The sequence below is a fragment of the Cheilinus undulatus genome, linkage group 6 (genome assembly GCF_018320785.1).
Source record: "Cheilinus undulatus linkage group 6, ASM1832078v1, whole genome shotgun sequence".
In the NCBI taxonomy this organism is placed as follows: Eukaryota; Metazoa; Chordata; class Actinopteri; order Labriformes; family Labridae; genus Cheilinus; species Cheilinus undulatus.
Genome location: NC_054870.1, coordinates 33793355 through 33907923, shown reverse-complemented (window position 1 = coordinate 33907923; position 114569 = coordinate 33793355). Strand labels below are relative to the sequence as shown.

General features: G+C 37.6%; 5 protein-coding genes across 14 annotated transcripts; 2 read left to right on the top strand and 3 right to left on the bottom strand.

Moving 5' to 3' along the window:
- Positions 1–256: 256 nt before the first annotated feature.
- LOC121511267 (glutathione S-transferase omega-1-like) lies at positions 257–6927 on the bottom strand. Its single transcript, XM_041789869.1, has 6 exons — positions 6779–6927; positions 2479–2587; positions 2156–2378; positions 1958–2059; positions 1676–1782; positions 257–1451 (listed from the first exon to the last, which is right to left on the bottom strand). Exons 1-6 carry the CDS (start codon positions 6804–6806, stop codon positions 1301–1303), a joined length of 720 nt encoding a protein of 239 aa, XP_041645803.1. The 5' UTR covers positions 6807–6927; the 3' UTR covers positions 257–1300.
- Positions 6928–7334: 407 nt separating this feature from the next.
- Positions 7335–34732, top strand: cfap43 (cilia and flagella associated protein 43). The gene is made up of 38 exons (XM_041788851.1): positions 7335–7363; positions 7514–7767; positions 8107–8203; positions 8323–8490; positions 8686–8836; positions 9033–9177; positions 9276–9358; positions 9474–9605; positions 9715–9828; positions 9929–10006; positions 10124–10272; positions 10465–10568; positions 13314–13463; positions 14975–15135; positions 15216–15377; positions 15478–15608; positions 18218–18371; positions 21134–21244; positions 21906–21983; positions 22631–22756; positions 22840–22944; positions 23033–23149; positions 23681–23875; positions 24047–24253; positions 24391–24474; positions 24682–24762; positions 27070–27198; positions 27291–27410; positions 27649–27756; positions 27959–28045; positions 28127–28215; positions 28345–28555; positions 28774–28886; positions 29071–29230; positions 29358–29522; positions 32000–32080; positions 32162–32315; positions 34557–34732. The coding sequence occupies exons 1-38, from the start codon at positions 7335–7337 to the stop codon at positions 34730–34732; spliced, it is 4959 nt and encodes a 1652-aa protein (XP_041644785.1).
- sfr1 (SWI5-dependent homologous recombination repair protein 1) lies at positions 34473–36362 on the bottom strand. Of its 4 annotated transcripts, none has more exons than XM_041788850.1 (4): positions 35712–36357; positions 35185–35544; positions 34959–35103; positions 34473–34684 (listed from the first exon to the last, which is right to left on the bottom strand). In XM_041788850.1, the coding sequence occupies exons 1-4, from the start codon at positions 35805–35807 to the stop codon at positions 34665–34667; spliced, it is 621 nt and encodes a 206-aa protein (XP_041644784.1). In that variant the 5' UTR covers positions 35808–36357; the 3' UTR covers positions 34473–34664. The 4 variants fall into 4 exon arrangements, with proteins under 4 accessions (XP_041644784.1, XP_041644783.1, XP_041644782.1 ...); XM_041788849.1 differs by lacking the exon at positions 34473–34684 and adding an exon at positions 34699–34739 and having other exon boundaries at positions 35712–36358; XM_041788848.1 differs by lacking the exon at positions 34473–34684 and having other exon boundaries at positions 34741–35103; positions 35185–35541; positions 35712–36362.
- Positions 36363–48115: 11753 nt separating this feature from the next.
- LOC121510842 (collagen alpha-1(XVII) chain-like) lies at positions 48116–82287 on the top strand. 4 transcript variants are annotated; one of them, XM_041789113.1, is made up of 57 exons: positions 48116–48222; positions 48297–48557; positions 49749–49813; positions 54697–54744; positions 54894–55001; positions 57417–57731; positions 57851–57907; positions 58009–58044; positions 58176–58226; positions 60337–60483; positions 60751–61206; positions 62450–62533; positions 62696–62758; positions 62847–63005; positions 63461–63553; positions 63635–63679; positions 63760–63903; positions 65523–66014; positions 66103–66156; positions 66248–66265; positions 66404–66430; positions 66520–66582; positions 66670–66774; positions 66864–66917; positions 67763–67798; positions 67949–68002; positions 68100–68135; positions 68223–68258; positions 68360–68422; positions 69644–69679; positions 69773–69844; positions 69953–69979; positions 70104–70139; positions 70240–70275; positions 70369–70449; positions 70779–70814; positions 70910–71002; positions 72615–72686; positions 73180–73221; positions 73398–73466; positions 73560–73619; positions 73712–73738; positions 73834–73893; positions 74027–74110; positions 74235–74273; positions 74413–74517; positions 74607–74729; positions 74819–74929; positions 75670–75804; positions 75885–76004; positions 76105–76293; positions 78068–78208; positions 78384–78623; positions 79038–79202; positions 79314–79394; positions 81106–81189; positions 81271–82287. In XM_041789113.1, the coding sequence occupies exons 3-57, from the start codon at positions 49759–49761 to the stop codon at positions 81321–81323; spliced, it is 5316 nt and encodes a 1771-aa protein (XP_041645047.1). In that variant the 5' UTR covers positions 48116–48222; positions 48297–48557; positions 49749–49758; the 3' UTR covers positions 81324–82287. The 4 variants fall into 4 exon arrangements, with proteins under 4 accessions (XP_041645047.1, XP_041645046.1, XP_041645048.1 ...); XM_041789112.1 differs by having other exon boundaries at positions 48158–48557; XM_041789114.1 differs by having other exon boundaries at positions 48158–48557; positions 49746–49813.
- Positions 82118–112476, bottom strand: slka (STE20-like kinase a). 4 transcript variants are annotated; one of them, XM_041789117.1, is made up of 20 exons: positions 111872–112476; positions 106386–106550; positions 101558–101606; positions 100842–100991; positions 98645–98717; positions 98122–98316; positions 97831–97912; positions 97537–97668; positions 95128–96363; positions 94903–95033; positions 94301–94424; positions 93817–93996; positions 90217–90309; positions 88547–88618; positions 87368–87497; positions 85998–86122; positions 85710–85904; positions 84574–84699; positions 84084–84197; positions 82118–83968 (listed from the first exon to the last, which is right to left on the bottom strand). In XM_041789117.1, the coding sequence occupies exons 1-20, from the start codon at positions 112019–112021 to the stop codon at positions 83822–83824; spliced, it is 3669 nt and encodes a 1222-aa protein (XP_041645051.1). In that variant the 5' UTR covers positions 112022–112476; the 3' UTR covers positions 82118–83821. The 4 variants fall into 4 exon arrangements, with proteins under 4 accessions (XP_041645051.1, XP_041645053.1, XP_041645052.1 ...); XM_041789119.1 differs by lacking the exon at positions 88547–88618; XM_041789118.1 differs by lacking the exon at positions 90217–90309 and having other exon boundaries at positions 88547–88648.
- Positions 112477–114569: the final 2093 nt, after the last annotated feature.

Below are 114569 nucleotides of genomic sequence, written 5' to 3'. Positions count from 1 at the left end.
TCTCATAATACAAAACTCTATGGAATAATGGAATAATGTACCAAACAGTTCATAGATTTTTTGCTTTTCTTCTCACAATTGTGCAAATAAGGAGGCAGCTATTACAGTAAATGTTGTAATATTTTAAATTGAGTATTTTTAAATGACTTACTGGAAAGCAAAGTTTTGCTTTTTACTTCCTTTGTAAATTTCTACCTTTTTATGCTCCAACTTTAGTAGAGCTCCAGTCTGTAAATAAATCACTACAAACATGAAGTGTCTTTTTTTTTTTTTATTCTAACACACAGAAAATCCAGATTGTGGCCAGAGTCATGACAACTACAAAAATGATCAACATAAGTGCTAAGCGTTGGAAAAAATAGTGGAAGAGAGTTACATTTAACCCATAGAGTCTCAATGGCATTATAATAACATTTTTCCACATTTATAGAAAATATATTGTTAGCCTAACAGCATAATTGCCAAAGTCATTTTTTGAACAAATTGTGATATCTGCCTAACTCTACCCTCCTAATGCTACTGATTCAGTGTGCCTTATTGTCTTTATCCTCAGCCAATCAGAGTGCTTGTTACAGTCCATAATCACTATATGCCTAAGTCGTATAGTATTATCCATTAAGTCACTTTGATTTGTTATTTAGTCCTTGTTGTGGCTTTTCTTTTTTAAGAAACTTTTTCACACATCTGGTAGAACTTAAACCTGGCATGTCAGTTGGATCTGTTTCACACGTCCAGTGAGAAACATGGAAAAGGGCATATCCATCTGCTTTGCAAGGTTAGTGGAACTTACTGTTGGAGTATAAAAAAAATCCTCTTTGCCAAGATATGTTTTTTTTCTTTATTTCTGAAAACCTTAAAATATGACTTGGGCAATTATGCTATGAGGCTAATATGAAATGTGAATAAAAATGTTTTCTTATTTAGATGTTTGCTTCAATATATTTTAAAATAATCTGTAATACACACCTCGTGTGTGTATTACAGATCTTGTAGAAGCAGCCAAACTTGTTGTTTTCCAAAATTAACATCTCTCTTCTAGTAACAAGCTGCTCCTCTTGACTGACGTAGGGTTCGAGTGATTGCAACATTTAGGTGAGTCAGATGACTCATAGAAAAGCACACAGAGCCCAGTGAAGAAAAACCTGGTGAACAAAGTAAATTATCAGCATATTTGATTTGAGTTTTTTTTTGTTGCTAATGCAACTAGCTTGGCAATATTGACCTCACTTCTAAGTACGTTTCTCTGAATAACATCAACAGAAACATATGCAATAAAGTTATATTGCTCAAAGTGTTTTTTCTACAAGCCCAGGTCATAGTTGGGTTTCCCATCCACGTAGCTCTTGAAGAAGGCCTTGTAGGTGTCTATGCTGTGTGTGGTGGCTTTAACAGCCGGGTCATCCATCATGCGCTCAGTCCACATCTTCAGCTCAGGTGTGTTGTCAAGGCAGCTGCAAAGACAGGAATCAAACATTCAGCTCTTGAATTAAAGTCGCCATTATGAAATAACAAATCAGATGTCAGATAAAAGATGAACAAAATGACAGATTTTGCTGTGAGATCCCCCTTTTTATGTGCATAGCTTACTTTTGTGTTTTACCTTGTACTGATTTGTTTAAAAGGCTTCTATTAATAAACTTTTTTTTTTTTTATGTCCCCAGAGATTAAAACTTACTGTTTCAGGTCAAAGATCTCAAGCCTCTCAAACCACGGCCACATCATGTAGTCGATCATAGTGATGGAATCACCCCCAAAGAACTGGGTCTTCTTGTTAACCAGATCCTGAAAAAAAATTCATACCCATCAGTAAAACAGGTAAATATAGCTAGGTAAATTCATTACAGAAAGGCCCATGGATGACGCGACTTCACTCCTTAAAAAATTACATGTTACAGACAGTTGCAAAGGTCCTTTTTCATTTTAAAGGAAAATTTACCACCTTATTTTTGCAACCTACCTGATTTAATTTGGCAAATTTCTCTTTCAGTTCACCCTCAAGCCCTGACACATCATCACCATTCTTTCTTCCTGTTGGGATCTTGTAGAAATACGGAGTTACCTGCAGAAAACAGTGTTGTTGACGTCAATTCAATGGCAGGAAAAGCAGACAAACATCAAACATCATTATTAAGATGCAATGTTGTGACCAAGATACCTTTGAAAAATGCTCCAGCATCATCTTTTGTTGAGCTTTACCATAGGGAGAGGAAGGAAGCAACTTCTTCTCAGGGTAGGCTTCATCCAGGTATTCACAGGTGATGGGAGATTCATATATCACTTCACCAGCAGGGGTCTCCAGTGTGGGGACAAGACCGAGAGGGTTTTTCTCGAGGAACCAGTCGGGTTTGTCTTTCAGGTTGATATTGATTGTCTCATGCCTGAAAGGCAAAGTAGCTTTTGAAATTTTACACAAAGGAGCAGATATTAGGTTACTCATGAAAAGTCCGGATTTAAGACAGTCATAGAAGCAGTATTTACTTGATGCCTTTGGCACTGAGGACTAGTCTGGCCCTGTGAGCGAAGGGGCAGAATCTCATACTGTAGAGTCTGATGCAGTCTTTCGGCACCGCACAAGGTGCAGCACTGCCTGTGAGAAAGAAAAAACATTATACAGGTACAACAAGGAGAGCATGCTGAGTTTTGTTTGACACTGTTCATGACTTTACCTAACCCCCCAAATATATTTTTGTTACAATAATCCAGACTGTTTTGTGATACTTGTCATATTTTTTCATATTTTGAATTTCTAAAATTTTATCTTAAGACTTTTCTAACTTTTATTGACAGGACAGTGGATGGAGTAAGAAGTTTAAATGACAGAGTGGGTATAACATGCAGGAAATAATCCACAGGTTGAACTTGAAACTGGGCCACATATTAGGGAAGACTATGGTCTTCATGAGGCACAACCTAACTACAAGATCATCAGCACCAAACCCTTTTTGAAAAGTATTTCAATTGAAAACATTTTACCAAGGAGTTAAACCACCCCAACACTCAAGCTCTTACACTAATGCAACCCTGAAATTTTCTAAAATGTAAAAAAAAAAGTAACCTACCTAGATATTTCTAGTGGTAATGAATATCGTGCTACCCTAATTTCCTGACTTTCTTGTTCACACTTAACCCTCACAGTCAGATTTTCCTCCTGCAGTTTGCCTGTCAGGCAAGAGAGGGTGGGGAAGGTAAATATATTAAGGGGCTGGCAGGGAAATGTAAGGGTAAAACTAATTTAAAAACCTGTGCTGTTTGTGTTCACCCATTCAAATCTCCTTGATAAATTCAGAAAAAATGTCTGAGTTTGGTACAGGTGTAAATAGGGCCATACACAGAAGGGTCAAAAAGTATTAGAGTCTCCACCTGATTTATCATTTAAATGTGTATCCATCACAATAGATCAGTAATAACACATCCAAATTCTTTAGAATAATTTCTGCATTTCACATGTTTTTGCATTAACTAATAATAGCTAGTTAATTGAACTGAGGGAATGTTTTAACATAGTAGTTAGGTTATGCAATGTCTGACAAATTTGCAAGGATATCCAGAGATGACAGACACTGCCCTGGTTGTTGATATACATCGTACATAAATACATAAAATTTTCCCTGTGGTATTTCCCTGGGAATAAATGTGAACTGTAATCACTGAATCAATAAACAAAAAGGGCAACAGCACCAATCTCACACCCTGATATCTTTTAATGTTTGTCAACATTAGCATGGAGAACTTCTGTAAACATCACATTTGCTTTTATGATTATGAGGTAATAAACACACCATGATCAGTACAATTACCATGATGATTGTGGAGTGCTGATAAGCATTTTATTATCATAAGCATGAGGATTTTAAGATGACTGTCAATTAAACAAAGAGCATTATAATGGTATGCAAACACTATTACATCCTCATGAAATGTCATTGAAATAAAAGTCAATATTCACAAAAATGTTACAGAGAAACATTAAATCATCAAAGTTTCACCTTTACAAGACGGGATTATTAACAAAAGGATAAAGTGGTCTCACTAAGATTCAAAGCACAGCTGGCCTTGAATTTGTATAAAGTTAAATAAATAATAAATACATGGTTCTCTGATGCCACCTAGAGGAACATTATTAAAACAGCAGGCAGGCTGGCTTTTTCACTTACGAAAGCCCAATAACAGCTTTACTTATCACAAGGCTGATGTAACTACACTTTACTTCAAGTTTGTAATAACAGCTATTCAGACCAAACAGACATGAGTGGATGATCAGATTGATTAGTGTGGATTTCTTCATAAATTATTTGATAATAACAGATACTGCTAAGAAAACCTGACAAAATAAATTCAACATCATCAGGCTCTTCTAAGAATAATACCTGGTGGTGACACACCTGTTTAACTAGCCCCACCTTGAAATGTTCTGTTACTGCCATTACTCAGCAGTCGTGTCTTTTGAGTTTCTTCCAGTTTTTTTTAACCCACGTTTGAACTTTACCCTTTCAGCCTTTTACAGTCACATGAAGGAGACAATATGTCCTTTCTTAGTGGTTCCTGTACTAACTGGTAAATGAGTGACTTAATAACTGTTAAAGGCTTGAAATTCAGTCCTCTGCTCCATCTGCTCTTTATTCTAGTGCTGCACACTAACTCACGATTTTATCCTGATGGAATATGCAATAAACACGTGGCTTAAGTTTGAATTTATTTCAAAGAATTAGAGTTATTTTGTGCACACAAACAATGCCTTCTCACTCTGTTGAGAAAGCAGAGTTGTATGCAGATCTTGTGTGTTATAGCATGGATCTTAACACCATTTAAATGTAGTCAAATAAGGATCAAATATTCTATCTGGTTAAAAGGTGCATATTTAGTGGTAAACAAATAAGCTTTTTGGATTCATTTTAGATTTCAGGAGAAATATAATGAAATTGGCTCAGCTGAGGTTGATAGAGATTTGTTTAACTTACTTTACTGAGCAATTAATCAAACTTTAGATTAAAATGCAATATGGCTTGCTGCAACTGACAAATCACAGAAGGTGAAATATTTCTTTGGCCTGAAATGTGAGTCCAAATGGCAGAAAATTTTTGCAGCAGCAGCTTGTCACATCGTGCAATCATTCAAGTGTCAAGTTCTTTAGAATACTTTACAAAACAACCCGACTTTCCTAGTTTTTGTATGTCTTTCTTAATCAAAATAAGATTTGCATAAAAATAACTCCCTTCAATACAACAATTCTTATGAAATTTACAATACGAGTCAAATCATAATTGGATATTTCTTCCGAATTGTTCAGCCCCAGTTTAACCTATTTAAAATTGTTTTGGTTATAATTATTTTCTAGTTTTTCTAGGGCTGCCCAGATTAACTGAGCTAACTGGGATTGATTTAAGGTCCACATTTAGTGCAATAATATTTTTGAATTAATCTCTTAATTGTCCCTTTCAACACGCTTTGGTTAAAGCTGGAGCGGTGTCTCCCTGCAGCCTCGGTGATGTAAAATATGTCCACCTCTGCACCTTCATGTCTCATTTCACTTTAAAAACTCACAGACAGCTCAGTGGACAACATTTTTATGATCTCTTTTTTTATTTTCAGTCCATAGCAAGTTCCCTTTTCCCTGGCTAAGTTCAAGTTCAATTTAAATGTTTGATCTACCTTTAGAAGAAGTGTGTACTCATACAGGAAGTCAGTTATCATTTGTTTAAGACTGGAGAAAATCCAAAAACTGTTCGAAATGCAAACAAATGGAATTTTAAAATGCGAGAAAAAGGTGCAATGACTCACAATTAACTACAGAAATTCAGTGATAAATCACAATTTTAAAAAATGCTATCTTTTGACAGTACTACTTTACTTACATTTTTATTCTTCTGATATTGTGTGAATAAAACAAACAAAAAGTCAAATGTCATCAAAAAATGAGCATCATGATTCCAATTCAAAATACTTTTATTTAAGCTTACATATACTCACTTTGTTTATTTAGAAAAACTTCCTGAATTTTTTGCATATTGCATAAAATATATTGCAATTCCATATTTTTCTAGTATTGTTCAGCCCACGTGTCAAAGGTGATATATGTTTCTTTTTAGGTTAAATAAATGTTTTTTTTTTTTTTTTTACATTGATATGTCTATTTAGAAGTACAGTGTTTTAATATACACAGAATGAAGATAAAACGCAGAAAAAATAAATGAAAATCTTCATGAGAGGTCAAACTTCAAGTAGAGTACACATATTAAAAAGGGGTGGAAGTATGCCTATGTTTTCAATTATTGCATTTTACAACTCCACAGACAATGAAAAATCATTATTATTTGTTACAGCACAAATATCTATCCAAGTTCTGTAATAATTACAACAAACAAACAAATTACTATGCGTGTATAAAGATAAATATTCAAAATTATTCGATCTTTGTAATTGGAGGGGGTTACTTCACGCTCGAGAATGAAAAAATGCACACCCACGATGACTTTGCAAAAATGACTACCGTTATACTTTTGTCTATTCGTCTCACATCTTAAAACTGGCGAAATAATAATTGGCAGCCTCCACGAGTTCAGTTTCGCAACTCTAAATAACAACAATAATAACTCACTGCTATGCATCTAATTATAAAGAAATTAACTACATTTAAATCTCTGCACTGCAGGCGACTTTACAAAATTCTAGGAAGTGATAAAGAGTAACGCTTGTGCTAATTTAGCTTGCTAGCAAAAAATGATAGAGGACAGCTTGCATTTAGCTTCTCCACTTAGCCTTAATACAGCTGTGCTTTTACCTTTGGCGAAGCTCTTTTCAGTAGACATGTTTACACTTCCAGTTTTAGATGAATTCAAAGTGAAGATGGCAAAAATGGAGAAAAACTATCTAGAACGCAGCGTCCTTAGTATTTATATGTGCTTTACTTCCGGTATTCGAGTACCACACTGATATTGCATTCACTTGCTTCTGGGATGCTCGGAGTTCCCAAATTTACAAGGGGTGTTCTTGACTTTGGTGAATTGCAGGCATAAGTTATTCACATCAAATCGACACAGAGAAACAATATGGATGAAATATAAAATCATGTAGTTTTGGTTAGATCTAAGCTAGAAAGTAGGTAATCCACCAACAATAAATAACAGCTACGCGTGAGTTGGAGAGTTTGGATCTGACGTTTACTTGGCATTAATTTTTCCGATTATCCTGAAATCACGTGAATGCAATGATAATGGCAGGAAAGCCGGTTCCTACAGTTTTCTTGTTGCTAAGGATACGCAGCGACAGTCCCGCTGGTTTGTTTGCCGTGTCAAAAAGTTACACTTTATTGCGTCTAACTTCATATTTACTCCAGAATGGATGACATTGGAAGTTTAGAAATCAGGTATTTAGCCACGACAAACAAGTCCATCTTTTTTTACTTTGTAATATTAAGTAATCGTGATAGTACTGTGTTGTTTGTCTGTAGCAGTTAAGCTAGCTGTTATTCAATGCAAGAGAGAGTTAACTCTCTGCTCCGTTTTACTCCATACAGGTGGATACAGGGGTTTACAAACAAGAGTGTTGCATTTGTTGACAACAAAACTGTATGTTACTCATGTGGGAGTCATATTTGCTTCCTGGACCTGGAGACAAACTCTCAAAGTGTGCTGAAGAGTCCTGGCAGAGGGGCTGGTGCCTTGACTGCCAATGGCTACAATGGGATTTTTGCTTTCTGTGAAGAAAAGCTACGTCCATCGATATTTGTGTACATTTTTCCTGAGTTTAACTTAAAGAATGAACTTAAAGGTAAGCTTGAGCTATACTAATACCAGTGATGAGGATCTTGCTTTTTATTTATTGTGTGACTATTACCATTAATCTACAATCAATACTAGAATCTTTTGCTTTTGAAAACTGAATTAATAAACAAGGCTCAAAACACAAAGAGACCAGGACATACAAAAGGATAATTGAAGAAAAAAATGTAAGCCTTACTGAATATCAATCAATAAAATCAACAAAAGGGGGCTTTTTGTACATCCTGGTCTCTTTGTGTTTTGAGCCTTGTTTATTAATTCAGGATAAAAAGCCTATATTCGTCCTCTCTCATAACTCTTAAATGGCTTTCAAATTATTCATTTCTAGGTGCAGCACAACTGGACTACACATCTCTGACATTAAGTGATGGGGGTCCCTATGTAGGCTGCTGCTCATCTTTACCAGAGCACACAATAACAGTGTGGTAAGCCACTGAGAGCTGTGTACTTTACATTATGTGCTGCATATTTTTTTTGATTTTCATTCATTGATTCATGATTTCCTGTCCATCTCTGCCACTGTAATCATATCTGTGTGATGCAGGAACTGGGAAAATGCTGAACAAATTTGTACACATCCGAATGCTGGGCAAGGGGTTGTTTCTTTGCTGTTCAACCCCCTAAACTGGCTCCAACTTTGTGCTTTGAGCTCTTCAGGCCTCACTGTCTGGAATATTGAAAGGAGTGGCAGCTTTCATGCCCTGAAACCAAGGTAAAGCAGACATGACTTGACAGCTAAGTAATTTAGGTATATATGTTTATAAGGATATGATGTTCATCTGTGCAGTGCTTGAAATTTAACTGCAAAATAGCTACAATTATAGCATTTATTGTATGCATACACTGGGGATGCAAACCATGCAGAAACTAAATATTTATTTCTTGTATCATATTTTATCTGCTCCAGTGTGATACAGCTCCCAGCAACTGATGGATCCGTTGTTGAGAGTTTGCTCCCCACCATTCACTCTGCCAGTGAAAAAATTCCCTATTTTGGTCCAGAGATGCCTCCAACAGCCATCACAGGGCTTCATGGAGACAAGGCAGAAAGAATTGTGGTATTATCTTTGCTCCACATACACATTAATACCTACAAATACATACATTCTCACAAGTTAGTATGTTTGTTTTGTTGATACATCTGTGATTTTTGGATCAATGGGTGTATTTGTTGGGGAAAAACAATTTTGCTATCAGGCACACAAGCAACGACAACATGTAAACTGTCCTCTAACTCTGAATGTATTTACACAGGCGAAACTCTGCACCAAAGCCAGACTAACTCCTACTGCCATCTGCTGGACAGCCAAATCTGAACTGTATGTGGGCTGTGTGGAAGGCTTTCTGCTGCTTGTTGACCCAGAGAGCCTCTGTGTCTCAGTCCTATATAACCCAACAAGTAAACACAGACTAGGACACTGGTTTGGAAGACATATAAAAAATAGGGAGTTATAGAAAAGACATTTGACACATCTGCTTTGTGTTTCACTTTTTCAGCTGCTGATGCAATTCCTGAACTCCGACAGAGCAATTTTCAGAGTTTAACTCTTAATAAAAATGGTTTGATTGCTGTTGGAAGGGTAAGGCTCCTCTTAATATCTACTTTACTCCTCAAGTATAAACCCCACAACATTTATTGAAGAATAATCTGCAAAAATTCAGTCTTAAAGAAATAAAAATGTTTGTGTTTAACAGGATGGTGTGGTGCTCTGCATGCAATTCAAAGGGACTCAGATCAACATAACACAAACATGGCAACTAGAAGGCCATGTCACAACTGCGATGTCCTCACCAGATCATGAGAAATTACTCCTTTGCTCTAATACTGTAAGCATTTCACCACATTGCTGCAAAAATGCCAACTATTTTATCTTATACAAACATTTTACGTGAGAGGAAATATTATAAGACACATAACAGGCTTCTTTTCCTTTAGGGGCAATTCTGCATGTTGACTCCAACCTCTGATGAGATTGTGAAGGTCTTGGATGTCCTCAGTGGCAACTTTATGGCAGCAGCTTTGTTGCACACTGACAGTAACATTTGTGTGGTAAAACATTTATGCTGCTTAAGTATTACACCATGTGAAAGCATGTGTACTTTGGTGTCTTAATTCAGCGGTGATGTTTGCGTACTTTTCCTGGTTGCAGTCAGTGAGGGAGTCTGGAGATCTGCAGCTGTGGTCCTCGGATGGCATTAGCCTTGGATCTTTGTCTCTTCAAGCGCAGGTCACAAATATAAATTATGATATAATAGCAGATCCACTTGTTATATAAGCGTGTGAGATTTGCTTTGATTGATTAATTACAATGAGCAGAGACTTCAAACTGGTATTGTTTTTTTAGGTGACAAGTCTGGCCTGCTGTCCTATTGCACAATATGCAGCTGTAGGAACAGTTTTAGGAAATGTCCTCTTCCTTGACCTGAACAGGGAGCAGCAGCCTCGCCTGGTGCACCAAGTTCACCTGTACAATTCTCCTGTGAATCACATTGTGCAAGTATCATCCATCTCTATGATACATAGCTTTAACTGCACTAAAAAATGTATCTCATCATTGAATAGCTATATTTTAATGGATGAGGTATGACCAGTAAATCACAGGTGATTTTATCCCTTCTGGTAAGATCAAATACACGTTTATTATAACAGGCTCTCGTATTGTATCATGTGTTTATATGTTTACAGTTTTGACAAAGAAGGACGCTATCTTTTCACCGGTGCCTCAGATTTTCTTGTATATGTGCTGGATGCAAAGCCGTCAAATAAGTTTTCAGTCATTGGATACACAGGTAAACACCCTACACAATTGATAAGATGTGCTACTCATCTGCTGTTTAATGTGATTTTATTAAGCACAACATAAATCTGTAATTGTGTCACAGACCCAATCAACCAGTCACAACCCTTGGCATCATCAGGTTGTTGGTCCTCCTTATCTTTCAGATTCCTTTGTGCTTTGTTTTAGGTTTTTAAAGTAAGAATAATTGATCTTTATTATATAGTGCTGACCTAAGTCTGTATCTGTACGAGCTCTGACAGCTTTAACAGATGACTAGGTAGGCTATGCTAACATGTACAGTGCTTAACAAATTTATTAGACCACCTGTCATATTTGTCTCAGAGACTATCCAGCATCATGAAGTGCTTTAATGTGGACTCCTTCATTTTCAGTGAGCTTTCCACATTTTACCATTTTGAACAGGAATGAGGGATTTCAAACTGAATTCACCTTTTTATACCCAAATTTGAGCCAGCTCACTGGGCTTCTCTGAGAAGTCAGAAAATAATCGAGCATAACATTCAACCACTAAAACTAATTTTTCTGTTCAGGAATGCAAGTAAATAATTATAATTTGACACATTAATCAAGAAATAATACTGTGCTTTACTGTTTTTTCATTTTTTTTTTTGTAAATCAGTAAATTTGAAAATCCATGGATAACAATAATTACATTTTAGCATTAAAAATATCATTTGGGTTAAAGAGCTTCTACATACTGGTGTATTAACCATTGCAGAAACATAAAAAATGGATTTGGTAATAACCACTGCTGTTAACTTAGGGCAGCTGTAGCATAAACCTTACTTTGGGTGGTGGTCTAATAAATTTGTTAAGCACTGTAAGTCTGCCATAATGATGCAATATCTGATTTTCAAAATGAAATGATACATTTTGCTATTCCTTCTTATTAAAAAGATCAAAAGCATGAATGTATTTCCACTCCACCAATGATATAAACAAAGTTTTGTGCTGGGTACCTGTTTATAAGATGAAACAATGCTTGCACACAATAACAAGCTTAATACCTCACCTTTTAGTAGCTGACAGAGTTACTGTGTAGAGCAGGTCCTTAAAATATCTTTTGACTTGGAGGTGTACAATCAACAGCTGTCTAAGTTATGCTCTGGAAGTTTAAGATAAGATAATTGATCCCACAGCAAGAACGTTTTCAGCATGCAGCAATGAAACAACATAACAAAGAAGCAGCAGTCACCTCTGAATTTTAGTATCACACAATGAGCAAAAGGTTGGATATGTTATTTCACATTGCACAGGAAGTTAAGCAGTAGTTCATTCAAGGCATGGAAGTCATATGCCCAGCTACAATCAGATGACTGCCAGGTGGTTGAATTATTGTCTCCCACCATTCTCAACAAAGTGGTCCATTTAACCTCCTAAGACTCTGCAATTACGTATGAGGCCATTATGTCTTGGCTTATGTTTCATGATAAAGTTTCACATAAAAATTTGGGGAACATTTGAAGGAATTTTGGGGTTCTTTTATTGGATACTAAATGAATGTTTAAGAATTTTCACAGAAATTTTAGGTGCTGTCTGAAATTGTAGGGAATTTGTGTGGACTTTTAAAAGGGTAATTTCCTAGAAATTCTGGATTTTAGTAGAAATTTTGTTCATTTTTGGCCTTAACAAGTCCTGTGGTCTATCATCAAAATGACTCCCCCATCCCTCTCTCAATGACTGAGACCCTTTTTAGTGACTGAAGAAGCCAAATAACTGACCAACTAGCCGACACACAGCCAAAACATCAGCTCCAAAATTGATCCAGTGCAGCATTTTCTGCAGAGGCAGGACCTTCAGGACATCACTTGGGGTAAAAAGTAATTCCTGTTCAAAGACAAGGCTGAGCTTTTGGACTTATAAGGTCCTTCTGATCCCAAATAAGTGGGAGAAACTAAAAATGCATGCCAAACAAATGCTCAGGTCTCAGGAAAGCAATTATGCCCTCCTTCTCACTGATCCCTGCTTCACCAGGACTGATCACACTGCAATTCTACTGGCAAAGCTTTGCCTCCAGTACCCTGTCGTTTTTTTGCCTAAATCTTTGGTTGCACCCTTATATGTGGTTTTTAGCACTGTGCCCTCTGGAATGTCAAAGCATGCTGCTTGGCAAACCAAGGTAACACCTTTGAGCAGAGCCATCATTGCCAAGCAAAACTGTGTATCCTATTTGCAATAAATAGTTAAATCTATGACACAATTGTTTATGACTAAAGCATATAGCACATAATTTGTAGGTTTAATATAGTGCACAAGGGTGATGGGAGTGAAGTGTTTTTTTTTTTCAATTCAGGTGTGCTTCTACAGGCAGTAATAAAGAGTATGTCTGCTGCAGGGGAGTAGGAGTAGGGACTTTTTGTGTCTTTCCGTCACAGACTGTAGGTGAAGCAGCCAGAGTTTAAAGGAGCTTCTCTGGGGTGTTACAGTACCGGGGGGGATGTACTAATGTCAATTTGCAAAACTGGTGATGTCATACGACTGTGATTGGTTGACCCCAATATACAGGACTGTAATGTGATCCAGGAACATGTCCTACAAGGTAAATTTACATCAAGCGTCTTGTGCATACCAAACCTCTTCACATGCATTGCAAAAGTCATATGGGCATTGGCCTGATACGTAGATGTTATGACAGAATGTCTGGCATCACTGTAACTTTAAAGGGCAGTGAGATCATGTAAGATCAGTAAGAAAGATCATGTGTGTGCTTCTGTCATTTGATTTTCTTTCCTAGATGTTCCTGGACCTGTTTTGTCACTGTCTTCTCAGACCATCAGGACCACTGGGGAGGTGAAAGTTCTTGCTCTGTGCAGTGAACAGGAGGGCAATAATCATAAGGGCAAGCTGCTAGCACTGCTCACCCTGCCTACAAAGGAACTTTCAGGTACAGCACCATCTGTTATATTAGAACATGTATTTTTCTGTTTTAAACCCTTATGTTATCCTTATGTTCTGTTTACTGTCCTCATGTCAAAGGTCACCCACCCTCAGCAAACTCCCAAAATAACGAAGCTTAACTGACTTAAAACCTCCAAGTCTGTTTTGATTGCAGAAACATTTTGTCATTCATCACAAGCTTTGTTAATATCAGGGTTTTCTTTCTTCACAGTTCAAAAAAGACTGCATGTAATCATTGAGCACCACTTACTTATTACAACACCCATCCACAAGTGTGCTCTTTACTTAGAGCTTTATTATTATTACCATTATTTCTAAAGTCATTGCGCTGTTGTAGAAATAATTGTTGTTGCAAGACACATACTTATAGCCTAGAAAGTAGTAGAAATGTGCAGAAATATGCGCTGAATGCAGTTTATTAAAAAGAACAGTCATGCTTTTTTTTTGTACGAATAGTGGTATTCATTCTTCTACTGTATAATGAGGCATTCTACCAAAACACTTCTCCCATCCTTTAGTCACTGCTCCCACACATTAGATAAGAATGAAATAACTGATGGAAACAAAATCATGGCAGACATATAAACATAAGGAGTAATGGTCATTCATGTAATTTATGAATATTTGTAAAGTGTTTAGAAATTGTGCAACACGAGAGATTATAAATGACAGTGCCCTTTACATGTCTAGATGACAGAGATCTGAGAATATTGTAGAACAGATAAGGGCCAGATGTGCTTCTTTGTGAAAAAAAAAACAACTAATAATGGCGCCTGTAACTGTTTTTTTAGACACAGTTACACTGTCTGTAAGCAATAAATCATGTTTAACACTGGACCTGCCCTTTTCCTTATCATTTTAAGCCTGGAAATCTCATCATTCATCCTCAGGAAGCTTTGACAGAGGACTCAAGTTTTTCCTCCATAAAGATAACAAAAGCCAGAGACAGTAGCTTAACCAATTAATAGTACTCAGCTGGACATTTTTATCCTTCTGTTTGGACATGTTGTCACTAACTGTTGAGAAAAAAGAGTATAATGACTGAGTGCTTGACGATGACACACCCCTTGTTTATACACACTTGGAAACTATGTTGAACGAGAAAAAACCCTGACACAGACAGCTCTCTGGAGGAAAGCGCAAACTTTAAGACAAGGGAGTGGCTGGATTTAGAGTGTGACACACACATTACTAAACATGACTCCAGGGTGTGTAAAAGAGCTATCTACATGATCAAGACACAAGGGACTTTGGTAGCAATGAAATACATCTTTAGATTTGGTCAGAACATACATTTTTGATGTTTATAGAGGCATTATACAAGGGTATTGGAGCTAATACAGCTCTTCTAATTCCCCCCAAAAAGTATTAAAAGGCCTTCTACTGTTTAATTGTGTCTATTATGAGGTTGCAGAGACTGCATAAAAAAGCCCTAGTGTGTGCCATAACTTATTTATGCTCCCTGTTTTTAGACATTTATTATATGTCTCTCTGTAGGTCCAGATTGTGTAGACAGAAATGGTTGTCTGTCTTCTAACATCCTCAAAGTGTCCAGATACGAAGTGTCTCATCCTCTTGAATCATGTGTCCTGGGACTCGGTGAATTCTTTGCTTATTGCCACAAGAGGAAAACTATCCAGCAATTCCAGCTTCCCCAGGTTTACTGCTAAAAACTGTCTTTATGATCCTAAACATTTTGAAATACACCAGTTTTCTCATTGTCCTGATGTTTTCTCAGGATACAGACACTCCCTCCAATGAAAAGGTCCAGCTGAAACCAGAGAAGGAAGTGAAGGGTCATCCTCTCGGCCCTGCCTCTCTCATTCTGTCTCCTCACAACTTGTGGCTGGCCTCTACGGGCCGAGATGGCCTGTTACGCCTCAGAGAAATTTCTTCCATGGTGGGAATTCATCTCATTTGAATATGTTTTTTCCTGTAAATGTTTGACTGCATTGTTATCACCTGTAGTGTGTATGAAAACGTCGTTTCTGCACACGCAGGAGCGGTTCATTGAGCTGCAGTGCCATTCATGCCGCCTCGGTGGAGTGAGGAGCGTCTCCTTCTCAGCAGACAGTCGGACTCTCCTCACTGCTGGCTTTAATGATGGCTCTCTTCTTTGCACTAATCTCAGGTAAATCTCCGCACTTTGTCATGCTTATATAATACATCAGTGTGAACAGCAGAGGGAGCTGTTGCTCTCAGGCCTGATATCGCTCTCAGGCAGTTTTTCCTCTCACAGTGCCGGCTGTGAGGGACCAGAGTAAATAAATAAAACTGAAGTGTTAGGTCAAGGGGAGTCAGGGACATAATCTGCAGGGAAACTCACAGTACACAGTCTGACCACTGAATCAGAGCCCACACGGGCCTCTTTGTGCTTTCTTCTACATACTTTTGTTAGAATTCCAGGTAAGATTAGTCAAAAACTCCTATCCAGGAATACCCAAATTAAACTGAATGCTGTCAAACTGTCAGACTCACTGTAGCTGCCGCTGGTATTGAGTTATACAACAAAATACACAACATTGCTTTCCTGTCTGAATTTGTATTGTGAAACAGAGGTCTGTAGATGACTGTAGCAGGGAGGTATTAGCTTGAAAACTCAACTGAACCAACGCAAGAGGTCTTAGCCAGTTCAGGCTCAAACTTGATAACAATAGAACAGACAAAGATTTTACCCCTGTTTTTTTTTTTTTAGGAAAAGTCCAGACATTTTCAAACTGGAGACTCCTAAAAGGACTGAGGCTGGCAGACATTTTTCTGTATAGCATTGCTAATAATTACCTGGAAAAACATTACAGTAAATACCGTGAACTATTAATAACAACAGCAGCAAATTTGATATACAAAAACAAATCCATGTATCTTCTTAGGGCTGTCAAGATTAATCGCATTAATTGTGATTAAGCAAGGTCCACAATTAGTGAACACATTTTTTAGAATTGCGATTAATCACACGTTTTATCAGGCCTTTTAGCACACTTTGGTTAAGCCATGTCAGTTGCCACAGCAACAGATATGTAGAATAAGTCCACCACTGCTCCTTAATGTCTCATTTCAAGTCAAAAGTCATTTGAGCCTTGTATTTCCTTTATGATCCATAACAAGTTCCTTTTTTTGCAGTTAAGTTAATGTTAAAATCTTTTATTGCCCTATAAATGCAGGTTTGTTTCCAAACAGGAAGTCAATTACGTGTAGGTCAACACAGTAGAAAAATCCAAAATGACAGAAAAACAGTTTTGTGTCATTATATAATGGGATAAAATGGATGCGATTAATTGCAGTTATCTAGCAAAATCCTGACATTAATTGCAATGAAAGATTGTAATCTTCTGACAGCTTTAATCTGTATGGATGTAATCCTAAAAATCTGACTGGATTTAGATTGTGAGGACTCTCTCTGGTGCAGCAGGACTGTTTTTGATGGAATATTATGATAAGGAGAGCTTCTAATGGTGAGCTGTGTCACTTTTATTATTGTTTGTTTGTTTCTAATCTTGGCAAATGCATTAATTGTGGCTGTTGTGCTGGTTTTATCCTGAAATGGTTAACATGGTCAGAATCTCAGCTTTCTGGTGGTGTATAGCATGTGGTATACTTCTGAACACTCATTTTGCAAATAACTGAAGTTTGTGAGTTTTTTTTTTTCCATGTTCAGCTTACTTTATCTTTTAATGTCTTGAACCAATAATTTGACGTTGTTCCCAGAGTTGCGTCTTTTTACATTTAAAGTTGGCTTACTCTTTTCAGTCTTGTTTCACTCTGATATCAAGTAATGAAACAAGACAACCAATCAAATTAGAGACAAAAACAAATGTGCAAAAAGGTGCAATAATCCAACTTTCTGAAAATTTTCAGATACATTGATTTAATGAGGCTGCTACAGTCTGAACAAAACATATGACTGAACAAAGAGGCAGGAGAGAACAAACATCTTTAAAAAGGTTATCATTACATAAGCCCTAAGAGTTCATTAATGTTCTTACATTATTTTTTTACTTGGTTTTCTGTTATAATGTTTTATTTTTATTTCTAGAGTCTGAAAATGGTGCGTTATCTTAGGAAAACAACAAACAGATGAATAAGTCTAGGTCTTGAGAAAAACCTAAATTTACTTAATATTTTGGGAAAACTGAGTCAGATAATATATAGAAATGTATATCTGCCAAGGTTGTCCGTATATCATTGATTTTCATCACATTTTTTCCAGGCTCACATTAGTGACCCTTTGAAAACAGGTCCTGAACCCACTTTTGGTCTGCCAGTTAAAACCACTGTTCTGGAGCTGCTACCCCCCCCCCCCCGAAAATGAGTATCACAGGAATACTTGGTCATGTTGAATGACTTGTTTTTCGTAATTATCTTCATGGGTACTTTAATTTAATTGTCTCTTCTACATAACCAGTCACTTTTCTTCTGACTGAGTTTCCTTTTTTTACTAAAACAAAGAATGTCTCGCTGTGATATGAAACAAGCCGAAACATTTAAGAATAAGCTTTATACTTTAACTGCACTAATATGATACAAAAAGTTATAATTCCTCCATAAACAATAGAACTTGCTTTTGTCGCACATCAACACTTTAGCCTTTACAGCATTTATGTGTTCTGTAGCTTCCTCTTGCAGCTGTTTTGGAGCAGCAAAGAAGATTTTATTTCATAGTATTACAATAAACAACATTACTGAAGAGCGCAAATTATTATAACAATATAATAATTTCTGTGTTTTTATGACTCTCAACAGAAATCTAGGTTTGGATGCTGGTAAGATAGATGACGCTACTCTCTACAGCAAGTCCATGGGTCTTTTTCTGAAGAAAATATTCATTAAAGAGAATGACGTTCTCATCGACCTACCTGACTGCGGCAAAGAGTCTGAAAAACCAGAGGAAATGGAGGTAAATAATGCTGTATTCTGTCCTTTCTTCTGTGGTTCAATACAATCACTGTGTTATGGTTTGTTTCTGGTCATTCAATTGAGTATAATAAAATAAAAGACAAGCACTAATGGAAAGGCAAAAATACATATTATAACAAGGAGTTACATTACCAGATTTCCAACACATCCTGGAAAACAACTGGCCATGAAAATGAGAGAAAAAAGCAAAATGTCCTGGAAAATCTTGTGCTGTCCTGGAAAATAATTCAATTTATCCATTTCTAATTTCATAACAGACCTTCCCATAATAGATGACATTGTCATCTAGAGTTGTCATAGTATTAGGAATAAACACTGTTAACACCCCCAGGTCACACTGCAGCATCTGCAGGCTGGATGTCATTAAGGTCTGATGTTACAGCAGAAACTTCAAATAGTGTTTATTCATGTCTTTGCATTTTCAAGCATAGAGCCTTAAAAACTATTTTAAAAAACACAATAACGTACACATGCACATGTGGAATACAGAGGTTCAAAACGGAAGTACAAAGGGATTTAAGAGGAAAAAATGATTTATGAAAATTGGTTAAGTGCTTTAATCATTATTGTAAAGTATTCGTGTTGATACAATTAAGTGCTATGCATCTGCAGATGTATTTAATTTATTCTAGAATCAGTTTGTCATCATTTCTAAGTATGTATGAGTTTATAGTTAGGGCAATAGATAGACTTAGATCAAAGTGAGAACCCTGACAACCAAAGGGCACAAAAGTTTGGAGTTTTAATGGTCGTTTCAAAGTGTTTCATGTAAATGCAGCAGAGAAGCGATGGGCAGATTTTCCTACAGAAGTGTTTGCCTGTGTAACTTCAAGCCTCAACTATTTACAAGGACATGCTGATTAGTGTCTTTGAAAGTAGTTTAATAAGGAGGATCTATATGATGGTTTGTTTCTAATTTAGACAATAAATCAATCCAATTTTATTTGCATTGTTCTCTTCATAAAAAATGTTTTCTCAAGATATTCTACAAAAAAGAAAGTCTAGATCATACTCTTTGTTGTATTATTTGTGTATGCCCACTGTTAATTTGCCATGAGCATTTGACAACATTTATAAAAGTAGTTCTAACTCTCAGAAACCTCAGACCAAACTTATGTTGTAAAGCCTTGTGGACTGTACGGCAGAAAGCCAATGCCTGGCGGGACTTAAAGTTAGAGATGCTCAACCAAAATTTTTGTAAAAATTGCTGTGGTGGGTGGAGTAACTGTCATCAGTCATGAATCTGAGGGTGGAGTGATAAAATGATTTTAGGGGTGTAAGAGTGGAAACAGAGGTGTGTCTATGAGCAACACCACTGTAATCCATGACAGATTAAAAAAGATGCCCCCAGTGTTCAGTTTTTTAAATGGCAAATATCATACAGCCAGGGGCGGCTTTAGTCCCAGGCAGAGACACAAATCAGAAATACAAACACCCTATTGCCCACCAGCACTTCATCACCTCTTAGAAGAGCACCATAACGCAAGCTCACCACATCTAAAACATTTTATCATATCTAGATCAGGTGTAACTTCCCTTGAATCCAAATGTTCTGTATGCCTTCCTTTAGCTGATTTTAAATTATTTTTGTATGTATTGTTTATTGTTAACTGTTAGTGTTTTTGATTTCTGAAATGGTGTATTGCGGCTATTCTTGGTCAATTCTCCCTTGAAAGTAGATCTCTGATCTCAATGGAACTAACCTGGTTGAATAAAGATTAGATATAGATATAAATGAATATCTTAACAAAATAAACCTACATTTTTTTATCCATATATGAACAAAACTAATATAAAAATAGAAATAAAATAAAGAATAAACACACTATAGGTGCTATAATGTATTGCATATGATATAACTGCACAATTGTCCTCTATAGGAATCTGCCTAATTAGTATTTGCTTGATATGAAGATATTCATGTGTTTTTTTTAAGGGCTTGGATCTTGCTGTCGAGCAAAGTGTCCTCCTCAGGGACTTTTTTTTTTAATAGAATTAACATCAGTTTTGATGTTATTCTATTCACCTTAAGCTCCCGAATTACATTTAAATTCAAAAACATTTTTTACATCAAAGTAGATAGATATGATGTCCAGCTATGATAGCTATATCCCAGGTTCCCTTGGAGCAGAAGGCCACAAAGTATTGCCTACATTTGGCTAATGGTAAAATCTCCTATGTAAACAGCAAATCCATGACAGAAGAAGAAAGGTATTAGTTACATCCTACACTGTAACTCAACATGAATCAAGAACATAACACAGCCTCCAGAGTGATCATAAAATTAAATGAAAGGGTTGCCCAGGTGTTTGACCTATTTGAAGCACATACCATTAAAGTCAGCAGCAGATTTTAGTCTGTCTGTGAATTTTTTTCCATATGTTTTTCTGTCTCTCTCCTCCACCCTTCAGCTTTTGCTATCAAATGAACAACAGCATGTGGCAGCATGTCTCTTTTCAACAAATATGGTGAATTGCAGGCTTAAATTAATGAAAAATGTTTGTTGTTTTTCCAGGTATCGGGTTATGTTGGTTTTAAAGATGATATTATGTCAAGCATTTCTGTTAGAATGAAAAATTCAATGTCATTTGTTTGTTTTGGAGGACAACAAGTAAAGGTTTGTCTTGATAATGAAGGCACTCTGAAATACATAGAGATTGAAACGTTTGTGCCCTGATTTTTACAACTTTGACATCTCTGATCCTTCTTTTTCTGTGTGTTTTTCTTATATGTGCTGTTAAGGTCAGTATTGCAGTAGAGTCTGTGGATGTGACTGAGCAGGAAGATGGTTCTAACATCCTGCTGTCTGCTCCACCTTCACACCTCACGTGGCTGGAGAGCAGGCGAGAGGCGGTCAGTGACTAACTGGCTCTTCTATTTGTAGTAGTGGTATAACATCTGGATAATATTAACTAAGTTTAGATGCTTCTCTTGTGTATCTACTACATTGCAGATGGAAGATTACAAAAGCTCCCTTTGCACCTGTGTGTGATATCTAAAAGCAGCTGTGTTGATTTTGGCACAGTTCTTCTGTGAACACACTGATTTACAGCCTATTGTATTGCAAAAATATCAACAGATTACAGTGATTTTGTGCGATAAAGTAGATAAGCATTTAGCTCTTTTGACTTGGCAAAGCTTTCTGATCGCAGAAATTGATGCTGAAGGTGTGGCAGTCTGGATCGTGGGTATAACACCTGGTTGATAGTCTCACATGGGAAACTGGCACAGACACTTTCACTCCTGCATGTGCTACACGTGATTTATAAACGGACTTGTGTACTGTGAGGACTTCTGTTTGAATCATGGTGCATCATGTTAAATATAAGGAGAAGCCAGCACATAAATCATTTCCCCTGAGTTTTACAGTAAAAGTCAAACAGTGCTGTTTGTTTGTGATTCTGCTGTGAGGTGTTGTGATTGTTGAGCTATAGACATAATGTCATAAAATTTCATTCTGTTTCAACACTTTTGTGTTGAAGTTGTTGACTTGTTTTACTCTGCATTTGAACAGATTATTAAAGAAGAGAATGAAAAATATTCTGAGACCAAGAAAAACATGAAGAAAACCTTCAAAGAGTTACGTGACACTGTAAGTTTAATCGATTTATTTCAAACTCAGTCCTTTTCCTTCACATACTCAGGAGTTTTCATGTAAGGAAAAGTCCTCATATTAAAAATACTGCTGACTTCACATCCACAGTGCATGTAAGCATGAATACTGCATCATTAAACACATTTTGTCCATGCCTTTAAGCTCAATAAAACTCATCCTTGTGATTATTTAAGCAGCTCCCCACCCAGGAAAACACAGGAACACATGCAGTAACTGCACTGGTTCCCAGCCTGGGGTCTGGACCCCCTTATAGGGAAAGACACCCTGTTTGTTTGCCCAAGAGGCATGCAAGTCAATTCCTATATCAGGGTGTCACTGAAGACGTATTGTTAACACAAAGTGTGATTAGCGATTAGACAGTCAAACAAGAACAAGCTGAAGCATAAAAATCAACAAAAATTAACACAATAGAAAAGAATGGGAAGGACACCAAAGGTCTTGAAAGGCAGTTAGAATAGTAACAGATTTAGTTTTCTTTGAGTTTACTGTCAAACAGGAGGCATCCAGCCAAGCTGATAGTTTTGTGCATTTTCAGAAAAGTATGATGAGTTTTAAAATGCAAATTTAAATGTTTTTCTAATAAATGATATAAATTTTGGCTGTTTTTTTTCTTTGGTTATTAGATTCAGGAGATGATGCGTGAAAATGACACCCTCCCAGAGATTGAGCGTCTCGAGCTCCATGAATTTAACCTGGATGTTGAGGAGCGAAAGAGACTGCAGGCCATGGTGGAGCAGGAAGTTGTCAGGGTATTACAGAATGATAAACATGAAAGCTGTTAATGTTAAATTTTGTTTGAGGTGCTGATTTTATTGATTCTATCATATTGAAGGTGAAGAATGAAATTGAATGGGAGATGTTAGCTAAAAGTTACCTTCGAGATGTCCTAAAGAAAGAATGCTGGGATTCAATGAAAGTCAAAGGCAGGGCAATTAAGGTAAGATGGATCAGGAAACAACTGTATTATTATGGTGTGTTATCATCTGTTCAAAGAGCTCTTAATCATCCTTGACTTTCTACCCCAGGCCTTTCACTCTGAACATGAGGTGAAAAACTATCCTCTGAGGGAGCGAACAGAGAAAGAGGAGGCAGACCTCCAGAGGGTTCAGGACTTGAGGAAGTGTGAAAAAGCTGCCTGCACCGTAAGCAAAACTGTTGCACAGGCCTGAACAGTCTGTGGTTTAGATTCCTGTTAACACTGCAGATAAAGGCACGTGTGATGAGTTAGAAGGCAGTGGATGATATGATGACTGTTTTTAATTTGAAACAGAAAAGCAGCATGCAAAGTCAACAACACACTAAGAGTTTGTGTTAAATCTGCAACAATGCAGCTTCCTCAGTGTGTGGGATCTTAACTCCCTATCAGTACATTTTATGGTAAACCATTCAAGTCACAACAGGTTTACGGCTGGAAAACAATTTGACGCCTTGCATCACAGTCCGACGTGTGACCTTTTGGTGCTTTAACTTTTTAAATGCTTGAATCTGTGCCAATCCACCAGTGTTGAAACAGTCCCAGATTTATGGCTGTGTGGCCAGAGGAGAGTTGTTAAAATTGTTCCCATCACTGTAATGTTCTTGGGATGAAGTTTGTAATCTTCAAGCCACAAATTCGCTCCTCGACATTTAATTCAGCCCTTTCATTTGAAGAGTTTCTCCCCACCTTTCTGCAGCCAAGCAGCCAAAAGGAAAGTTCCAACACAGCCACAGCAAACAAGGAAGAGCAGAGGGAGGAAGGTCAGAGGGCAGAGAGTGCTGCTGTAGCAGGAAGTTTCTCTACTCATTTGGGATATTCAAATCCCTATGTTTATGATCAGTTCAGCCTGCAAACCACAGAACAAAGGATCAACCAGACGATTCTGCTACAGGTGGGAACCTCCTTGAAAAACGGTTGGATCTTAATTGGCAAATGCCAACTTTGTTCTAGAGTTCTCTTTAAAAGCAAGCACACTTAAGCACGCAAGAACTCACATAACTGATTTATAGCAACCCGTTATCGTCATCACATAACATCTTGTCAAATTGAACTCCCAATACAGGATGTGATTTATCGCATCAAGACTGGGTTCAATGCAGACTTTGAGGCCGTGCACAGGCAGAAGGTGCAGGAGCTCAGCCGTGTGAGGGACAGAAACCGACACATCAGGGAGATCATGCTGGAGCTGGACGTGCACGAGACGCTGTGGGAGCCAAGCCTGACCTTCGGCGAGTGGCCGGAGAGGCTGCTCACTGTGGACGACTCTGAGGTTACTGACCTCCTCTAAGTACTTGACAAAGTTCACATAAAGTTCAAGAGACTAAGATTATATGTTGAAAAATCTTGTGGCTGTCCTGTTTGTTTCCTATGTGAAAGAGAGTGAAATGTGCTTTTGTCCTGCTGCAGATAAAAGCAGAGAAGTATTTCACCTCTGAACAGAAAGAGGAGGAGAGAAAGAAGCTGGAAGAGCAGAGACGTTTGGCTGCCAAAGTATGCTGCTGTGATAAATACGCTTTTGTTTTTTGACTTGTTTATTAATGTGGATAGATTACAAAAGCTGCATCAATACTTAGGGCGACAGCAGAATTACTTTTATAGTCCTTTGTCCAAATGTAAATGAAATAGATTAGGGACCTTAGATGTATGTTCAAGTAAACGTACTTTACTTTTTCATAAATGTTCGTCTCTTTCTTGCAGGGAGATAACTTCAGAGAGGGAGTCCTTGATGACATTATGGACGGAGCGGTTGAGGTGAAGAAAGTGAACGTCCTGAAATTGGTGAGCCACAAAATTCAGAATTGATATAAGTATTCACACAGTTAGAGGTTGTGTCAAATATCTACTGTAAGTTGTTGTTCTTTGTATATTATCTAATATAATATATAATATAATATCTAAATTCATAGACGCATTACACTACAGAAAGCCTCAATGAAATTAGGCCAAGAAAGAGCTAACAGGAAATTTAAAAAAAATCAATTATCTTGAATCAGTCTGTAAAAACAGATAAATGCTATTTTATATGCAGTATTTCAAGCATTTTAAAAATAACATTAAGAAATATATATCCAGGCCCTCTGACTGACCGGTCCAGTTCCCAATCTCCCGACCAATGAAAGCTGGGACTGGCTCCAGCATCCCATTGACACCGAATGGGACAAGTGGTATAGATAATGGATGGATTGATAAAATATAAAGAAAAAATTATCATAAATCCTGCCTACTATTTTGTAGATTTGATTTTTAAGTTGTCTCTTGGAAATGATGTAGGGGGAAAATGTATCTGGTCTTGCCCCTTTTTTCTTTTATTCATTTATTCAATTCAGAAATTTCAATGCTGTAAGCACAACTTTCTCAAGGAAACAAGGGACAAGGAAACCTTAGATGGGCTTATAATTAAACTTCACCATGCCATGTATTGATCATTACAATACAAAGAATCTGAGGCTTACAATCCAAGGCTGAGGCTTTCAATATAACATCAAATAAAAGAGCTAAAACAAATACAAGATTGGCTCACTGTTTAATGTCTTTAATGTGTATGATAAACTAAAAGTAAGCACTTTACTAAAATAACACATTCTTCCTGTTAAAAAGCATACATGGGGGGCGCAGAGGATGGATATAGATTGAATAAAAGAATAATTTTACATTTGTCATTCTCTGATTCTCAGTTTAATATTGAACAAGTGATAATTTTGGAAGCTACTTTAAATTTAATCTCAGTGTTTAGATTAAAATGACTTACAGTTTTGGTCTCATTTTAGTTCTTTTCAACCTTCATGGTTTTAGTCTTGTTTTAGTCAACTTCCTCCCAACTCTTCCTCCCTTTCCCTCTCTGCCCTCTGCCCCCACAGACTCCGGTCCTCCCTACTAGGACCTTTTTGTTGTTGTTGTTTTTGATTGAAATATTATACCGTGGTTAAGAGAAAAACGCAATTTCAATTCTCTGTATGTCCTGCACATATGGCAGAACTGACAATAAAGACGTTGAACTTTGAAAACTCAGAAACATTAAAGTCCAGTTTTAGTCATTAAGAAAATCTTTACATTTTAGTCTGTACTGCTTGTCAAGGCATTTTTTTCTTTAAAATATTTCATCACATAAATTTTAAAATTAGTATAAATGTAAAACTGTTTTTAATGCATTATCTAACTGATTTAAAATACTGATGAAAATACTAACATACCATATAGGCACAGTTGAGAAAGATCATGGATTTTAATGTCCAATGTGAACATTTTAGTCCCATTTTAAATTTTTAATCATCAAGATCCATTTTTAGCCAATGTTAGTCTAGTCTTTCCTACAGAATAAATGTGGTCAACTAACATTTTTATATTTTAGTAGACAAAATTAACACTGCATTGATCTGCCTGACAAGGCCAGGGGCATGTCTTTACCATGTTTTGCTTTCCTAACTTTAAACAGTAATTGGGAAACAGCTTGTTGCTTCTAATTTGTGTTTTTCATTTTTTAAAATAAAAATCCATTAACAGTACTGCAAACACACTGATCCTTGATATTGACAGATCCTGCCTATGGCTCCTTTCCCCCATGCCATTCTCTGTGCTCTCCCTCCCCACAAAGGAGGCAGTCTACAAAGGAGGCATAAAGGCCCAAAAATGTGTTTTTAAAGGACGAAATAATTACTTTCAAATAATGAATAAAATTGGATGATAGATAAGAAAAAAATGTTTATGAAACCCTATGATTTTCAAATGTTTTTCACTTGTGAAGAAAGACAAATATAATACTCTGGTTTTCTGACTTAATCATATCACTATCTTATTAATTTGGAAAAAAAAAATCTGTAAAGTTAAAATGTCTTCAGGTGAAAGGTGGAAAATCAGAGTAGGAAAAAAAAGTCTTTTTGCATCTTTCAGTTGTTTCTTATGACAAATGTGAAACATTTGGATTTAGCCATAATGAACTACTCACACTAGAAATTGTTAATTATCTCCCTATAGGTGAATAACAACTTTAGGTTTTTTTGTTAACTTAATTATTTTCTAAGCAGCATCGGATGAAATAGACAAACCAGGAGAAAAGGGCACATAGTTTCTATTGAATCCACTCCACAGGAAATACCTCCGCCTGAGTTTGTTTTGACCAAAGCTGCCATCCACTGGACTGAGGAGGAGAAAAGGGTCTACAAAGAGTATGAAAAGAAAACCAAAGACCTCAACGAAGAGAAGGAGAGGTACAGAAAGGTATCCGATCACTATACGTTAATTTCTGTTATGATATGATCATACAATTCTCATTAGTTTCCAGTATAAATCATAAACAACTTCTGTTGCAGTCATTGGAAAGTGAAATAAAAAAACTACAGGCCGCAACCAAGGAAGCGACTGAAAGGTTTGACAAGAATTTGAAACAGCTATTTGAGAAGAAACTGAAATGTGAAATGACTTTATACCAGGTGAGCCATTACGCTGTACTCTCTCTCACACACAAAGACAAGACGTGTGCATGACACATGGCTGGACTAAAAATGCACTCACACATGAAGTCAATCCAGTTCACATTACTTCATTCTGTTTTCTTTTCTTTATAAGTTTAGGGGCCTTTTCTTGTCCTTGCGGTCTCTGCCTTGTGAAAACTATGATAAGATCTTTTGAGTATGTGACACCTATAAAAATATCCTGTTTTTTTCTCAGGAAGAGCTCAAGATCACTTATCTTGTGTACTCTGTCCTCATTGAGGGGGAGATGAGAAATCGAGAGCAGGAGCTCAAGCTCAAGCTTGAAAAAACAGTAGCATACAAGGTCAGAAAATCCATTCACAGTAATGCTGAAGGAATTTATGACTGTCAGCTACAGATTTTGTTGTTTGTGAGACACACCAGCACATTCTAGTATCACACATTCTTTATTGCTTGGGCTTGTGTTGCAAGAACTAACCTGTGCTGCACATTTAACCTGTTTTAAGACTGCCAGTCTCATCATATTGCATTTATTTCTCTGACAGGATGAAATTGGAGAGCAGCTGAAGAAACATGAAGAGGAAGTAGAATTGTTTCATGAGAACTATAACACACTTTTATCTGAAGACAAAGTAAGGGAGCTCGTTAAATACAGAATCTTTTGGCTGTCATTGTCCATTTCTGTAGTGTAACTCACTTCCATGTCTCCCCAGGCCCTTGACAAAGAATTTAGAAAAGAGTTCTTTAATGTTCCAGGCAGCATGGTTGATCACCTTTATAAGTTATTCAAACGTAGACCAAGGTTAGTAATATTTACAGATTAAATATCTACTTTACAATGAAAAAACAGGGTCAGTGCTAATTCATAGCTTCATATATAAGAATTTTAATTATTTTATAGTGTGTGAAAACAGTGTCTTTTTTACTTCAGGGTTCAAAAAATAAGAACTCAAACTGATGTCAACTCCAACCCGTTTAAAGACCAGCGTCTGTGTGGTTCTCTGGCTCCTGATGTGCTTGGAAAAATGCTGAAGGCCATGGAAGAACTGGATGCTCCAGAGAATATGCCAGAAGACTTGAACCGCTTGATCTGGGAGAAGTTTTGTCTTGTCCGCAGAGCAAAAGTGGAGAGCGAGCAAAAGGTGAAATGAGGACTTTGACAGGTGAAAGATTGGAAATGTGGATAAATGTTGGTGGAAGCACCCTACACTACAAATATAGTATTGTCTTAGCAACTTCATATCTGTTATTGTATTTCAATCTCTGTGATTACAATTAACATGAACATTCAAATCTATTGATACATTTCTTTGGCTAGCTGATAAACGGTATCTTATGTGCTTTTGTGTGCCGATTCCAGGTAAAACTTAATGCATTGACTCTTGCCGAGATGCAGGCATTCCTGCAGAAGAGGAGAGTTGAGGACAAGGCTCTTCAACAGGAAATTAAAAATCTCTCTGATGAGCTTGAAAGGTATGACTGCACCATTTTTTTCCACCATGAGTAGCTGTAAACATTTCATTTCTGTGCTTGGAAAAACTTTAAGGATGTCCAAAGAGGATGGCACTGCAGTGACATGTTTTTAACACTGAGAATCAGTCTCTCTCCGTTGAGGATATATCAAAAGTTAACTTTATGTTGTTCTGGTGCACGTTAGTCTGCACAAAGGGAGGAACCATTTCCTGATGGACACCGTGGTCCAGATCCTGCTCAAACCTGACCAGGTGGAGGTGTCTGTCACAGACATGACTGCTGACTACACTGACTCCGTGCTTTACCCCAAGAGTGTGGTGCAGGACCTCAACAGAACCATAAGGGTCAGCCATGACCATGTACACTCTTGATAAATTATATTTCATAAAAGCAAGGTTATATGTTCCCACAATTTATCAATGTACAAATGTACACAAATGTTTGAGCTTTTTTGTTTATCTGTATGAATAGACTCTTGGAGAGCAGAAGATCGCCGCAATGGTGGAGTGCAAAGACTTCCGTAAGGGTATCATAAAGCTGCAGTGGGAGCACAAGAAGATGACGATGCAAATAGAGGACCTCAACAACAAGAAGAGAAACATTCAGAGGTTACAGCTCAATAAGGAGCAACAGGATGTAAGTGTTATTAGGTCAGGTCAGGTATAGGGGCATATGCCAGTTCAGCATATCACCTCTTTAACTTTGGCCCTGTAATGCTCTGGCCTCCTAAAGACCATTGTCCAGTGTAATCAAAACTAAGTTAATTTAAGTTGTGTTAGGTACGTTCATTTTAGGTTTAGTTAAGTTAGGTTTTATTATGTTGGGTTAAGTTCACTTAGGTAAAGCTCACTTGGGTAAAGTAAGGTTAAGTGAAGTTGGGCTAGGTTAGGTTATGTTAAGCTGGGTTAAGTTCACTTAAGTTAAGTAGACTCATGTTACGTTACGTTACGTTACGTTACGTCAGGTCAAGTTAAGTTCACTTGGGTTAAGATAGGTGAAGTAAAGTTAGGCTAAGTTAAGTTGGGCTAAGAAATGCTCTCCTGGGCGCGCACATGGCCTAGCGGTGTACAGCGCTACGCGGACGGTCCGGGTTTGAATCCCGCCCGTGGCCCTTTGCCGCATGTCTCTCCCCACTCTCTCTTGTTTCCAGCTCTATCCACTGTCCTCCCCCTATCAAATAATGGCACGAAAAGCCCAAAAATAAATCTTAAAAAATGATAAATGTAGGTGAAATGATAAACTCTCTGAATGGACCACTGACTGGCTGACACTTTGGCTGATGTGGGATGAAATAGAGGAACAAAGGAAATGCATGCGATGCTACAATATTTAACTCTGATTTAAAAAAAGACATCATATATCAGAAAACATCCCTACACAGGGTTTGTAATGCCGACATAGAGCTGCATAGGTATGGGAAGTATACCTGTAGGACCTAGGTTAGTTGTGGCAAAAGCAGATTTCAGTCAGGAATTGGTATGAAGGGTTTGGTTTTTTTGGTTATAGGGCTATCAAACATGTAAAATGTTTCAAAATTTGTGATTGAATTCAGAATTCCTATAATTAATCACCATTAATCTCCTTTATGTCATATTTGGAAATACCTCCTTTTTCCATTTTAAACTGTTTTTGTTTCATTTAGACTTTTGTACTGTCTTAAACTAAGGGTAATGGACTTCTGTTTGGATACTGACTTGATAAAAAGTTTGTTTCTCCAACATCACTTTAACTACAATATGGCTTGTTGATTATACTGATAAAGCTATTTCTAAACTACTTGATTTAACAGGCTGTGACTTCATACCTCTATTTAGTCAGGATAAGCTGAAATTCCCAATTTAAAGGGTTGGAATCTTATAAAATAGTGCAAAGAATCCTCTGCAAATGTCAGATATACAGAGATAAAATAATAAAACAAAGCCATCGAGGCTTGGTTGATGTAAAATGAAGAAAACGTTTTCAAGCAGAACAAGCTCTGGGGTCTCTTTTTGGACACAGCATCACGGTTTGCATCAAAGATCACTATACGGTCAGTTTTTGTTCAAAGAAATTTGTAGTTTTGCAGCGGCACACAGAAACCTTTTGAGTCTTTCTTTTTTAATCTGTCATTGAGCCTCAGCATGTGGAAATGAAGACTCTTTGTTATGGTGGTGAGGTTTTAACCTATACATAATTCAGACAAGGTAATTATGAGTCAAAAGTTCAACACCTGTATGAGATGACAGTGAAATCTCAGCTTGTGGATGAAACTTTCTGCTCTTTTAGCATTCCTGGCCAAACCTCAGTCAGTGATATGAAGGCAGGTATTTTGGCTTTGGCAGCATCAGATGTTTTTCAGAACAGAAAATTGTTACCATCCCCAGATACAGATGGAGGATCTTTTATCACAGACACACCCTATTCATACAGGCTCTTCGAATCCTTTGTTGTTGCACCATTAAAAAATTCTCTGAATAAGTGAAGACTAGTCAAAAACTATATGTTTGCATTCTTTGTTCATGTTTTAACACATAAGCCATGATTTTGCAGTGATCCAGACTTCTAGGTGAAATGCGGCATCTGCTTCGTTTGGCATCAAATGTCAATCAAAGGCAGCTTAATTAAATACAGACCACTAAACTTGACAAGTTGACACTTTGCTCCGTGTTGCAATCAGTTAACCCCTTCAGAGACTTTGGATCACATGAGTTATTGATATGAAATATCATGTTGGTGATGGTTGAGCAATGATAATACATAAAAATCAAATGAGTCATCAATCATTAAATTTTCATGGCCCGGCATGGCATGGCACACACAAACACGTTTCCAGGCCTGAATGCCACTTTCCTGGCACAGCTCAGGTGTTTCTGCTGAGGCGTGGCAGGCAGCTTCCCGTCATTGTTAAAGCTCCTCAAACCTCATGAGAGAACACTTCAAGTATAAACAAATCCATCCTGAATGATACTGAACATTTTATGATTAAGCATTGTTTTCCATGATTATTGTTGGATCTCTCAACAAAAGAGCTACTTTTAACACTTGAAGGAAATCCCTGTTGTGACATTTACGGACCTCTGTTCTGTATTTTCTGTCCTTACTTCATAAAAGTCAGTTTTACCATTTTCTTTCAGTACCTCGACAACAAAGACCAGGACAGCCGCATGTCCAAACAGGTTTCTACTCTGGAGAAAACTATAGCTTTCCAGGAAAAGGTAACAAACAACATTAATATCTCATTATTCAGCTTTTATTTAATAATTAGAGTAAATGTGTTTATCCTTTTCTTGATTAAGGCTCATTTACAGAGTGTGCAGCATTGCAAAGAAAAGATTGAACAGCTAAAAAGACAAGCAGCGCACAGTGCTAAGAAGACTCAAGTTGTAGAGCAGCAACTGCCCAACATGCAGGTGTCTGTGGCAGAGAGGAGACACATCTATGAAGAAATAGGTAATACAATTATTATTCAGCTAGGTCAATCACACTGCAAAAGAAAGTTGTTTTTTATTTGGACCAATAATTAGTGATGGATGGTGGGTTCACAAGTACAAAATTTCATTACAGTACGTGTTTGTAGGTGTCTGCATTTTAAGTTTTTTTCAGTGACAGCATTTCACTTTTAATGAAGTGGACAGGCATTAAACCAAATAAATACTAACAAAACAGGCTGAAAACAGAAACTGATAAAAGTGTAGCAGAAATGGGATATAATAATGTATAAAGCATCATGTACTTAAACATCACAACAATATCAAGTTCTTTTCTTTCAGTATACAGTACTATGCGGAACTTTTAGGCATGTTTGGGCCAAAAACTGAGGCTGAAGTAAGGTGTGTAATGGCGAGTAAGCCCACTTGAGTGCACCACTGGACTGGAGGGAGGATTGACACAAACCCATGTCATGCTCTGGATGTCCTTGCAAATTTTCTGGGCCAGGGAAAAATAATTTGTTGCACATCTTTAGTGCGTAGTAAGGGGTGGATGTGGAAAATAAGCACGGTGTAGGGTACTGTCCAGGTGGGTAGCAGGGTTGTCACGAGTCTCTGTTCATGCTGCGGATGTCCCAAGGGCCCAAAAACCCCCAGAGGTCTCCATGCGTACTACCAGTTGTGAAAAGACCCATACAAAAGAAATGCCGTTGAGCTTAACCTTGGCTGTCCATCAGCGCACATGTGTTCATGTGTCGAGCTTGAATCTGGCCATCCCCCGCCTCCCTCTCCAGCCTGGGTTGTGGCACATCAGGCCCCTGATGAATCCTTAGTGCCCTACATTCCTAAAGCTTTTGCACATGACTGTATGTCTGCCAAAACTGTGTCATTGCTCCTTAAAAACACATTTTCCCTGTTTAGTTTCCCAAGCATTTTTTCACATTCAACTATTGCTGTCATGTCTTCATTCCACATTTTCAGAGTCAAGATTGTTGGCTCTTTCCAATATTGTAGGTTTAGCATAACATGCTATCCAGACAGTTAATAAACCTAAATTAATATATACTTAAATTAGGTCCAATTGTTTTATCTCTAAGGAGGTGTAGTTTTGGAGATCTGGGCAGATATCATTCAAACCAATCCTCCATAAGAGCTAAAACATTATTTCCTAACAAGAAAACCATTTCACTCAACATATTCAACACAAATCAGATATTTACCTCTGGTTATCTCAGTATTTAAACTGTAAGGCATTTGAGGGGGCAGGCATTTTATCTTTACTTACATACTATTGCAGCATGAATAACACACACACACACACACACACACACACACATATATATATATAAATAAACTATAAATCACATGCACAAGAGACTAAACATATCGAAATATTACTAAAGACACATCCAAAGAAAACAGTCAAGAGGGAAAATTGGTATTGGACAAGTGGTTTGAGGGCAGGTGCTGTCTTCAAGTCATAGAACATCTGGCTGGGTGAAATGGATGAAAGTTCATCTGTAAGCACTGCAGACAATATTGATGCATTTTCGTCTTTTTTTATTTTTCTTTTTTTAAATATATCCAGTTAGAATTAATAAACTGTCCCAAACATGATGTGAAGTTAAGTTCAGATTGTGTCAGTTGAACTGTCCTTCAGTTAGCTAATTTTACTGTACTGAATTAGGATTGTAACAACACCAGAAAAGTACACTTTAATAGGATACTAGTCAAAAATCAAACGATGTTGATACCTGTTTTGAAACCATAGCAACTAAAATAGATGTCCCAGACACCTAATGTTGGTGTCCTCACTAAAATGCTGTCAATCTATTTTTGAAATTTAGATTAGGCAGTAATCTTGCAAATCAGATGGATTTACCCGTTTCCGTGTTTCTCACTGACGTCCATCTGGTGTGTCAGGTTAAGTAGGCAGGTGATTGCTGGCAATTTTGATTTATTTATCTCTTTTGCACACGTCTTATGGTATAGATGTCTAGTTCTTAAAGCTTGGGTACTTGTTTCTTCTATCAATCATAAAAATAACAGACTTTACAGTATTATAAAACATATGGCAGCAAATCATATTGTAACATTAATTATTTTGTCAACCTTACAATGAGTGCATTACAGTGCCTGTATTTTTTCAGCTTTACTTAAAGGATCAAATCAGCACTTCTACTTTAACCAGTCTTTTATTTACACTTAAGTATTCAACACCAGCTATTCGACTTGAAAATGTGGTTCTTATTTTCATGTTTAGCTACAGAGGAAAACCAGGCAGCTGCAACAGAAGAGCGCTACCAGGAAATCGCTGAGCAGTCAAGGCTGAAGGACATAGCCATAGCTCAGGCACAGGAGCTGTCTCTCCTCACGGCAGAAGTGGAGCGCCTGAGAATGAAGAACTTTCCTTCACTTGATCAGCTGAAACACAACTGAGGACAGTCTACAACAAATAACAGATTTTATTTATAACTCTCTTTGCAGCACTCATACACAACAGCAGCTGTGAATCCAAACAGAACAGCAGCAACAAATACAACAATAAATTAACTCAGAATATTTGAAATGAGATTTTTCTTTGGTCTTAACAACTGAACAATGTTGTTAAGAACACCACATCAGGTGGTGAAGTCCTCCTCTATGCGATCAAAGTGCAAAATACCATCATCCAGGCCAAACAGGTCGACAAGCTCTGACAGGCTGGCCTTACGTCCGTCTACAGGAACCTCTGACTGGAGCTCACACAGAGCAGCCTGAGCACAGCTTCGCCACTTGTCGATGAGGGTCTGGAGCTGGGTGAGATCATTCTACAAAGAAAGAGTATTGGTGTCATATCAATCCCATTATGCACATTTTGAGAGCACTCAAAGTACAAGGGCTGTGGGTACCTTGCTTCTGTACATCTGAACCATCTTGAGTCTGCGCAGAGTCTCCATCTTGTCTTTCACCTCCTTCCTCAGTTGGTCTCGTTGTTGTGCAAAGTCTTTGGAAGGAGGAGGTGCTGGTTCGGGAATGGGTCCAGAAAACGTTTCACTCCCTGTTCTCACTTCATTCCTGTTTACATCAACACTGGGGATGATCTGTGGAGAGTTATTAACTGTCTTTAGGGAATCTGTTGAAACCTGTCGGCCATCCTCCTCCTCCTCATCCACACAAAGGCGTTTGGCCACAGAAAAGGGCGAGGTGAATGAGCGCCTTGTTCTCTTCAGCCTCTCCTTTAGAGAGGAGCTCAGCTTCTGATGCTGCTGCTGGGATGACAAAGAATGAATCACTAATTAATGATAGCAGATATTATGTAAAGTCCAGTCTATAGTGATATAACAAGATCATAATAGGAGAGGACATTTTCCGGTTCTAAACAATCAAGCAGGTATTCAGTGACCAGTGACTTTTAACAAAATGCAATTGGTCCTACCTTTTCCTCGTTACATTCAGAGGGGCTTGACTCCACTGAATCACATGGTGAAGGATACACTGATTTTAATTTGGCTGCTTTTGGGGTGATCTCCATTTGTTTAGTCACTTTCGTCCATTTATACAGCACGTTAGCTGTGGATACACTGAGGGCTAACTACATAGACTTTACAAGTTTCTAGTCGGCGAGCTTATATTAAACGTTACAAACGCGATTAAAATCCTAAACTGGCTCATATTTTACGGTTAAGTTAAGACGAAGAGATTGTTTCTCCTGTTTAGCGCTTTAAAGTTTCAAAACAGGAGGACATAACCCGCAGACTTTGAAATGGAAAAGAGGTTGTTTTTCCGGCTCAAGAAAACCTCCAAAGCCAGTGATTGGGCTAGGTACGCTGACGTATCACCAAGGAGCATCACGGGAAATGTAGTTGTTTCTGACTTAGCGTTTCACGGCACGATGGACATAGTTTTACCAGTAAATTTCAATGTTTTAGCTTAGGGGTTCCCAAACTTTACCTGTGACGGCACCCCAGGCTTTGGAGTTTTCAAATTCCCCGTGCACTACGACCGCAGGTAAAGGAAATTATTTAGTTGGCCTCGTTTTCTACAATATTTGCTGATTTTTTAATGTATTGCTAAATTCATCATTTCTTCATCGTTCTAACTGTATTTTATAAAGTCTGTATTAACGGTGCAGGTTTTTACATAAACGATCTCCCTTGTCAATCATTCATTACGTTCAGTGTATCTTTTTTGTTATAGAAAGTCTGTTTTTCCATATTGACAACTTTTGATGGTAACGAAAAATAGAAGAATATCTGAAAAGGCATCAACCACCTCCAGATTAAAACACTCCATGATAGAATGAACTGACTGACAAAAGACAAGTTTATAAACTGTATACCAATGTAACCCCTACAGATGCAAAATCCTGATTAAAACAACAAAAAATAGATAAACTTCAACAGCAATTGATTGGGCTCATGCATCAATACTGCATATTGAAAATAATAGATAATTAACTTTTTAAACAAAGTTTTTTTAATAAGACATGACACAGAGGACATGTTAAAATTGAATAAGCATTATTTACAACTTTGATTTATAAGACCACTGTAACACGGTAAGACCAAACAGTCAGTAGTGTAGTGGTGTGTGCAGAAGTGGGTATACTCCTAATTTATGTAGTGTTTAGAAGTGGGTCTACTATCTATTAAAAAAAAAAAAAAAAAAGTAAGGGGGTATACTCCCACGTATACACTGCTGCGAACAGTTGAAGAGGTTTAAAAAAAGAATGCATTGAGTTAGCACAAAACCCAAACAGGCTGTTTCAGCTTTATTTTTCTGAGTTGAAAGAACATATTTTAATTCTCAGCAAACAGTTCTAAATCATTTTAAGTATTTTTTTGTAGTTTTACTCAAAATATTTCACAGTTACCCCCTATTTTGTAAAGTTTCCCAGAATCCCTTTGGGCATTAGACACAGTTGCACCATGACTGAAGTTACTAACTCAGTTAGAGAAGTCTGCCTGTGGGGAGCAATTACAATTTGTTAAGATTGCATTTGTTGCTGAAAAAGACACTCCATTATTGGATTTTTGCATGTCTAAAATCCCCTCTGTTTCAGCCCTGCTCAGAACGAGATCAGGAGAGGAGTGTGGAATTTTCTTCCAAGTGGGGAGGGCCAGCCAAACCTGGGGGCGGGTGCTTACTCCCCATGTGACATCATGAGGGTAAAGTCTTAGAACGGCTTGTTTCAGCACACATTTTCTGAAAGGGGGAGAAAGAGAGGGTGGAAGGAAATGGATTTTTCTGGTATTTGAGGGGATTGTGGACAGGCCAGGGGCAAATAATCTTTTTAGAAAAGCCTGAGAAAGTGATTTTTGCATAATATGTCCCCTTTTAAGTAGTGATGGGAATTTTGACTCTTTTCAGTAATCCAGCTCATTTGGCTCAGCTCACTAAAAAGAGTCAGATCTTTCAGCTCCCAAATGGCTCTTCATTCAGGTACCTGTTTGGCTTCATTTGGCCTGCCAATTTTTGCAATTTTATAACATATGATTGATATTTGGGCAGGTGTTTTACTCCAACTGTGCTTAATTTTTAAAATTGATGAAAATATCATATAATTATTTTTCAAAATTTACCATCTCCCCAAAGCACCTTGTGGGTCAGATGAAATCTGCTCACTGGCTGGGATGTATGACCCACCTGACATAAAATTGCATGGTGTGGATAAAAAATCATCCCTGCTACTCAATCAAATAACACAGACACACATAATCTATATCGAAATAAAAATAACAATTATGATGATATTTATAAAAATATAAAACAGCTCTTGAACAGGATCCGGCTCTTATTGTTCACGTAAAAGACTTCGCTCTTTGAACCAGCTCGTTCACGAATGGCCCATCACTAATTGTGATTTGGGTCACTTAAGGTGGCTTACCTTGAGTGGTATAAATGCTAAAGATTATAGTATGGGATAGAAATAAGGGACATTTGCAAGTCAACTTAAAATAAATGTACTAGTAAAATTAAGTTGATATCACTTAAAATGGCTAGATACCTGCTGCTAAACAAATAGCATACATTTTTTTGGACTTTTGGCATATTATACTTAACACACTATATTTTTCACATTTATAATCCATCTTAAATCAACAATAACTTCTCAGTTGTGGCTTCTGCAAGATTTCTTTTATCATTTGAAAATTTAAGCTAGACTTGAGATCTACACTTTTCTAAATTCCACTGAGTTTTATTTTTCTTTTGATCAACTCTCCTAGAAAATAATTTACAAAAAATTCACCTCACACAAATCCCAATCAAATATTCTCTCAGTTATTTTGTTGGGTAGTGACCCTCCACAATGCTCCCTTTCTTTCTTACTTCTGTCTTTCTTCATTAGTACCTCATTTCTCTGTTGTCTGTCAGAACAGATACATACTTGTAAAGCTGCAAAAAGGATCTAATTGTCCAGTTTTCGATATTTATACACTTCTAAAAACTTTTGTATCCCCATATTCATGACACATAGGAGATGCATGTTTGATTATGATATACAAGTCATTTTGTGTAATTATTTCCAGGTCTCAGAGAGGTATTTTATGGGATAGTTTCAACAGGATAAAAAAGAGAAAGCCAGATCTATTATTTAAGCAGATAAAGTGATGAAGTGAGAAATTAACCTACAGTAAAATACTTTGCTTGCTTTTGGAAAACTTCACCATTATATCTGTGTACCTTGTATATCCTATGTTTCTAGGGTCGACTCATTTGTGACTCACCCCTTCTCATCAGTTGATTCATCTCTATGAAAGGATTTATTTAGAACTTGTTCAGACAGATGCCGTGTTTATCGGCTGTCAAGACTGTTATGAAGTGAAACTTGTGGCTATGTCCTACTTCAGTGTAATTTTGTTTTTCTATCGCCGCGAGCAGAAAGGTGTGAATTAAAACATTATCCTGCCTCAACTTGAGCATCAAAAGTTGGCAACCTTATACTACACACCCCAGGGAATGGGGATTTTTTACATTTTATATGGCTGAATCTTGCTGGGCTGAGGGTTGAGCATAATTATGTGTGAGTCAGGAGGTCGTTGGCTTTATTTCAAACTTTTGAAAAGCTGACGTGAAATACTGTTCTTGCTCCTCAGCTACATGAAGTTACTGAACTGGTATGAGTTTATAGAATCTAGAGGCTATGTGAGACACTGAGTGAGGGTGCCAGTTCTTTCATCAAATGTAGGTGTGCGGGGGGGCACAGTAAAGGCCATGTGTCATGTCTGTGCTGGCTGTTAATCTCTCTCATGATGCACAATTTAGACGAAATACTATTCAGCATACACATGGCAGCCATTTTTCTTGTACATTAAAAACACAAACCAGCAAGATCAAGAGCCGCTCTTTACTTGTTGGTTTTTAGGCTTGCAAATCAAAAAATGATAGAAAATATAATTTATTAATTTTAATTTAATTTAATGCTTTCCTACTGATCCAGAACTAAAAAGACTCTGCAGATAATACAGTTTCAACTATACCATTAGTATTTTTTATGGGTCCTGGAAGAACTAAGAGAGGATATTGATTTATTTTGGTGACCAACTGTACACAAAATGGGATTATTTATCTCCTCTTAATCCATCCTGAGTTTAACATCTTTCACAATGCTTGCTCCCCCTCATGCACATTACACAAGGAACAAACAGCTTCTAATAGGTAAGAACTATAAGCTGAAAAGTTTTAGGGTGACCTGCAGAGGTCTACAAATCTGGATGAGCTTGAAAGCACAATAGAAATGTTTTCCATCTTGTCTATCTTCAAAAAAGAGCTTGAGAGAACAGCTGCTACTTAAATATGTTCAATCCAGAACCTCTTGCTGAGGATCTCTGATTAGTCTAAACACACTGAAAAAGTGAATAGCTGGATGAACTTGAGCATTTACTTCAAGTGGTAACACACAACTGAATTGAATTAAGTTTTCCCAACTCAAATGAACAAGTTGTATGAATACAGTTCCTCTGAGTCAAATGTAATTACTTTGACGTTATATCAACTCAGTTTTACTCATACATTTCTGTTGGGTTAACTTAACCTTTTTTAAGTTAAACTAGTGTTGAAACTTTTCTACACTTAGACATTCTGCTTAAATCCAACTCAAAAAAACATGTTCAAGTACACTTCATAATACTATCTTCTCCTTCTGCTACAATTTTTCCTTTTTTCCTATCCCATACTTAAATCCTTAACATCTACACCACTCTAGGTAGACTAATCCAAGTGACTACAAGTCTCAGTAGCTGAGAGATGTACACTGAATGCCTCCGCCATCATGTTCAATATATCATTCATTGTGTCTGGTAAGTGCTCCCCACAGCTCGCACTTTTCTAACCTAGTCAGCAACTTCACCCATGGTGCAAAAGTGTCTAATGCCTAAAGGCATTCTGGAAAAGGGATGAAGATAAAGAGATGATTGTCAAATAATTTGAGTACAATTACAAATTTGTTCGATCAGTTGAGTACTTTTCAATTACAACAACCAAAGCTGAAATGGCTGTTTTAAAATTTTTATGTTAACACAACTAATTTTTAACAATCTTTTATTAATTAATGTGACTGATTATTTGCATTTTTATTGATTTTGTGAATAAACTGAAACTGAACTGAACTTCCTTAAAAATTCTAATGAGTAACTTTTGATTAACCCTTAGTGTGGAAAAAACTGCTCATGCAGTATTCAATCATTATCTTGTCTGACATCTACCCCCAGCTGCACTTTCAGGCAATAAAACCAACTACATACAATATTTATGATATATATGATAGTTTGCTCACTAAATGGTTGAACACTTACATTAGCTTGCAGGCTGCAGTTATTTTTGTGCTGTTGTTCTGATTTTCACTGTCTGTTGTGTTTTCAGTTGCAGGTCAAAATGGGAGCATTGAATCAGCAATGATGTGATCTATTTTTTTTAAAGTTTATTCAATCCTGGAATACAGTAAATCATTGGGTAACAGCTTTTTTGAAAGGTATGCATAAGACTGACATGACACCTGTCATTAACATGAAGGAGGCTTTATGAACATTTATGAATGTTGTCTTATCATTCAGTCAGTTACGTCACCTTTAATGCAAAGTCAACATTGTTTGATCTCTTTTTGCTTCTTTGTACAGTAAGGTAAGGCTCTTCCAGCTGTCTCAGCCTAGCATAACGACAGGAAACAACAGAGAAGAGTGGGGTAAGATCCAGTTGTCACTTGTGTGGCTCTCCAAGAAAGGAAAAATCTTGCAGGGCAACGCGACAGAGTGGAAGGAACACTGAAATGTCCTCTCTAGATTTGGGATGTCCAGTGGTGTAGTGGTGTATGTAGAAGTAGGTATGCTCTTAATTTAATGCATTAAAGGTGACATAATTGACTGAATGACATGTAATAAAGCCTCCTTCATGTCAGTGACAGGTGTCATGTCAGTCTGATGCATACCACTTCAAATAAAGTGTTACTAATTATTGTGACATTAAAGATCCCCACAGCAAGTCTAACAAAAAAGGTACATACCCCCCTTGCATATAAAATAAATAATTCCTTACATTGTGTATTTTGTGAAGAATTATACAAGTGCGCTCTCAGACATAACCCCTTTTTTGACCTAATTTCTCTTGGTTATCAACTGGGTAAATGTTTTTTGTGCTTTAGCTGCGGTGTGTCACTTATTTTGTTTGGCTGAAAGGATGTTTCATGTTGTGGGATTGTAGGTTAGTGGGATTCCACTTGTTTTATGACCTAAATTGTCATAAACTCATTGTGTGAAAGCCGCTTTCATGTGGTTGCCAATGTCTTATCTGATTACTCTTCCTTATCTGCCAGGTTTGCAAAACACACTTATATGTGGTTGTACAAAAACAGTTAGTCATATAAAATGAGGCGTGACATATCTGCACTTGAAATTCTTTTGTGTATGTGCCAATTTATTACATATGTAACTATTTAATGTGCAAAATCATTGGGACACGTACTTAATATGCAAAATACCATTTCACATAAACTAGCTGACATCAAATCCTCACAACTGAGAATCTAGAATAAAAGATTATTTGGGAAGACTTTAATGACTAGACAAATGTTATCATTTGACAGCTGACACAGTCAAATTGTTTCTGCACAGTCTGATTTTAAAGGCAGACAAGAAAACATGGAAATGTTACTGCAGACTTATTTGAATGTACAAGTGAGTGTTCTTATAGAAGAACATCTCTATTTGAAACAAGGAATTGAAACATCATTATTTATACTCAATACCCCACAGTCTGACCCCAAGTGGCTGCTGTGGTTCAGTGGTAAAGTTGGTGTACTTTAGACCGGAAGGTCAATCCTCAGCTCCAGCGGTCTCATGTCAGTGTGGCCTCGGCTAGACACTTAACCCCAGACTGCTCTCAATGCCACGTCATGAATGTGTGTAGTTAGTACTGATGGTCTCTTTATAAGCAGCCTCTGCCTTCAGAGTGTTAATGGATAATCATGACCTTGTGTGTCAGAGATGGGAGAAAGTATTGGATGAAGCCTTGGTGACATCATCTGTTTGGATGTTGAAGGAATCTTCTGAAACTAATCTGCAGCAGCCGCCATATTAAGGACGCCTGCAGTCAGTTTTATATGATCTTTTATTACTTTTAGGCAGCACTTTTAATTTCAGAATTTTAAAATAATGATTGAATATACTTGTTTTTAGATTTCTGGATGTTTTTATTAAACTTATATGACTATGATTGTTTTAAGGAAGGAGTTTTAAGGGATCTTCAAGGGTATTCTTTTAAATTGTTTGGGTCTATTAGGATTTTTTTATTTCAGACAAGAGGAACACAAAGTTTTTGGTAAATAGAGTACAAAACCATCCAAATATATATATATATATATATATATATATATATATATACAAATTTATTAGACCACCACCCAAAGTAAGGTTTATGCCACAGCTGCCCTAAATTAACAGCATTGGTAATTACCAAAATCATTTTTTGTTTCTGCAATGGTTAATACACCAATATGCAGAAACTCTTTAACCAAAATGATATTTTTAATGCTAAAATATAATTATTATTGTTATCCATGAATTTTCAAATTTACTGTTTTACAACAAAACTGAAAACATAGTAAAGCACATTATTATTTCTTGATTAATATGTCAAATTATAATTATTTACTTGCATTCCTGAAGAGAAAAATTAGTTTAAGTGGTTAAATGTTATGCTTGATTCATTTCTGACTTCTCAGAGAAGCCCAGTGAGCTGGCTAAAATTTGGGTATAAAAAGGTGAATTCAGTTTGAAATTCCTCATTCCTGTTCAACATGGTAAAACATGGAGCGCTCACTGAAAATGAAAGAGTCCTCATTAAAGCCCTTCATGATGCTAGATGGTCTCTGAGACAAATATGACAGGTGGTCTAATACATTTGTTAAGCACTGTGTGTATATATATATATATATATATATATATATATATATATATAATTTTTAATTAAAAACATGGGAAATAATAAAGTAAAAAAGTAACAGAACAGCTAAATATATGTATAATAATTGAGATGATTTTGAACTTGTGATTGTGGATTACTTATATCATTCTTAGCACCAAAACAGAAGTTACAAGACCTATTCACCCCATACTGTGTTCCTACAAAGACATAAACTATTCTAAATAAAACTGTTTTTGATAAATCTTGGATTGAAGCAATGAAGTGGTGTAGTAATCAGTGCACTTTCATGCACCTCTTTACTCTTCTGCAGTTACACTTCATGATGTTCCTTTAAACGTGTTATAACAGACTTGCATTCCTGCATCCAACGATAAGACAAAGGCAAAGTTTTAATGTTGAACAATTACCTGTCTCAAGACACAATGCTGTCAATTTTGCAGGCAAGAAGTGACACTTCAAGTGATAACTTCATACATGGTGCAAAAGTGTGTAACATTAAAAACAACAACAATCCAAAAAAAACCCTGCATGAGCAAAGGAATCCTAGCAGTGATCTCTGCACAACAGGCAACAATTATACTAATCTAAAACAAAGATAAACACTCCGCCCGAGGGCATGAAGGGACAACTCTGCCTACATCCCCAGATGAAATTGCAGTGATTAGCGGAGTCTCCACAGAGTTGGACTAACATAGAGTGGATCAACACTGTCAAATAACTCCAACACTGAAGGCTATTTCACTCAGAATGGAGTTAAGATTACCCTTTAAGAGTTAAAATAAACTCTGAAAAGTTTTACACTGAGTTATCAACACTGCAGTTTTTGCTGTGTTGACTTCCTTTTTCTTTCACAGAGGTGCAAAAAGCACTTTAAGTAGTGAGAAAACAAGCTCTAAGCCATCATTTTACCATTTATGGTTGCTGTATCTCTCACTGTAAATAGAAAGTTGAATATATGTAGATATAATCCTGTTAAAAGCTCAAACTGCCTCTCCTTTTTAGACCAAAAACAAAGAGGAATTCATCTTCTGATGTTCTTTCTACACTGTTAAACTCGGAACAAAGTGTAATAAATCTTTAGTTTATCTCTTAAGAAAATACCTGCCGTGTGCATAGCCAGTGTTTTTAAAATCCCATAAATTATATTTTACAGTTTACAGAAGAAAAATATGCCTGACTGGAGAGAAACGTTGCCCGCAGCAGATTTCACCATACGCAGTGATAAAAGCGTAGAGATTCCTTCAGAACCTATAGTTATCAGGAGAGACTATCAATTCAATGTTGGTCTTATAGCACAGTGAGTCATGTTTATGGTTTTCTTTACATAACTTTCACTGTGAATCATCCATGTTTTCATACCTGTACATTTCACATGATGCTGTTTGAATGACTAACTTCTTTGCAATGTAACACACTCTTAGTGAACTCTAGTTACCCCTAATTTGAGCACTGAAGCCCCCTTCTTTGTTTCACATCCAGCCAACATCTGTAGAGAGAGAGACACCATGAGGTCTGCACAAGCCAGTCAGCGCCTCCTCCTGCTGCTGGACCCTGTTTTTCTCTCAAACCAGCCCGCTTTCCTTTTCTTTCCTTTCCTTCCGTTAGATACGGCATTATTCAAGCTCCCACATGGACACGGGCAGAGAAGCAGCTCCTCCTCTGTCCTTGGGGTTCATTTGTTTTCCATCTTTTTTTTTTTTGAGCAAAGATTGGACTCATGCTCCCTGTGAGTCATGCTGGGTGGGTGGATGTCTACGCAGGGTGTGGTGAGGGATTTTGCTGGCGCTTTGTGGCTGCTAGCGGAGGAATAAGACATCCAATTTGCAGAAATGCAAATGAATGGATAGGGATGTTTTATTATGATTATATGAGTTAAAAACAGCTCTTGTGGGAGAGCGCTTGTGGTGGGGAGAGTTTGCATCTAGAATCCCCAATTTTAGTATAAAAACTGAATCCAAAGCAGCGGCACTAACATGAAGAACAATGCAAAAAAAAACCCTGAGAGTCACGTGGCATCTTTAATGCTGCATTTGCACTGAAATATGTGTAAAAACACTGTTTGGTTTAATGTATCACCATGGTGCAGACTAATGTTGTGTTTTAGATTCCAATGTGTGCTCCAGATGTGTTAGTTACGGTGGCCTTAAATGCCAAATACAAAAGATTTAACTGATGCAGAAAGCTTTTACAAAATGAAAAATACATTTAATTAGATGCAAAAAATACAGAAAAAAACTTTGTGAACAAAAACATTTTCATAACATTTCATGATTATGCAAAAAAAAGGAAGAGAAAATCCATGAAACATATGCAAAGGTATTTAATGAAATGCAAAAACTTTTAAAAACAATGTTTGTTAGCATTAAGTTGTTAATTACAATGTGATCAAGGTCAGACATGACTTTAATTCACATGCTATTTTGTCAATTTGACCGCTGTAGCAGGCCAAAAGTTGAATGCTACCCACTGTAGCATCTTTCTGCTGAAATCTAAGGACACTAAAAAACCCAAAAAAACATCTGTTTTACTTTTAAATTGTTCCCTAATAATAACCTATAGTTCTTCCACTTTTCTATCAATCTCAAGTTGTTTTTTTCTGTGGTTAAGCCAATGTCTTCACCTACAGAAGCTACCATTTTCTCAAATAAAAGCAGGTTTTCATCAGAAAAAAAAAACAAAGAAACCTCTCTTATGACAGTAATGGAAGAGCCTGTTTCACTAGAAAATCTCTTGACCTAATTGTAACCTTAAATGGTTTACTTACACAGAGAAAGCGACTGAACAAAAAACTCCTGAGAAGTGTAATGCTGTTGCATCATCTGGAGATCAGTGAACATCATTGAGTCATGGGCACTGGTGTGGCCCGGTGGGTAGGGCTGGCATCCATATACTAAGGCTTAATGCTGAGTCCCATTTACCTTGGAAGTTGGAGCTGGGTATGATACAACACTTGAGTTGAAAGTGTTCTAGTTGCTACGAGTTGGTAACTCAGGGCATCTAAGTTGCTCTGAGTTTCCGAGTAAAAACTCCGTTTTACTCGGTTCAGTTCAGGGCACATTTGTGATGATGTATCCAACAGGTAACTCTTGAGTTCTGGGATTGAATGGAACGCACCTGTGGTCCTCAGTGCACTGGTCGTAGGATTGATTCCCAGTCCCGGTGCATGTTTGGTGAAACCCCATTCTCTCTAGATATTTCCTGTTTCTCCTTAGCTGTCCTATCCTAATAAAGGCAAAAAGCCAAAACAATCCTTAAAAAATAAAATCATGAAGTCATTTTGTACATGCACTCCTATATATTTGTTTTGTATAACCCATTTTTTTTACAAAATAAACACTGAAGCGGTCTTTTTCTTCCTTGTCCTGGTTTCAGACCACACTAGAGTAGCAGTACAGCACGTGTTTAAGAAAATCTAACATTCAAAATCATAAAGCACCTCTTTTTGCATTTATTTGAATGCCAAATCAAGACAATGGACAGGGCCGTGTCAGATTGTCATTGTGGACTTTAAACTGTTTTGAATCTAAAAAATGCTAAATTTGTGTTTACTGCAGTAATTTTCTGTTTGTTAGAACATTTCATTAATTTTTCAGGAGTTACACTACATCAGGGGTGTCAAACTCAATCACAGAAGGGGCCGGATTCTGCATGAACATTTTTAAGACTTAAGGATATTTCATATCATCGAGTTTAAGTGTACATTTTTATGCTAAACGATATCCGCAGACCCCATATTTTAGGGCCAGTTATAATAAGAATATGACATTATCTTGCGGGCCGGGTATAACTGTACCACAGGCTGGATTTGGCCCCCGGGCCTTGAGTTTGACACCCTTGCACTATATGGACAAAAGTATTTGGCCACACCTGTATATTATTGAATTCATGTGCTTTCATCAGACTCGCTACCACAGGTGTTTTGAAATCAAACACCTTGCCATGCAGTCTTCATTTGCAGACATTTGTGATATAAAATGGGTAGTTCTCAAAAGCTCAGTGACTTCAAGTGTGGTGCTGTGATAGGTTGCCACTTTTGAAATAAAATGGTAGGATATTCCACGGCCAATGGTAAGTTATATTATCAGGATGTCATTCATTACAGTCCCTTTTTACATAATGGACAAATACTTTTGTCCACATAGTGTATGTTTGACTATTTATGACATCTTTTATTGTATTTGTTTTAGTGTGTTTCTTACAATGTCATGATTATTTTGCGTTAAATTATTTTCAATATTTCTTAACTTATATTTGAAATGCTTTTTGTAGTGGTACTTCCGGGCCACCGTACATCCAGCTACAGCAGCGTGTGCTTTCTGCCCACAATAGACCAGTAGACCCTGAAATGGTTACACTCCTGAAGCCCAAAAAGAGGGAATAAAAATCCCACCTCCCACATCAGTCCTCTCCACCTCCTCCCAGAAGTTAGCCAGTTCCGAAAAGTGGTGACAAAAGCAGTAGAAGAAGAAGAAAAAGAGTCGTCTCCATCACCTTTCCTCTTCACAGTCGTCTATCTGTCTCTGCTAGAGGTGAGACTGACAGCTTAATTGGTTCCCTAAGGCGCTGTTTTCTTCTTCTTCTTCTTCTTTTCTTTTAAATCCAGCTTTCCGTGCCGCCTGCTACACCTGCCTGCCAAGCTGCAGCGCTGATGGGCGCGGCTGGGACCCGTGCCCACATCTCTGTTTTGACTTGCCTGGGAAAGTTGAGCGAAAAGGCACAAAAGGACGGAGGAGGAGGAGGAGGACTTTAAGAACATCCCACCCAAGCGCGTCAACTTCATACCAGCACATTATTCCTTCCGTGGATCAGTGAGAGGCATCTCGACAGGGGGGATTTCATCGATTATTGTTCGAGCTGGCTCAAGGTATGTATTCACCAACTTCAAGGCTCTTTTTCTGTAAAAGTTTGTTTAGCTGAGTTGTGCTGAGGTTTTCTTCCCACCTGCATCTCTGCACTAACCTTTCTGGGAGTTTGGTGATGGGCTTTCAAGCTTGTTGGGAGGAATTGTGCAAAGTCCTTAAGATAAGCCTATAAATACATAGAATATAACATAGAAACTTGTCTGTTAAGTAAACCAGGGGCTTTTGGATGGGATCATCTCTCCTCATGTATCCTTAAAATTAGTCTCTTAGTGATCCCAGGATAGTTTTACATGCTCTTCTGCTGTGCTATTTGCATCCATCTAAATATATTGCAGGACCTGGGTTAGCTGTAGCGCCAGCTTTATGTGACAGAGGACTTTTTGCGGTTCAGATCACTTACATGCCATAAAAGAGAGATCTGTGCTTGGCTTAGGTGAAGGAAGTTGTTAGTACATATAGAAATGTGGCTGAAATCCACTCCCAATGTTCAATATCTCAGAGATAAGAGAATCTGACTCACTTTACTGTTCAGGCTTGTTTTGGTGTTGATCCAGAGTGAGAGGAAAAAAGGGGAAACTCCATCATTTGGAGAATTTCTGCTTCTTCATTTTCCTTTTTGTTATATAATAAAGTGTGCATTGTAAGAAGCACATGATGGTAAATGTCCTTGGATGGCAGGGTGTGGTGAGAGGACTCTTTCAGTTGCGCTGGCATCTTTTGTTCTTTTGTAAGTTTGCCTTCAAAGACATTTAACAGATCCATTGAACTCTAAAGTTAAGGCCCTTCTTGTGGTATTATCTATCCAGGTGAGATTTAAATTTGTTTGTATAAGTGAAAGAAATGGTTTTTTTTTAACCTTGACCCAGCTTGGAACGACTGCAGGATTTCTGCCTTTATCAAGATTGTTAAAAGGACGCTTGTGCCGTGTAAATATTGGACTGTGGTTTTCAAAGTATCATCATGAGACCCATGTGGTGAAGTTTTTCCTTCTTTGAGGCATGTGAAGCTGTAAACAAACATCAGTCTGTTCTTTAACCGAAAACTTCTTGGCTGAGTTTTGACATTTTTTGCCTTTTTCCCATCAAATGTTTACTGAAATGCAATTTAACCGCAGAGAAACAGACTTTTAAATCAGTGTCATCATATCAGTCAAAGGCCCAGCTGTGGTAAATGTTTTATCATCATGTCAGCAGATAAGATGAGATGGAGGAGTTAATAGGACTGATGGAGTACTCGACAGACCTGTCTGAAGAACGGGGTGAGATTTATGCATGTGTTTGTTCAGTTTAAAAAAAAAAAAAGGCAACAAAATCACACAAAAAACACACTTTTCAAACACAGACGGGCTTTTATTGTGAAAATCATCTGGAATTCCAGTAGACAGTGAAAACATTGTTTGTGTCACTATGGCAAGATATGTAAAAGATTATTTGTAAGCCTCATAATAGATTCATTTTGTGTAATTCTATGTTTTAAAGATGCAGGAATGATTTCTAAAGTTGTCAAAATTTTGGACACATTGATACTTTTTCGATACCATGTCTTGAAAAATGATAAAGTCAGGATTTTTAATGCTGGATTGTTTTAAAAAGCACAGAAAGCTTTGAAAACAACTGCAGATCTTCAGTCGTATGTTTAGCTGAATATTGCTCCTAACAAAAGAAAGCAACAACTGTCTTGTCTGCACAGATTTGGTACTGAAATCTTAATGTAGTGCCATTAATTTCTTTTTTTTAAATTAACACCCTTACGTTGAAAGTGCGTCAATTTGTGTCATAGCACTGTCTTCATTTCACAAAATTTGTTGGAAACATTTCGGTATCCAACCATTTCTTAACTGTCATCAGTTTTCTTATTTTGATATTCATTTTTACCTTGAAATTGCTGCATAGTCATTATATTTTTTATACCTTTACTTGATGTTGTCCTGAGTAAATGGGGGAAAGCACTGTCTTAGTTGCGCAAACATTGTTGGCAACATTTCAGTATCAAAATATGACTTAACTGTTATCAAGTCTATTTTTTACATTAATTTATACCTGAAAGGGATGCAATTTCGTTATGTCTTTTCATAGGTTTAACCCAATGTTGCCCTGAGTGAATAAGTTGCAAAAACTCATTGGCAACATTTCAATGAAAAATTATTACTTAATTGTTATCAGTTTTCTTATTTTGATAGAAATTTACCTTGAACGTGCTGCAATTTTATAATATTTTTTCATACTTTTACCTGATATTGCCCTGAGCAAAAGAGAGAAACTGTCTTCATTGCAAAAATTTGTTGGCAACATTTCGGTATTGAAATGTTACTTTATCTTTACCAATTTTCTTATTTTTATTAAAATTTTACCTTTTACCTCCTCAATATTGCCTTGAGCAAAACAAAGTAAGCACTGTCTTGATAGCGCAAAATTTGTTGGCAACAATTTGGTACAGAAATGTGACTTTATAATGATCAACTTACCCTGAAAGTACGACAGTTTTGTTTGATTTTTTCATCCTTTTAACCCCAGGTTGCCCTGAGTGAAAGAGGGAAATATTTTTACATTTTTACCCTGAAATTGTCTTACTTTTATATCATTTTAACACTTTCAACACTTTGTTGCCCTAAGCAAAAGAGAAAGTGCTGCCTCAATGACAAAAAGTTTGTTGGCAACATTTTTGCACTGAAAAGTTGCCTCAATATTTGAGCAATTTAGACAGTGAACAGGAGTTTGCTTGCATTTCTTGGTCTTTAAAAGTAAGAAAATACCCAATATTGAGTTTCTTGAACTCCTTTTTATTTGCGTGGTATCGAAAGAGGTATCCATAATCTGTGTCCATTTTACTCGACTCATGTTGAAGTTCAAAATCGTGCGATTGTGACAGCCCTATTTCTTCCTTTCATGATGCTTTGTGTCTGTCTTTTCTGGGGGCTCACTATGACTAACATCATGGCTTTGCTGGTGTCGGGTTTCCGTCTCTGCTTCTACCTCCCTTGGGGTTCAGAGGTGTAAAGTCATCCTGGGGGTTTTCCTTCTCACAGTCATGACTCAATGTAGAAGCACAGCTCATCTCAGATTAAAGCTGGCAAGGATAAGGAACGTCTGATTATACATGTGAGACAAACGGACATGTACAGAAAATCTTCTTGTTCCCCTCTCATTTAATGAATCACTTCAAATGAAAGTTTATACATAGATCACTTTACAAAGCAGAGGTTACATAAGAGAGGAAAAAAGGGGAACAAGCCAGGGAAGTTTGGAGTTGGAGGAGAACAAAAAGGCTAGACATGCAAGCTTTTAGATTTTCATGCTTTGATTGGCATCTTTTAGACGATGTTGAAAGCTGATCTGAAGCAGTGAAGCAACAGCAGCAAAAATAAATCACCTTTAGTGTTTTAGTCTCAACCTTTAAACGGACATAACTCCGTACATGGAAGGTGGAAGATGAGGAGGAGGAGGAGGCTGTTTGAAATTGAAAAGGAATTTACATTACATCTGAGTCCAGTAAAACTCAACAAGCTGCAGCTGGAGATCAAGATGCCTCCTGGTGGAAGATGGGCAGAATTAGAGTTAATGATCTGAAGCAAGTTTATGATAAACCCATGTGGATTTAGACATATTTAAGGAGGCGCTGCATTTGTTTACATTTAGAAAAGATGGACTGCCTCTTTATATGCAGAAACAGATTAGGAGAGCTTTATTTTAAGCAAAGATAAATCACTAAAAGTTTACTACTGGAAACAAATAAATGAGGTTGAACACAGTGGACAAATTACTGGAGACTTTTCTGAGTATTCATAACTGTGGTTTAACTTTCCCTCCGTACTTAAATCCCATAAACCATCTCAGAAATTCAGAAGTTTTTGTCATGTTCCAAGAAGTGTTTGTGAAATAAAAGCAAAACTGTGACACCCCCAGAAAAGACACACCAAATTCCTCTCTTTTTGCCAAAAATGTGACTATTTATGAATTATTTCTCAACTTTGATTTGTCAGAGAAAACACACACTTCATAAAACTTTGCACTCAGAAACTGAGACAACAGTTTGTAATTTTTTATTACCTTATCACCTTAAACCCTAAAGTGTTTATGAGTGTAAGAAATGCTTTTATTTAACTGCTAATAAGACGTTGATTAATGCCTTTTTTATCCGTTATAAGCCACCGATGAAAGCAAATAGCAAAAATGGTTTTCTAAGCTTATATCCTTATAAAGTGAAAAATTTAACCACTGTCAGTAAGAAAATTACTTAATTCATACATACTTAATACATACATTCTCTAGAGAGAAAAACATGTGAAACAAGCACATGAGGTAACAATGCAATTTATACAAAATGTATTTAAGTTTTGCAGTAACCAGACAAAAGCCACCATAAATTAGATAAAAGAAAGAAAGAAAAAAAAAAGAACACGTTTAATGGTTTTTGTGAAGTTCATATTTTATTTCAAGAACTGTTATAATAGGATGCAGATCAGCTTATCAAAGTTAAAAAGAGTTTAACGCAGGGCAGACTGCTCACTCCAACATTATAATTGCATGCCTTCTGCTTCAGCCAGGACATTTAATTGATATGACATGATTTAGTAGCAGACAGTAAATGTTCTTATGTAACTGTTGTCTGCATAACTCTGTTTTATAATGATGTCTTGGCCTATCTAGAGGATTTTGAGGGTATTTTCTGCACATCATGTAGAAAATGACAATCAGCGCAACTGTATCAACTGAAAAAGACAAGATAAAACATATATTTCTTATCAAAAGGCATTTGTTTATCCTAACATATCAAAATCACACAGTTCATATGAGGAATATTTGGAGGAACAAAAGGAAACCAATTACCAGAGGTGGGAAAAGTACACTACTACAGTACTGAAATTAAAGTACAGTTACTCTGGTTAAAATCGACTTAAGTAAAAGCAAAAAGTATTTAATTTAAGGTTTTAATAGTGAGTTCTGGGTACCTACGGAGGAGTTGTACAGTAAAATCTTATCTTTCCTTAAGAGCAAGAAAATGGATCTTCAACCAGGTTGTTTATGTAAAGTCACACCTTTATAATACTCATCAAGATTGACAGTGTTAATTAAAGTCATATAGAGTTAAATTTAACACTTTAAAGGGTCTTTATTGGCCCACACTACCTATGGTTAAACTACACTTTTGAACGAGATCAGCATTTTACCATTGACAGAGCTGTAGTAGCTCCTGAAATTCTGTGGCAAGGTAGGTCTCCTCTGACAAGAACTATGCAGAGTCAACCTCATAGCAAGGCAATGCATATTGTTGCACTATGTATCCTTAAGGAGCACCTGAAGTCATAGGCGGAAACTGTTACTCAGTGGATAACTTCCCCCATGGTGTAGAAACATAACCAAAAAAACTCCAGCAGAGATCACAGTCCAGCAGACAACATCAAAACACATGTAAAAGACATCTAAAAACGCCTCCCCAGGGCACAATGGGGAACTCTGATTCAAAGTGAAAACAAACAAGCTCCTTTTATTTCGATTCTCAGCTAAACTGGAGAATATCCTTTACTTTTTCTTATTTTTTTGTTTCTGTTTCTGATGTTGAAAAAAAAAGAAGCTAAAAGCCTAAACGCCCTCTACTGATTAAAAAATAGTATTATATTTTTGAATCTCCCTAATGCTGTGATTGAAAACTTGAGCAGACATATCACGAATAAATATGAGCTTTTACATCTGATTCCAACTTAATTTAGTCTGTATTTATAGATTTTTAAACCTTTAAGTTAAATTTCCAGTAAGATCTTTTGTACAATTTTCCTGAAGAATTATCCTACAGGAATACACAAACGCCAACCTGGCAACCCAAGTATTGTTTTTATTGATGGCTTATAATGAATTTATGAAGTACTACTTTGTTAAGCTTTGCCCTGAGTTATAGCACATAAACACTGTTATAGAAACAGACACCACCTCCGTCGAGGCTGTCCATCAGTCACTGTCACAATTACTCAAATATGACAGCACAACAATCTTCAGCATGCCTGTCATTCAACACCACTCTAAACACCTGCCAGCTGGATTACCATGCAGAAGTTTAAATAACATGCTTTAGATTAAATTACTGCCAGGAGCTTCACTGTGGTAACATCCTGAGTAATAACTTTATTTCTCTTTAATATGCCATCAGTTGTGACAGAAACGCACACCACCACCCGGCTGACTTCTCTACCTCCAAGTAAGTTAACTTTCCTCCAGTCACGCTTTCTTTAACTATTGCCAGTAAACTGAACTCATAATGCAGTAATTATAGCAGAGACGTTCTTGAGGAAGTACCCGATGAGTAACAGCTTCTCTGTGTTTTTCTGTGTGTCTTCTCGTTGCTAGAGGGAACCAGCGGATCAAGTCACAGGAATATGACCAGCGGTGCTGGAGGGCTGGGCTTGGAGAAGAATGTCTTAACCCAGAACAGCAGTGGAACGTATTTCTCCTCATGTGAGAGCTCATTTCCATCAGTGGTTCAAAAATTGGGAACTTGTGTGAGGCTGTACGTTATATTTTTAACCCCCCGTGGAGACAGCATGTATCCTGATATAACCTTGGACATCACTGGCAGCTTTTTTTTTTGTAGGCAGTGGCAGAGGAAGTGTTCATATCCTTTACTGACAACAAAACATACCAAAGCAATAAAAAGAGGCTCTCAAATGTGAATTTATAGACCCATGATACTGCAAATTAATCATGGGGATGTGAGGGATAAGATAATGTGTGAGATGCACTTTTTCTACTGAAATCTACTTTAATAACATTTTGATTTTTTGTTAATTAATGCAGTATAGAACACTTTCCAAGATTACAGATTTTCAGCCAATTTTTTATACTTAACCTGATACGACGTGTTTTACCTGATTTAATGTCTATTATAATATCAATAATTAGTAGTATTGAGAAGTACCAAATTTTAAAAACTTCAAATCTGTAGTCACATTTTAACTAAAAGCTGCAGGTGAAAGGCGAAGAGCACTGTCTAAACTACACAAATACATTAGCAATGTAGACCAAAATAAACGCTGACAATGTATTTTTACAGTTTGGACAGTGTGCCAAAGTTTGCCTGGAATTTTGCTGATAAATCTCCCAACATAGGATGCATAGAACCTTTATTTTTATGTCTGTGCAGAGGCTAAGTCAGACTACACAGAGTTTGGTCTGATTGCATTGTTGCAGCTCATTGTCAAATGTTGGGCCCAAAAATGAACACAGAGAATGACAAATCCTCACTGATATGTTCAGGACGCCCTGTGACCACAACTTGAAAAGACTAACACAGGCGTTGTGACCTGTCAACAACACATATCCCGACTCTCATCAGTAGGAAAGCGTTTGCTCGCTATCTTTGATTGACATTTACCCCAGGTACGGCTGGACAGGGAGGAAACTGGCCCTCGTTGTGCAAACCAGCTCTTTACCGCTGGTCAATCAACACATTACAACACTGTTCCTTTGTTTCCAGTAATAGCTCTAGCAACACTTTTACAAAGCTGAGAATTACATGCCAAAAACAAATAAAATGGTGTATGTTTCCACCATTTTCATTGGCTTTCTTGTAGTTGGAGGACACAATATCCTTATTCAACCAGGAGTACAAAAAAGGTGAGAAACCCTGGCATACAGGGAACATACCCTATAAAAAAGGATGAAAAAATCTTGTAGAGCAGTGATCAAACCCTGGCGGCCTGAGAGCCACATCAGGCCCACTGCTGCTTTCCATCCCAGCCCCAAGAAAAATACCAAATTTAGAATATGTGAGGAGGAAAAAAATGTTGTGGCACTTATGGTATCCTTTTTCTTTAAATCGGTACAGTTAAAATAAAAAAGTAAGATTGAAACGGTTTTATCAGTAATGACTTGGAAAGCAATACACATTTAACGTGTCATAGTTGTTGGTGGCCTGGCAGGCCAATTTGGTGAGCATGTGTGACTCGCAGCCTCAGTTTCCTGTTCTCAGCAGACAGGACGTCTCTTCCCAATACCTCACGTTTAACAAGTGGCTATTTGACTGAATGCTGCCGCTCAATCAGCTCTAACAAATCTGGTTGTTCTCCTCTGACCTCTGCCATCAGTGAGGCATTTTAGCCCAGAGAACTGCAGCTCACTTTATATTTTCTCTTTTTCTATCCATTCTCTGTAATACCATGACATGGTTGCATGTACTCAGATCAACCTGTCTGGCACCAACATCCGCTGATTGTTTAAAGTCACCTAAATCACATTTCTTCTCCCTTCTAATGCTTGGATTAAACTTCAGCAGATCATCTTGACCATGCCCACATGTCTACTCTAAATGCATTGGTTACTGCCATGTGATTGGCTGATTAGATGGGTAACGAGCAGCCGAACAGGTGTACCTAATGAATGAAGTGGCCACTGGGGTTGGAAGTAGTTTTTCTGTTTTGAGTCTTTCAAAAGGAAATAACTGTTTGATAAAAATGTTATTCAAACAGTGAGTTTTGCACCAGATTTTAATACATTCTCATATTAAGAACAAAAGTAGCCCTTTTAAAAGGTGCATCTCTTATTTTTGACCAGTATTTGTTGGAAAGCCGTGGAGCGCTTGAGGAAAAACAAGGTGTGTTTAGGGAGTATGAACTGTTTATTATTACTACATCTACGCAACAACTAAAAATACTGTAACATGAGTTCAATAGGCTGTTTTACATGGATATTAAGATGTTCCTTCAGTCTGATCTCAGTTCCTTAGACAAAAAAACAAAATAAAACCAATGGTGTAATGTACAAGTAGCTCAAACCTGTTCTTAAATAAAAGTAGATCTACAAACTGCTTCTATGTTTGCAGAGATTAAATAAATACAGGAAATAAAAATAATGTGTTTATGTGTCTCCCTTTAGCCTCAGCTGGTGTGAACACCAGCAACCACAGCTTCTCCTCAGGGGTTTTTATGGGAGGAGGCTCCTCTGGTGAGGGCGATGGAGGGGGGACCTACATAGAAGGAGAGTTGTTTGGAGGAGGAATAGGAGGTGGAGGAGGAGGAGGTGGAGGGGGGAGCAGAAGCAGCAGCAGTTACATGGTGAGCTCCGTGTCAAAGGTGAGATCCAGCTCGTCAGGCGGTGCCAGGCGTGCTCAGACTGCTGGCTCATCAGGAGGCCTGTCGCCAGTTTTCCGAGAGAGGAAGACCACATCGAGCCGCTCAGTGGGTTATGACGGTGAGGATCTGTTAATAAAACAAACTGCACCGTTTGCAACAGGTGGTGCTAAATAAGGTGAAGGAAACTGTGCTTGAGGATGTTGTTAATATTTCTGCTGCTATTGTGTTTTCTTCTAGGAAGTTCGAGTGCTAATTCCTCTCCAGAGTTTACACGCAAAGATTATGGGAACTATTGTAAGTGTAAATGAAAGCAGTATGGGATTAAATGCTCTCTGATTACACAGCTTTATCCTCATTTGTCCTCTGTGTGTGTTTTTTCCCTTTTTTCTGCACAGGCTCTGGCGGCACAAGAGGGAGGAGCGAGAGCAGAGGTATTCAATAATAGTTTTTCCCTTTCTCCTCCCTTCATTATTTCTGCACCATCTGATTATGAATTGTCCCAGCTTTCTTTATTATTAAACCAGGATTTGCTTTTCCAATGTGTGTTGTGATTCCTTTCCAGAGAGCGAGATCAGAGCCAGATTACAAAGCGCCTCTCCCACAGCCTGCAGATGTAAGAACACTTGAGACACATTGATCCAACTACTGCTGGTTATGCAATCCCTCATAAAACATCTTTATTCAAGTGTTCATTCAAAGAACCACTTGGATAGTGAGAGTCTTGTACCACGGGGTTACATTAGGGCAGTGTGTTTTTTGAATTATAATGCTTTGGCTCTCTATTCAGTGTATAGCACACACAGGACATTCTTCCTCCTCCACCTCTGCTCACATGCATCTTTGTGTCCATGAAATTGTGATTAGTACCACATGTGCAGCTCCCACGGATAAAGGATATACAGCACATCAGCAAAAGAAGAATAGGGTGGGGCTGAAACGACAAGGATCACGTTTTCTTTGCATTGTGTTCATGTGAGGAAGAAGCAGAGTGCCAGATCTGTGGTGGCAACAAAGGCACAAATGAGTCACTGTTTGCCGTTTCAGTAAAAACAGAGAAGAGTCAAAGTTTTACAGGAGTTAAATGCTCCCTCTGCTGGATGTAGTCAGTCACAGTGATTGCTTAACTCCATAATTTGAACATTTAACCATGCAAAAGTTTCCTAACCTCAGCTGGGCAGCAGATTGCTATGTTGCAGAGGTTTTTTTTGGTGATGGAAGAAGTTAGCACTGTTACATAAGTCAAAATCTAAAGGCTCTGAGGAAGTTGGAGCATCTGTTTTATGTTTTTTTCTATGTAAAGCAAACCAAGTTTCAAGAAAATACAACACTTTAAACTCTAAAGCATTTAATTGACACATAATGCTATAGATTCAAAACGATTTAAACACAAAAGCACGATTACAGATTTCCTACTGTTCAAAAATAAATATATGTATATATATGTATACATGGCCATCAGATATATAATTAAAAAGACACAAAAAAATGTTTATTAAATATTATAAATTATACCATAGGGTATATCAGAGTTATGTCACTGGTGTTAAACTGAGATGTGCAAACATGGTTGTTGATGGAATCAATAATGCGGTTGTCTTTAATGTAGTCAAAATGTGTTTTTAATCTGTTTAAATGAACTTTTAGCATCACATAGTATCAAATCTAATCTCTGATGTTTATGCTTATTATAAAATTTAGACTTAGGTGGTAAATATGGTTGAAGAATAAGCCACAGGGATGCAGCTAACAGGAGAACTAGCTAATGCTAGCAATGAAGGCAGCAAAATTAGCCTCAGCTTGAAGTCAAATTTCTTTTTACCATATAGTTTTTCTAGTCTGTTTTCTAAGAAAGAGAAAAAATGATTTTCTTTTTGATAAATATTCTGGTATTTCAAAAAGTTTTCCCTTTACTGAGTGAGGTTTCTAAAACCAGTTAAAAAAATGAGTAAAGCTAAAGCTAACTAGCTTAACAGATGGCAGTAACTGCCGTTTTAGCGGCCGGTGGTGTATTTTCAGTGAACGATGCTGTTAGCTTCCCTCATAAATCAATAAATCCCATTGTTGATAATGATTTATATCTGTTGAGAGACTATCTTGTATCAGTGTGGCATATTAAGGTCAATATGCTTATTTTAACAGATTCTTATATTTAATTTGATGTGAATATAGTAAATAATTATACAAACGGCAGGGACAAAAACTGAGAAAGGCTAGTCAACTTTAGGAAAATAATTTGTGAAAGTTGTCCAGTTTATGGTCTTTCACAATCAAAATTGAGACAATTTTCTTAAAATGTAACATAATTGAACAGAAATTTGTGTGAGTAAATTCTTATGTCATTTTCAGTGAAGTTAGTGTAAGGAGAAGTGCTTACAGATGTGTAAGTTAATTGGCAACAATTCTGAAAGTCAAAAACATTTCTGTCTTGTACAGTTTGTTTTCCAGTCTGAGATGTTGAACTTTTAAATCCATATTTAACTGCTACTTAGTGTTTTTAGGGTATCTGTGTATTGGACACTTATGTCTTGAAATTGTAACTAAGTAAATAAAAGTAAATTATTGGTAACTAATTTAAAAGTAGCATGAACTTAGAAGATTATCTGTTGAAGAAAGCCTTACATACTTGATTAAATGTGTTGAAATAAACTCCAAAGACTCCCTTAAATGAATATTGAGACATTGCTGTATTTAATTTAGTAAATTTTGGTTGTTTCCTTTTTTAGGGACAGAGCTGGATGACGTGAAGAAGCTACTTAAGGGACGTTCAAACAGCGTCAGCCCCACTCGTTCCTCCAGTGCCTCCATCACCCTGCCCGTCCCTAAAAAGGCCACTGTGGAAACCAAGACCATCTCAGTGGCCACTCAGTCAGGTATATTCACTCAACAGAGTCTCACACCTGCTCATGCTTTAAATGCACAGACATATTGTCTCCCTCTCTGAGGGATATGGTTTGAATTTTCCTGGGCTGTGCCTCTCTTGCATAGCTGAGCGTTTACAGGTGCTTTCATTTTTCTTTGAACCTGAAATAACCTCCCTTTATGTAATGTATGGATAAAACAGAAGAGGCCCAAACTGGGGTAAAGATTATGTAAAAGACAGTTTAAACACTCTGTATTTTTCGCTTTCTCTCTTACAGGTTCCCCTAATCTGAGCTCAGGAGTGAGATCAGCTGGTTTCCAGACCATTGATACATCAACCCTGTATGATACCACTCTGACAAATGGGCTTTTTGATACTGGTTTAAAATCAAGCTCTTATGATGTCACTGTTAAATCAGGCCAGTATGATACTGGCTTAAAATCAAGCTCATATGATGTCACAGTAAAATCAGGCCAATATGATACTGGTCTGAAAACCGGCCATTATGACACCAGTTTGAAATCTGGGCAGTACGACACCAGTGTGAGAACAGGCCAATATGACACACTGGACACCATACTTCCATCTTTCTCTTGGTCGACATCAACACTTCCTGCCGCCTCCACAACAGCGGTCAATGGCAGCAACAGCAGTTACTCATATCAGATCAATACTAACAACATGGGCGGACCATCGTCACCAGTCGGCCTCACTTCACCCTCATCACTGTCTGGTGAGACCAAGTGTCTACTTGAACACTGCCTGTTATATGCTTGTAAAACAAGAACTTCTTTCTTTGAATTAAGGAATAGTTTTTAAGCTTTTATTTTGGGTTATGATGTAAGGAGACAAATTTACTCATAAGTTAGTAACTGATACACCAATGAGCAAACAAACATACTGCCCTGCATACTCAGGATATGCAGAATATTCATACAATAGTCACCTAAAAAGAGTAATTATTATTTCATAACTTATATGCTTCCCTTGATGTTACGGCAACAAAAACTAAAAAGCAACCTTTCAGATATTAGATGATATTAATAAATAATTGTCACTATCTTGCCTTAAAAATTAACATAATAGGACGACACACACAGGACTGCAGAGCTTCTCAAAATAAAATTAATGGCAACATGTTTTTCACTACATTTATGTTTATCACTTCTGTAGTAATTTGACTTATTTTTACTGATATTTACTAATACCATACAACTTTTTGAGCAAGTTAATATTTAAAATTATACATTTATGGTGATACTCCTGCAAACATAACCGTATTTCAACCAGTCAAAGGAGCTTAATAAGTAGTTGACAGAGAGGTAAACTGTAGAAAAAGTATTTAAAATATGAATATAAAAAAAAATTGAATACAAAGTAATAGATATTAGGAATCAGTACTAAAGAGAAACATTAAAACATTAAAAAGTTGATTAAAATATACCAATGTTAGATTAAACATAGACTGAAAATACTAAAAACCACAAGACTAAAATAGTTTATTTCACTGCACATTCCTACAACTATTTCTTCTCTGTTTGCCCTTGGTGTCCTAATTACAAGAACTTACAATGTTTACCTGAGGAAAATTTAGAAAATTGAAGATGTTTCCCCCCAGTATTTGAGCTTTTTAAATTTAAAACCATCATATTTTTTAAGAGTAACAAAACACATCATATCATGGCCTCTTTGAAATTTAATTTTTTATTTTTTTTCATAATCCTTTTCTCATAAGTGTCATCTTGCTAGGATTATCTTGACTTTATAAATCTTTATTTTCTGGCTTGAAAATGTTAATTTTGTTTTGCCTTTTTAAAAATTTCTTTTTATTACTTGTTTAGTTGAAATTCCAACTTGACTTTTGTGTTATTTTTCAAATTTTACTTATTAGAATCCCCCATATTATTTAGCAATTTAATGAATGTAATGTTATTATTTTTTTATTTTATTATTTATTATTATTATTTTTTTTACAGTTTATGGCTTTCAGAATAATCTGGCGCCAACCTCGGGAAGTGTGCTCACCACCAGTGGAGCCAATGTCAATGCCAACCTTGGAGGTACGGTGATAAGTTCCTCAGTATCTGGACACCTTTAAATATTTTGCTCAATGATTAAAAACAAGATTATTCATCTCAAAGGGCTATTGCTCAAATAAATAATGAATAAAAAAGTTAATTTCTTATTTGAGATTGTGTTCATGTATGTGTTTGCATTTACAGGTTACGGCGTTCAGAAGAACGTATCAAATACTGGCGGTGTTGTCAGCACTGGAGTCTCTACAAGTAAGTCCACAGCAGTTAAAGACCTCAGTGACATGATAAAGCACTCCGTTAAACGTGTTAACTGTTTGATTGTGTCTGTGTTTGTCAGCCACTAGATCTCAAACTGATGACTCGTATAAGAAAGACTACAAGTTCCTCATCTCTGACAAGGAGAACGTTCCAGCTAAAAGAGACACAGAAATGCTCATTTTGGCTAAAGACAGTGGGAAGCAGTTCACCAGCAGCAGCAGTGTTCACTTGGGAGGAGGTGAGTCAGCGCCCCCCTGTGGTGAAACACTGAAGTCTCTCTAAATAAAAGGGTCTCTGTTCTCTGGCCTTAGCTTTGGATCCCTAGAAGAGAACTATCATAATGCATGTCTGAACAGTGATTTAACATTTAATTATGGTAACTGATGTTTCTTTTCTCATTATTATGAGAATAAAAGTGTTTTGGCACCATAAAACTCTATTAAACTAAATTAACTTGTGAGGCCTAGATTACAGCTTCAAAATAAAAAAATAACTAGCACAATCATTCTTGCTTCCCAGCTATTTTATAATCAACATCCACTTTTTTTTGTCTTGCTCTGTATTATATTAAGACATTTTCTTAATTGATGATATATTCCTATATATTATTTTATTTTCTTTATAAAGATTAAAGCCCTCTTGTGTTTTGTAACATGACTGGTCCATATGTAATGGCTATTTCTTACTTGACAGGGTCGCTATCAGGAGATTCAATAAAGAAAGAGAAACTTATTTCAAGCTACACTGAGTCCATGCCCCTAAAGGCAGAGACAGGAAACTCTTACTGTGAGTGCTCATTAAAATATCTCTAAAAAGATAGTAAAATTGTAAGAACAAGCTCATCATGTTTGTTTATTCTTTCTTCAGATGGATCATCAGGAGTTGTGATGAAAGACAAAGCCACCTATGCAGGTATTAATCTGTGTATGTTCTTTGATATTTGCACGATAATAGGTTTACAGTGCTTTAAAATGATTTTTTTCTGTCTTCAGAGATCCATCGGGACAGTGGTGTGTTCGGAGGTGGAGGATTTTGCTGCTGCTCCGACTCCTGTTGCTCCTGGTGGAAGTGGCTGCTGGGTCTTCTCCTTCTCTCCCTGCTCCTTCTGGGACTTCTGTTTGGACTTATTGCTCTGGGTAAGGTCAACTTGTTCTAAATGAGATTTAATCATGAGAAATAAAAAAAAACCCTCTACAAATAAGAAACCTCAGGAGTCATGAGATCCTCAGTGGAGCTGTTCTGGGAGGGACTGTTTTAAAACCAATAAAATGTGTGTTTCAGCTTTTACAGGATGGTGAGCGTTATTCCACAGTGTTGCTAAGAGCTGTAAGACAGTAAATGTCTCCTTTCCCTGGAAATTTGATCACTGGGTACTGCCTCGCTGCCATAAAGTTGGTTTGGCAGTCATTGTCAGTGCAGCAGCTCCAGAAATTTTTGCTTGATGACATCAGAGAAGCCAGTTTTTCTCTTCAGCTGCAGCAGAGGAGTTGTTGGAAATTTAAGATAAACATATGGATAAACAACAACCTGTGAAAATATTTATAACCTCTAATTAGACGTATATTTTCATGCATAAACATGCATCCACACCTTAATTGTAGAAGATTAAAGGAAAGTCACAAGTATTTTTAGATTTATTGTGGTTTGACTAAAGTAGGGATGCCAGCATGATTTTGTCCATAGTACGTAAAAACACTGAAGATATCAGTATTATATTATCATACCAGAACATGTCCGGGAATGATGGTAATTAATGTTGTAGTATCAAATTCATCCACTGATGATTTGTACACCCAGGAACTGCTAATAGGTAATTCTACAAGGATTCACTGTTGTTCGTTTACAAAAATCTAAAATTTCTAGCATAACAATAACTTCTGATGAGTTTTTTTCCAATAAGTTGTTAGCATTTTTTCAGCTGAGAAACTTAATGATTAGTAAGCTATTTGTTTTAGCTAAGCATTCATCTATTGATCAGAAACTGTAGTTAAAGTCCCTGTGAGGAGTTTTTGTTTTTTTATAGCTGATTGTAAGCTGGGGTTGTAGTCTAAAGAGTGGTTAACAGCAAAAAAAAAAAAACATTCATTCAGCTGTGTTACAGAAATGATCCAAAAAAAAATAAATGTCACTGCTTTTTTATTTCTTTTTTGGGCATATGAAGCACTTTACAGCAATGATAGATACATAAGATGATGGCAAAGACAAAAGGAAAGACAAAGTCAAAAGACATGCAAATTAAGAGCACAATATCAAAGAAGAGTCAACAACAAACAATTTAACAAATGGAAAAAAATGAGTAAATGAGACTTTATTAGAGTATAAAAGGGTAACTTAAATATGCGCATGACTGGCAGGGGCACCTATGTATGAAATAACTGATGAGGCTGAAGCGTAAAAAAAAATATAACATAAAGAAAGAAAGATTGATGTTTTTGGACAAAAACACTACATTAGTACAGGGCAAAATCTGAAAAGAGATCACGGGTACAACTTTGCCCCAAGAGGGCGCCAAAATAGAGACAAACCAAAAGTCAATCTTAAGGAGTCTATACATGTGTGCAAGGATTTTCTATGGGTTGTTTTAAGTTTTCTTTTCTTTTTTTTTTTTTTTTGCATTTTTAATAATTGAACAATTTACTCAAAGGGGCCCAGATAACTGCACCTGTAGAAAACACTTCATTAGTTTTGTTTGCAGATAAGGTACATGATATCATAACTTACTTTACATCTTAAAACCTGCTCTCTTTTTCCTCAGCTGAGGATGTGAGGAAACTGAAGAATCGGGTGGCGACGCTGGAGGCTGAATCCTCTGTCACTGCTGCCCGCACCAGTCGTCTGTCAGGTTCAGATAATGACATCTATGTGGCTGGTGGACGTGGAACCAGTACTGACGTACACCTGGGCACTGGAGGTGCAAACGGAGGCAGCAGAACAAGGGTCACAGTTGCTGGTGATGGCGGCACTGGTGGTGGAAATGACATTGATGTCAGCGTTTTAGCTGGTGCTGCTGGTGGAACCAGAGTGTCTGCAGGGGCTGCAGCTGGAGGATCTGGAGGAACAAGCGGATCCGGCACAGCAAGCACTAGAGGAACTGGCACCATCTCTAGCGGCACCGCAGCTGGCACGGGTACTAGTTACAGTGGAAGCACTGGTGTCGGTGTCAGTGGAGGACATGTGGACTCTGATGCTCTTAGGCTGATGATCCAGAACATGCTGAGAAATGAGATGCAGTCACAGACATTCAGAGGTACTGCATTAAAAACACAGCCTACATACACACAGATACACGAACTTAGACACAAACATGCTCATTGGAGTGTTTTATCTTGTTTTAGCTCTTTTAGCATCCTCTTTTGGAGACTCATACCGAGGCATGCCTGGACCTAAAGGTTAGTAATAAATCTTTTCATTTTCACACAAAATTTCACAACCATATCAATATGGGGTGTGTTTTTAATTCTTTTTATTGGGTATTTTTAGGTGACATGGGACCCAGAGGTAAGGCTACTGTTACAAGTCTTTTTCCGTTGTAAAGCTTTTGTACTTCATCTTTATTTTTAGCATGTGTGAATGCAGCTTATGCATGTAGTGTGCAAACTTTCAATTACCAAATTTGTTTTCTTTTTCTGGTTGCAGGAGATCCTGGTATCCCTGGACTTATGGGTGAGTAGCTTCATCTCAGTCGTTCAGAGTTATTCAGATTTTTGTAGCTTTACATTGATGTCATTATACTGACAGAGGTTTGATCTCAGGTGCTCCGGGTGCTCCGGGACATGCTGGCCCTGAGGGTCCCAAAGGACAAAAAGGAAACCAAGGTACACACTGTTCTCTGCTTCAACAAGCTCAATACATCAATCATTATTTCCATGTATTGATTATCAGTGTTTGACTTATTTAAACAGGTGATCACGGCGTGGATGGGGCTCCTGGAATCAGGGGTCGTGAGGGTCCGGCTGGTCCGAGGGGTGAGCCTGGACCTGCGGGAGTTGGACCTAAAGGTGACAGAGGTAAGACTTACAGATTTCCAGAACAAATTGTGGTTTTTAACTAATGGTAAAACAAAATATTCAGTACTATTTTTTGTGTTATTTTTTAGGTAATCCTGGAGAACCTGGAATTCCTGGACCTGTGGGTCTGGCTGGACTTAAAGGTGAAGTCATTAAACATGCCACTTATTTTTTCAAACTAAACAAAAACATTGAATTGTCGATTTCTTTTACTTAGAATTTCTTGATTAGTCCCATCTCAATTAGTGTATTACCTCAAACAATCACCAGGTGGCAGTAGTATTACCTCCTCCACATCCATGCAGTTAGGAAACTAAACCGGCTCCACCTCAGCCATGCAGACACAAGAGAATAAAAATACATAAAAGGATAAACAGAAGATCCATTTCTAATCTATTATGAAATCCTGCCTCTTGTAGGTTCCAGAAGACACCTGTTGAAAGATGTGAACAAGAATTTAATGATTCAGAAAAAAAGACACAGTGTTGTTTGATTACAGCTATTAAGAAAAGGACACTTTAATATTTTAACAACAGTGTATTTATTGTCAGTTCACAGTTTGATTTGTCAGTATAACTTATTGTATCTTTGCTAGCTGTTCATAACATCAAGGTTACCAGAAAGTTTGTCTATTGTTCTTGTTTTACACTTATTCTCCTGCTATGAGTTCCCACTCTACTACTATTAAAGCATTGCACCAACTTACACAAGCAGCAACACTTTAGCCAACACCTTGTTAAAAATGCTGACAGTTGAAATGAAGTGAATACGTTATATCTGCGACAGTGTTTGGACCTTAAGCTCTACTAGTGAACCTCTGTGGTGCAACCAAACAATGACACAACTTCAGTTAGACCATCACTAGTTTGATAGTGTGGACTTTACGCCAAAACTTAAGACATAACTTACACGTAACTGGTGCAACAGGCTGTATTCCTCTTTTTATACTACTAATATTAATAGTGAGATATCTGTGTCTGTGCTCTAGGTGAAGCTGGATCTCGTGGGCCTACTGGACCAGCAGGTGGGTCTCATCTTCTAATTTTATGTGAAGCCTCTTAGTGACTCCTATAAACACTCCAACAGTAAAATGTTTTGAATTTACCAACTACAAATAGGTTAGAAAAATGTTTTGATTTATTAACCTTTATGATCTATTTTCTGTTTTAAATAGGCTCGCCAGGTGCTCAAGGTTTCCGTGGTGAGGCAGGGTTACCTGGGCTTAAAGGTAGGCTGCGTGATTCTTGGCTGTTTGCTAAATATGGAAAAAAATGTTTTTATTGAGTTTATTTTTATACCACCATGTCCTTCTGTTCACTCTCTAGGTGAAAGAGGTCTCCCAGGGTTTCAGGGACAGAAAGGTTTGTTGTAACAACTACACTTTGTGAGAACTTTTGAGGTTTTTTAAATTTTTACCCTCCATTAAATTGTTTTAATTTATTTATTAGGTGAAACTGGAGAAAGAGGTCTCAGAGGTCTGCAAGGTCAGTACAGCTTAGTGAATTCATTGTTTTTGAAACTATTAAAGAGGCAAAATAACTGCAGACTTGATGTAGTTTTTTGATCAAGTTGTTGTCTGTCTCAGGTGAGGCTGGTTTACCTGGACCACAAGGGCCATCTGGAGAGAGAGGACCCAAAGGATCAATGGGTGAGTTTTGACATTTAATTTTAGACTCTTAATTCCTGCTTTCCTTCTTTTTAACCATAACTAGGTGTAGTCACTCAGCCTTTCTGATAAAGAGTTAGATCAGACGATTAAAGCTGGTTTGTATCTGCTGTTACATATACATGCGGTATATATGTATGCAAAGCTACAATCTGTGTGTTAGCTTAGACTTGCAAAATGTGGGTGTAGGATTTCTGTGAACTAATGCTAGGCTTCATCAATATTAGAATGAGCTAGGGCAGAACGATTAAAAAAATATCTTATTGCAGTTATTTTTGCTCATACTGCAAATTTGTTATCAATTACTTTATCGAAGGGGATTATCATTTTTTTGTTTCTTGTTTTGATTAAGAAAAAACGTACATAAAACACATTTTCTGTAAACCATTCTGTGCATAAAATCTCTGCGGCTGCAAAAAATGAACATATTAAACTGGTATTTTGACACATTCTAAGTTAAAGAAATATTGCAACTTCTGCATTTTGTATATTGCAGCAGGCCATATTGCAATTTAATCTAATTTGTGATTAATTTCCCAGCCCTATCTGAAAACTGCCAACATGAAGTTGAACTTTTACTCCACTGATGAATCAAGGAACCAAAAACTTCAGTAACATACAACTCAGTCCTTCTACTTGGCTTTTACTCCCCTCCAGAATTAAAAAACAAACAAACAAACAAACAAGCCAACAAAAAATTATATGACAATTATGTAGAACTACCTCAACTTGTTGAATGAGGAAATAAAATGTGTAATGAATAAGATAACTCACAAGAGGGCAGCAGAGATGGATGTGGTTATGAGTCCTTTGCCTTCTCTTCAAATCCTGATTTATACTCCTGCGTCAAAATCTATGCCTCCAGTTGGACCATACATAGAAGCCTGCAGATGCAGCAAACACACTCTTCCTCAAAAATGTAACCAAGCGTCAAAATAATGCAGACCATAAGCCCTGTGATTGGTCCACTGGGTAACATCTACAGGCATATTTTGTGTCCTCTTGTTTGAGATAAATGGCTTGCAGACGCAAAGTTTGTCAGATCCTTCCTCTTCTGCCTCCTCTCTTTTCTTCTTGCAAAGAGCAATGCGTACATGTAGTTTGTGGGCCACTGTTATGATATCGATTCAACTCTGCTGTCTAAGCCAGGCTCAGGTTACCAGTTAAGGATTCAAGTAAGATTTGTTTTTCTTTATGCCACAGGATTGGCTGGACACGACGGTATCAGAGGAACTAAAGGTAATTATAACAAGCACTACAGATGAACTGATTTTAGTATAATTTAAAAAAACAGAAGGAGATTATAAACAATGTTTTTTTTTTTTCCTTCAGGTGATCAGGGATCTTCTGGGCCACCTGGACTCAGAGGTCCGGCTGGGCCTCCTGGAGATAATGGACTTCCAGGTAAACTTAGCCTGATGCCACAAAGAAAACTCTGTCCTTAAGGTGGCATCATTGTTATCACCAGCAGATAAAAGATAAGATATATAAATAATATCTCCCTCTCTGTAGGACAACCCGGGCTTCAAGGACCTCCAGGTATGACTTACCCCATTATACTACATACACCAGGGTTTTTTCTTAGATCTGCAGCTGATATGCATATTTTTTGCTTTTAATGCTTTAATTGTTAAGATTAACTCACTGTACGTCCTTTTTTCAGGAATACCAGGGAATCCAGGACGGCCTGGTGCTAAAGGTACATTTACTACCGACTTTGGTTCTCTTCATGCTCCTCTGCTGTCTGGATTACCATGTGTTTGGTACCATTAACTTATGCATCTGTCTGTATGTTGCAGGTGAAACAGGTGAAGCAGGGAGAATCATCAATGCAGGTAACAGATTAGAATAAAACATCAAGTAATTGCAGTATTTATAAGTTAGTAGGAAAGAGATTTTGATTTGATCTTATCACTTTTATTTTCCAGCTGGCTCCGCTTCTGTTGGTATCCCAGGACCACCCGGGCCTGCTGGTCCTCCTGGCCCTGCAGGACCTCCAGGATTATCAGGTCTGACCCTTAACAGCCCAGAAAGTAGCCAGATTGCAATTTCAAATCAACATTACATTATGTCAGCATTACTAATAATAAAGCTTTTGTAGGTTTTTCATGTTATAGCTATTAAACATTACTACAATATCACATATTGGCACTACTGAAAACATTTTCTTTGTCATTTCCGATGGGTTGATTACCAGTGTGGTTGTCCACAGGGTCAACTCCAAAGAAGGAATTTTTCATAATTAAAAATTTCACAGCAGCACACCTAAAAGTTTGAAACAGCCAATCAACTTAAACTCAGCTTCAGTGTGGTCAATATTCTTGCTCTACCTCCTCAGGTCCCATTGGCCCTGCTGGTTTGCCTGGCCCAGCTGGTATGTCATCATGCTAATTTTTCAAGTGAAAGCTTTTAAGACTGGATATTTAGCCTACCCAGTTTTGTAGTTGCTGATTTTTGCTCGCCTTTCAGGTCCTAAAGGCGACAGAGGATACAAGGGAGACCAGGGAGAAGCAGGAATTACAGTTAGAACGTCTGAGACTGTACGATCAAGCAGCACTGGCAGTGAGTATTTATTTTTTAAGATACATGTGAAAATACAGTTGAAGTGAACAGATTGAACCTTAGTGGAAACACCTAAAGTCTTTCGAGCCTCATGATGTGTGGTCAGTATTTGTCCAGATCAGCCTTTCTAGACCAGGATGCCATGGCTGTATCAGGGGCGCGCCTTCATGCTTTAAATTCAACCAAGAGTTATCATGAATATCCAGATCATTTGCTATTGTAGCATTATTATTCAAAATTGTCTCATATGCTCTTCACCTAAAATCAGATCAGTTTGAGGGTCAGAAAATGAGCAGGCCTATGTTGGTAGGCACTGCGCAAGAATCATGCAGTTCTTCTTTTAGTCCAGCAGGTGTGCCGAAACAAGTCAAAGTAGGTTTTTATGGTCTACATGACCATTCTGTGAAGATTAAAGGCGTTTTAATTGATTCAAGGAAATGCTTTTTATTTCTATTACTACATAAATCCTTCACCAGATATAGGGATTTTTTTAATCTCTACATTTAATTGAGATTTTTCTTACTTTTAAAGGGCGCCTTGACAGAAAAAAAGATTGAGAAAAGCTGGTCTGTAAAACAGTTTTCAGGCCAAGACTCCCTTTTGTGTTGCCCTGGTTACCGGTCACAGCAAGTTGATAAGTGAGAAATAGAGTTTGCATCAAGACAGTCTACCATAAATCTCTTTAACATGGCCAATTATTGCGATGCCCCCTGATTGCATTTCAGCTGATGCAATCCTCTTCTTTTGAGAGGAGTCATCCACTTGGACCAGGTTATGTCAGGATGAAAATGCCGTCCCAAGCATTATTTTTTGATAATAATGAGAATAAACATATCCTTTGAATACAGATTCTGGATTCACATGCAGATAATTTGCTTACAGAGTTTAAGAATATAGAAATAAGCTGCTATATTTTAGTGTTCAACCATCAGAGTACACTTAAAATAAATAAGATCAATTCATAAGCAGTAAAATTCCATCAGTACACTCAATGTATTGACACTAAATGTTGGCTATGATAAGAGCAGCTGATCCAGGAACTTTGCCTAAATGATACCAGCCGAATCCCTTTCTTCATCGAAAAAGAATCGTGGTTAAAGGGAAAGATGAAGTCTTTGGCAATTTAAAAGCTTAAAAAAACACAACACCAGCCCTACTTTTGACCACTTTACTCCTCTTTAGTTCAAGTATCAGGCTTTTCCGTTGCACTCCATCATTTGAAAAGAAAAAAAAACACAGTGTGAATGATTAATTATTAACATAGAGTATATCATTATTATTTTTGAAGCACAAAATGCAATGCATGAGTGTCTAGTCACGTTGCTACCACTGTTTTCTAATTTACTGCCACACAGTCTTAAGGCTTGTTTTGACCCAAAGAGGTCTTCATTTAGCATTAACATAAGTATTTTATTGTTGGTTTAAGTAATAATGCTGAAATGCATAGCATTACCATTATGCTTACTGCTAATGCATTAATGATGGTATCTTTTTATCTTAAATAAGTTTAAAAAAGAGATGTCATTTTCTAGTGTTACTTTATGTTTTTTACCTTTTTACAGACCAGAATCATGTTGAAAGCCTCTTAACCTCTTCATTTTTTCTATTTCAGGTCAGTTTAGCTCTGGTGGAATAACAGGACCACCTGGTCCACCCGGCCCACCAGGTCCTCCTGGACGTCCAGGTAAATCAGACGATACGTTCTCTGTTGTAGAAGGAAGACAATATGATTATTTTTTTTATTCTATTATTTCAAAATCAATGGGAAAACTTTTTTTTTCATCTTTAAATTGATGCTAACTAATGTTAATTCATTATAAATATTTATGATTGGAGATTTGTTTCTTCAACATATCAGCTACAATAAAGATTAAACACTACGTACGAACTGAGCATTTACATGTCGACTAACTATTCAGGTATTAATTTTTCACAAATCTTCAAGGCTTGATTATCAAATTTTCAAGAAAACAAAAAATGTTTTCTAGTGATGAATGATGCTTATTTTCTCATTATTATCAATATCTCGAGATTTTAAAAAAAATCTCATGACCCTTAGATGCTGGCATCAGAAAGAGAAATCAAAGCTTTTTACAGCTTTCATAGTTAAAGCATCTTCAAAAACTTTTATCTTTTTTGTAATTTTGTGTCACTGACTCTAAAAAATGTTTCATCAGGGGACTCAAGACAGGGACCTCCAGGACCACCAGGTCCTCCAGGTAAGCATTAAAACTTGACAAATCTGATTTCTCTATTATTATTATTATTATTATTATTAGTAGTAGTAGTAGTAGTAGTAGTAGTTTATGAATCCTAATGCAATGGTAAGACTATATGTCTGCTGAAGCTCAGCCAGTCTTTAGACCCAACTTCAATGATAATTTCTGTGTCCAAGGTTATGGAAGACCAGGACCTAAAGGGGATAAAGGAGACAGAGGAGACACAGGCTTTGCATCCAGCTCTGGTACAATACAAATACACACATTTTTGTTATTATCAAGGATTTAAGTGTAATTTATAGGCACAGAAAAATATTTAAAAGTTGTTTTTCGTACAGGAACATACTACCCTGGTCCACCAGGACCACCTGGACCTGCTGGACCTAAAGGATCAACAGGTGATCAGATTTAGTGAAGACCTCATATTGTAGCCTTAACTCAAAAACATTTTTAGGAGTACTTAATTTCAACATTTTGTTTCTTATTTCAGGAGCTCCAGGACCAAGAGGATACCAAGGTAAGTGTCTTTAATTTGTTTGTAGTTTTTCTCTTCCAGCATAGATAAATATGAGCCTTTTAGAGAATAAATTACTTATATCTTGTGTGTCCCAGGTGAACCAGGCCAGCCAGGTGTGCCAGGTGCCCCAGGAAGACCAGGAAGCTCAGACAGAGGTCAGCATCCAAAGACAGGAAAAATAAACATTTAAGAGCTACAAAGGCCAGATACACGAGAGTGGTAACAGGTTAGACACATAAAGTGATTAGATACATGTTTTAATTTCATATACTGATTCCTCCCTTTCAGGTTCTTATTCTGGAGGCATTTCAATCCCTGGACCACCAGGTCCTCCAGGGCCTCCTGGACTCCCAGGACCACAGGGTTACAAAGGTAGACCTGCCAACATGCTGAAATCTATGAATGCTGTCAGGTTTCTGTCTGTATTACAGTTTTAACACTGTATCTATATGTGTTTATGAAAATAAATCTTTGGATTTTGTTTATCATTTTTAAGGGGATCCTGGATCTCCTGGAATTCCAGGCTCTTCAAGAGGTAAAGATGAACATCACTGTGCTCAAACTACAACGCAAAGTGAAGCGTTTTATCTTGTGTTATGAAAGGCTTTACAGTTTGATTCTACCTTAACTTTTAATGATCTATACTAAATCTTATTTGTCTTTCTCTTTCTCAGTGTCCTCAGGTCCTCCTGGTCCTCCAGGTCCTCCTGGCCCTCAGGGTCCTCCGGGCTCCTTCTCTTCGTCTAGTGAGATGCGCACGTACATCACCGACTATCTGAGTAAGAGTTTTACTTTGTGATTATCAGACTCTGTTAGGCTGTCAGGGGGGAATAAGAGATTGTATAAATGTCTTACATGTTCCTCACAGGCAGAAGCAGACAAGCTGGTCTCCAAGGACCTCCAGGCCCACCTGGTCCTCCAGGACTCCCAGGATCCTCCTTCTCAGGATCACTGGAGGACATCTCTGCTCGGGTCATTGCGTACATCCAACGTAAGCCTGTGATTTACCCTTGAATTTAGATGGTCCATTGTGATTTGGTAGACTGAGGCGTCACTGTTAGCCATGTTGTTTGATTTCAGGTTCAGGATCAGGCCTTGGCATCAGTGTACAAGGACCTCCTGGTCCACCTGGTCCTCCTGGACCAAGCTCTGGATCCTTCACAGTCAGTGGTCTCATTGCCATGCTGCAGAGTAAGTATGAAATCTACGATGAATTAGGGTTTTCTCAGAATGACACGGGACCTGTGGCAGTAGAAGTAGCAACATTACCTTTAGGCTATGTATTCCTATTTAGTGAGTTTGGAGTTTAATGTGCTTTTCTCCCTCTTACTTATTTTTGTGTTTAAAACAGTAACAACTTAGTGCAGCGTTTTGTTATATGTATGAGTCTGCTCTTTTGTCAATATTAATCAGCAGTATGTTTCAAAAAGTTGTCAAAATAACCCAAGTAAAGTTTTTTACTGTGACTCAGTACTCCTTTATCATAAAAGAGGATTGCCATGTGGACAAGGCATGTAGTTGAGAAGTTGCATATCATAACAATCCAGAACTAAGAGTGTATGGATAACACTTACACAAACCTGCTCCTGAAAACTATTGAAACGACAGCTTGAGTGCATCGCTGTTTAATGGAAGACTTCACATCTCTGTCAGTGCATTAACAGGATGGATGTAACAGTGGACGTCTTGCTCTCTCACTTTCTCTGATCACTTCCAGATTGTGTCAGCTGCTACTTTAACACATATACTTGCTGTAGAGTTATTGAATCATTGATGGCCATCTTATAGCCATAAAAAAGAGAATTGTAAAGAAATGGTCAGCAAATATACTTGGACAACCTGCCTGGGTATCATCTATTCATGGGAAACATTACATATAGAAAGTCCACTTAACTTTGTTAAACAATGCCTTATTGCTTGGGTTCATCTAGGAGATGACGTGAGGAGATATTTGACTGGACCACCTGGACCACAAGGACCACCTGGGCCTCCAGGACGTTCGGGAGGAATTTCAGCCACTTACAATGTGGAGGAGGTTGCCAGATATGTGTTCAATATCATGAATGGTAAGCAAAGTTAACACTCAGAGAAATCCAAACCCTACCAGAGTTGTCAGTTCTCCACTGATCTCTGTTCTCATGTTCAGAGCGGGGTATTGCTCAGGGTCCACCTGGGCCTCCTGGTCCACCTGGTCCTTCAGGAGCTGTTGTTGGAAGTGGAACTGGTTACACTACTGCTACTATTGATTATACTGAACTGGCTAGAAGTAAGTTGTAATTTCTATTTCACTAGGAGATTAAAAATGTTCAGAATTACTGTGCTGTTTTCACTCGCTCATCCTTCCCCTCGTATCTTCCTCTGTTCAGACTCTGACTTCCGCTCGTGGATATCATCTGTCACACAACATGGTCCTCCTGGTCCCCCCGGTACCCCCGGTACCCCAGGACAGCCAGGTCCTCCTGGCCCTCAGGGACCACCAGGACTCTCCACAGCCACGGTGTATGGAGTAGGAGGACAAGGTCACAGCTTAGAGGATATTCAGCGTTACCTGCAAGGTGAGTCTGATGAAGAGGGGGAGGTCAGTGTGTAGTTTGAAAAGGTAGACTTGTCAGCAAAGCTTTTCAGAGATAAATGTTGTTCAACATTTAAAAACAATTTTACAAGCACTTGTTTTAGGGACTGCAATTAACTTTGTAATGCTATGTAATGTGGTGGTTTTAAGTGGCCTTGAAACAGATTGACTTTATATTTGATTAAAAAAAAACACCTGATAACCAGGGTTTTCATGTCTTTACAGTCTGGTTAAAATGGCAGTAATTCAGTGTTTTCATGTTGTCTGATATGATTAAGAATTAACCTTTTAAAGCCTGAAACCTCTAATAATAGCCAGAAAAACTATATTTTTTAGAACTAAGACGTTTATCTAACCTTCTTTTGAAATCCAAAAATAGAAAAATTGCCATGAAATTCACATTTTTTAAATTTTACATTAGACATTTTTGGCAATTAATAATCCACTGTAAGCAATTTTTTAAATAATGTATCAGATTGTATGAGAAATGTTTTTAAGGAAATTATTGCCATCTTGATTTGACAGAGGTCTCACAAAACTGTTATCAAATATGAGACAATCAGCTTTAAAAGGGTTAATTATATGACATCAAATTGATAAAAATCCAAAGGGAATAAATGTAAAAATCACATGAAATCATGAATTATTGTCCTTGTTGCTTTAATAAGTGCTGTTATCACTCACTTTTTAAATGTTTTTTTTCTAAAACAATCACCTTAACTCTGTTTGCAGATGCAGTTAAATTGTTTTTCAAAAACAAAGAGATTTGGAGTAAAAAAACTTTAACCTTTGAAAATCCATGCTAATATTGTGTAGCTCCCGCCCCTGTGGTAGCTACATGCTACTGTTGGTGTTGTAAATCTGCAATGCATCATTAAATATACTCAGTTTACAGTTTATGAGGTCTATTTTTATTACTTACAATATTACAAAAAAATTAACTTTATTTAAAAACTGCTCACAATGTCATTATGTCTAGAATCACTACAGAATATAGAACTATTTCTTATTCTATCACAGTTTTAAATTATTAAAATCACCCTTTTCCTAACCCATTAATGGGTAAAATTATGGTATCAGCAGATCTGAAAATTTCTGCTGATATTTTTGCTCTAAAATCTGCCTGTAATAGCTGTAAATATTGGCTGTGCAAACAAAAGTAATTCGAGTTTTAGGCTGGACCAACATATTTATGTCAGTTCAAGTCTTTCTCTTTATTCATCAAAATTCCTTACAATTTAGAGTGTGTTTTAAGGACAGCAAATTGTTAATTTGTTTATCCTCAAATTTAAAATTTTGTGTTTTAAGGACTATAGTTTTAGGTGTGAACTGGGTTTAAATATCAGTATCAATCTTGCTATCAACTAAAATTAACTTGTAAACATTGGCATATCTGATATCAGCAAAAATCCAATATTGTGCATCCCTAAATTTAATGCTAACATTTAGTGCACCTAATGGCTGATTCAGAACGGAGGTTCATTTTGAGTCTGAAAATGTGAACTTTTGGACGAACTCTGTATTTTGGAGTAATGGACAAAAAAACATGGGTATTAGTAGACTTAGTAGACTTTCTGTAAAAATGTATGTTAAAGCAATAAAAGGAAAGTGTTTTTCTTGCATGAAAGTCCCTGCATGAAAGGCTAAATTCTGTAGATGAACGCTCAAAGATATTTTAGCTCTCTTTGTAAGTCTCTTTGTGTGCTCTGAAGTTCAGATTTATTGAGTTGCACTGGGTCTCTTTGAATCTTTTTTAGGTTCTGGGTTTAGAGGTCTTCCTGGCCCTCCTGGCCCTCAGGGTCCTCCAGGACCACCGGGCAGTTACTCCGGATCAATCTCCTACAATGGAAACTTCCAACGAGAGAGCATCCGCGCTGAGGTTCAGGATTACCTGACCAGTAAGCCTCTCACCTCCCACACACAGATTAAAGACACGAGATATGAGTGTACCAGGTCAAACTGGATTTGACCTCCACAAAATCACTTTTACTTGAGCTCTCGCTAAAAACAAGACACTGATGCTTCTTATTAGAGCTCATGGGTGCAGATTTCACTGATTCACTTATTTTTCAGGTGATAATGTTCGCCGTGCCATCATCGGACCTCCAGGGCCTCCAGGACCGAGGGGACAGAAAGGAGACCGTGGAGAGCCGGGTTTCATTCAGGGCTACACGCAGAGCCATAGCTACTCTCAGGGCGACTCCCACTCCAGCTCCAGCTCCAGCTCCAGACGTTCAGACATTGATGTCAGCAGGCTGGCCGAGATGATGGACTACTCTAAAGTGGCTATGAAAGTCACAGATTACATCAAGAGTGAGTTCATATCAGCTGTCACTCTTACTTCTTCTCTGCACATATGCTATTCCTACAATTCCCATAATGCTTAGTGGTAAATAAATAACTTAAACCCTTCTTAGTCTCTCTTTGTTTATATTTGACTTTTGATGAACCCTCTTTTTATCTAACTGTTATCTAATGTGTCTTGTAGTTATAATGTGTAAGTTTTAGACAGTATCAAAGCTTTCAGTGATAAATGTAGAAATAAGGCTGAAAGAGGACTCAGGTTGTATCCTCCTACCAGTTTTGTCTGATGGCGGACCCACAGTGACAGATTTCAGTATATGAGTTAAAGGTGGACAGTCTCCAACCCTGGCCAGCAATAATAAAGATGTCTAAATTTCATCACAAGAGTCTCTGCAGTTCTTTAATATGACCTCTGTCCTCTAGATGAAGGCCTGCTGCAGGAATATGTGGGCGATGGTTCATGGAGGGCTAATGTCAGAGCAATTCAAGGCCCAGCTGGTCCACCTGGTCCTCCTGGACCACCTGGAGTGAGCCGTGTCATGGGAGCTTACGGCAACGTCACCGCCGACCTGATGGACTTCTTCAGAAGTAAGAAAACAGTGTTTCCTGAACCTGTGTGTCAGTGTTGGAAAAACTAGTGAGACTAGATGGAAAATGCTGTTTCATCATGATTTAATCTGAGCTTTTGCTTTTCAACAGGATATGGCACCATCCCAGGACCTCGAGGAGGCCCTGGACCAAAGGGAGACAGAGGGTACCCAGGACCCAGAGGAGAAAAGGGTACATTCAGACAGCGATAACAAAGCAATTCTTACTTTGTGTTGTGGATGAATATAATACAGACTGTTAAAAATGGGCACAGTCTCAGTGATGGAAACCCACTGGTTTCTGAAGAGACCCTCATGGCGGTCTTCATACTGTTTTTGAATGCTGACTCTGGCTAACTTTAGATTAATTTTGATGATGGCACTAGGCAGACAGTGTTATGTGGCCAACTGTTAGTCAAATCAGCCACTCTAGTATTTATGAATAACTCAGCCTACTTAAAATCAAAACGTATGTATTTAGAGGTTGCAGCTTGCTGCATAACTGTGGTTTACTTCATTGTTTCAAATGGCTCTAATGACTGGACACAGTTCAGGTGAAACTATCAGATATTTGTAGACGATAAAACAGGGCTAAACTTTTATTTTTGTAATTTATAACACTAATTGTAGTCATTTTGTTCTGTATCAAATGCAAAGCACAAAAGGGCGCCTTAAGATAAGCTGCAAGTCCTCGGTATATCCCAACCTTTGTGGCTGAAAAAAGTTCATGTGGAAATGCAAAAGTCTGTAGTCCCTCAAGTGTCCACTTGAACTGCCTGCAGAAATGCCAGAAGTCACATACTTTTACCCTGTGCTAAAATGTCCATTTTTACAGTAGAAATGTACGTTACAGTCCGGTTCATAGAACGATTTTGGTTGGAAGGGCTTTATGGGTGCATGCAGTAGGGTTGAGAAAGCTTCAATATGGCAACTGCCTTTTATTGATTAAAAACAAACAAACAAAAAAACTTCTGTCACCAAATGGCCATAGCACTCAGATTTTGCCATATATTGTCTTCAGTCTATGGTATTTCTATGCTATTTACCTCTCAACTTAATTGAATACTTCAGGCTGCCTCAGACACTAAAAATGACTTCCCTTTGGTTAGCTTGCTTGTTCTATTTGTTTAAAATACTGTCGCTTTATATTTACTTTATGTTAAACAGCATTTTTCATCTTAAATCTTGTTAGTATATTAGTTAGCATTAGCTTATTAGCTAATAAATCAACAAACACTCTATTTGCTGTGTCACAAAGTTACAACTAGGGGTTGACTACATTTTAATACCAATACAGATTACTAGTAGTTCATGATATTGATAACCTGATTACTGATACTGGTATGCTTTTACAGTAAAATGAGCAATAGATAAGTTCCAGTAATCTAAATGTTGGCTTTACACCATGTAATAGTACATAAACCTATCATGCAAGAAAAAATCTTACTTCATTTACATTTGCTATAAATAAATATACATAGCAATGATAAAAAAGAGTTTTTATCTCTAAAAACTTGACACCTATTACAGTTAATGTATTTATTAACCAGCAGTACAACCGCACATTTGATACATTTAACATGTCTCCTGTAAGAGCAGGAGAGGGCGAGGCAGAATGAGAGGCTATAGTGAGAGAGGCTAACTGCTAAAATGAGTTTAGATAAGCTGTAGTTAAACAAAAAAATGATGTAGTAAATCAGTTGATAAGAAGTGCAGGTGGAATTGGAATAGCTACAGAAATTAATCAGATTCTCCTGGAACCAAGAAAACAGTCACGAAGTGCTGAAAGAAGATCTTGAAAAAACATTCAAACATCCTCCATTACTGCTGGTTATTTACTTAAATTGAACACATTGTTAGGCATTATTCTGGTGTATCTTAATGGACTACCTTTATGTTTACAGGTGACCGTGGACAGCCAGGTTTACCAGGACTACCTGGGTCATACACTGTCCAGATTCCACACAGAGTACAGAAGAGGGATGCAGGTAACCTCCGTTAAATAGAGAAGCAAATGCATCTTGTATCACACTGAGATAACTAATTAAAACTTTATTTGAACTCCACAGAGGACAAAGTGGTCGGTGGTCACAAGCGTCGCCGTCGATCTGCTGGCATCTAAAGCAGTAACTACTGGATCACATCAAGTTAAATTTTTCTCATCTTTGTTGTAGGTGTTCAACTGTAGCTGTGCAAATAGTCGACATGCTCCGTGTTTTTTTCATGTGTAGAAAATTCAGGATGACTTTTAGGAAATAAAGTGCTTCAGCAATGCATCGGTCTCTTGAGAAATCAAGACTTTCAGGCAGTAGAGGTTTGGATTCAGCTGCTGGTCAGTGTTTTTGTGACACAGACTTCATGTTTATTTGACACGTGGGTGTATATTGTTTACTTTGCTGAGTAAGAAGCTTGCATTCAAAGGTTTTTTTTTTTTTTTAATTTCCAGGGGCAACTTTGTTGAAGAGAAAATCTTTTTTATTAATAAGAAGCTGAATCTTTATTTGCACTTTGCATCATTTCCCACTGCTTGTGTAACTTGACTGTGGTGTACTGTTTGTTTTTGTATTCATTGTTTCTTGAGGATTATTTTGTACTGAGTACTATATGAGTGTAATATGCTGTTTTAAGGTAACTGTTCTTCAGATGTTTTATAAAAAGACGACAATAATCTCATCATACCAGCAAACCTCCGGCCTCAAAGACCCCTGGCAGTTATCCATTAACCCAACATATAGAACGAAAACTAACACTTTTAAATACGCAAAGTAATGCATCTATATCTTTGATCTGAAGCTACCAGTCAGAGTGAAAGTCTAACGGCAGATTTATGGTTGAAAAATTATAAAACATGTCACTGACATGATTATGAAAGACGAAGACTCAGACAATCACTAACGAATGACTGATGGGGTTGTATATTTTTGTACAAGAGCGCACTGAAATGGACATATTCTCTTTTTACCTTTAAATGTTGGAAAGATTAAATTATAAAATGTTCCCAGGTGTTGTTTTACATGATTCAACTTATTGACATTTGATCAATAGATTTGAAAGACACACAAATAAATCTATTTTTGGACTTGTGAGTCGTGATATTTGTGTGACTTCATTGATCTCTAAAATGATTTCTCTCCAGGTGTTTCCAATTTCAAATAAACCGTCAATATTTTATTTACAACAACAAAAATGTCCATTTATAAAGACACTTTAAATACATTTGATCTGACATCAAAAATGTGTATACTAAGAATGATCAATGTTGTAGAACTTCATTGACACATCCAAATGCTGCAACATAAAATTAAAAAAAAGATACATATTTGAAATCAAAGGGGCATGTGGTGTGATTCGCGAGACACAATCTCTGATATGCCTAAATAAAAATCCAGCATTCATGACAGAAATGTCAGCAAAGAAATAATAACATGCATTGATGATGCACAGTGGCAAGAACTAACAAAGTCTTTTAAAGTGAACCGTCAATACTCTTCTGTTGAGATACAGCGAAAACATTTCATGTTGAAATTAAAAAGGATACAGCATTTTACCTTTCATACAACAATGGTCTCAAGTAAAATAACACAAGTACAGCATTGATAAATCAGAAATACATGTTAAGAAAATAAGATGTGGTTGTAAAACGGTAAAGGGCGAAAATAAGCCAAAAATGTAGAAAGGTCTCAGCCAGTTTAGACTTTGAATCGGCCTGTGTGACACGAACCAGACTCGCTGTCAAAAACACATGGACAGTTCACTACTGCATATTTTTTTTTATAAATGAACTCATGTGGCGAAACAGTGCAAAATCAACAGCTTTACATTCCTTCAGCACTTCACAACAAAGCATTGTTTGTGAAACCACCAGTTAAGCTAGCTCCAAGAATGATTATCTGTATATTTATATAGAAAACAGTATTTCCTCCTGGAAGTCTGAGCAGGTGTTTGAGTCTACAGCTCTTCCAATAAAACATTTTGTTAAACTGTTGTCAGATTTCAAGGTATCAGATTAATGTAGTTGCAAACATGTAACAGTTTACTCAGCGCATCATTTACAACACAGTACAATTCATCTTAACTGGTAATCATGACAGCTTTTCTTTTTTTAGATCTCTCCCTTCATCCAGCTTTACTTTAAATGCAGCAAAACAAGATTATCTGTGACCAGCTTAAGTGAAATAATTCTAATAATCTCTCAACATCTTGTGACTTTGATAAATGAAGTGCGTGACATTCAGGGGGCTCTGTATTTACTGCAAAGTGGAGAAAACACGAGGAAGCGTCTAAATGCAGAAAACCGAGGAACATATGAGGCACTGAGATCGTTTGTACTGTAGCCGGCTGTGCTAACAGTTCTCTGTAAGCATGATTGGCCTTTGCTACTGACTGCAGAGTTTTAAATTTGAACATGCTCAGAAAAGTGCATATTATCCACCTGATGTTTTTCTCGTCTAGCTGAGAATAATCGGTTGTGAGAGGAAACGGTGTGTAGGCACGTCATGCTCACTAACGGTGGAGTCAAAGCAGTGAAGATATTTTCATGTAACGGTCAGAGGAGTGACGTTGCTCCACCAGGAACAGTCTGCACAAGTGTAATACGAGTCTGTTTCTGCAGACACGAGGCTATAAACCAGAGTTGTGCAAGTTTGGGATGGGGTAAAATTTGGACACTCGGCTCTGGGTGGTGGGGTTAAGGCATTCAGACTCGCCGCTCATCTTGAAGAAGACTTCCTGCTCCTGAAGCTTCCTGGTGAACTCTTCCTCTAGTGCCTGCAGGGGGCAGCAGATACAAACAAATGAAGCTGTGCAGGACTACGAACAAAGCACAGGAGAGGACCATAAAGGGACAATCATCTTTTGAGCAGTAGATGGAGGTCAAATCTACCTTCTTCCTGGGTCTGAGCTTCTCTCTCCACTCCTTAATCTCTTGACCGTGCTCCTCATCAAGCTCCTTCAGCTTCTGGGTTTCATGTTCGATCAGAAGGTGGCACTTCTCGTTCTGTAAGTAAATGTGGGTTAACATGGTCAAAGCCTTTATTTCCAGGTTTACTAATCAGAGTCAAGGGAAAGCAAATATATTATTACCATTAAAAGAAAAACACTATTAGTATCTTTCACTTACAAAGACATGACAATAAATGAAAATTACATACATTAAAGTCTGATGAATTAAAAACTGCAAAGTGAAATCATATTAGTCACTAAATAACTAATAACTAATAACTAAATAACTGAAGTGAGTAGATTTAAATGTACTTATTTAAAATCATGGGGAAAAAATATAAAATTGCACTTGTTTTAAGAATGCTCTCAGTGCTTAAACTTGTCGGTCAAACACATGAAAAAACTGTTTTGTGCTTGTGTTGTGTCCTCACCTGTAGCTGCTGCAGCTCTCTGATGTTTGAGTCACACTGCAGCTGCAGATCTCTCATCTGGTTCTCGTGTTTCTGGTGTTGATGGAGCCTCTCGTTCTTCTGCCTCTTCTCCTCCTGAACTGCAAACTGAAAAAAAAAGCAAACGTTTTTACAGGAATACAAACAATCATTACAAATACAGCAAGCAAAGACACAGCACTTTGTTATAATGTCTGAATATGACTAGGGTTGACCCCAAAATAGTTGAATACTCAACGATTCGTTCAGATTAGCCTCATTTTACTATCAGCTGCATAGTTAAACTCCTGCTTATGAAACAGGGATCATTCTTTTCCAGCATACGGGGGTGTTAAATGTCTAATTTACATAATTTTCCTGTTTTCTTCAAATGGCTCACAGCCAATCTTGGTATAAATATCAGCTCATTTATACTACTACTGCAATCTGAAAAGAACTCATGCACTTGTACTTTGCCAGTCTCCTGTGCAACATAACAGATAATTTACATAATGAAGTGAAATCTAAACCTGTATATGACATAACCCTGCAGTTGTTTTGTAATTTATAAGGAGTTTAGTTTATTTCTTTTCATATAATCTAAAATGTTGCTGTACTTTTTATTCTACTTTTTATTGCCTTTATCTGCATTTAGCTGCAAAAAAAGTCCATTTAATGCTCACTCATTATGCTCATTTACCATTTTCTTTGATTTTTAGCATTAAAAGATTTAAAGTAGCTCAGAGACATTAAAATGCAGACGTGTAATCCTGTCATTTAAATGTTCTTTTTGTGATGGTATCATTTTACCACTTCGTTTGATCCTCGACAGCGGCCTTATTTCAGTCATTTGATCATCTCGTTTCCATGTGCAATAATAAATAAATAAAAGCTACGCACCTAGCTGTTGCAGAGAATATATCAGAGTTTGAACTTGTAGAGGAATAATTTCTTGATTGTTTTTGAGGCTGATAGAGCCAGTGCAGCTGTGAAATGGAGACTGGAAAGTTGCTGGTCTGTGACAATTAAAAGTGGAGTTCGTATTTGGCAGACCTCTGCATAAAGACCTCTGCATGTTTAGTCACTTCTACTTAAAGGTGAAGAAAAGAAAGTGTGAGACACCAGCAGGGGGTGTGCACCTGTTTGATCTTCTCTCTCTCCATCTCAGGTGTGACTGATGCAGTGGCGGTGATGCGGAGGCTCTTCTTGAACATGGCCATGCGGGTCTTGGCCTCACTGCGTTGAATCTTGGGTAGACGGACCCTCTCTTGAGTCTGCTTGTTTTTCATTTCCTCGATCAGGCGCTGGTTGTAGCGCTGCATCTGCTCCATCTCCTTTAAAAACACATACAAATATTTTTGAGTCCAGCAGTGTTTTTGAACAATACTCTACACTCCTTTGATTGGACGACAGTCCTCAGCTCTTACTTTCTCATGTCTCTTCAGCAGCTGGTGCCTCTGCAGGAAGTACTGGTCCTTCAGCTGTTGCTTCAGCTGCTGGTGCTTCTCCTGCAGGTGGCGCTCCTCCAGCTCCCACATGGCTGCCTCTCGAGCTAAAAAAAAACACACGTGCACAACACGCACATGTAAATAATCAAGTAGCTCCACTTTAGTGTGAGTTGGCAAACATGTACATGCCCGTCAGCTGGTTACGAGTAGAGAGATGGGAACAAAGCAAGTTCAACAAGCTGTAACATGTCTTCCCAAACAGCATGTCTGTGGTTTTCTTTGTCACAGCGTCTGTCTGTAAATACTAACTAACATGCTATGAGACCTGAAAGTTCATAAAAAGTGAACAAAGTGACTTTTTCTTTTGTTTGACCTGTCAACTTCACTTGGAACTTGCAGTTGAATCCATGTTGTTATTCTGGGTCTAAATTTAAGGGCAAAACTTTTAAAGCTTTGAATGAATGAATAAATTAAAACATTGACTCAACTTATTAAATTCATTTTGCTTTGCTTTGTTAAACTAGTTTATAAAGTTTGTTTTAAATAGATTGTTATTGTTACTCCAATAATCATTGCATTTTTTGAAGAGGTTCTAAGTCTTTCAGTCTGATCTACATATTACACAACATTCAAAATGCACGATTTTAATCAGCGTGATATTGGCATCATGCATCCATCCATTCATTTCTACACCAGTTATTCCATTTGAGGTCATTGTGGGTTTGAGCCAATCCCAGCTGCCACTGTGCGAGAAGCAGGGAACACCCTGGACTGGTTGCCAGTTAATCGCAGGGCTGACATCAGCCCAAGTTTAAAAAAGCCTACTATTTTGACATTGAAACTCAGAATTTAAAGTTTTTTCATAAACAGTGTAAGGTCAAAAATTTACAAGAAACCAAATGAAAACAGTGTCGGAATTCCTGACTTTAGAGTCTCAAAATTTATAAGTTTTGTTTGACGCACATTTACAACTTTTAAAGTAAAAAAAATCTTTTTTTAAACTTGTAAATTAAGGACTTCTCACACTTTAGAATTCTGAGTTTTTTTCTTGAATATTAACCAGATCCTCTTTATTTTATTTAGTCCTTTAGTGGCCCTAATACACCAACATAATAGATACTTTATACATCTTTTGCCAAGAACAAGTGTATGTAGGCCTTCTATGTTGGGATTTTGTCAATGAAAACAATTAAAATTGATGTTCATTTTTTTATGAGTAGGGGCCCATTAAGGAGAAAGGTTGGGATCCACTGGTATAGACAATAGTCAGTTTGTATGAAAGACGCAAGCACTGAGCTTGTAAAGGGTCCTGATCTCATCTGTCCTATAGTTCTGACTACATCCCTCACCTCTCATCAGCTGCTGCTTGTGGTTAAGGCAGTCTCTCTCTATTGTGGCGATCTCCAGTTTATGCTGCTGGATGATTTTCTTCAGTGCTCCATCCAGCTCCTGCTGCTGCTTTTGGAGGAACTCCTGCTCCTGAGGAGCCAGAGAGAGGAGGAAGAGGAGCAGTGAGCAGAGGAAGCCATGGGGGTTATAAAGACTGAGGGACAGTAGAGAACAGAAAGAGAGAGAGAGATGGCACAGTAACAGCAACAAAAATATAAAATCTGCCTGGAATAAAGTTATATAATGTCAACAAGCACTTCGAGTGCAGTAAAACACAGAGCCACTAAGATGTCACATCATCAGCTGGACTCAGAGGGAGAGACACTCAGAAATCATGGATGGCAACAATCCACAATGGAGTTAAGGAAAGAGAGAGAGAAGTAAACAGTTCAGTAAAGCTTCAGATTCACAGCTTAATGTAAGACAACATCAACATCAATGTTCAAACGGTCTAAATGATAAATAACTCATTTCGTAATACTCCACATATTAAACTTTACATAGAATTTGTGCCTTTATGGATCATCTATAAATGTAAGAGCCATGTCTTTCATGTCTAATGACTCGCTGATTTCTGATTATTGATGTTTGTTATGAGTTAGCATATGATTCAGTGTAATCAATCATGTTCATTCTGTATTTAAATTAAAGCAATACATCTTTATTACACTGCAGAATCTACTGGTTAAACTGTGATACAGTAACCAGGCTCAGCACCAAACAAGTGACTTTTACATCTAGCTGTGAGGCGGTCGTTCTAAATTTGGAGCTTGAACTGACAGAGACAAATATGGATCCAGACAGGCAACAACAACACCTCTGGAGAAAACTCCACATGTTAGCTCACGGACTCAGTATACCAGGCTTATACAAAGTGTGTCAAACACCATAAAAATACACTGATAAGATGTGGAACATTCATGGATTGATGAAAAATACTGAGCAAGTGAGAAAGAAGAGAACCACTGCACAAACACAGTGATCACAACACTCAAAAACACACCTCGCAGCCCATGCTTACATGTGTGTGAAAACCTGAACCTTCACAATCTAGCCTGTCGCTTCATATCGCTTCACATCTAAGTATGGGCCAGAGACGGAGAGAGAGAGGGCGGGGGGGGAAGTAGGGGGGCACTTACATCCTGCATCTGAGCGTTGAAGAGTGCACATGAGGACAACTGAAAAGACTGTATCATAACCTGGGCCACTGCCTGCGGAGGAGAGCACACAGCGCACTCGCCCTGATCAGGGACAGACAGCACACACAAGGCTGAGGATCTCTCTCAGACACACATACACCATCATCACATGCACACTTTTTCTTCCTAAGTTATGTAAGCGATGGCCCTTTTCCACTTTGGGAATAATCAGCGAGTTTAAGGCAGCACAGCCCAGCTCTGGATAAACGTTAGGAGGAGATCAGATATTAGTTATTAAAAACTTCTTCTCATGCTTAAAAGCCGTTCAGAACTTCAGCACTTTAGTTCAGTCCTTCTTCAGAAGAGCAGGTTTGTTACGCTCCATGCTTCAGGCTCATGTAGAGTTAATGGTGTGTTACCTTTCAAAGACTCGGTCCAAAGACTCATGTTGAAATAAAAAAAAGAGGCATAGGAAAACAAAGTTTGGAAAAGGTTCTATCTTTGGGGAGAAAGCTCTGTAACCACACAGGTTTTCATGTAATCACTGGTTATCCACATTGAGCATTGATGTAAAATTGTAAAGATTTCAGGAGCAAAGCTGAGAACTGCATGAAGTATTGATTATTTAAATGTAGTTAGCATATTTGTTAAACACTTCTTCTAACATTTTGACCATTTAAAAAAATAATATATCACAGCTTCATGTTGCTCAGCAGGTATAATTATTTTCATTTTTGAATGCTCTGCTTACCATGTTTTTCACTTTTTGTATCAAAGAGGTTTAAAAAAAAGCAAAATCTGCACATTTAATGCAGCTCAAACAAGATAAATATACATTTTACATGTCTGACCTCTGTCATGTAGCGTTGATGCCTATGAAAATAATAACTGAAGTTAATTAATAAAAATGTGTACTCCAAAAGAAATCTGGAGGTATTATAGTTTTTCACAATTGCTTAAACACTCTATCCTATTCTCTGAACCAAACTGTTAGTTGCTCAAACTAATTCATCGAATTGGCCCTCCTGTTCGGCTAAACCTTAAACCTGTAAAACTGTAAGTTAGAAAAGTTTTAGGCTGACGAACCTACACTAGCTCGAGGCTTTTTTCTTCTTCATTATCATTCCTTAAACTTTAAAGACTGTTTTATAAGGACTAAATGTGTTCAACTGTTCATCCTAAAACTCTAAATCGTGTGTTTTAAGGACTGACGTTTTATGTCTGACCACATGTAGATATTGGTAACAGCTAAAATTGTTTTGCAAATTGGTGTATGGATATTGTAAAAAAAAGTTCTGTCTCATAAAATGACAATGAGGGACACTAGTGTTTAATGACTGCTCTGTAGTGTTTGACTTTTGACAGCTGTTTTTGTGATGTGAGAACAGAGTTGGATCCAGAGCTCAGTTAAAAATGTTTTGATGTGACTGTTTGACTTCGACCACAGAATCAGAGGGTTGTGAAAATGGCTTAAATGTAAAATCGTGAAAGGGGAGGAAGAGTTTTAAAATGTATCTCAGCAATCGTGAAAAACTGTAACTCCACAGAACTTGTGTTTGAATATTAATACCCTGAAAAAGCTATGGTTACAGGGAGAAAGTGAGAGGAAAAGAGAGATAAAGATGAACTGTAGTCTTTAACAGAGTGAGAGAGGACAGGTGAAAGTTTACCTCAGTGGTCTTAAGGAGCGACAGGTCCTCCTTTATGCGTTTCATGAGCTGTTTTCTCATGTACTTGGGTGACTGTCCGACCTCCTTTTCGGCCTACAGTTTGTATGCAGAGTTTATATTCTGAAAATCTTACAAAGCTGGCCAACAACAGTAGAAGACATGCACGGCCCACTCTGAGAGGAGAGACACTGAGTCCAGCCACCAACTGATCAGAAGTCAGCATGCGCTTTTCCCACCGCCTTACTGTTCCTTGAACTCTCAGTCAGTCATTTGATTAGTAATCTCTCACAGCACAGTTGTAACTGCACAAATCAGAGTCAAGTCAAAAGAAAGATTTGACTGGAACATGGCAGAAGATGTTAGTGTCATAATCAGCTCCGGCTGAAATACTCTGCATTAAGAAAAGCCCCACAGCCAACAAGATGATTATAATTTCTGAAGCAATCAAAAAACAAGAACTGAGTTGGAATCATCTGGAAGCCTTTCAATTTTTAACAAGCATTCAAGTCTTGTTGGTTTATTTGTGAAATTATCCTTGTTCTAAGATGTGATCCTGACAAAAGTTGTGCTTCTGCTAAGCGGTTTGGTTTGGTTTGGTTCAGTGCAGTTTGGTACAATAAGCCCTGATCTTGCCAGGGTTTCCACAGTCGATGTCTATCCAGCTTTGCTCGCAGTGCAGGGACCATTTTAGAGACCTGGATAATATGGCACAGCTCAATAAAAACAGCTGGTCTTTCAACTCTCAAACTGCTCTTCATTTGGTGCCATTTAGGCTTTTTAATGTTTATTTAAAAACAAAATTGGAAAAAAAGGAAATAGCTCTTATATAGCTATTTGTACTCAGTATCGATTAGTACCCAACTGTAAGTACTTGTACATGGTCTGGAAACATTTGATATCTATGCATCCCTATAGTTCAATAACAATTTGGCTTCCTAAGATTATAAAAACAAGACAATTGAGACTGAAGGATTACTGTGCCACACACCATTTTACACTTGCTTTGTCCACTGGTTTTGTCAAGTGGAAAATGTTTCAGTGATATTTTTGGTTATTTTAGTTATCAGAAATCTGTGTTTTAACACATTCCTGTTTTTCAATAATTTTTCACTTTTTTTTCCAAACTATTAAGAGTGTTTAAGTTTAATGAATGTATGTAATGTTATTAAATTGATGAGTCATCTCAATACCAAATGTATGATTTTTGACATAATCGAGCAGCCCCATTAGAGATAAACAATATTGGATTTTTTTTTTTATATCAGATATGCCGATATTTCCAAATTCTGTTTAGCTTATATGGATATCAAAACAGATACATACATTTAGATCACACTCACTATTTCAGTCCTTAAAATACATTTTAGAGACAAAGAAATGAGGGTGAACAAAGACCTCTGCTGACATACTGTAGGTGTGGTGGTCCTGCTAAAAATGCCACAAACTTGTTTTATATTTACAGCCAATAAATCAGTTGCAAATATTATCAAAATTTAGATCAAATTCTAATATGTCCTGCTATTTTCAAAGATGCAGTAAGTCTTTAATTAACCTATCTCACACAGGTAGGATGTGGTAAATGGAAGGAATCTGGCTCTCTTTTTAATACCCATTGTCTGCTGCTGGTGCTGCAGAGTCCTAAAAACTTTAGCAGCGTCTTGATAGAAATTGATTTGACTTTAACATTTAAACTGATTACAATGCTCTTTTGAATGATAATATGTCCCTTTCTCCACACACTTTCCTTTTTCTGAGCATATATAAAAAAATTTTACTATTCTCCTTTTTTTGGTAGGTTTTTCTTCATCGAACTAAGATTGACACAAAAATGATCATTCCTTTCAATACAAGAATTTACACTGAATATGAGTCAAAATAATCACTATTAGACACTGCTTTAAAATTTAAAGCCCTAGTTTAATCTGTCTATTATTGTGTTGGCTATAGTATAGAATGATTTATTAAAAATGCATAAGATGAGGAAATTAAGAAATTTTGCATATTAAATTACAGTTGAATATTGGGGAGGGGGAGTAGCCACAGTTGTCAATATCAGCAGAAAGTTTTATATCTGATATCAGTATAATAAATCACCAATAGTCATTATCACTGTCAGCCCTGAAAAATCAGCATCGGCTGACCCTTCACCAACAGAAAGGTGCCAAAAAAGTAGGAACGTATTGATCAGATATTTTGGTACCTTTCCCAACTTTTGACAATAGAAATGTAAATAATCATGTATCACACCAAACCAAACTCAACCATATTACTTGGTGGTAACACAGCTTATATGATCTTAAATGATCCTGTACCTTTAACATGTACCAGTTTTTAAGACTTAACCATGATTACACAGATCAAGTATAAAAACAGGGTAGTCTGGCCAGGGAAGGCAGCAACAAAATCTAAAGTTACAGTCATTAAACTCCAAACTTTAATGATGTCGTTGCATCAACTCATGCACTTGTGGTTCCAAAGACTGCTTTAATGTTCAGGTAAAAGTTTCGAACAGTCTGCCAGGCACGAGGTGATCAACCACAAGCATGTCATTTCCTGTTCCATTTTTCCGGTCTAATACTTTTTGTGAATTTGTTTATAACCTCTCTTAGTGTCTGTGTGCTGTTAACTGGTGAGGTGGCAGGCCAGTGTTTTTTATGTCTATTGAAATATACAGCAGCTTGTCAGCTGATTCATTAAATCCTTTAGTAAGCATGTTTAAGATGATTCCACATCAGTTACCCTGGCTTTAGGCTTTTATCATTATTTCCCAAAATGAGCCCAACACCACTTAGAGAAATCTTTATCGTCAACCATCCCATTAACAAAGCCACCTCACACACTCACACAAGAAACATGGTTAGTTAAATACACAATGACAGCAAATTTTACACGGACATTGCAAACAATGAATCGTTAAACATGTGTTTTCAAAGAAAGCTTGTTTTTTCTCAGGTAAATGACCATAAAAACACTGAAAAGATAACGCTTTTAGCCAACTAGCATGATAAATGACCACTGTAAGTGGTTCAAAAAGCAAATTACAAACAGCACACCACCACAAAGGCCTCATAATAAACAATGGATGCCAAGAGTATACTGCAATAAAATCAGCATAAAGCAAACTAAACAACCAACACATTCAGGAAAGCATTAAAGGCTGTTAAGCAGAGAAAAGCTAATAAAGAGCAGAGTATATTTATAAGAAGCTAAGTACACCATCATGTTAAGGCGTTATACTTATCCTTAGACTGAACTTTTATTAAAGAGTTCTCCTAAAAGAACAAATAGACTCAGTAGCAAAGTGTTGCTAAGGAGGCATCCAGGAGCCTCAGGGCAGATGAATAATGGATACAACAACATGGAGCTAGCAGCATCTATGAGAGAGACAGCACAGAGCATCTCTGGCTATCATCTGCACACATGCAGCACAGAGCACCACTCCCACAGGATTAATACATTACAGCCAAGTATGCCACCGGGTGAGTTGTTGAACACGTGCACCATTAAAGAGCTCTTATCTATCGCATGCAAATAAGTACGACCCCAAACTAAGAGCTAATCAGCCCACTGCAATGCAGAAACAGTCATGCACACTCGTACCTCTTTCTTCCTGTTCTTCAACATGTTTTGGAACTTGGAGAGCTCCTTGTCTTGATCTGCTTTGATACGCTTGGCCTCGTCTCGGAGCCGGCTGGTGTGGTCCTGCTCTAGCCGCTCGATGGTCTGCTTCTGCTTTTTTTCAAGGTTCTCCACCTCTTGGTCATACTGACGCTTCTTAGCCTGCACAGACAGAATAAAAACACACATATATCAGTTCTAAAAGATTATGTAAAGTGTTTATGGGAGATTAATTGCCCTTTAGTTTAACACAGCATCCAAAAGTTTGAGGGAGAAGGAGAAGGATGATATTGAGTCATTTAAACCTGGCTGTGAATGTGATAGAAACACACTCATGTCTTGCTAGATGTTTCATGTAGGCCTCTACATCTGATTGAGAGCAGCTTTGAGTTGAAAAAGTTAGTTTCCTAGGAGTTGGCCAAATAAAAACACATCACACCACTGCGGTAAGAACAGCCTGACTCACAGTTGTTTCCTGTTCAAAGCGCCGGTAGATCTGCTCTCTCTGCTGCTGCAGCTTGTTGCTCAGTTGTTGCTGGGCCCTCTGCTCCTCCTTCTGCAGGAGGCGCAGCTCTCTCAACTCCTGTCGCCTGGGGAAACAACACACACCAACACACTCAGTCATAATGTCACCACATTTAACTGTCAAATATTTAAGAGATTTTAATGAATATTTCAGATATTATTCACAAAAGTTGTCTTGCCATATCCGTGATGGTTTATCATATGTTTTAATACGACACTATTTCCTGAATTGATGGTCCTTGTCCCTTCATTTCTGAGACAATATCCATTAAATTTGTACATGCTAACTCTGTGCATTACTGACAGTGAATCATTACACAGCCAGCATTGTCCAAACATTCAGAGCAGCACTTCTCGTGTCTTTAAAAGAGAGATGACAGTAACATAATGCAGCATGCACCACAAGAGATAACCCATCTGGCATTTGCAAAAAGCTGTGGGAGTTGTGTGAGATGAATGAAACTATTTAAGGCAGACATGTTAAATAGGCCATGCACATATTTAGAACAGACAGTGTAATAAGCACATTGGACACAAGCGTACCTCAGGAACCTCATCTCTTCGCTCTTAGTGTCGTTATCTGTCACTATCTTTGATGTCGTCACACTAACTTCTACACCATCCACCATGAACTTGCGTGTCTTCTTCAGTGTCTTTTTCTGACGTTTGGACTCCTACAAAAAAAAGGCGAGTTTATAGTGGCACAAATAAAACATAAATAAATTGAATTCACAACTGAAGTTGGAAGTGAGGCACAGCCTATTTTACCTGCATGGACACAGAGCCCTCTTTGCTCTTAGACAGGAAGCTAGAGATGGACAGATTGAGGTCGAGGCTGCTGCTGTCAGCTGCAGAGCTGCTCCCAGAGTCAGAGTCCTTCTCCATATCTGACTTGATCACCAAGGGGCTTCCTGGTTCCATCTTGCATTCTGAGTCCGTTTCACTCTCCTGGACAGAGACAGTATCTTGGGAGGTGACTTCATCTACAGGAGTAGTTTTCTCCTCGTCTTCCTTCACAGGGACATCTTCACATGGAGCCACTGGCTGTGAATCCTCTGGGACTTCTTTGGCTTCATTACTAACTCCATTAGTCAGCTCAGATGGTGTCTGTTCCTCTAGTTTAGCCTCCTCCTCTTGTTTAGGCTGCTCTTCGTCTTTAGGAGCCTCATCCTTTGGTTTCTCCTCCTCTGGCTGACCCTCTGTGGCCTCCTTCTCTATAATAACTTCATCTGAGGGCTTTGTGTCTGTTTCTCCATTAATGTTTGTGTCTATTAATTCTGATTCTATAGTCGGTGTGTCTGCATTCATTACATCTGGGCCATTAGCTGCATCTTCTATACTATCCTCTGCATCTTTCTGTGGAGGGATCTCCTCTTCTGGGTCTTTGCTTTCTTCTTCTGGCTGTTCCACTTCTCCCGATAAAGATTCAGATTCCACTTGTTTATCTTCAAGCTGCTCTTGAGATTCTTTGACTTCTTCTGTACCTGCTTCTTTTTCTGTCTCTTCTCCCTCGTGTTCCCCTTCCTCCACTTCTTGTTTTTCTTCAATAACTTGAGAAGCTTCATCCTCTGTTTTCTCCTCTGGTGTTTCTTTCTGTTCTCCCTCTTTTTCTTCACTTTCTGGGACAAACACTTGTGTTGTTTCACCATTTTCTTCTGGCTGTGATACAGCAGGCTCATTGGGAATCTCTTCAATTTTAGTATCCTCTGTTTCAGGCTCTGTAGGAGTTTGTGAGACCAAGTCCTTTGTAGGCTCTGTTAGCCCAGATACCAGCTCTTCACTGCCAGCATTAGACACCTCATTGAGTTTCTCCTCATCAGTCTTGTTAACCTCAATTGTTCCTTGGCCTTCGCCAGAGAGCTTATCATTGATCTGATCCTCAGCAGGAACTGTCTCCATCTTCTCAGTTACAGATTCCAGAGTGGCAGGAGTCGGTGTGACTTTGTCATCCTCTGAGCTGGCCACGCTGACATCTGATGGCGCTCTCTTGTGCCCTGGAGCCGCCTGAGCCAAACAACATGACACCAGTGAGTGATAAAATAAGCCACAGCACAAATTGTTCCTCAAAAACATTTGTTAGGGCTCTCATAGTATAATGGACATGTGGGAAAAAGGATTGATGTCAGATTTGTAAATACTTAGTTCTGTGGTTCTGAATTGATTAAAAAAGCTATCTTATCAGAACATATTATTCTTTTGCCCTGAATAAATGTTCACCAGTGGACAGTTTTAGCTCAGAGAACCTGCTACATGCATTTTCTCACATGCACCCTCTCTACCTGCCTTGGTGCCATGCTGCAAGAGGAAAGCTTGTTCTGGTTCATCTGTCCACTGCATTACCATGATAGCTTTCAGTGTCATTAATGCATAGCATTGTCTGAAATACTGCTTTTACTGTCTATGGGACAGCAAGACATTTAACCCATCCTGTTCTCACTGAAGGCAGAGGTTATAGAGAAAGTTGGATTCTACATTTGCAAAGGTAAGAGAAAGTTTGACCAAAGGAAACACAACATGCCATGCTTGCTAACACCCACTCTCAGAGTTAAAATAAGCTGCTGACCACATGCACACAGCATCACTTCATCTATTTTCCAGCTCATTCAATAAAATAAGATCAGCATTTTAAATGTTAAAAAATGCATGACTAAATTCATGGCAAATCTACTCATTACTAAATGTGGGTATTCAAACTAATGTAGTGAAAACAATGACTGGACAGGCATAAAACCATTTAAAACCATCAGTGTGCAAAACACTGCCCAGCTGCAGGGGGGTCTCTGACACTATTTGGAAATAAAAACATAGAACTAGAAAGAACTAAAAACCTGTAAAAAAAACTCCCTCAATTATAAAAAAAGACAGCTTAATGCCCCTTTTTGAGATCATAATAAAGGCCTCTCCTCTGACTGAAACCATGAGCTTAGTTATAGATAAACATTTCTTCACAAAAAATAAATTATTAACCTATTTATGAATGGAGTCACTGTTAATACAGTGATTGACAGGCATGTGCCAGTGTGCGTCAAACCATCCTGCCATAGGGGAGACGGGAAGGAATGAATCGGAAAAATCAAATATACATTTTAAGCTTCTATAATCAAACTGAATCCAATCAAATCCACAGTTACTGAAGAATTCCCCCCCTAACATACATATATCAATAAAACAACATACTAGAGGTGTATCAGGCTCATCTTCTTCCTCCTCCTCTTTACTATCTTCAATCTCCTCTGTGACTTCTGCTTTAGCCTCGGCGATGAGCTCTCTTAGAGGTCTGCTATCTGTGACACTGGTGACAAAAGGATGCTGCAGAGATGGCCAGGGATACAAGAAATCAAATTAAAAAGAAATTTATATGCTTGAATAACATAAGAACAAAAAGTGTCCTCCTTAAAAATATTCTTTTTGGGTTGTATGGATTTGACTTTGAGATAAAAGCAGGTAGTAAATTTGGGCAGGGCAGCTCACCTGCAGAAGCTGTACTGAACTCCATCTATTGTCCACATTCTTGTCAAGTGCTTTCCGTAGAAAGTCGTTGAATTCTGGTGACCTTTTCAGTAAAACAACACAAGTTAAAATAGCACAGTAAATTTCCTGCTGCTTTCTGAAATACACTGAAAACCAATCATCCTCCTGGCCTCTCAGTTAAGCACAATCCTTCTAGCAGTCAAACATCAACAACAGTCAAAATGTCCTTATCTTGAATCAGTAAACATTCCAGTGCCACCTCTCTTGTCACCACTTAGGCAAACAACTCACCAGCGAGAAGGATGCATGAGTGTGGGCGGCTCGGACTTGGCTATTTTCAGCAGCACCCTCATGGGATTCATCTCGTGGTTGGGCGGCTCAATCTGTGCCAGCTCTATCAGGGTTACCCCAAGGGACCAGATGTCGGCCTTGTAGTCATATGGACGATCCTTGGAAGTTTCGCACATCACCACCTCTGGGGCCATCCTGCAGAATTACATGTTACAGGTTTGTAATCAGCTAAGCCAAGTTTGAACTGCAAGTGAATATGTCTGTTGGTAATGCTGTATTGTCTTTCTGACTCCTTTTATTAACAAATTCTCTTTACATTTAAGAGTAAAAGCCACACATATTTACAAGCATTAAGTCTGAGAATGCATTTATGCTTTTCTGAATGAGGCATTTTTTTGTTATTCTACATTTTTAGTTTCTAGCCACAATATGGAAGAATCCTTCCCCTTGCTGCGGGACACGCTAGCACAATCATCAGTCAGAGAGGGGTGAATGCCCTCTTGTATGCAGACTGCTGACTCACCAATACGGAGTGCCGATGAAAGAGTCTCTTCTCTGTAATGTCTTGGTATTTTTAGCAGATACCCCAAAGTCAGCTGAAAGAAGGAATGAAATATGATTCTTTTCATTAGTGCATCAAACTTGATTGTATAATAAGACCTTCTGTTTTGACTGCAACTCTATTGGCATGGAAGATATTTAAAAAAAAAACACAAATCATATTAGGGTTGTCAGGATACCACAATTTTGGACTACCCGGATCCGAATACACTTAAAAAAAAAAAAAACCCTTGAAATATCACACTGACATAAATATTCAGACCCTGCAACAACAGTTCAAATTTAGCCCTGGTGCCTCCCATTTCTCCTGATCTTTGCTGAGATGTTTCTTCAACTTGATTGAGGTCCACCTGTGGTAAATTACATTGATTTTACATGATTTGGAAAGGCACACACCTCTCTATAGATGGCTTACAGCTGAAGATGCATACCAGTGCAAAAACCAAGCCATGAGGTCAAAGGAACTGCCTGCAGAGCTCAGAGACAGGATTGTTGCAAGGCACAGATCTGGGGAAGGCTATGAAAAATGTGTTACTTTTAAAGTTCCCAATAGCACAGTGGTCTCAGTGATTCTCAAATGGAAGAGGTTTAGCACATCCAGGACTCTTCCAAGAGGCTGGTCCTCTGGCCAAACTGAGCAATCAGGGGATAAGAGCCCTAGTAAGAGAGGTGACCAAGAACCTGATGGTCACTCTGACTGAGCTCCAGAGATCCTGTTTGGAGAAGGGTCAAAGTTCCAGAAGGACAAGCACCACTGCAGCCCTCCACTGATCTAGGCTTGTGACAGAGTGACTAGATGGATGCCTCAGGTCAGACACACACAAGCCCTCTTGGAGTTTGCAAAGAACTCACAAGAAAGCCAAGCTTTACCACTGGGGGACTTCAATCAAGGTGTAGAAACATCTCAGCAACATTTAAAAGAACAGGGCAGAACCTGAGCTTAAGTTCAAGTGTTGTTGTAGAGGTTCTGAATAGTTATCTTCATATGATATTCCAGGTTTATTATTTTTTAATAAATTAACAAAAATGTCTAAAACTGATTTCACCTTGTCATGATGGGGTACTGAGTGTGGATTAATGAGAATATTTTTTTTTTACTGTAGCATCAGGCTGCAACGTAACATAATTGAAAAAAGTGAGGGGGTCCGAATACTTTCTAGATGCACTGTATTTTACGACAAATGTAACTTCTGAGATGCCAAAAACAACTATAGAAACATTAGTGTTTTCTGTCCTGTGAACTCGAGTGGGCTACCTAAACTCTCTGTCATTTTTTTAATATGACAAATGATCTGCACATTTTTAAAATATCTGGTACTTTTTGATACTATCAATCATTAAAATAATGGAGTTTTTTTGTTTTAAAGGTGGTAACAAAAAAATAACATTGTGTCATTCTTACATTATATTCCTATAGCAGCTACAAAATTCTTCAGTGAATTAAGCGGTTTCAAATGTATACCTGGAAAAGTCTTCAGACGAGACCGAACCTTCCTTTCACAACGCTTTCACAGATCCATAATCACATCTTGCAGCTCAGTTACCTCTGCAAACTGCTCCTCTCCTCGCACCACTTACAGAGTGTATACATTAGAGGGAAACAGAGATCTATCATTAGGTCCCTGGTGACTGCTTGATAATTATTGTTTGCCAGGCACCATAATGACCCTCTGCCTACAGATTGTGAATCATTGCAGAGCCTGCAGCTATAGATGCTACAGCAGCAACACAGTCACTTCTACTTTGCAGGAATATTATGTAATCAATTCAACATACCAGCTACTCCAGTACGCAAGTGGTGGCTAAAAATATACAGTTCTTACTTTTTATTTTTATATGATGCCAGATGAATGAGTGATTGTTATCACATGCAAACACTGTGCTGTACTCCCTATTGTCACACAGCTCAGCTGGCTGCCAAAGCACTTATGGCTAAAGGATCTGCAATTGACTTTGCTCATTAGCTTTTTAGGCCTATTAGAGCTGGCCCTGTAGGGAGGTTTTAGCTTGGCCACCAAGGACAACCATCTGAGAGAGAATCAACAGATAATCAGCTGTTGTTTTGTTAAGTATTTCTGAGCAAAGACGCTAAATAATCCTTCCCTCTAATAGAGTGGAATATAACAATAGCAGATGCAGTAGCAAAATGGTGACTTTACCTAGTTTGACTTCTCCATCCAACGAAAGGAGAATGTTTCCAGCTTTCAAGTCTCTGTGGATGACCTTGTTCTCGTGGAGGTAACACAAGGCCTCTAAGGTCTGCCTACAAACTACACGAATCTGTGGCTCCGTAAGGGGTCTCTCCAGTTCTGCAGATAGACATACAGACATAGAATTTGTAAGTGGTCATATTTTCCTGGAAATATGTTTAAGTTTTAAGGCATTTTCACACACACAGACTGGGCCATTTGGTAATAAAAACACTGAATATGAAAGCCTGTTGGTAACCGTTAGCAACAGAAGGACCAAACTCCACCTTGAAACCAGCCAGCATGTATGACTAGACAAATATGGGGGAAAAAATGTGTTCTAGTTGAGTCAGACCACAAAGCCAAAAGCATCAACATCCAACAGTGAAGGGAAAAAATTGGTATCCTTTTGTCAGTGTGATTCGCACATAAGAAAAAGGTGTTGTTGTGTTTCTGTGTGCTTCAAAACAAGAGAGGAAAAACTGCAAAAAGTGGACAAACTGCTCCTTGAAATCTAAGCTTCAATAATTACACAGTTGGAGTGGCCTCTTTAACTGGCGAGAGGGAAAAAAAAATCCCACAGAGGCTTCTGGTTGGAATAAAAAGAGCTGGCACTGGAGGATGGAGGAAAGAAAAAGCTTTAGGACATTTTTTTTTAGGTTTCCCTCAATAAAGGAGAGACTTACCCAGCATGATGGCATCCACTGCACCGCCTGCACAGAACTCTATTAGGATCTGCAAGAGTAATACAAAACAAAGGTGAACTTTAAGGCATGCGAGGCACTAATTTAACTCCTTAATAGCTCCCACACACAACATATTATTTGCTTAAAAGAGGAACTTGTGATATTCATGGTAGGTGAACAACATGACCTTTGTGGGAGAGACATCAAAACCTCTACTCTACGTTATTGATTACATTGTGGAGACATTCCAGGAAGCCAATCGATCAGACATGAAACAGCCACACTGGGCTTCCTCTAAAGACAGATCTTTTCCTTTCTGGGAACATCTTTACGTTTCAGTGATTGCTGGATATATATTAAAAAAAATCATTAGAGTTTCTGTTTGAAAGATATAAGCCTGGGATTGACTGGGATCCTCCTGCACCTACAAATTCAGAGAACAGAGAACATTTCCTTATTTTTTAAGAGTGTTGGTTCATAGTGTATGCTGACATGTGACTTACATCCAGGATATTTCATCATACATTATGATGAAAAAAAACGACTTCCTCTTTGGGTGGGGGTAACAGATTATTACGAAGTTATCCTTCAGCTGATACTTGTTAAGATCAAGATGTCATATTCTTTACACAGAGAGTTTTAAGAGATAAAAGATTAGATAAAAGCATGTAAATCATGCTGTTTGGATCAGACTGAGGGTGAAAAATGTATGAATGAAAAATTTAGGGAAATAGATAACCTTAACAACATGGATTTACATTAACTTATCAATCACAGAGTGAAAGTCAAATACTGTTGATACACACTTAAAAGCTGTAATTCCATGTTAGATTTGATCAGAATTATGCAGCATTTTAACAGACTTAAATTCAACTTATAAAAGAGAGCAAGGAAGCACATCACAGTAATTTTTGTTGAAGCCCAAACTGCTGTGCAAAAGATAAACATGGGACTAATGCTGGTTAATTAATCAAGTTTCAACTCCATTTAAGATTTTGTTATGTGTTAAATGTTACAGAGTTTCAATTTAGCCACAAGAGTACATTGCCGCTACTTTAAAACCATAGTTAATGGGCACTGGTTGAGCTCAGATGGTAGAACAGCTGCCCATACACAGAAGCTACATTCCCTGACACACTGGACGAAGTATATACAGTATATCCTGCTGCTGGCGCTGTTAGGTGCATGTCTTCCACTGCTCTCTTACTTATACTTCATGTCCCTCTTTAGCTGTCCAATCAAAATAGGCCAAAAAGCCAAAAAAATTGTAATTTAAAAAAACGGAATCAATTTACAGGGATAAGTACTGAAATCCAGTACCAAAATGGCACTGGTACAAACACGTCTGAAACCTACCAGATCAAACATAGACTTCAGCCCTCTGGGACCGTTCAAATATTTGTTACACTTGGGACCTGTAGCGCATAATATGTAAACCATTGTATGTACCATTGTACCATGTAAACCATTATAAAAATACTGACACTTGAATGTTTGCATAATGTGCATAAAATCTCTGCTGCTGCAAAAAATGAATTTATTAAACTGGTATTTTTACACATTTCAAGTTAAAGAAATATTGCATCTTCTGTGATTTAAAAATTGTAGCAAGCCATATTACGATTTAATCTAATTTGCGATTAATTGCCCAGCCCTAGCAATGACAAATACTCACACTTGGGACCTTTAGGGCATAAAACACACCATTGAAACCCATTCTAACTGTTATTTTTGATCTCCCTGCCATGAAACCATAATGCATATGTTTTATTATATCTGGGAGTCAGTCTGGCCTTTGACCTTGAAATTGATAATTTTTGTACTCTCCACCCAATGGCATCATTTTGACCATATTTGGCATATGGATAAAAACATGCTATTTCTACGAGATGGCACTGTCCCATTTGACCTCCTCCCTCACCCCTGTGTGTGTGTGCAATATCTTTTACAGCTACAGTATGAGGAGTGCGTTTTATGCGCTAAAGGTCCCAAGTGTAACAATTGCTTGTACACAGTGTATTTTAGCCTTACTGTAGGAGCTTAGCTAGAAATAACAAGATCAAACAACAATACACAATCTTACAAAAAATACCTGCCAAATGCATGAATTCAGCCAAAATTATCGAAAAATGAAAGCGCGTAAAATGCGCACAAGGGTCCCAGAGGGTTAATCTCAGCACCCTGCCAACCCAACATGACCCCCTACATCTCCCAAAGGAAAGGCACAGAATATGTAGTTAAATTTGTGTGAATTATGTGCATTCATTTTTATTTTAGCAGAGCATAAAAGTCTTGTATTTCTTGCTGTTCAATCAATGATTTCCTCTGAAGGATAGACACACTGACTTAACAAATTTTCTTTGTCTGTCACACAGCTCAAATATGATTTTTTGTTTGAGCCTCTTACATAAAGACATTACAGCTATTTCCTTTTCGAATCCCATGTTCTTTCAACACATTTTAAAGATATTTCTCTGAAACACCTATACCAACACAGCTTTTATTCACATTCTGATGTGACACAAGAACAGCTACTCTTGTTGACTCCATGTAAGTAAAATCTATTTTTTAATAACTAAATGATTGTTGGTTTAAATTTGTAGCAGAGAGAGTGAAGGACAGCTCATCCATGGGCGAAGTAACTTATAACTAGTGAGAAATATCTTTAACATGACCTTTTTTCTCTTAAAGGTACTGATTCAAACACCATTAAAGGCCGGCAAAGACAACACAAGTTTTTGTAATTTCGTGACTGATCCATGTCAGACTATGCAATGAAAACCTTGTAGTGTCTTGGCTGACAGCCTGGCAACACTATAAGTGTGATCGCGACTGCTCATCGTATGCTGACGTAACCACTGTTTCCGTGATTGTGTGCAAGTTCACTGGTCATTGGGGAGGTGGGTCAAAGAGTTTCAATCATAGCTAAAACAGAGGGGCTCTTTGTATGGAGCTACTCATTACTGAGTCCTTCTTTGAAACTTTCATTTCAGTTTTGAGGTTTTTTTTTTTGAGCTATGAGTTTAAACTTTTGATCAGCCGATGACCAGCCTACTTCAGTTTAATTGTTGTTTTCAATAAAGTGTTTACTCAAACTTTTTATTTGTCTCACTCCCATTTCTTCTTTTTGCATTTAAAGTTCTACTTAGAACTTTCTTAAGATCCAACAGTGCAAAATGTAAATTCTTGCAATTTTTCAACTGGTCTTAAAATTTTGATCAGGAGTGTATTATTATTTTAAAATACATGCATTTTTACTGAGTCATTTTCATCTAGAACTTGTTTTCAGAGTCTTCAGAATATTTAAATGTCAAGAGCATTTAAGTTTACTAAATGCATGCAGTGCAGATTCTATGAAATCAATGAGTAGTCAGGTTTAATCATTTTGATCTTAATATAAATCAACATAATCATGACGATAAGGATACTTTCTTGTGATTAAGCAGCTCTACTTAGCAATATAATGTTAATGCTGTTATTGAGATGTAAAACTGACCATTACCTGACCTTAGTCTCAATAGCATGTGTAATGATCTGACCAACAATTCATCTATATTGACTTTGCCATCTAGTTTTCAGCTTATAGTGTCATATGACCAAAAATCAATTGAAACTACAACCGAGCACCACCCTCTATTCAAACAAAGAGGAGAAGCCAAGCAGTAGTTCCTGTTGTACAATATTATTTACAGTGCTGTGAGAATCTCGACATATATTTGCATGCTGCTTATGATTCCGACAGGTGTCACACAAGGTGTAAAGTACACAAATTAAAATTTTCTGGTAGGTTTTTTCATGTTTAAGTGAGAATCATCAATAATTTTTGCAATATGTTGTCTTTGCTTTTGTTCTGTAGAAAAAGGGAAATTCTTATTACACATTAACTTGACAGCCAAAACACGTAAAGCAGGGGAAGTTACATATTCGTCATGCAGTTTAAATATCAAAGGGTGGTTGGAGGTACAGACCTGTATGCAGCTCTGAATTATTCACAAGCACTTTCTCCAGCCACCAAAACCACTCTATTATCATCCCATAGATGTGGCCAGTCCACAAGGGACAGTCACATGACACCACCTGCCAGGACATAATTGCTGTGGGGCCTCTTACAGCACACAGAACGGGATCTACTGACAAAGTATAAAGAGTGCATCGTGATTCATATATTACAAAGAAACAGGCTCAAGAGTCTTTTATAAATTGGTTTAGAGGGCGTCACCTTTAAGAAATCACTGCTTGAGTTTATATATAAGGTGTAAGTTTGATTTTTATTTCTATGATGACCTGTGGCATCTGGAAGGTCAGGCAATCCTGCAGCTGAACATGCAGCCTTAGCTTTGAACTAGCTTTAAGCCCTTTCCCACAGAGATTCCACACAAGTGCTGTAATAAAGCCCTGCAGTTACAGCACCTTTATGCTTTTACTTTGAACCAAACAACAGAGCAATTAGTAAATAGATCTTTGCATTGAGGTTTAGACATAGTGTTGCCCCCTCTGTAACCTCCTCTGCTAGCTGTAAAGTGGAACAACTCTGCTCCGCAATTTGCCGTTTACCTGACACAAAACATCAATATTTAACAGTACCAACTAAAGAGGCTATCAAAAAAGTATGACTGACTGGGTCCAGGATTGGTTTTAAACTCTTCTAATGAAAAAATGGCCTGTTTTTATAATTCAATCATATGACATAAGAATCCTTTGAAGAATCCTTTGAGAAGCAGCATAACAAACAGTGGCTTGTAATGAATTTGTGTCTCTGTGCATGACTGGTTCACCCCCCTCTGTCTCTTTGGCTTCAAATCAAAAGCAACAAACCAGGATAACTTACCCAAAGCTTGCCTTCGAAATAAAAGGCATCGAGCAGTTTGACGATGTGATGGTGATTGCAGGAGGCCAGAATGTCGATCTCCACCATGTAGTCCTCCAATTCATCTTCACTCTTTGTGTCAATAACCTTGGCAGCAGCGAGGGTCCCATTCTGCTTGTTCTGAGCCTGAAAGCAAACTGACGTCAGTACTTGAATATTCCCGCAAAAAAAAAAAAAAAAAAAACAATAATAAGGAAAGACACAGAACAATGTACCACTGGAGCTTGCAGTTTAATATATTTTGTATATTGCTGCAAGCTGGACTTCAGAACAATTAGCTCTGTGGAGCAGCTATCTGGGAAGAACATCCATCAATATTAACAATTTCAATTTAGACAAAAGCCATTGGAACTTAGAGCAGTAAACAACAGGACACTTTGTGGTAATCGTCATAAACACAGTTCCTATAGATTGTCCTTTTAATAACAGACTGTTAAATATTCAAAGAGAAAATTACTGGGGGAGACTGGAGCAGTTGTCTGGCAGCAGACAACACCCATATAAAGTCAAAATGTTTCCAATATGTCACACCAGCTTTTGCTGATGTAGTAAATATACATAACAATATAGTACTTGCTCTTTGCTAATTATTATCAAAGTGATTTCTTAATATTAGAATCATTTTAATCAAGTAACACTTGTGCGTTTCTCTCCACTTGCTTTCATTGTGTTCTGAATGATAAATTAGGTGCAACTCCTATGATATAACTGTGAAAAATCAGTCAACTTTGTACAGAGGAATTCAAACTAGTTATTGAGACAATTAACTTTTGAATCTCTTTTATACCAAGATTATAAATCAGACAAGACTTAGGGATATTTTACAATCTCACTCCATGTAATCAGTCTTCTGTTTGAAATCACTGGAGGTGCCTGTGGCTGGCTATTACAAAGAACACATTTGATGTCAAAAAGTCACATTCAATCCTTCCATAAAGTCTACACATGCCCTGAAATCTTCACTCACAGTTAGGCTGCTGCACTGCAGAAACTAATAAAAAAATGAACAAACATTTGGCCAACAAAAGTAGCCAAGAAGCTATTTTAAGGCCAGGTCTGAACATAATGTTTATGGATACAGACACAATCTCAGGGAGTTAAGGAAAAAGAGCAGGGAGGGAGTGTTAAGAGGACCTACTGCCGAAGAGTGTGTCACACCCTATATTTACACAGTACTGACACACTGCCTCTGTCTTTCTCTTTGTACTGGTTCACTCCTTTCTACAAATGAAATCACTAATACAGACACAAACTCAATATTAGCTTTGTGATGGAGCGAGAGATGGAGAGAGAGCAATGCTTATTTGTCAGCTGTTGAGTTATTTAAGTAGAGTCTGTGGCATTCATTATGTACATGACATTTTACAACACTTGCTTGTTTAGGGGGATTACAGGAGAGTTTGTTGATGTCATCCTGACAAATCTCATAATCCTTTATATTGAAAGTTTGATATTTTAAGACAGGTAAATTCTTTCTGAAAGTGAGCAGACTGCAATATTGATACATCAAACACAATTCTGGTATGCAATATTTCCCAAAATGTGGCATGTGAGCCCTAAGATCAAAATGTTTGATACTTTTTGATACCCTATGATTATACATTTTCTATAATTTTTTATATTTGACAGTATTGAAGAATGGCACAGTTTTGTCAAAAAAAAAAGTCATTTTTGACCAAAAGCTGACACAGTGGTAGGCAATAGACATTTAGATCAAGTAGAGAGAGGGAGCTCTACTAGTGACAAACAAAACAGTGATACAGAAAATTAAGATTAAGATTGAATAGTATTCATTTTTTATACCATCAAGCCCATAAATTTGAATCTATCAATCAATACTTTATTCCGTCTAGTGTTACTGAAAACTTTCAGACAGTGATACAGCCTGGTACAGTCTGTGAGGTATTAAACATAAGACAAAAAGAGGAAAACAGAAATATACACAAAACGGAAATCAAACCAGAAAACAGCCAAATATCTCCTGGTTTGCAAAAGTAAAAGCAATACATTTTCAAATTAGAATACATACCTTTTAGAGCAATGTATCATGTTTATGTTTAAAAAGAGTGCCTTAACACCATTTTGAATTAAAAAAAAAAAAAAAAAAAAAACCCTGGTGCAGTGATTCCTCATGCACAATCCTTACTCGTGTGTGTTAGTGAAGGATCCCAGACTTGCTCATGTTAACACAGGATGTGCATTACAACAGAGTCTGAGCAGAACGCTTAGATAGACATTTGTAGTCGCTGTTCTCTACTTCTGCCGTTCCATGTATAGTCTTTAAAATGTATTAGCATCCTCTCTGGTTTTTTAAAAACAGCACAGAGATGAGGAGAGGGAGAAAAGGGAAGCGGGTCTCACTGCTCTTGTGGCAGAAGCCAGGAGCAGACTTTTCTTCTTTGTGTGTGTGTTTTTTCTTTTTTTGTTTTATGATTTATTTAGGGCATTTCTGTGCCTTTATTTGAGGGAGAGGAGGACAGTGGCCCAGACCATACATACAATTACAAACAGGAAATGTCATAGACAATTATAAATAGTCAGTACATGGACCGAGATGCTCATTGACATCTTGACCCCCTCAAGTGGCCCCTTCAATAATGACACACTCAGGGTCAGGCAGATGAGCCAGGTAGAGCTGCTTCGGGTCCCAGTGTGACATCAGCTGTTTGATAACAACAAGCTAACTCAAACAGCTTTTGAAGCCAATCTGTGTGGCTTCTATATTGAAATTGCTGTCTCAACCGAAATTTGGATCAACCTAACGGCCCACTCTCTGAGCTTGACTTCCTGTCAGCTAGCTAGCTAGCATTCTTGTTGACAGATAGGTAGCTTCTGCCCGTGAAGCTATCTCTCAATCAAATGAGACGCGCCAATCAGTGTGCAGTGAGGTTTTTCCTAAATATAATCTAAACGATTGTGGTAAAAAAGAATTCACCCCCTCTACAGTGAGAGGACATAAAGCCATAAGCTAAGGAGACACATTTGGTTTTTTGAACCAGGCTATACACCAGTGTATTTCTAGTGTAAAAAACAGCTTTGTAGCATGTGTTGTGTGCATGACTTCCGGTGTTCCTGCAGCCAGCCTCAAGTGGACACTCGCCTGTATCGCAATTTTATGCTTCATTTTTTAGGATTGGAGGTTGCCACTTGATGTTGGCCCTTTTGACAAACACTGGTAGGAGCATGGTACCATGACAACCCTGCCCTCAATTTATGACGGGGGTGTGGGAGACTGCATGAAATTAATGCACAAAGTTTTAGACTGCAACCAAATTTTACCACTGCTTCGAGGGAAATGTGAAGCTAACAATGAGACACCACTACAACAGCAGATACTGAGGACAGCAATTCTCCCTCCTTTTGCCTCCTCTTACCAAAGTGTGGGATGGATTTTTCTGCAGTTGTCTCATTCAAGACAAAATACAGCTCAAAGCTAGACACTGAAAATGAAGTAGGAGTGGCAGTTTTACATCTGCAGCACAGATTTGAGATGATCTGTAGCACAAAACAACTCCAATCCAGTGGCGGAAATTATTGCAGAGCTGGAAATATAGATCTTAGAAGAACATTTCCATTATTTTATTCTGGAAGGAGTGAGGAGTCAAATTTTTCAAATTGTTACATCCTAAAAACCTTTAAGTTTCATGCTGCAGTATGAGTTTAAATGCTTTCTCTGTAGAAGCAACTTGTTAATTCTGTAATAATTGTTGTCATACACTGAAGTTGCTTTCTGTATTTTTTGCATACAATGTTTGATGTATAAATCCTAAAAATAGGATAATCTGTTAGCAAAAGGCTTGACTGATCACTTTGGGAACCACTGCTGTAAAGCATGGCCACACTTTTTTGCAGGATAATTAAATCTTGAATGACATATGCCAATATGAACTGACAGGGTGTGTGACTACAACTATGTGAGCAGTTTTTGGTAAGGTAAACAGAGTGACACACCTCTTCGGTAATAAAAGCAACTGCTGCTGTCTCTGTGAGCGCTGGGCTCTTCAACAGCTGATTCACACTCTGATGGCAGCCTTTTCTCACCCCACCCAAATGAGGCAGCCTTCATCAAAAGCCTGTGAAATAACTTATGAAATACGTACTGTGTTGACAGGAATGTGACCTAATGGAGGCAGGCTCAACCCTTATCTATATATTTATCTTAATCAGAGCCTGAAAAGCGGTTAACGTCCTCTGGCTTTCATCACATTTGATTAACAAGACTTGGAAAGATGCAAATTGAGATTTCTGGTCTATTAGTTGCTGTTTATTTGATCACAAGAGTTCCATGAAGGGAACGCATATGACACAAAACAGTGATAGGGCTGCAGTAAAAAGTCATGAATTGATGGAGAATATTGAGCTCCCTGCTAAGCTAATTTCTAATAAAGCACCTTGCAACCGACATTTCCAATCTGATAATTTTCTGTTTATGATTTGCAGTATAGACCTAAATAGTCTTACTGTTTAAAAGAGGTTGTATTTAAATAAGCTTTAAATAAAGAACTCTGGAAATACATGTGCAGGTGTATGAGCTGTGTTGATTTTTCTATTCATACACAGCTTCAAAACAAACTAGTAAAGGTATGTGAGGTAGCAGAGATTACACATTTTTGGCATAAAACCATGAACTCCTTGCCATATAATGCAATCCAACACAGCAAACAATGGCTTTAGAAACAGGTTCATGGAGGGAAGAAACGCCTTCTCTCAGGCTCTCACAATTTCCATATAACATCCACACACACATTGCTTGGAGACTCTTTCAGTAAATTTGCATTAAACTGTGCTGTTTTTGTTGTAGGTTTTGTTTCTACTCCGTGTTTCATATATGGTGGCAAAACTAATCAGACCTGGAGGAACAAACTGTGCAAAAACATTTGCATTGATTTGCATACAGACTGGAACTGACACCTGCAACCTTCTGGAGCATCTGCTCTCTTGATTTTTAAAACATTGTTTATTTGTGCTCTGTGTTCAACCTGAGACCAACAAGTCTGGCATCTGGGAGGCCATGTTTGCTATGTGGAGGAGACCCATAACTTCAGGAGTTTGAGAGGGGCCAACTGCAGCTCAATGACATGGCAAAGTCATATTTATATCCTAACAATGTAGCAATAGAGCCTAATCTATTTTCCATAAAAAGGGGAGTCTGACATCACAGGTCAGTTTTGCTTAAACACGCCCTTAGGACACATATCTTCATATCCCTTCCCGTATTCAATGGTAGCCAATTTAAGTGTTTGATGCAGTGTAAATGAACTGAAGTGTGCATTTGAAACGAAAAATGCACATATACAGGCCTATAATATGTGGCCTTCATTAGGACTGTGCTATCACAGGTGTCCTTTCACATCTTGAGCCATGAATGCAGGACGAAACACAATGGAAGTAAGTGTTTTTGAAGAAATAGGTTAGAAAACCCCAAGGCGGGTGTAATAATACATTACCTTAAATACTTTCCCAAACGCTCCATCTCCCAGTTCCCCAATGATGTCCCAGATTTCCTCTGGGTTAACGTCTCTATGTACATGTTCATACTGCTTCTTCTTCTTGTCAGGGCCCAGTTTGAATATCTTCCTAAAATTGAAGAAAGACATCTTCTCAAACGGGAACTACAGTGCTGTGTCGATGCGGTCTCCTCGTTTATTTCCGCCAAGAAAATATAGCGGTCCCTCCCGACGCGGAGCTGAAATGGCTATCGAAATAACAGCATGCAGGCGGTAAATGAGGGCAGACAGGCTGCTTTTGTAGCCATTCAGCTATGATAATGTCAATTATAACTTCCCTCGACGGCGGTTATTCATAGTCACATCATAGCTAGCAGTGTTCACAGGACCCTCCTCGGGCAGACGAGAGACACAGAGGAGAGTTCGCTGTTCCGCTGAAGCTGGTATTTCCGTATAAAAATAATTGAAGATGTCGAAAAAAAATATCATCACACTCGTTACGGCATTATCATCTTTTAACGTGAGCGACTTAAAATGGAGAGTCAAAAACATCCCATGCTTCGGTTGGATGACCACAGAGACAGAAGTTAGCGGACTGACGTCAATTTGTCTTATGTGACAGTAGGATTTCCGTTACAAACTTTCAAAATAAAGCAGACACGAACCAACGGTTCGTTGATGAGGGGATGTATTAAATTAAATTAACTAGAACGGACATGTTCAACATTAAAATTGCTGATATACTAAAGAAAATAAAAAAAAATACATTGAGCTGAGCAAAAGTCAAACAAGCTACATTTATTTACGACACTATCAAAGACGTGCTGGAATTGTTGCATAAGAAGTAACCGTTAGTCATTTGTCTCTTGTTTAACGTCTATGTTGAAGCAGAAAATATTCGTCATTAACGTTGCTTGGTTTATATAAGTCATCGTCGCTTGGGTGTTTTTTGCTCTAACAACAGACGAGACCCACTTTATGTTGGACTTCTTATACTAAATTTACACATTTCCGCTGTAGTTGTATTCTCGCTTGTTGGCTTGACATGGTTGGTTAGCTGTATCTGTTTCCTGAATCTCCAAGGCAGGACGTGCTCAGCGGCTCAGCTCCTCGGCTCTTGTACGCATGCTTCTTCTGCTTCTGTCGTCATGATGAAGAGAAAAAAAAAAAAAAAAAAAAAAAAAAGGTTGAGTAATTTTTATAGAGGGCTAGATTCCCTCGGGCCCCCAAGATGTTACGTGGAGTCACATGCAGGCTAATTGATCAGATTCAGCTAATTAAGTGTAATAGAAGAGTCATAATCTGGCTGTGAAGCGAGCTGGCTTACAGAAAATGCCTCAAGTTATAGCTAAGTTTAAGCTGTCTATTATCATATTACACAAAGTAAACCTTGAAGTTGCCATTCATATCGATACTTTATTGAAATGGAAAATATACAATTAAAATGGAATATGGCTCGAATATTTCAAAGTAGTAGGAGGTCCAGCAACAAATTTTGAAAAGCAAACGCACTTCAGACAAGAATTCCCCTTTAAGATAGTTGGATTCTGATAGGCTACTGTTGAATTGCATCAGTATGAGCAATTTATTATTACATTGGCTGCTTTTTACATTGTGTCTATTCTATCATTATAATAGATTATTTTTATACAGATTTTTAGAAAGACATGTCTATACCTTTTAGGTAAATGTAGGGAAGAAAATGGGAAAATTTGTTGTATTTTATTGTAAGTTGTAGGCTGTCTTTAATTAGACGCATTTGTGGGTGTTTCAGAAATGTACTCGGTAGAACAGGAATACATTATAAGGGGCAATATGGTCATACAAAAATAATAATAATTATTCTACACAAAATAGACCGTACTTGCAATGACGGAGTGCCACACGCAACAATTTGGTTTACATACCCAAAAAGGAAGTACACACTTTTTTTTAATCCCACCCCTTCTCCATATTCATAATTATCTAGCTCCCTTCCACAAATTTAAACCAAAATAGTTGGCACTCCACAAATAATAAAATCGTCCAAATCTCTGATAATGCATTTATGTCGATCAAATATAGAATTTTGTATCATAACACATTACATTTATACCATAATTATTTACTCGTACTAAACTGTAACTATAGGAATTCATGTTTTTATATACCTATACAAATTGAAGTGCAATTTTTTACATAACAAATACGTGACAATAGTAAAGTTGCTTTCCTCACATAATGATCATAATAAGACAGTACTGGTCTTGTTCATAAAGTTTATTTTTTATGTTCTTAGCGCCCCCCTGTGGAGAAGTAATTGTTCTCTCACTTCATGATTCGTCCGCTAGGTGGAAGCAAAGTCTTTTGACATATACCGGGTTTAAGGTCAATTGGAAATCCTCAAGTTATTTCTAAATCAACGGATAAATGGTAAATGTATATACGATTTAACGTAATTTTCACTCATACTAATAAATTATTATTATAAATAATAAAGTTTCATGCATCTTCATGCATGTAAACGGTTTAGTTGAAATTAAAACACATTGTTTACTTTGAAATGATGAACACCAAAAAGTATCATTCAAAAAATGCTGTTTCTCCTTTTTTCAACTGTGAATCTTGACTTTGTTTTCGTTTCTGCTGGAGACTCAGTAATAATTTGTAGGGGGGAGTTGGAGAAACATTTGAAGGCAGCAACACTAATCAAGTTTCC

Coding starts and splice junctions, on each gene's coding strand:
- sfr1 (XM_041788847.1), bottom strand. CDS start 35,807: ATGGAGATCACCCCAAAAGCAGCCAAATTAAAATCAGTGTATCCTTCA. Junction 35,545..35,711: donor CTGAATGTAACGAGGAAAAG/GTAGGACCAATT, acceptor TTGTCATCCCAG/CAGCAGCATCAGAAGCTGAG. Junction 35,104..35,184: donor TTCAGATGTACAGAAGCAAG/GTACCCACAGCC, acceptor CTTTCTTTGTAG/AATGATCTCACCCAGCTCCA.
- slka (XM_041789117.1), bottom strand. CDS start 112,021: ATGTCTTTCTTCAATTTTAGGAAGATATTCAAACTGGGCCCTGACAAG. Junction 98,317..98,644: donor TTCATCGGCACTCCGTATTG/GTGAGTCAGCAG, acceptor GTAATTCTGCAG/GATGGCCCCAGAGGTGGTGA. Junction 87,498..88,546: donor TCAACGCTCAGATGCAGGAT/GTAAGTGCCCCC, acceptor CTGGCTCCTCAG/GAGCAGGAGTTCCTCCAAAA.
- LOC121510842 (XM_041789113.1), top strand. CDS start 49,759: ATGGAGGAGTTAATAGGACTGATGGAGTACTCGACAGACCTGTCTGAA. Junction 76,294..78,067: donor TATTCAGCGTTACCTGCAAG/GTGAGTCTGATG, acceptor AATCTTTTTTAG/GTTCTGGGTTTAGAGGTCTT. Junction 81,190..81,270: donor AGTACAGAAGAGGGATGCAG/GTAACCTCCGTT, acceptor TGAACTCCACAG/AGGACAAAGTGGTCGGTGGT.
- LOC121511267 (XM_041789869.1), bottom strand. CDS start 6,806: ATGTCTACTGAAAAGAGCTTCGCCAAAG. Junction 2,588..6,778: donor TGAAAAGAGCTTCGCCAAAG/GTAAAAGCACAG, acceptor TCTTTCTCACAG/GCAGTGCTGCACCTTGTGCG. Junction 1,452..1,675: donor GAGATCTTTGACCTGAAACA/GTAAGTTTTAAT, acceptor CTGTCTTTGCAG/CTGCCTTGACAACACACCTG.
- cfap43 (XM_041788851.1), top strand. CDS start 7,335: ATGGATGACATTGGAAGTTTAGAAATCAG. Junction 18,372..21,133: donor AAAAACCAGAGGAAATGGAG/GTAAATAATGCT, acceptor TGTGCTGTTAAG/GTCAGTATTGCAGTAGAGTC. Junction 24,763..27,069: donor AAGTGAACGTCCTGAAATTG/GTGAGCCACAAA, acceptor TCCACTCCACAG/GAAATACCTCCGCCTGAGTT.